Source organism: Haemorhous mexicanus, chromosome 13 (genome assembly GCF_027477595.1).
Source record: "Haemorhous mexicanus isolate bHaeMex1 chromosome 13, bHaeMex1.pri, whole genome shotgun sequence".
NCBI classification, from domain to species: Eukaryota; Metazoa; Chordata; class Aves; order Passeriformes; family Fringillidae; genus Haemorhous; species Haemorhous mexicanus.
The window spans coordinates 10,893,215-11,037,393 of NC_082353.1; the positions used below are offsets into that span (position 1 = coordinate 10,893,215).

General features: G+C 39.0%; 3 protein-coding genes and 2 long non-coding RNA genes across 8 annotated transcripts; 3 read left to right on the forward strand and 2 right to left on the reverse strand.

Annotated features, from left to right (window-relative positions):
• Nucleotides 1–5,513: 5,513 nt before the first annotated feature.
• LOC132333129 (aromatase) lies at nt 5,514–21,633 on the reverse strand. Its single transcript, XM_059857914.1, has 9 exons — nt 21,483–21,633; nt 20,380–20,530; nt 17,797–17,951; nt 17,031–17,207; nt 16,203–16,317; nt 14,245–14,359; nt 13,516–13,678; nt 11,903–12,144; nt 5,514–8,953 (listed from the first exon to the last, which is right to left on the reverse strand). Exons 1-9 carry the CDS (start codon nt 21,625–21,627, stop codon nt 8,687–8,689), a joined length of 1,530 nt encoding a protein of 509 aa, XP_059713897.1. The 5' UTR covers nt 21,628–21,633; the 3' UTR covers nt 5,514–8,686.
• A 22,896-nt stretch (nt 21,634–44,529) lies between these two features.
• Nucleotides 44,530–60,801, forward strand: GLDN (gliomedin). Its single transcript, XM_059858359.1, has 10 exons — nt 44,530–44,669; nt 48,417–48,468; nt 50,582–50,599; nt 51,236–51,334; nt 51,517–51,663; nt 52,298–52,423; nt 55,129–55,212; nt 55,295–55,420; nt 56,149–56,299; nt 59,647–60,801. The coding sequence occupies exons 1-10, from the start codon at nt 44,637–44,639 to the stop codon at nt 60,101–60,103; spliced, it is 1,293 nt and encodes a 430-aa protein (XP_059714342.1). The 5' UTR covers nt 44,530–44,636; the 3' UTR covers nt 60,104–60,801.
• A 1,318-nt stretch (nt 60,802–62,119) lies between these two features.
• Nucleotides 62,120–109,805, reverse strand: DMXL2 (Dmx like 2). 4 transcript variants are annotated; one of them, XM_059858355.1, is made up of 44 exons: nt 109,647–109,805; nt 101,595–101,720; nt 99,802–99,873; nt 99,056–99,134; nt 98,245–98,401; nt 97,793–97,859; nt 96,849–97,027; nt 96,347–96,530; nt 94,894–95,068; nt 93,953–94,192; nt 93,559–93,836; nt 92,691–93,387; nt 90,905–91,026; nt 89,770–89,859; nt 88,275–88,392; nt 87,408–87,527; nt 86,721–86,948; nt 84,413–86,092; nt 84,003–84,113; nt 83,094–83,263; nt 82,442–82,539; nt 82,115–82,280; nt 80,906–81,170; nt 79,233–80,320; nt 78,312–78,503; nt 77,516–77,592; nt 77,106–77,233; nt 76,209–76,457; nt 74,463–74,644; nt 74,020–74,150; nt 73,462–73,547; nt 73,028–73,229; nt 71,962–72,079; nt 71,114–71,176; nt 70,632–70,718; nt 70,431–70,552; nt 69,638–69,776; nt 68,698–68,758; nt 68,490–68,617; nt 66,827–66,904; nt 66,141–66,232; nt 65,528–65,580; nt 64,697–64,914; nt 62,120–63,585 (listed from the first exon to the last, which is right to left on the reverse strand). In XM_059858355.1, the coding sequence occupies exons 1-44, from the start codon at nt 109,731–109,733 to the stop codon at nt 63,376–63,378; spliced, it is 9,213 nt and encodes a 3,070-aa protein (XP_059714338.1). In that variant the 5' UTR covers nt 109,734–109,805; the 3' UTR covers nt 62,120–63,375. The 4 variants fall into 4 exon arrangements, with proteins under 4 accessions (XP_059714338.1, XP_059714337.1, XP_059714341.1 ...); XM_059858354.1 differs by having other exon boundaries at nt 77,106–77,236; XM_059858358.1 differs by lacking the exon at nt 71,114–71,176.
• Nucleotides 88,386–90,809, forward strand: LOC132333349 (uncharacterized). The gene is made up of 2 exons (XR_009488143.1): nt 88,386–88,923; nt 90,648–90,809. It is a non-coding gene; the product is annotated as an uncharacterized LOC132333349 (long non-coding RNA).
• Nucleotides 96,380–109,437, forward strand: LOC132333348 (uncharacterized). Its single transcript, XR_009488142.1, has 3 exons — nt 96,380–96,503; nt 97,801–98,445; nt 109,249–109,437. It is a non-coding gene; the product is annotated as an uncharacterized LOC132333348 (long non-coding RNA).
• Nucleotides 109,806–144,179: the final 34,374 nt, after the last annotated feature.

Genomic DNA, 144,179 nt, shown 5'->3' on the forward strand with positions numbered 1-144,179 from the left:
AAATGGATTTGAAGACATTTCAAATCCATACTTGGATATGAGTGCTTTTTTTTTCTGCAAGACAATTCAGAATCAGCAGGTTTTGCATGCACAAAGCCAGATTGTGGCACAAAGTGTAACCTTAGTATTTCAGAATTCAAATGCTATAAAAATAATAGTGGCAAAGCTCTGCAGATGAGGTAAACTATACAGTATCTCAGAGGTCAGGCTGAAGGAAGACAATCCAGGATTTATGTTGTACATGGCACTGCTGTTTATTGCTAATCAATTAGAAGAACAGGCAGTCTTTGTGATTAATTTCAAAATGTGTTTAGGATTAATTTTTCCTTGCTTTCAGGAGCAATCATAAAACTTACACTTCTAAATCCTGCTGGCTTTACATGACATTTCATTAGACTTGCTCAGAATGCTGAGATGAACCCCTGTAAAGCACACATTGTAAGTTCTCTCAAGGCTTGGTGAATAAAGGTCACACTTCAGTTTACTTTTACCTTTCCAGACTGGGGGCCAATATAAAAACACTCACTGGCTTTGCAAAGGCTCCACTCCAGTAATATTCATCAAGGGCTTTTTCTCTGATCCAAGTCCAGTCTGTGGTATTTGTTTGAAAGACTGTGGTGTCACTGAAACACACTTCTAAATTAGCTTCTTCAGAAGCCAAACTCTGAAGGGATGTTTTGTATTGGTTTAATCTCCTGCTGCTCTGATCATGGTCTGCTCCTGCTCTCTGCTCTGTGGAGAACCCCTTGAATTCTCTGAGGAGAGTTGGGAATTAAAGAATTTAATTATAAAAATCAATGTGGAAGCAGATTACATGTTAGCAGGCTTAAACAGAAAATTTTGTAAGTATTTTGAAATTTAAGTTGGTCCGTTATTGAATCTGCTCAAAAATTTATGATCCATAACTTGACAAATGTAAGGACGTGGCAAAACTGAGTTTGTGATAGTTTATAAATTGGACTCTATTCCTGCATGCCAATACTGCACATTGCATCATTGCCCCTGTTTCAGGAAATATGCTGGCTTGTTGGTTGGTATAGTGGTGAGTTTGGGGCTGTATTTTTTTTTTTTTTTTGACAAATAGAAGTACTTGGATTCTCCTTTTGGCAGTATTAGCAAATTTCTGAGCCTTGGCCATCTGAAGCTTGAGTTCTCTCACAGGGCTTTTTGAGCACAGTGTCCAAAGAGCCCAGGAGGGAGTACAACTTTTTTTGTGTCATCAGCAAAAACTTCCTCACAAGTTTGTGTTAATCACAAGCCTCACCAGCTTGTGTCAGTGTTTTGTAATAGAGGGCTGCATGAAAACTTTTAACCCTCTAGGATGCAGGTCTCCAAAAAAATTGATCCTTTGTGGAGTCATGTCAGTTTCCATGGCATTTCCAGAATCAATTAGTGATAAGAAACTAATTTAAGAGAATTTCAACAGACTTCTGTATTTTCCAGGTGACCTGCTGCTATTGTGACAAAGAGCTGTAGTGGGCAGCAGGAGCTGAAAATGGGGAATTGTCCTTCCTTGATATAATTTTAAGTAGCTGTGGAAAAAACAGCCAACCAAAGTTGGAGGTTCTTGCACGTGTTATTTCAAGTGGGATATTTGCCTGAACAAAGGGAAGCACACAATCATTTCCTGCCAACCTAGTTAATAATGATAAGGAAGCACTAATAAATCACAACTGGCATGTTTTACCAAGATGTATGGATCCTTCTTGAAGGGTTCTTGCATCTCGACTATGCAATAAAATTATACATACATGTCATTAAGGTCAAGCCTGTCCCTTCCAAGGTGGGGTGTCACAACAAGGCCTTGTGTCCCCAGTTCTGACAAGATGTTCCTCCTGATGGTGGTGCCATCATCTTTGCCTGGAGGTTCTCTGTAGCCACATTTACAGTAGAGCTGGCTCACCTTCCCCCTGGTCTGAAACTTTCTGCTGTCCCTGAGCTCTGCTGGAGGCTGGAGCCAAGGTATTGCCAGGGACAGCTCCTGCTCTGCAGCCTTTGGTTAGACTGTTAATGGCATGGTGTAGCTAGGCAAATGTTCACTGAGTATGCACTCTTGTTTGCTCACACCATCCTCATAGATGCAGACTCAAATATATCCTGACACCTAAGCACAGACATTTAAAATGGATTATTGTCCTGATGTCTTGGGGTTTTGACCAAACCTTGTCTGAGTGAAGGGGCCCACGAGTAATTAGGTCCAGAGCTACACAGTTATATTGGTTTTTTTACTGTAACCTTTCCTTGAGGCAGGAGTTTGTGAAATCAGCTTCATTGCAAAGATTTAGTTATTCTCATAGCATGCTTTGAGTACATTAGGTGAAGTAAAACAATGATAACACTTGATAACACTTCTGCAGAATGAATTTATCTTCTTTGCATTGTTAACATCTGAAGGAAGACTGTGCATACAGTTTCATTTGTATTTATACATCTGAGCTGTGATACTCCACTTGAAAACATTTCAAACAGAAAGAGATCCATTTGCAGCTGCTTTAGAATTCATTCAGTAGCTGGACCGAGTTCCTTTGCAAAATTTAATTATGTGCTTTCTGAAATGGCAGTAAGTGGCAATTTTCTTAATGCAGTTAGAACCGTACTAAATATTATAATAATACTGATTTATACTCTTCTTATGTCTCTCTTGACCTATTGTTTAACACTGAAAAATATCTTCCAGTATTTGTTGGAATTAAAAAAAGGATGAATATAAATACAAATATGTACATAGGTGTTAGAAGGTGCAGTTTTTGAATATAGGTATTTTGATCTATAATTACTTGCCAAGAACATTTCGATGATTGTTGAATGGAGAATGAAATTCAACCCCATCTACATAGCATTACAAGGTAAGGGTAAGTTTATAAGACATTGAGTGAAATGCTAATCAGCCCTTCTGAAATTAAAGAGGAATTAAATGACTGAAATCCAGTGGGAGGTATTTCAGCTCTAATCAGGTTGTTTATTAGAGTTGTGCACATTGTGCCAAACATGCCCTATTTTGAATCTGACTTGATTTTGACCAGCAATTAATTAAAGAATAAAGAGTTTTTATGAAGACCTGCTCAGTTCTTGGGCTGGTAAGTTGGTACCTTCTGCAGGAGTGTGGTGAGGCTCCATGAGCTGTTGGGCCCTGCATTACTCATAAAAATCAAACTTCAAAGACCAGAATGTTTCCTTGGTGATTGCTGTGCTACTATGGAATAATGCCATAGAGGCACTACATTAAATTAGGCCAGCAACAAAGTATTGCATTAAGATATAATGTAGAGAGAGTGTGTTGGTATCAGTACATCAAATTAATTGTTGAATTATACTTAAAATACCAGCAAAGCCCTACAGTTTCTCAGAAATATTTTGAGCCCTACCAAGTTAGGTTCTGCTGATCTTGTTGCCAAATGATACATAAAGATTCAGCTAGACTGGGAGAGTTCTTTTAGCAAAAGGTGATGCTGGAAAATGTTCAATGCCAGTGCTAATTGGAATAATAAAAAAATGGAATATTAAATAAGCAGGATGATTTCTTGCCAATAAATTCTGTCCCTGGGCTGGTTTTTCTCTCTGTCTGCACACTTTGAATGACTCCAGAACGACTCCACATTTCCTCAAGCAGTGTTTGGTCCCTGAGTGAGACCAGGAGTGTCTCGGCTCGCAGCGGGGGCTTGGCCGAGCCTGAGCAGCGCTTGTGGCAGGAGGAATTCGCCATCTGCTGGGCCCTGCCGGAGGTTCCTGCAGAGCTCCCCGGCACCGCCTGCACCTGAGCGGGGTCACCTGTCCCGGGAGAGGGGTCACCTGTCCCCGAGCAGGGTCACCTGTCCCGGGAGCGGGGTCACCTGCCCCCGAGCAGGGTCACCTGTCCCCGAGCAGGGTCACCTGTCCCCGGGAGAGGGGTCACCTGCCCCCGAGCAGGGTCACCTGCCCCCGGGAGAGGGGTCACCTGTCCCCGAGCAGGGTCACCTGCCCCGGGAGAGGGGTCACCTGCCCCCGGGAGAGGGGTCACCTGCCCCCGAGCGGGGTCACCTGCCCCGGGAGAGGGGTCACCTGTCCCCGAGCGGGGTCACCTGTCCCGGGAGAGGGGTCACCTGCCCCCGAGCGGGGTCACCTGTCCCGGGAGAGGGGTCACCTGTCCCCGAGCAGGGTCACCTGTCCCGGGAGAGGGGTCACCTGTCCCCGAGCGGGGTCACCTGTCCCGGGAGAGGCGGCCCAAGTCCCGCAGCTGGAGCAGCATCTCCCTTCAGGGCAGCGCGGGGGCTGTTCTGGGTGCCTGGGGCTCCCTTTTCTTGCAGAGATGTATCTGAGGGGAGGGAGTGCCACAGGAGAGCAGGTGTGTGGAATCCACGGTGAAAGTAAAGATCTGGGTTGGAAAAAGGCGCAATTATCACAATTGTGATAATCACCATGATCACAGCATGCAAACCCAGCACTGTCAGAAATAGATATTGTCCATTTCAAGGGTTACAGCAACAGTAGGTAGGACTCAACACAACATCACCTAACACTCTTAACCCTCTAAGTCCTGTTTAAAATTGTATGTCAGGAGCAAATTCCAGCTTTAAATTACAAAAGAATTTACTTCAAGCAGATTTGGTTTAAATTCTGAACTATCTTCCTCTATCAAACAGTACTGCATTCCTTTCTACTGGAAACTGTCAGGTGGAATTTTCTTTTGAGGTTAGAATTGAATTCAATGGGATATTAACTGAGGCTATAACATTGGATTGTATTGGGGAATACAGAAAGTAAACAATCTATGAAATGAAAACTGTTTATTAGTGTTTAAAAATAAAATTCTTGGATAATTCTAGGATTGTAAAGTTCTAGGATAAATATTTTCATTGGGAGCATCTCAAGATCAGTTCAGTGTCTGAAAAATCTATTTGCAGCTATGATAAAGAGTTTTGTGATCCTTTAAATTTTGGTTTTTAGTGTGCCATTTACTACCTTCCAGTTCCCTGTCACTCAGCCAGATGTTTATCATTCTGAAAGCTTTTGATTTGACAGTGAAAAAAATGAGGAATTGGATACAAATTGAATTTGTCATGCTGTCTTTTTATGAGTAGAAAATGAGATTAAATTTTTTACTTTCAACTGTACAGTCTGTTTAATTATTTTTTGTTTCATCTTTTTTATTACTTTAGATACTTTTCTCACTGATAGCTGAGTCCTTTATTAGTATCATTAAGCCAATTTTTTTGGTTATATTCAAAGTATCTGTTATCTTAAGAACCACCAAAACCTACCTCTTCCTTCTTTTAAAGCTTTGATAAAGTGCATTCCTAGGAAAGTAGTCTTGTATCAATTTAAATTATTTTAATTATGCTTTCTTACTATCATGAAAAATCTCTTGACAATAAAACAGTCTCTAAAATCAGTGGGGATTTTCATTTTAGAACATGGTAGATTTCACCTTTGTATCTAATACATTGATCTGGTAATTCATGCAGACACACTCATGCATTTTAACACAATCTTGTGACTCTCACATTGGGAAAGCATGATGAAACATGACTTGAAACTCTTCTGCATACATTTTTTTATTTGATGTTTATTTTATTTGCTGACAACATCCACATCCATGTGCAGTGAGCAGCCCATAATCACAGTGAAGGAGAACACACAGCTGAGTTTGTTGTGTGCAATGCATTGAACATTGATGGAGCAGTCCCCTGATGCCTGTGGGCTTGGTGGGGTTTAAAAAGCCACTCGAGTTTGTGCAGTACCTGGTGGTAAAACACTTTAAAATCAGAGCTCTGTTCTGTACACTGAAAGGTTCTGTTCCTGCCCACCTGGCAAGTTCTGAAACTCTGCCTCCCCAGTTGCATCTCTCAAGCAGGTGTGAGATGATGGGGTGGGGGAATGGCGCTGGCAGTGCAAATATTCATGCAAAGAGACCACTGAGGAGGAGCCCTAATAAAGTCAGGGAGAGCAGGAGTCAGAAGAGCTGAGGGCTCACATTAATTACAGCTCTGCTGCCCACATATGGACCAAGCTAAATACTGTAGGAACCAGAGGGCCAGGAATGCTGTGTTCAAAACAGATCAGACACAATGGGAAATAACTCTGTCATCTTGCTGAGAAAAATGTAAAAAACAATACTGCTTTGTTTGGTCCATAGAATAATTATGGAAATCATTTTCCTGAAGTTCCTGCCTACAAGTTCAACAATATAGAATACATTCAAGAAATCAGAGCAGCATGCATTTTTCATCTATTTGATTTCATAAAATTACTGCAAAATTTGAATGATAATTTATTAATTTCAAGCTTGTGAAAAATTTTACTTGGAGGAGGCCTATAATTGTAAGGTGGGAAAATCAGACAGTGAATTATCACTACAAAATTGGTTTTGTGTGTGAAATAAGCAAAGATATCTATCCTGTGTATAAAATAGTAGTTTATTCCCAAGAAAATAAGCCTTAAGTGGATTTCTTTTCGGAGTTATGCAAATGAGAAATACATGCCCACTGAAGCATCCTGAAGTGTTTTATGATACAGAAAGAGTAAAAAGGTTTTAAATATGGTTGTGTTTGTTTGTTCTTCTCCCAACTGCTTTATCAATTTCCTAGTTTAAAGGTACAAAGAATGCAGAAACAGAGGTCACATTAGCTATTCCACAGATTCATATCACTGTGGCACTTCATGACCTAAAAAACAGAAGTCCTAGAAAACACAGAACATTTAAATTTGGAAAAGACCATTGAGTCTTACCATTAAATCCTATTTATTTGTGTCTTCAATTGCTCAGTTTTGTCTGTATTTACAGGTGGTACAGGATTGCTCTTTGCTGTTGTAATTTTTGGTATAATGCAAAGGTTATGGAGAAAGTTCTAAAAGTAACCTAGCTGCAAGAAATTGTTCAATAAATGCTTTCAAGTTTGATTTTTTTTTAAATTACTGTAGAATATTTCTATGTTGTTTTGAGAATTACCCTAAATAGGCAGCTCCTCTTCTTTGTCACCATTCCCAGTCTAATTAATTACATTTGGGTGGGACACATGATTATTGTTGGGTCTCTGCAGTTTTTCTGTGCTACTGGAAAGATCTTACCCTGCTGGACTTGTGCCTGAGATCACTGATCTGAAGGAATAGATTAATTAATAAATTTTAATTATATTTGCAAAGTAAAGACACAATTTTTCTTTTTTCCTTGACTTCTATTATAGAATAAATGACTTGGAAGGAAAAGGTTAATAGAAAGCCTGTTGTACATTGGTTAGTTGTCTTCATCAAGGCACTTTATCTGGAAAATCCCTTTCTTTGTGTTACACAGTATGAAAGCTCAAGCTTCATGAACATGGAAAGCCTCTGTCAAGGAATGTTGTCGTTTAGCCAGGAAGATCTTTTTCTTCTTGACCAAGCTGGCAACTCCTCATTAGGCTAGTAAAGATATCAATGTGCAAGACTGTACAGATTTCAAGATGGGTCAGTTCTGAACAAAAAGGTTGAGTAGTTGTCCCTTTTTCCTGTTAAGGATAAAGTATAAACCCCAGCCTGGTTTATAGCTAAAAACCTCTGTGTGCAAAACACCTTGAAAAACATTTTCTAGAAATCTGCCTGTTAGTTCAGAATGTCTCTCCTTTGTCACCACCAAACTCTGGGCACTTACCCAGTGAAATTTGCCTCTTGTGAGAGTGTTTCTCTTTATAAGCTCAGAACCTCTCTACCTCAGAGGGCATGGAGCAAGATGCTGGAGAGCAGGACACAGCCCAGAGCTCTTTCAGAAGCAGCACCAGGAGCTGTCTGGATCACGAGGGAGGGACACTGTCTCCTGCTGTGGTGGGGGAACCTGGGCAACGACTCCCAGTCTTACCCTCTGAAGTGGAATGGAGCTACTGAAACCAGGTCAAAATAGGATTTGGCACACCTTAGGCAGCTTAGAGGGAATTTGACCTTCACCCAAGATGAGGGGAGGTGGGAAATTTCTCAAGTCAGTCATGTCAGGAGGTGGGGCTGAAAGTCACCCCAGCCATGTAATGCTGGTGGTGCGTTTGGTGCTCATTACCTCATTGTCACCTGGCCTTTGTGAAGATGTTCACAGATCCCCTGCAGCAGGAGACTGGGTTTTAGGAACATAGAACAGTTATCTCAACTACCATTGTTACCGAGTGCTCTGCAAATTACTGCTATTGGAACAATCTGTGTGGCACTGTAAATCTTTGGTATCTGTTTAAGAGGACAGCAAAACGTGGTAAAGAAAAATGTTTGAATGACTTGTTCAAACATTTCTTTACAACTTATAGATGTCTTAAATACTTTAAAATGTTTCCTTATCTTGAAATGAACTAATCTTATTCATCCAGCAGTTTTGAAAACAGATAATTAGAGCTTTTGCTGTGGTCAAATATTGGTAGGTCCAGCTTCAGGGAGGTGGGGGAAAAGGGAATTAAGCACACATCAGGTATGTTGGTTTGCTGACCCTCAAACCTCAGAACTGGCAGTGTTTGAAAGGGAGGGCATAACTTTGTTTGAACTCTGTGGTTTTAAAAAGTAATCAGGAATTGTATGACATGGCTTCATCTACAACAAAACTGTTCTGCACTTTCAGTCTTTCCATTTGTGGGCTGTGGTTCTGCTGCACAGGCAGAACAAGGTGTCACCTGAAGTCATTTAGGGGCAACAAAACCTTTTACCTTCTGTATTTAACTAGGAATGATGAATATTTCTAAGTGGCTGAGTAAATCCTGTAACTTTAGTGCTGATCCATTCTATCGCCCTGGCTCTCGTTTGCATTTCTTCTGGGTGTGAAAACCATCTCCAGCAGAGGCTGCCTCTCTATGGGGTGCATGGATAAGTCATTGTTTTTCTGGATGTTGTTCAGGCCTCTTCCTTTCACTGTCTGCACTCTGCAGCGCCTCAGAAGAGTCACCAGGATTGCCTTCATCATGACCATGGCAATGAACTTCCCCACGCAGCTCCGGGGGCCGAACCCAAACGGTTGGAAATAGCGGGAAGGAACCTGCGGAGAGCAAGGCCAGGAGTCAACTCAGAGGCAGATTTTTCTCCATCAGAGCAGTGAAAAGAATGATGGAAATTGGCAGGAGGCATTATTGCCTGTTGGGGGCTGTGTGCAAGTCACAAATGGGACGGGACTGCTGGGAACGTGCCTTGAGCTGCTTTGTTTTCCAGCATCACTCTCTTACATTGTTATGACAGTGGGAAGATGCCAGCAGCTCACATCCCAGGCAGCAGACTAAGAACTTAATGTTACAACTTACTTCAAAAGTTTTTTGACCAATCACCCAAAACAAAAGCATATTGACAGTAGTTCTTTCCAACCACTATAAGCACACGTACCTTCAGTTAAAACAATGCTTGCTTATTTCAAATACAATACCTGCTTGTAAGCCGTAAAACACAATGCACAGAGCTCCATTATTAAGCTTAGAACTTCCTAATATCTCACTAGATATACTTTTCTGCAGCTTAGGGAGTTATTCTAGACCAGTGTTAATATACACACCATTGTTCTATTTGTCTTTACTTTTCTACTTCTTACATAATTTTTCTACTGACAAATCTTATGGCAACTGCTTAGCTCTGATCACAGTTCTGCTGTCTCTGAGGCCTGCCTTTTGCAGCTTTCCCAAAACCCTCTGATTTTAAGGATTCCCACAGATACATTCTGAAAAATTTGTGGAAATAAACTTCTAAAAGCAATTCCTCATTTCACACTGGAAATCCCACCCAAGTCAGGCCCAGCTACAGGCACTGACAGAATTATGGACCAGCCCTTGGAAATTCAGAGGTGGCAGGGATTGTACAGTTAAACAATTGAATTCTGTTCATGTGTTTGTCTGTTTGTCCTGGGAACTACAGGGCTTTCACCACAAGCTGTGAAATGGAGTGAAGCCTCTGCTCTTCAAATCCATTAAAGTTCATTAAAAAGTTCTTCAGAAAATGTTCATTATAAAGCTTATAAATATCTGAAATACAGGCTGATGCCTTGTCTAAAGATAATCACTGAGCCATACACCTACTCCATTTATAATTATAAAGCTAATGTTTCTGAGAACTAATTTGTCAGAAAATTAAATGTTAAAATGTTTGATATTTAATAGAGAGATAACACAAAATTGTTTTCTGTTCTATCAGCTGAAATATGAATTGAAGGATTCCCAGGACTCCTGAAGAATTAAGAGCTAGTTTCTGCTACTTTTATTGACTAGATCAGTTAAAAAGAAAGTCTGGTTATAAAGAAGTTATTTTTCTTCATCTGTGTAACTTCTTTTTAAACAAGTCAGGTATTAACCGTGTTCTGATTTCCTATTTAACAAGAACAGAGTAGAAACCATTTATTTATATCAAATAATCTGGAAAAAAGTGTACTGTTTTTTCTTATTTTCAGACTGACAGAAGTGTTCTCTTTAATTTTTTTTTTTAAATAAACTGAGCTGTGCTTTTGGAAAAATTAGAGATAAATGCAAGTGTTTATAACACAGAGCAAGTACAGCAGCTGGCAGTGCAGCACAATGGCAAATGCACAGCCTGTGAAAATGGAAAAATGTTTAGATCCTAACAATGGCATCTTATCATAAATAATGCTGTGGATTGCTATTCACTTAGAGAACTGGAGGGAAATTGTGCCTGCTAGAATAATTATGTGGCAAGCAGAATGCATCCAGTCAGATAGAAAATGTGTGGTTAAATATTTGGTCAAGGGGAAATATTTTTAGTAGTAAAATGTCCTCGTAAATTAGGCAAGATATCAATTTTTGATAGAAATACTTGGAATGTGAATAATGGGTGGCAAAATGGGGTCTGTTCACAGGGAATTGTAATTTTGATAAACTTCATCACTTCCTCTCTTCTTGAATTTTCTACAAAGACTTTTTTTGAGCTGTTGTTTTCAATGCTGTGCGCAGGATTTGCTCAGGGTAATCCAACAGCAGCTGAGAAATATTGACAAGGTGGATTAATGCTCATTTTTGGTGTGTGGCATATTTGATACTCAGCTTTTTTGATAAGAAATAGGTAAACCTTAAAGTTTTTTTCTGGCTTGAATACTCATATCTCTCTTTTTTTGTTTTTCCTTAGCTGTTGCTTCAGGTATTTCTACTGGTGAGTCCATTTTTGGTATATCCAAGTAGTCTGGTTCTCTCTTTAAAGCTGAAGTTGTTGCTGTCAGTGTTCATGTGTGCAGCTGCTAACATATCAGTGCAGTTTTAATCTCTCCAGGTTTATTTGCTGAGCAAATAATTTCACAAAACTGATTGTTTCATCAGTAATCAGCAGAGCAGAGGTCTGAGTAAATAATCTGAAGGATAATTTGAACAGTAGGGGATTACAAGAAGAAAAAATATTCCCATATTGCTTTTGATCATAGTTCTCCTGGTAGCTAGAACATAACTTCATTTGAAATTCAGTGCTGAACAGGAACTTAATTACTCAACATCTGCAGTATTAAGTTAGTTAAAACTTAACATTTTCATTATGGTCTGTAAAATATTGTTAATTTCAAAAGAAAAAAAGAATAACATGGGCACTGGATCCCCAGTCTCTGAGAAGTTACTACACTGCTTCACCTCTCCAGAGAGTCCTCAGCTCTGTGTGAGCTGCTGGCATGGCTCTTGCCCCCTAAAGCCTCTTTGTCTTGTCCAGTGTCAGGGGACATAAGGGCAACCACGTGTGTCTGACAAATTTAATCTGAGATTTTTTAATCAAAACTATTATGTCTGGGAAAACTGTTTTCTATATTATAATTATTTTTTATTTAAAAGGCAGCTTGACAGGAAAATATCTGCCCAGCTCTAATGATAATAACAGTGATCAGCAGGTTGTGTGGCCAACGAGGCGCTTAGGCAAAGGGAAAACATTCTCATGGTCACCAAGCTCTTGAGCAAAGAGGAAGAGACACTAGCAATCAATAATATCCAAATTTCTGTCAGAAACAAGATGGAAAACTTACATTTTTCTCAAAATTTTCGAGAGAGAACTCGTTTGGCTTGGGGAAGAACTCGAGTTTGTGCATGCGGCCGATGTTGAGGATGATGTTTGTGCCCTTTTTCACGGGGTAGCCGTCAATGACATCGTCCTGGAGAGCTCTCCTCATGATCAGGTCCACCACGGGCTGGTATCTCATGCTCTCATAAATAAAATTCTCCACAGTCTTTAAGTTTGGCATGTCATCACTTTGGATGTCTCTGTCTCCTTGTGGAATCAAGCAGATGGTGGAGAGATTATTTGGTTAGGAATTTACATTGCAGAAATATCAGAACATTTTGGGAAGGTTCTCGGGTTCTGAAGTTGTAGGAAGGATCCAACAGCTTCTAAGGAGTTTTGTGTGGCCTTACTTATTGAGGAAATCTGGTATATTGTTCATTAGCATGAACCCTAGTTTATTAATTAACAATCTTCTCATCATCTTCTTATCACTCTTTGTTCTTGTCAGCAACAAAACTCTGGGGGTCTTTCCCTGCCTTTTGCACAGGAGAGCAACAAGGCACAACAAATGAATCTCCCAGGAGCTGACAGCAAACAGAACCTGGGGACAGTCTGGAGCTGATTCTGTGGGGCCCTAAATTTTCACCGTGTGGCTGTGTGTCCATCCCTGCCCTGACAATTCCAGGTGGGATGGGCAGGTTCCAGCAGCAGGGGCAGGGCTGGCATCTGCTGCCCTTGGGAGCTTCACTGCTGCTTCCCAGCCCCCAGGGGCTGCAGGCTGGCTGCTGCTGGGGCAGGCTTGCAGACAAAAAGCACTTCAGGGCTGGGCACTTCCACAGGGAAAAGCCAACATTCTTACCTTAGAGGGTGAGGCTTCAGAAAGAAGCAGGGAAAATGAGAGAGTGAGTGAGCACTCTCATGAGGACAGAGCAATAAGGATTATTAAAAGTACCTTAGAAAAAGAGTAAAGGACTTGTGATACATTTTCTGGTGCTTAACAGACCAGAAGTAAGATTTAAATAAGAGTGGATGAAATTAGTTTCTATATTGGTTCAGTGTCAGGCTTTGAATGAAGGCTAGAGAAGGGGAAGAATACAAATTTGGAATATCTTGATTGTGTTTTGAATAGTTAGTAATTAGTACTTAGAGGAGGCCAATTTGAGATCAAAATGGATGACAGCAGAATATAATTTTAATTTTGTCTAGTCTTTTCCTTCTAGAGTTATAATGAAACTTAGAGAAGTTCTGTATTTTAGCACAGAAAAATGCTGGTGATTTGAATGGTTTGAAACAAGTGCCCCCTTTTGCTATTTCAGGGTAACAAGAAAATAATTTCAATGAAACTTGAGGTGAATGCTGATTTCTCACTGTGGTTGCTGAGGTGAGAATATAGCACATTATTTCTAATAGATTATCAATTCTGTTGATTCCTATTTTATTTTATTTCACAAGTTTCTCATATTTTTTCATTTGCTCTTTAATATGATCTTTTTCATACAACAGTATTTCATATGTTTTACAGCAAGCACTTCTGTTAGGGGAAAATGCTTAAAAATTTCAGGTTTAGATAAATGAAATTAGATCACTGCTGAAGCAAAATTATATTCCCACATGACTGACTTTGCAGCTCCTGCTTACCCACAACAGTTTCAATTTCTCTCATCATCTCCTCTTCCACTGTGGGGTGCTCTGCAATCAGGATTAGCATAAAGAAGAGAGTCACAGACAGAGTGTCAGGAGCAGCAATCATCATCTCCAGCACACACTGGTTCACATTCTCAGCAGTCAGATCCCCTCTGTTCTGGAAAAAAAAGGAGATTTTTGAGAAAATATTGATTGCTGACCTCTGATGCCAGCAAAGCTCTTATAGACTGCACAATTTCTGGACAGTCTCTCTTATGCTAAATAGCATTTCTTTTTTGTCTTTCAGAGAATGACAGAAAGCTCATGTTGTGATGGATGTGTGGTGTCTTGCAGAACAGCAGAAATGTGTGTTCTTAGCTCAGGTTCTGCTTAGTTCATTGCATTTCTCAGAGTCTGTGAGCTGTCAGAGATTATACAAGACATGAGTTACAGAGCATTTGAAACCTCTGCAAACAAAGGGCAATACATGAAATACCACCCAGGGCTTAGGAGGACACTCAGGGATAGGTGCAAGAGTTTTAGGGATGCTGTTTAAGCCATGAAATAAATATGACAAGCACCTGATCCTGAAATACAGGGATTGCTGTTTGAGTCACTCAGGGACTCCAGAGCACCCCTTTATGATGATGTGACTTTTAGAGAGGCATGTGAAGATTGCAAATTGTGTTCAGAAGAATGTCAGAAAAACCAAAACTAGCCACCTTTTGAGTAAATTCCCAATACCTGTGCAAAAATCAACTGGGATGCAAAATCCATGTGGTCATCCAACTTTTCCACAGTGGAAAGCTTTTGTCGTTTCTGTTCTATCAAAGTTTCCATTGCTCCTTTAAGATCCTGGCTGAAAACAGATGAAATCCAACATATTGATAAATTTCTGCACTAGGGTATGACTAGAAATACAGGGCTATATCAAGAAAAGCATCTAAGGATGGCAGAAATTAAGTATTCCTAAGAATAGTTACATGGTTCTCTGCAAAAGCTGTAATATTAGGCAAGGTGTATTTTCTTATTATTCTTAAATAATTGCTTGTCAGTCTGGAATGAAATCTTAATCTCTTTTTATAGAATAGACTGAAAAGGAGGAAAAGGTGTCTATATACACTATTAAAGAATGAAGATGTATTTTAAAGATGTATTGCCATTTCTGAAGATTTTGTTTATTTCCTTGTATTTATACTGTATTTCACCAATAAGTAAAATGAGTTTAGAGAACATAAGGGATGATTTTCAGAAAAATGTAGACAAGTGTTAGAAAACTTGTATCCTGGAGTAGAGTTTATTTAAACTTTTCATATTTAAATAGTAATACTCTGTCAACAGTTTGTGTTCCAGTGGTGGAAAAAGTAAAGTTCAAAAGTTGTTCTAAATTTTGGGGGAATTTTCAATTAATTATAGCTATGAAGGCAACTGTTTAAAAAAAGTATTCTGAAAAGCTTTGAATGGAATCTTCAGGCTTTTCAAATGTGGGTTTGTTACTGTTGAGATAGTTAACTTGTGTTTCCAGGGTAAGTGTATTTAGAACTGCAATCCCCATAAAGATCTCAGTATTTATAAATATTTTATGTATTAGAAATAGTGGTCCTTTTTGCAAAGTTTATCAGAGGAATATTAGAAGTCTTCAAATCCTGTGGTGGTTCTTTGCATTGTCTTAAATCCAGACAACTTTATTTTTTTTTTTCTTTGCAATAAAAATTTATTCACAAGTTCTTTTTTTATGGGACTGTTTTTGAAATATCAATATTTGCTTGCAGGGGCTTTCTGGTAATAACTGGGCCATAGTAGTTCATTATCAGCATCACAGGATAAAGCAGTAATCAGTGCCATAACAATACTAGCCAGCAAATATTAGAGAAGGTGACTCTTGTGTCCAGTGCTAAAGAGCTGTCAATTAGCTTGGGTGAACCTGATCTTCTCCTTAAAGCCCTCACGTTATGTAGCACTATCAAAGCAATTTATTACATGTTCTTCCTAAGGAGCAATTCCTCTCACTGGATTTAAAACAAATCCGCAATGAAAAAAGTGACTGCCAGTTCTTTTTAAAGCCAGCTCTCTTTTGGCAGGAGACAGAAAACAAGATCACAGAATTGGAAGAGGCATTTTGTGTTTTTGCAAAGAGGAAAATGGCAAAATGTATTTGTTCCTTATTTAGGGAAAAAACCCTCAACCTTGAAATGGACTATCACACTAAGCACCAGGTTTTAACTCATAGATGAGTGGTTGACTCAAAAATCCATGTTGAGAAATCCAATAACCAGGTGTTGCTCAAGGGTTGACCCCTCAGGGGCTGTGCCCTGAGTACAGATGGGTTTCCTTGTTTGGATGAGCTGCAACTGCTCTGATTGTCCTCAGCCAAACAGCAAAACATCCCTTCAGCCATGCAATGGCTTTTCCTTGTCTGAAATGAAGTTGAGTTTCACATTTGAGCCTGCATGAGCTGATATTTTGGTGAATAAATTGGGACTGGACAGACAAAGCTTTCAACTGGTCCCAGAATTCAGCTGCTTGTACCACCAGTGACAAACCTGCTTCTGTCTTGGCTCTGGGGACAGGGCACCTCTGCAGCCACCTCTGCAGGTGTCACAATTCAGTTTCTTAAAGGCAGAGGAAAACATCAAGGGAAATGCTCCTTCATAAAAAGAAAAAATCTTATGCAATAGCTCTGTAGAATGGTTGATACTCACACTGCATCTTTGTACTTCTTGCACAGCCAAGAAATCTTAAAAAATATGTCAGGCTTTAATAAAAGTGCTTGCCAGGCATCAAAGTAGTTTTGAATCTTGAGCACAATGGCATTTTCTGAAAAGAAATGTTAAAGAAAAGGTCATTAGTTGTAAATGGCTAATAATGTAAATGCAATACAACAATTAGTCAAGTAATATAAATCCTTCAGAATATTAATAATAAGGCTGGGTTCCCTACTCCACTAAGTTCATGGGAATTTGATAAGCAACTGGTGGGTAAAATTTGTAGCACACTGTAAAAAAGGTCTAGATGTTTGCAGAAACTCTTGGTAACTTGCTGCAAGGACACAGATGTGTGTCAGCCAGACCAAGGAGTCTCCCACAGGAGAGCAGAAGCAGAGCTATTGCAGAGCACTGAAATGGGCAAGTTAGACATCCTGATAATATTATTTCTGTTATAGGCTGAAGAAACTGAAGAAACATAATTTTTTAGGTGAACTCTTCAGAGCAATCATTTAGTTTGGTTGAAAGATTTCTGATTCTTGCGTTAATATAATTTAATACTGGAATTGTACCAAATTGGTGCATAGAAATCTCTTTAAATGGTCCAATTCATTAAGGTGGGTGATAAGCTAATGTTTATTTTTGGTCACATAGAACTCTTTTATAACTAACACGACACTAAATCAAATAATTAGTCATATGGTGATACAAGGGTCTGTTCTTGCTCTGTTATTTTCAGACAAAACTGCTGAGCGGTATCAGTGATCTTTCCTTGGATGTGCATTTCAGACCCATCCCAAGGCCCAAAACTGAGGCTGTCAGTACCATCCAGAGGGACCCCGAGGAAGAGCTTGTTGGATGTGTCGAGCATGATCCTCCTCATGAGGTTGAGCACGTTGATGTTGCCCAGTTCCGTGGTTTCCCCCTGCAGCTGCTCCAGGTGCTCGACGGTTGACTCCACGCAGATGGCGATCATCCGCACCAGCCCGGGGCCGGACAGCGCTGGGACAGGGGTGCAGAACCACAAAGGGGTGGTTAGTTTTTGTACCTTCTTTCTAACGCCTCGAGTGCTGATAGCAGCGTTGATGAAGTGGCAGATTGTGTCAGTGGCTGGTGTGGAACCATTCTGGAACTTCAGTGGTTTATCATTCTTTGAAAGGAAAATCCAGGGATGGATTGTAGCAGCCTGAAAGCTGCTGGTGTAGTCCGGGGTGAGGAAGCAAAAAGGATCTTTGCATCATATCCACAGGTGTTCTATTCAGCCGTGTGGTGAGATGTTCAGGTCCCCACCCCTGCACACAGAGGGTCTCCCTTACTCTCCCCAGGGGCCTGGGGGCTGACCCTGGTCTCAGGGCAGCACAAAGGTGAGGGGCAATCAGGGAATAGGGAAGGAGTGGCTCAGGGAATAGGAACAGGAGCAGGAGCCAGTGGGGTCTAACAGCTTTGTGAGGGAAGCTTCTTGTGTCTCCCTAGAGCAGGGAACGCCTGCCCAGGGTCTCCACAGTGGATTTCAGACAGACACAGCAGCATTTCAGGGAGGGTTGGCTGTGTGTGTCACAGTGATGCAGGGTGTCAGTGCACACGGGGTTACCTTTGGTGAAAAAGGGTCGAATTTCTTTCCAGTGTGCTGGGTTGTTGTTGAATATGATCCCGTTCTCGTACATGCCAATGCACTGCAATCCAAGCTTGCTCCCAAAGCGAGACACGTAATGCCAGTGCTTCATTACATGAAACACACTGGAGGATCTGGGGAAGGGAGGAGGAGGAAGCCCCCAATAAAAGAACTGTTTCACAGACTAAATACAGCATTTGTATTCTGACATTTTACAGTTGCTCCCAAGTGCTGACTCGCATTCTCAATTTAGCAGCAAGTACAATGCTTAGCATGAAATGTTGTTCCTTTTACAGAATTAAAAATCTTTTACATAATTAAAAATCTGATCAATGCTTTCAGAATTTATATGAAAGCAATAATTTCTTCTGTTCAGGTTTAAACTATTTTTCAATTAAAATGCAAATGGTTAATGAAGGATTTTAAACTGAACAGTGTGTATACATAGAAATGTGTAGGTATATATGATACACTTAGGGAGTGCCCAGTGTCAGATATGTCAGAGGATAAGGTAAAATATTTGATGTGGATTAAATTACAGCTTTACTTTTGTATAGTCAATGCTAGGTATTTTTTGTAGCTCTTTGGTCATTCTCAGACACACATTGAAAGCATAAAAACACATGCATCCCTTGAATATACATCACCATAATACAATGGTATGTGTGGGATAAATAACAAATACTCTTAAAGAGACACCTAAGAGAAATCCATGATCTACTTAATTATATTTTCAGTCAGCAAGATGAATTTGGTGCTGCTGGCAGACAGCATTCTTGCTTTAAGATATAATATCCTTTAGAGGGAGCCAGCATTTCAGAAATGTGGATGTGATGAAACACTGATCAAAGAGAATCCAGCCAAAAGAAGAAAATCAGAACAAAGATTTGAAATGAAACAATATGCTTCTTTCTTTACAGTGTAGTATAGTCTGTGGGCCAAACCCAGACTACTAACATGGGTTTAGTTTATTTTTTCAGTCAGGTAATGTAAACGTGGCTTTTGCTATTGACTGCAAATATCCTTGCTTTCATAGTTTTGCATGACCTGGAGGTAAAGTTAACCTTAAAGATTTTTCCCATGCCAGGGCATCCCATCTGTATTTCCCTGAACATGAAAAGATGGTGTTGAATTCTGACAGCTGTGCCCACAAAGGAGAAGGTGCAGCAGGCTCATTTTTCTCCCTCCCATCCCACGTGTGTCTATGCAGGAGACACATCATAATGTTTCCAGGAAGGGTTTTGTCAAGTAACCTTGCATAAGCAGGTTTTCCTTATGAAACTATTTAATGAAGCCCTCCAAAAGACAGCAGCTCCTGTAGGACTGCAAGTCCTTCTCTCTGTGCATTAGCACCTCAGTATTAGATTTGATGCTAAAAGTTCAGATGACATTGGTGAAAAAAGATGACAGTGATTTTCATTTGAGGAAGCCAGGTTCTGTTTAGTTTTGCAGTGAATTTAGGATCCACTGAAAATTTTATTCCATGTTCTTGCTTTAAAAAAGGTAAATACTAATTTTCTAGGTATAGCCAATGACTTAAAGCAAGAAATGTCTGAAAAGAAACAATATATTGACTGTAAATCTGGCATTGTTTAGCAGCACTCCTGGATTGTTTCTGATGAATTGGTAGCACAGAGAGGGAAAGACAACTATAAGAGTTGGTGGTATTTTTAAAGCATTCAGAGCATCATCAGAACATTTTACTGCTTTAGCTGATATTTGTAACACCTTTGTGGGATAGGAATGTAAGCAGTTTTCTTGTCATGATTACTTCTTTCTACTGAGGTTTAAATAGAGATGAAGCTGACTCGCACCACGTGGCAAATTCTGTGATTATTCTCTATGCTGCACTGTCTTCTAAAGGCTTTTACTTAATGAAAGTATGAATTGATTGACACTGTTACTTAAAAGGTTCTGATTCTTTATCAATTACATGTGGTAAACCTTTTACTACTTTTTTTTTCTTTTCTTTTTCATGGCATGACTTACAATCCAATTTAAGAAGAAAGCAATGGAGCTAATAAAATGATAGGCTGAAGTTTAGCATTGTGTTTAATACTGTGCATAATTGAAACATATGAATAATCCCATTAATTGGAGTGGAATTACTCCTAATACTATAATGCTGTATTTGCTTAGTTAAATCACTGAATTGGAGCCATAACCTTCAAGCATTTACTTCCACTTTAAGGAGAAATTTAAAAACACATAAAAATGAAAATTTGATTTAATCCCACATTGCACTAAGCCCAGATCCCTAAACTGAATGTTATCTTAATAATAAATGGATAGTAAAATAGATGGTAAATTATTTCTAGGGTTGAGCCACAGTACTTTCCTATCCACAAAAACATATTAGGAGAATTCACCAAAACTTCAATGTCAGAGTCTTTAAACAGACACAAGATTAGAAAAAGGTCTGTAAACAGCAGAAAGAAACAGCCATTTGTTAGGACAATTTTTGAAAATAACAACTTCAATTCTGCTTTAGAATAAAGTAGCAAAGAGGTTGTAAAGATATAAGGCTTTTTAAGTCATTAAGTGTAGAAAATAAGGATTTACTTGCTAATGATGAATGTTTCTTCACCGCCGATCCAAACTCTCACAAACTCTCCATATGTCTTATTGTAGTAGTTGCAGGCATTGCCCACTCCCATCCAGAGAAATCTGCCGTGGGAGATGAGGGGACCAATTCCCATGCAGTATCCTGGCCCTAAGAACAGGGGAGAGAGGGGTGGTCTCAGCAGTGCTCACGGACAAGAAAACACCCCTGAGCAGCTCCCTTTGGAAAGGAGGTTTTAACAGGACAGTCACAGCCTGTGCTGGGCAGCTCACACAAACAGTCCTGCTCTGAAACTCTCTCAGAAACTGCAGCTGTGCTGGTGAAGTCTCAGAGTCTGAGGAAGCCTGTAGTGCTTCCAGTGGTACCTACAACAGATGGCATTCATGGCTGCTTTGTACAACTGCTGCTTGCTCTTGGAGGAACAGTGGCTCCATCCTGAGAAGAAGGAATTCTCTTTTAGGGGAGGGTCTTTTCCCAGAATTTCCTCCAGGAGTCACTGTACTGGTTTAGGGTTACTCCTGTCCAACACCTGTGAGAGGCCGTGCACTGTCCCCTCCATGCAGCAGGGTGCTGCATCTGGTGGAAAATAAGCTGAGCCATTAATGTCTAAACAAGCCCCCAAAATGATCCAGAAGGGAAGGGGGTTTGATGCTGTTCTGGTCTGGAGGGTTTTCAGTGCTAAAGGTAGAGAAAGACTGATAACCTACCAAAATCTGAACAGCTTCTTAGATAACTGTTTAGAGTAGAGGTAATTTAGAGAGACTTAAACTTTAAAACTCTCAAAAAGTAGTTTGTAATGCACATGAAAATGAGAACATCCTGAATTGTAAAATAGTATTATGGCTTTCTAGCATACACAAAATAAAGCTGAAGAAGAAATGTCAGCTGGCCAAGCCACGATTATTATGGAAGTTCTGAACTTAAAATAAGCCTGATTTCCTTTACCAGGTATCTTTAAGACCCTGTATTACTTAAACTGATTCATAATATATTTTCTTGTCATATCATGGTTATTCAGCATTACTTTGTCACTTAAATTTGAGAAACAAACAAATGTTACTCTGAAAACTTTAATGTGGCACAACAGCTAAAGCTAATTTACCTGGTATTGAGGAAGTCTCTTCATGATTCCATATGAGAAAGAGAAAGCACATGAGGATGAGGATGGGCACGGTGGCCACGGGCATGGTGTCTGGTACCAGGCTGGTGATGTTGTAGTGCATCAGGTTCAGGGTCTCCAGGACCATCTTGTCAAAGATTCTGCTTTGCTTCAGAAAGAGAGAGAGAAGGGGGGAGAAGGGCAGAGGCTGTCAAAGCTCAGATGAGTTCAGCTTTGCTTGGTCCCTCTCACCCCCTTTGTAGTCCCTACCAACGAGCAGATCAGCTCTGGACGTGCCTTTATAACGAGGGGACTGCCTGCAGTGCTGGCTGGGACAAGCCTCATCACAAGTCAAGAGAGACATGAAGCAGACACATTTTTTTGCTTGGGAATAACAAAGGTTTTCTGACCTTGATGTTGAGGCATAGTTTTGGATATTTTGGCTGGCAGACCTTTTATCTCTGATATCGACTTTGCTGGCCAACACTGAGGTTTACTCCTTGCAAATCTCTAACCAAAACACAAGAAATTAAACTTTCAGCACTTGTGGAAGCATTGGATGAGTTCACTTGCCAGCTTTTGTCTCTCTTATTTAGCTGTTCCCTTCCTGCATGCCAGTAGTGCCAGAGTTCCTGAATTTCCAGAATAACTATGGCAGTTTTCAGTGATACAGATAAAGTACCCCAGGACCACAGCTTTTTGTCTGAGACATGTATTTTAGCTTTTTTTTACTGCCAACCTTTTAATGTAACATAATGTAAATAATGTAATGCATTTCTTGATGGTTTTTCTGTTAAATACCTTGAGAAATATAATATATGGCATAACAAACAGGGCCATAGATTCTGCTGCCATATTTTTACTCAGGCTGTAACCAGCATTCAGCATAGGAAAGAAAAACCCAAGGACAGCCAACAGGTCTCTTATGCATAAAGAAAATAAAAGCATTAATTAGAAGGTTTTTGCATGTTTCTGAATTGAAAAGTATTATATAAGAAGTTGTACCTGGGAAGGAATATGTGTGAGAAGGATGTGAATGAGAACTCATTTAACCACAGGAAGGTGGTGCTTGAACCTGCACAATACTTTATTAATAAAACATCTTAATTCTGCTCTGGCAATAACTAAGAAGAGATTTGTTTTGTTTCTTCCTGCAACAATATTTCAAAGTTGAAGGATGTATTTACTTAGCAGGAAGCTTTTAGATACAGTTTGCATTCAGCAAAGTGCTTTCTTTTGCTTGTCTTGTGCTTTGGCTGAACAAAGGAGAGCTTGCTTTGCAGTGACCATCAGTGCTGTAATTAAGTTAAACTAAGCCAAGAAGGGGATAGATGCTTTCTGGACAGGGAGAATCCTGGTGTGCAGGGTCCAAGGAGGAAATGTATGGAGTGTAGGAAGGGAATATGGGGAAAGGGAGGAAGCAGTGGTTTAAAACCTTGCAGGTGCATGCAATGCTCCTTCTGGGTGTTTTGTGTCCAGGCTTCTGGGGTTTTTATGATCCAAAATGACCCATGTGCCAGGTGACCTTTCAGGAACACCCCTGCTGTTGCAATGGAGAGCAGCCCAGCCCTTCTGAGAGTGTCCAGGGACAGGTCCATCCCTGACACCTCCAGCTGTTCCATTGGCTCGTGTGTTGTGAGAAACAGCTTTGTATTCACAAGCATTTGTATCATCTCATGCTATTTATTAGTTTGAATTTCCCTGAGTGCTATTCCTTACCACAATAAAGCATGCCTGTGTACATGTAAATATTTTATCAGCTTCTAGCCCTTTCACTAATATGAGTTTATAGCATTACAGAGGGGAAAAACCACACTTGGGGTGTATAGTTCCATTTTATGTTGCTTTCTCTCTGGATCTGCATAAACTTCATGTTTGTACTCCATTGCCACAGATAGGCTCTGGTGTACATTGTGTTTTTCTGGGTTTTTTCCATTTCTGAGACATGCTGGTGTGTGCACAGTAGTTTCACTGCCTCACATTCCCTGTGAAAACAAGTATGGAGCTGGTTATGCATTTGGCTGCTGTGAAATAAACCAATTTCATGCCTCCCAATGTGGATGGATGAATATTATATCTGCAGGGTGAGCCCTGGTAGAGTTGAAGGCCCTGATATGTTTGCACAGTGTACTTTGCAAGTATGAGTCTCCTCCTTCTATCTTCTAAAAATGAAGCCTGAGTTTTGATCTTGCTCAGCTCTTAAATACTCACAGCTAAAGCTTATCATTGTTTTGACAGAGGAATGCAGGCAGGTTTCTGTTTTTTCAAAATATACAGATAGCAATGGACTGGGCTTTAGATTCTTCATTGCCCCAGCTTCATGATTTTAGAGTTTTTAGTAGAAGAATTTTTTTCTTTTTCCATGTCCAACACCTTGCTGTTACATTTGTAATTTTAACATCCTGGATTGTGCTGTCATGTAGGTAAAATTACTGAAGGGAAAGTATTTGGTTTGAGTATTTTATACACTTTTGACCTGATCTAAAACAGTCTTTAGCCAAAGTGGCTGCTCAAGACCTTAAAAAGTTGATATTTCCTGTACTAAAAGAGCTCTTTCTTCATTTCAATGAGTATTAATGAAGCAGACCTTCAGGGCTTGAATTTTTAGCCTCTTTGTTTTTCATTGCAAAAGCCAGCTGGGCCATGAAAAATGCATCTTAAAAATACTTCCACTTATCCCACTTTTTATGCATTGCATCTTGTAAGAACTGCCCGTGAGTGAAGTCTCTCCTCATAACAACTCAAACCCATTTGGACAGTAAGAAGTCCCTGAGCAGACTGGGAAAGTCAGAAATGGAACTGAGTTAGAGGGCCCACTGTGCATGGAGGAAGGTTTCTCTAGTCTTGCTCATCTTCCTGCTGTAAGTAACTTTTCCTTGAGGTGTCTCAGGGCAGGGGGGTTTGTGGGTTCAGATTGTTATTTATGGGGCAAAACTTTTCAAATCCCACTGTCCAGTGGGGGAAAAGAGACTCTTTATAGGAAAGGGCTTTTGGGACAGACTAAGTGGATGGGCACAGGCTGTGTGGCCTGGCAGCAATTACAGATCTCAACACCTGGGAAAGCAGCTGCCAGCAGAGGGCCTTGGAGATTACTGATTTCTGAGTCTTGGCTGCAAAGCACTCGGAGAATGTTCTAGGTTCTGTCAAACATTTCCTTGCTAAAGGTGATGTGAGGAATGATGAGCAAAGAGAAAAGCTCATACATCTGTATGACAGCTGTATTGACACCTCTTATTCTGGTTAGAGCTTTGTGCTTAATGACTCTGTCAGTAAAAGAGTAAATTCATAAAATCATATCAGAGAATTGGAGCTGACAATCTCTCTTATTTTTGAGAAGGAGTTCATAAAAATGCCTGAGAACTCTTGAAGAGCCATTCTTGTGTCCTGGAGTTGCTTCCTTTGGAGTGGTTTCTCTGTCAGGAGAGAAAAAAAATCTGCTTCTTGTTATAAATCCCCAGGTATTAGTAACCTGTATTAACAGCATCTGAAGCAACTTATCTAGGTCTAAACAGTTTGGAAAAATAAACAGATTTATATCACACAAACCCCATTTTGTTTTACAGCTCTGCTCCCATTGTACCACAATTTTTGCCAATGTTGATATAGACTGAAGGAGCACAGTACCTCTGAAAAATAAAATAGCAGGTTTTAATTGAGTTGAAGTGGATATTTATCACCAGGAGTGCAGCACATGTCACATCCTAGATAGAGGGGTTGTCTTGTTTCCTTGAAAGGCTGTGGGGTTTGAAGCTTAGAACACATCAGGAGACTTTCTTAAACTGGAAAGTGCTCACCATTCCTTGGGAGAGGTAAATTACCCTGTAAGCATCAGGCTGCACATTTATTTAGTGTCACCCTGCATTCTGTGGTCTCTTCTATTCTTTGATTCTCTCAGAATGCAATGTGGATGGCACTGAGAGTTTTCCATCACAATTTATTGATTATCTTATACTGCACTCCTCTTGTGACTTTTTTTTTTGTTTGATCTGCTATACTTTTTTCTCAATTACTTTTCCTTGGTTTTATTACATAATTATTTTTATCACTAAATAAATGCTGACTGTGTTTTAGTCACCTGATCCTTTGCATCTGTCAGACATCCCTCACTACAGTGGGTTTGCAGTCCCAGTGTGCAGAGCTGACTCTTTAAAGTCAGGTGTTTTCATTTCCCTGCTTCTGCAGCACTCTTCTTTAGGACTTCTTTCTACTTTTAACTCAATCCTCTGCATCTCAAAAGAAAGATAAACATAGTAAAATGTGAAAAGGAGGGAATAAACCCCTTTTTCAGTAATTTCTAGAGTTTGAGACAGTGGGCTGGAATTTGTGTAGCTGTAGAGGTCTATCCCATCTAATTACTATGGAAATGTATTCTAGCAGTGCTGAATGATTATTACAGCCTGGTAGATTAATCCTGTGCCCCTTGATTACTATGAAATCTAATCTAAATAGCACTTACAACTTCATCTGTTGTTTAGGTTAGAGGAGGAGGAAGAAGAGAGAAGGAAGAGATGACAGCTTTCAGCAAAGCTTGCAGGTGGGAATTTAGCCATGATCATCCTGGCAGTCTGAAGGGGCTCTTGACAAGTAAATGAGGAGGTGGGAGCCTAAAGTTGTGTCAGAGGGCAAAGGAAAGAGAAATGCAGAACACAGCCATGATTTTGTGGGGTTGAAAAAACATCTGTACTATGAGATAAGATTGTTACATTTGATGCCTCTGCTATTATTTTGAGTTTTATTTTTTTAATTTTGGTGCTTGTTCTAATGACAGGGTTACCTTGTTTCACAGCTGAATAGGATCTATCCCTAGAGCCTGCTTCTCTGAGATTTTAAGTTCTGTCAGCTGCCTCTGATAGCACTTGTAAAATGCTGCTGCATTGTTACAGGGCTGGTACACAACTTTATCTGCTCCAGTGCCCACAAAACTCAATTTCTTGTCACCCTTTCTACTCAAGGTCTACAGTGAGTTCCAATGTGCAGAGAAGTTTGGGATTGCAAACTTAAAATTCCTGCTGTAAATGCTGACATTCCAACTGCCTGGAGTCAGTTTGGTCAATCAGTTTTCTCAGCTCCACCCAGTACTGGCATGTGACTGGAAATTAACTGGTCACTAAACCCTTTGCCAGGGAAACAAATACATCACAAATATCTTCTATAAATGTAGGGCTCCATTTGAATATTGCTGTTTGTTTGGATTACTGCTGTAAGAGCAGTGCCTCTTTTTGTGCCTTTTTATGGTGGCTGAGGTGTGATTTGGAAAAATACCTCGTCAGTTTTAGCACTTCTCACAAAAGGTCTGGTTGCTTATGAGCCACCACAATGCCCCTGAAAAGTGTCACCCACATGAGAAGGTACCAGGGCTTCCTCTGCAGGAAACCATCTCCTGAGCAGGGCAGGGCTGCCAGGGCTTGCAGGGCACCAGAACCAGCTGGGGCTGTGCAGAGCTCTGCAGGAGTGGCAGGGCTGTAATTGCCTCCTGCCCACCTCAGGGTTTCACTGCAGCACCACAAGCTCTAATTAGCTGAAAACTAATCAGGAAATGAGTTGTGGGTGGCAGCTGAAATCTCTCTAAAGTGCTTTTGATCAGACTCCTCGTGGTGGCTGTGGCAAGGCAGACCTGTTTGAGGAGGGCTTTCTGCAGAAGGCTGCTGTTGGTCTCTGTGAGCACAGAGTCTGTGTTTTGTTTCTAAATTCTCAAATGACAACCAGCTCTCTCTCCCACAGTCATGTTTCTGCTGTTGAACTTTCACTGCTGGCAAATCCCTTGATCAATTTAAGCAAAAAGTTGATGCAGAAGGGATGACTCTCTAAGAAATATTAATGAAATTTTTGACTTTTTCCTCTGGCTATAAGTATCAGGTATTCTATCAAAGTATGTAAATTAATCTTGAAGGAAAGTTTATCTTTGTGTTTGGAAAAAAAAAAAGTCTGAGAAAGAATGCATGACAATTCTTAAACCATTCTTTTTGCAAATGACTTTATTAACCAGATATCATTATGAACTGAGAGAGAGCAGCTAGAAGACAGACAGCACTTTTCCACAGCAAGCACCAATTGAGATATACCAAGATTTGGTTGAATAAAAAAATTCCCAGGGTCAGTTCAAGACTTGTTCTAGCTGATTTTTGTCCTCACTGTTTTCCATCTCACTTTTTTAACCTCACTTACAACCCATTTTCCTGTGCTGTGACAGTGATGCTTAGAAATGTCAGTTTGTTCAAAATTCACAACTTCCCAACTGAGTCTACAGTGCTGAGCAGCAGCAGCTGGCAGTGTCTGTCCCATGCTGTGTGTTCCACCATAACTTTGTCATGGTACACACGAAAAAAATCCACTTGAGAGTCAAAAGTATTAAATCAGACACCACAGAAACACTGAAAAGGTTTGGGTTTTTAATCTATGGGGTCCACACCCATAAAAAACTGAAATGATTTAGTATTTTTTGATGTAATGTAAACAGCTTGAAAGGCTGCACGAAGTGAATACACTTTCTTAGGATAACTATTCTGTAAGAACAAGGACACCGTGCTGTTTCTTAAAAAAGAAACTTCATAGAACACTTGACAAATATATAGCATATTGCTGTTTGCTACCAAGAATTTGGCCAAAGACCTGCATATTTTCTACTAAAAACCCCCTCTGTTTAGATAGTGACAGCATATAATTTACACAAAGATAATTACAGTAGCAGATCAAAGCAGCTCCAGAAGGCATACTTCCCACTCCAAACAAAAATAAATCCCATTTCTTTAATGTCCTACCCATACAGTTTGAAGAAAAATGCTAGAATAGGAATTGAAAATGTACCTGTGCCTTCTTGTCACTTGTGGATTTTTGCTGGTGGAGAGTGCTATCCTGGCTCCTGGTGTGCTCCTCTTACAGGTCTGGATAGGTTGTCTGGTGATCACTCCCTGTAGCATCTTTTATGCAGGTGCTCCTTGTTGCTAAGAGATCAGTTGCTTGGAGATGGAAGTTTGTTTATTGTAATAGATCAGGGGCTGTTGCTTTGAAAAGAAAATTTTGTAATTTTACCTCTACAGCTCGGTGTATCTGCTGCAAAACAGCCAGTGACAGAGGTACCCGTGCCCAGTGCTGATTAGAATTGTGACTGGAGAGTAAAACAGACAATTAAACAAAGTTTGTAGTTTGTGTTTCATGGCTCTGAACAAGGAAACAGATTTGTCGTGTAACTGGAGACTGGAGATACAACCAGCAGAAATGATGGGAACTCTTTGCCATGTGTATCTAAAGGTATTTGCAATTGCCAACAGCAAGGAAGTCCAAATGTTTTATTCTGAAATGAGAATGTATGGAGTTGTCAGTGGCAGTCTGTAGGACACAATCTTTCACTGCCATTGCAGAGGACTGACTGCTGTCCTGCCTGCTTTGGTATGAGCTGTTTGCCTTCTGTTCCCAGCTGGTTTGATAGCTCCCAGAAGGATTGTACAAACTAAGGCTGGTTTCTCTGCTTTGTGGTTCTTCTCCTTTTGGCTGTAGTTTGGGGCAGCTCAAACTGCCAATTCCTTTGAAGAACTGCATTGTGTGATTACAGGAAACATTAAAGTAATGCCCAAAGATCTACAGGAATGGGTGTTGCTGATGCTCATAGAGGAGACTGACACAGAGGTGTGAATAAGGTGCTTGTGCCTGTCACTGCTTCCAAGCAAGAGAAGTCCAAATTGTCTCAATGGGAAATCCTTGGCTGGCTCAGCTGCCTCTTCTGGGATAAGTTTACCCCATGACTCCAAACAGACTGTTTTGGGAAATAGGTCAAAATCATCTTTTTTTTCTTAGTACTCTCTAGTTGGGAAAATTCAGTGACTCAGTTCTGTTTCCAGCAGGGCTGTGTTATATCCTGTGGCAGTAAGACACTGGGCATCCCTGTCTTCCACTGTCAGGCCACCAATGTAAAAGATTCTCATAAAATGTTTTCATTCTTCTCTTGAAGACAGAAAATGATTTTTGAATTCACTCAAAGCTTTAGCATTAGCATTTTTTTAATAAGAAAACTCATCTAATGGGGAAAGGGGAATTACACTTATAGAACTGTGATCTCACTTGGAGCAGGAGGTGTTTAAGGGTTTTGGGCAATAGTTCAGTGATGGAATCTTTGTAACTCAAGGAAGGATGAAAGAGACCTAAAATTTTTTGAGCAGAATCTCTTTTGAGAAGCCTTTCTTCAAGTGAATAAATAAATAATTCAGACAGTTTGAGGAGAATAAGGGCTGAATTAATGTACAAATTCTTGTGGCATTACTGCAGCCCTGTGGAAGAGACTGAGATTAGACAACCAGAAGCAAACATAATTTCAATTGGACAGCTGAACTCTTCTTTCTCCATGTGTACACATCCTTCCATGTCTATTTAGGATGCAGAGACTTGTTTGGAGTGCAGGCAAAATGGGCAGAACTTCACTTCTCCTGTGCTCAGTGTTTAGAGCTGGACACAACAATGGTTACAGCCTGTGGCATAGTGTCTGATATTCTGAAAGTCTTAAAATTACTTTGTTTTATTTCAAAAAGACACAATTGCTGGTTGTACCTTTTGGGCCTTCCTGAGATTTTAGAGGAAAGTCATGCATTAGCTTTTTCTTTTTTTGTTTTGTTTTCTTTTCTTTTACAAGCCAACTTGTATGTTCTTTCTGCTTGTAGACTAGGGATATGGACATTGTGGAGGGGCTGAGTTTTGGGGCTGGCTTTGGTCCATTGTATGATGCATTTCTTATAGATGGTTAATGTGGGCAAGCTAATGTAAGTGACCAGTTCTGAGGCAGATGGATAAATGTTTCAGAGACACCAAATTAAGAAAGCCCTGTACAAGAAAGCTGCCACAGAAAGTTTCCAGCTCTTCCCCAGGACTTGGAACTGGTTTATGGCATTTAGTGTGGTTGTGGTTTCAGCTGCTGGGAAGAACAGCAGCTTGTGCTGAACTTCCTGTGCTGGTTTTCTGGTTGTGTTTTCCCTTTGTGTGTTCCCCATGTGTTTTTTCAGAAGCCAGGCTTGGTCCTTGCTGTCCCTGCAAACACATCATTGGTTTGTGCTCTGGAGGAAGGAGGCCAAGGGAAGTTCTGCCACCCCCAATGCTGTGGGGAGCAGCCAGCCCTCCCTGGTGGTGGTTTGTTTTATTGGTGGTGGGTCAGGCTTCAGCATTAGGGAGTGACTTGGCCGTGGGTGGAAGAGCTCTCAGAGGCATTGCTTTCATTAGTGAAAAGCTGAAATTAAAACAAATATTAGCTTTACTTGGAAGCACCTAAATCCTTAGATACACTTTATTATACATATACAAAATAAACTGCTTAAGTAGTTATTTTTTAAAGCTCATCAGAATGATGAGATTAGTGAAATAAGAAGCTAATATAAGGAATGTGAAACAAATTCACTTTTTTTCTTGGTCAGCAAGTGTTGCTTGAAGTTTAAGGGAGACCAAGAATGGCCAGTTTCTCACACAAGCACATTTTCATTCCTTGCTCCATGATAATTTATTTAACCAAAAGTGCATGTCTAAAATATGAAAAAAACCTCAAAGTTTTTGTTGGAGCCCCTTCTTCTGAGAGCACCGTGTATCTATGTACTGATACAAGGAATTTGTGTATGAATTCAGGGGTAGGAAGCTGATTAGGGTGGTCATGAAGTAGTCTCAAAATAGGTAAAATAGCATGAAAGTGATTGTTTATATTTAAACTAGGTTTTGTCAAGACTGACTTCTGTGGGATACAACTTTAAATCAAATAATATTTCCATATACCAGACAAAATGTATCTTTCTCTCATGCCAAAGAATTCCTGGAACTTTGCATAATGCAACCAGAATGATTGGACTTGTTGTTCACTACAAAGGTCTGTGTTGAATACTACAAATTCTTCAGAGCCTGAGTAGGCTTTCACTGAATTAACAAAGTTGGGTTTTATACCATTAAACAAAAATAAGCAGGATTTTTTTTGTTGTTGTTCTAAATATTTCATAATAGGCTGTTGAGGGAAAATGATGCAAAATGCTCTTCATAGCTGAGCAGAAGGGTGTGTAACCTTCTAGGGACCCTGTGACTCCTAGGATAACATGATAAGAGTTGGGTTTTAGTCAAAAGGCCTGATTCTCCCCTAGTAGCTAGGTGGAAAGAAAATTACTTACATTAAATCAGTGGCAATGAAATCACTGGTGTAAGAACCAGCATTATGAAACTGCTGAGATGGCCTCAGATCTGAATTCTTTTTCTGTCCTGGTGGTTTCAATGCAGTCTCAGAGGTGTGAGGGAAATGCTTGCTGTGCCCCAGGGATGCCCAGCCCTGGTGACTCTGTCCCTGGTGTACCCCTGCTGTGTGAGCAGACAGAGAGAGAGGAGGCAGAGGCAGCTGTGTGAGCAGAGCTGGCAGCACAAGGTCCTGCTGGAGATCCATGGAGATTGTTGCTCCATCCTGGATATTGGACAGAAGCAGATGCCAGGTGGGGAGTTGAACCATGGGACAATGTGAATGCTTTCCTCTCTGTGCCTTTCCTTCCCTAGATAAAAGTCAAGGAATCTAAAGTGGCACTCTCAGACATCCCCAGGTTTGAAATAATGGCTGCCTGTCTTCCCTGGGCACTCAAAGAAAGACCTTGCTGTAATTTAACCAGCCATTTTATTCTTTCTTTTTCTTTAACTTCCCATGTGTGCTATTTTCCTGTTACCCTTAACAAGTCAATTATGAAGTACTGAGAGAGCTGAGACTACTGCAAGTGCCTTTCCTCAAGTGCCACTTTCTAATTGAGGTGTGCATCAGCCAGGGGAGCAGGTGATGTTCAGCCTGTCAGGTTCTCTCACTGGGGAGCAAAATTGTCCAACAAACATATCCTGTGTGTAGAAAAACTTATCAATTCCTTAAAAAAAGTGTCAGTGAACTGCTTGCAGATTTTGAGCCTGTTTCAGTCCACTGCTGTTAAAGAACTAGCAAAGCCAAAATGCTGCAGAATGTTTGCAGGCTTTTAGCCTTTGCCTTCATTTCCAGCCACACTTCCAGTGCTGCCTTGGGGGGTGCCTGTGTGCTGCTCCTAAACAGCTCCTTCATCCTTGGGCAGCATCCCCTGCCCCCTGAAACCTGTCACATCCCCTCCATGGCTGTTTCTGCTCATTGTCATAAATGCACCCCTTCAGAGGGCAGTGTGCACTCAGGCAGGTGCATTTTGAGGGATTTAGTAACACAGCACTGGAAATCACTCATTTCACATAGTGTATGGGAATTTTTCTTGTGCAGTGTCTTGTAAGGAGCTGTCTTGCTGGGCCTTTCTAACATTATATTCAGGGCAGAGATGGACTTTTTTTGGCCTCACAGCAGAATTTTCTTCATGCAAACTGGAGTTTGGCTTCCCTAGATAATGCCCTTTGAAAAAAATCACCAAAGTACTCTCATATCAATGTAATTGGTTGAACCCATTGGTGCTGCCCACATTTTTTCTTTCATGGCCAGCTTCAGAGGGTCTGTGCTGCTTGCAGTTCTAACACCAGGCAGATTTGGCAATTCTATTTCACAAATCTTCACAATGCTCTTTCTGGCTTATTGCCCAAACCCCCAAACTTTAGGATGTGTTGGGAAATGTGGGTGCTCAACATCTAGAGTGTTCATGGTCATCAAATTTCAGAGAAGAACTCTTATTCTGGAAGGAAAGAAAAGCTTTAGGAGAAGCTCATTATATTGTCAGATACAAAACAATCCATAAGAGCCTCTTGAAATCTTTCTGCCTAGACTGCCTGGAGACAGGTACAAGGCTTCAGACTCCACCTTTGGGTACTTGGGGTTGGCTGTTTATGGTTTTGGTGGGGTTCTTTTTGATTGTAAATGTTGTTGATGTAAGGAGCTTTATAAAAGATGTTCCATGTGGCCTTGACCACTCAAAAAGATCTCTTCAGTGATTTCTTTGGTCTGGAACAAATGCAGGAAAATGGTCAGTTCTCAGTGTGACCGAATGCAGCTCCTTAATTTCTGTATGTGAGATTTAATTTTCTTAAAACCAGGTTTCATGGGATGTTTGTGGGCTCTGGGCTTAATTACAGCCATCCTCCCCTGAATAATCCATGGGTGAGGAGGTGCACAGGAGCAGGGTGTGAGTTCAGCTGGTTTTTGAGGGTCATTTTCACACCCAGTCCATAAGGAAGGATCTCCTAGTCTGAGGAAAGGAACCTCAGACCTTGAGAGGTGTCCCTGCTCAAGGGGAGAGTCACCTGGAGTGCAGCCCAGGTTCAGAGGAAGCTTCAGCTGGACTCATCCAAAGCTCTGTCTTCAGCAGAAGGTTTCTCTGTCCTGAGGAGCACCTGGGGAAGCTGGAGGGGAGGTCTGTGCCCTGCAGCCCAGCTGGGAGGGCCCAGAGGCAGCTCACTCAGGCTGCCAGGTTTATGGAGAGAGGTGTTTGGCTCACAGTCAATTCCATGAGGGACCCTGCTCTGTGCACTGCTGCTCTCTGGGTCCCCCTCCTCCTCTGGGGGTGTCCTGGAGGGCTTTCTGGCCCAGCTGTGGGTCAGGCCTTTGCCTCCTTTGGGGCCAAACACCTCATTTTCTTAAGCAGTCAAGTGCACCTCTCAATTCCCCCCCAAACCAACTCTGCTCATTTTGTCCATATCAGATTGATAGGATAGCAGTAAAAACTCCTAATGAAAGCCAAAGTGGAAAGAGTGAACAGTATGGATATTTTTCTGCTATTAGTCTGCCTACAGAAGTTCAAATCTTGAGACCATTGTAGACCACACTTGTTAATTCAAGAAGCACTACCTGTTTTGAAGAAGGGGACAGTGTGTTCTTGTCACAGGCAGAGGCAGCTGTAATGGTGTGTTACAGGAACAGGTCATGCATGCACTGTCTAAAACTAACTTTCTATTTAGCAAGTGCCTGAGCATCTACACTTTCAGCTTGTTAGCTGGTCAACTTGTTTTCATTTTATTCCTTTTCCTGAACTGGCATTTCAGCTGGTGAGAAAAAGAAAGAGGTGTGTGATGATTTTTGTCCTTGATGTGCAAGAACTAGTGAGGACTGTCTTAGATTTTCTGTCTTTGTCCGTGGGCATCAGAATAATTTGAGAGCAACACTTTGGAGAGTGGAGAAAGGTGCTTTGAGAGACAATCTGTTCTCTTGTCATGGAAAAATGTGCAAGATGTTCAGAGCAGCTCAGGATGAGTCTTCAGATTGTTACAGGATTCTTTGTCAGTTAAATACTCTTTTTTTTTTCTCCTTGTTTTTTTTAAGCTCTGCTGTCACAGAGATGTCTTTGCAAGTCTCAGGCAGTGTTCTTTTATCTGATGTCTGCAATAAAGGTGACATAAACTTGTAAACTTGCAAATACTTCCCCTGTTTCCCCCCCCCCCCCTTTGTCATCTACTGGTGCCACATTTAGAAAATGCTCCAGTGTCCATTTACTGTTTCTTAGCAAATTTCTGTAATTTGCCAGTTACAGTGGGAACCTGAATCCACTGCTCTGTCATTGTATCACATCAAATTCTTTTTAATGCTCACTTGGGTATATTGTGGGATGATTCAGGCAACCTTTATTTAACAAGTGGGGATACTTTCCACAGAAAGTTCAAAACAAACATGATAAACTTGTGCTGAAATGAAAGTTTAGCCAAACCTCCCAGCCAGCCAGAGCAGCCCTGCTAAGAGCATCTGCAGTGCTGAAGGTGCTGCAGCATTTCCTCAGGAGAATTAAAGCACTGAATGCAAGACTGAAGTTTAGCTTGGAAAGAAGGGATGTGGCCATCAGGTTAAAATTCTGTTCACTACTTCTAGCTGTTCTGAATCCTCTAATCTGCTTGTCAGGTGCTGTTAGTGATATCACTTTCTCTGTTCAGACAGCTTTGGCTGCACAGTCTCTGAAGGGCAGAGGCTCCAGAGAAGTCTCTGTGCACCTGCTTTGCACAATGCAGAGTGTTCTGCTTGGAGGCACAGCAGGTTTGCAAAAACATTTTCTGTGCACTGGGCTTGTAGTTTATGCAAAAGGATTTTCCAGTGTTTTAGGACTATATAACCTTGTATATCAGACCAAGTTATGAAGTATTTTGGGCTCATCAGATTCTCATAAAGTGTTTTGTTTTTTTAATTTATGCTGTTTTGTTAAATACAAGTAACAAATATTTTGAAATGGTCTATGGAGGAAAAACTTTCCATGACCAATAATGAATCCAACTTTAAGCTGTGTAGAATTGCAGGTTGAAAATGCTCCTTTAAGATAATTCCCTCTGTGTTGAAAAATATTCTTTTAAGCTCCTGTATTATTATGGCTCCACCTTGTAAAAGCTGCGAGTCAGTATTGTAGAAACATGTGTTTTATGTTTAGGCTCTCTCATTAAGAGTTTGATGGAATATTAGATTTTCATGCTCCATAGCACAGTGTGACAATTGTAACCATCTGCAGAGGAAGCTGTGGGCAAAACCAAAAGAGTTACCTGTGGCTGTGTAAAACAGCCAGAATTGCTCTGTGGTTGGGAGCCCAGAATTCATGACCCAGAATGTATGGCAAAGGCTGAGATCTGTAAAAAAGTTATCTTTAAAGCTGTAGGTAAGTGGGCTTAGTCCAGGTCATCTCTGATAAGTCAGAAATGCAAACGAAGCTGAATGTATCATAACCTGCATGGGTAAGAATTCTCTGGAAGTGTGTTTATCAGCCAGCCATACAATGAAATGTTTACTTGTCCATTGCAGAATTGCTCACAGTTACTGGGCTGTGCACACAAGTAAAACACAATGTACTTTCTAAAAACCTACTTGTAACAAGATAAACTCAAGCTGAAGAAGCAGTACTGAAATTTATTCACCTGAAGACACCTATTTGCTGAAGATTGTCTAAGATAGCAGCATAAGGGAAATGGTGCAAAATCTCCTCAGTGTTTGGTGGAATCCAGTCAATTTTAATACCTGAAGTGTTCAGAGTTATTGGGGATTCTGAATTAAGCCTTTGTAAATAGTCTCAAAGCAGCAGTGCACAGGGCAGCACTCCACAGTGTTAGCTAAGCTAACTCTGGAGGAAATACCTTGGCAGCAGGATGGTTGTGTTACTTCAGTTTCTGCCTGTGATAATTCCCTCTGCTTCTTAGTAAATGTTCTCAGATGGAAGTTTCTCTGCTGTGCTTGGGTGACTGAAACCACTGGGTGGTGAGTGTAATCAAGAGGAAATCTCCTGGTCTGTGTTTCCTTCATGGCTTAGATTGTATTTCCAGGCTCAGGAGAGGCCAGGTCCAGTAGATCTTCCATAAAACTAAATAAATAATTGATCCAAGGCTTGATCAATTATTGATCAATAAGCAGTAAAACTCAGTTTAGAGTATTCTAGTTTACAACTATTCTTTCTTTAATGAACAACCAAACCCATCACTGTGGCTTTGCTTCACATAAATATTTATGTATTAAATAATCCTCACCTCTGCTTGCCAGACTCTGGGATTTCTTACAGGTATGTACAGTTTAATTCTGTAACACATAAATGACAATCCCCCAGGCATATGAGCATGAATTCTAAAGTTAGTATCTAAATGGACAAATTAGGTGGCTTTGTGTAGTCACTTAAATATGCAAGGACACTTATCAGCATCCAAATTACATCAAAAGTAGAATATTAAAAAAAATCTGGAGGATTAGCCCACAATCAGTCTGCATCTCATGTCTCCTGAAGAGTAATATAATGTGGTGAATCACTCCAGAAGGATCAGTGGTTTGGTTTGGTGGTTTGGTATTTTTCCTCAGTAGCTGATCTGGCTGGAGAAATGCTGCAGTTCTTCCTCACTGCTGCACTTCCCCTACCCAGCAGCTTAAGCCCAGATTTCCAGCTTTCCCACCTGAAGAAGTGTTTTATCATGTTTGACTGCACTGATATTAAACCTGCCCTAACATCAGTTACAAACTGTCCACAGAGATCACAGTGAATACATTGCATACCCTAAATGTTGTGCCCATCTATGTCATTATTCCATCCAACCTACTCCTTGCAGAGACCCCTGCACTCACAGAAAGTGGGTTGGGAATGCAGTGCTGGGAATGGCACCCAGCCATTCATGTTCAGAAACCTGATTTAATGACTCCTCTCTTCTCATAAGTCTTTCTGGCTTGAGCTGCTTATTTAGAAAATTACTAATTTTTTTTTTTTTTTTTGAGTTTTGAGTTGTGGTATTTCTAATCCTTTTGTGGTATCTTCAGATCTTTCACTGTGGAGACAAGAGGCACAGATTCAAACAGTCTGAGAGGCTTCTTCCCAGACAGGGAATGTGCCAAATTGCTGCCTGACGTGGGCTGCAGCTCCAGTGCCTGCAAGGGAACTGAGTATTCTGCCAGAGTGCCCCCTCCATCCTGTGCTCCCAGAACAATCTGAATGTTGTGTTACAGCCATGTGCCATTCCCAGATCTGCACAGACTTGCACATTTTCTGCTCTGCAAATCAAGGCATACACAGCTCTGAAACAGAGGGGCTTGGGGGAGGGGAGTGCACCCCTTCCTTCACCTGGAAAAACCCAAGTGCCTTCTACACTTTCTCCCTGAACAGGGAAAATACTCAAAATACAGTTATATGTCTGTACCTTCTAGTATTTTATGTGCAGCTGTTCTGAAAATTGTGCTTCTAGATAATTTATATTTAGAAAGCCATATTTCAAGTCTAATCTGGTCATGAAAATGTATATTTTATCTCCTGTTTCTTGCCTTGGTTCCCTTTATTGTTATGTCTTGAGATTATGGAGTCACTGGAACAGAGAGAGTCTTTTGGGAAGTGTGTCTGAATAAGGTTTGTTTCAGTATCAGACTTTCCCTGGTTGGGAATACTTCTGTGAATATGATTAATTTTCCTTAACTCTAGACCTTTAGGTCTAACCCTGTATTTTGGCCCTGCTTTGTCAGAGGTAGAGGAAAAGCAGTCATTTCTAGGAGTGACTCTCAGGGCTGTGTCTGCTCACCAAGATCCCAAATCTGTCTGTAAGAGGCACTGAGGTGTCAGGGATGGGATCATTAAAGGTTGCTCTTTAGTTAATCCAGTGCATATGATTTTAATCCTGATTTTGGGTGAATAGGTAGTTGGCAATTATTTGGTTGCTGATGGAAATGTATTTGACATTTTTTTGACATTTCTTCTGTATGGCATATTAAACAGTGCTGTTATATAGTGCTGCTTCTTTCTCTTGGGTTTATAAATAGTCTTAAAATGTATATTTTTGATGTGTATAGTTATATACCAAATTAATGTGTTAAAAGTGCTCAAATAGGCAAAATTTTATTTAATCCTCTGTGAATCACAGTGGTAAATATGAATGACAAAAAGTTGAGGGAGTAGAACTGGAATACTGCTTGTATTCAATGCTTCCTGGCTGAAAATTGCCAAGAGCTCCAGAGAGTGGATTGTGACAGAGCTGGTTAAAGCTCTGGGCAGGAGTAGCTGTAAGTGGTGGGTGCCTTGCATGGTGGAATGATGTGGAGAGAGGTTTTTGAAGCAGAGGGAATCTTAATTCTGCTCTATTTTATATCCAGCTGTTTTATTTCTCCCAGTCTGTTATACCTGGGCCACATCCACTCTTGCTCCTTGAACCTCTTAAGAGTGAATGCTGTAAGGGAGTTTCCAGCATGCAAACTCCAATTTTTTAATGTGTTGTTGGAATACCTTTACCAAGAAATATTCTTTGTTGTTTTGTATCTCAGCATGGATATAACATAATTTTGATGATTTGTTTGGAGATTGGAATATTTAAGGAATATTTAATGTTTAATTCCTGACTGTGTTTCAGGGTAGTTGAGGAGTGTCCTGGTCCTTTGCTTCCTTACTGAACTGCAGGATTCTCTGCAAAACACAGGGACTATTTTCAAGGATAGCTGTCTGGATTTCTACAGTTCCTCTCCTTGTTTTCAGATTTCAGTGGTGGTACAAAGATGTGATAGATCTTTTAAGTCACTTCCTATTTGTCATGTGTTTTGCTCGGTTGCTTTTACTCCCATAATTTAGATCATGAATGGGTTGTTGTAGCCATGGTGTCTGAATTGTTCTCTTTCTTTGCTCCTTAAGTCATCTTTGTCTATGGTGCAGCTTTGATTTTTTTCTAATGTGTGTTGGAGGAATTCTGAGCAGTTTTCTGGGAAAATAGTCTTTAGCTGCCAGAGCTCTGATGAGACATCTCGAAGGCATCTTCCTCCAATTTACTGTGTGCATTCAAAGACAATGAGACATTCTGCTGATGCCACTGAATAGTACCCTTTGTGCTGCAGCCCTTGCAGATATTTATGGGTTTTATTTTGAACTTCAAACACCAACTTGACCTACCTATCAAAAACACTTTTCACTGAGTCCTAATTTATGATTTATAATAAGCCAGGTATTCCCAAGTAACAGCTGGCATATTCTTTCCTCTGCATAGGTTTGCTTATTCTTGCAGCTCTGTACTAAGTAGGAATTTCCTGAAATCAGAAGTAATTTTTAAGGTATTTGTGGCTGATTCCTCAAGGAGCTTTATGTATCTGTGCCACTGAAAAGCACAATACAAGATTTAATGGGTTGGGGTATTACTCCATCTTTTCCACACCTCCTCTGATACAAAATAATAAGAATTATAGTATTTTCTTTGTATTTTTATGTTCTTCCAGTAATTTTTTTCCTTGAAAGGCAAGCCTGTATCCAATATGCTATAATCTGTGTGGAATGTATGTGCAGAAATGGAGTAGGAGGCATTCTGCTGTGTGTGCCTGATGGAAGCCTGAATTAATTCTGTGGGGTGAGATTGATCACACAGCTTAGTGTGGTCTGAATCACTGAATCTGCTATTGTGCCTGACCTACAACTCCTGCAAAGACATTTCAAACCTATGTGCCCCAGTTTTTCTGAACATGAGTATGCCAGGACCTAATATGAATTTCAAAATCAACCTTCTTTTTGCATGTAGTCAGAAGCCTTTGAATATTTTAAAGCTAATTCTTTGCTGTAGAAACAATGTTGGTTTCAGTGCCAGTAGTAAAGTGTAACTGTGATTTGGAGGGAGCACCTGGGCTCAGCTGCTGGTGCATGCCATGGTTTGAGCAGTGGGAGCAGGGGAGAGGAGAAAAAGGCATTTACAGCCCTGCCTGGGGCTTCCTGCCTGAGCACATCCCTGCTGAACATATGGCTGCAGCACTTACCAGTGTCAGCTGTGGCAATGGAAAGCACAAGAAATTTACTGAAAAGCTTTAACTGTTCATCAGCTTGACAGTCCAGAGAATGATCTTCCCCTTCTACTTTGTAGGTTTAGAATGTATGGTAGCTCTGGAATGGAAAAATGAATATATCAAACCTCTGGTGTATTTCTCAAGAAAAAGGGAGATCCAATAAAATCTGTCACTTATCATGGCAGGTTATGAAAGCTTTAAAAGACCATTTTTTCTCTTTAACTAGTTCAGGAAAAGAGATTATCTTCTTTCTGATAGCATTCATAAAGACTGTAATCTGTCTGATCTTGTCATGGCATGATCAGAGGCAGTTTGGTTAACTGTCTCATAAGAGCAGTGTCCTCAGCCACTTGGTCCTTCCAGCATTATCTACCCAAGCTCAAACAATGTTCCAATCTCCAATGTGCTTTATCACTGGGGCAGCTGCCAAAGTAGATGAGATTTTAGTAATAACAACTTCTTCAAAGTAAAACATCAGTGGGAGCATTAGTTAAGTGTGACACCGTCTGAATACATTGTCAGCTCGAGGATTATCAAGGAATATTTTTTATTATACACATAGTGAGTAATTTGGATACAAAAATACCTCTTGTGGGAATGCTATGTTTTATTTCCTGGGAGTTTATTTCAGCTCTGCAAAGCTGGAATTCTAAAAAGAAAAAACATGGTGTTCCCTTTGCAGTTTGCATATTGACAACTCCTTTCTGGTTCCAGGGCTACTTGGACAGATTCATGTGACCTCTGTATGCCCTGTCAGTGATGGTGCACAGTCGTGTTAGGATGTGCTTTAGAGACCCAGGCTCTGAAATGCCAGGAAATAAGTGAAGTGCTGCTTGCTGGCATTCTACCTAACTGAGAAAATGATGGATCTGGGGGATAACACTTTTCTCACATGGGTTTAAATTGCTACTGAGCAGTTTTTTCTGGTTTTTTGGTAAGAAAATAGCAGGAAGGTTTCTAGAATTTACCAACAGCATTCCCAAGCCTTCCTCCTGCTTTGCTGTTCACCACTGGGACCATTGGTTTTTGTCACTGTGAAGGAGCAGAGGCATTGAGCATGGAGTGCATTGCAGCTGGTAACAAGTGCTGGATGGATGAGCCAAAATCTCAGCTGTGTTACACAGGGACAGGAGATGCAGAAGGAGACACAGGATTGTCAGGCAGTAGCAGGGGATAACAAGGAGACACTTGAATGAGCTGCTGTTCATATGGGCAGGGGGAACACTCAGTAGGAAGCAGGGACAGGGATGTCCACAGCCCAGTCAGCCAGCTGCCCCTGCCACTGGAGTAGCTGAAAGGGCTTTCAGTGCAGTCTTGGGAACCTCTTTGCCACAAAATTGTGCTGTCAACTGATTCCTGACTTTCAAAAACTGGACAGTTTCTCACCAGAGGTGTGACTGTGTGTCCTAGCACACCAAGGGCAGGCCTGCACACACTGCCATAAACCTCTGGTGTGTGTTGGGGCCTGGGGAAGATCTCTGCCACTCTGCCATCCCAGCAGGTTCCAAAATGCAGCCTTGAATAGGGCTTTTGTGGTGAACCAATGGCCCATTTTTTAAATTAACAATGTTCAGTTGCTTTTTGATTGTAATGGAGAGAAAACCTTGCAAAATTAGGCAGATGGGAAAGCAAGAGTGCTAAGAGTGCTGTGTTGCTTTTGTTATTCTCCAAATTGTAGCTCATAATTATTATATTCTTTTTTTTTTTACTCAATCATTGCACTTTGAAATGGACAATAAAAATGAAGAATTACTGTTTGATGTGCTGTATGGTCTCTGGGGTGCAGTTCTATTTGTTCTTGGACAGAAAGTTTTGGTTTGCTGGTGTGATAGATTCGTACTCATTTTGTTATGCCTATGAATTATAAACTAAGCCTGCTTAAGATAAGTCTTCTGGGAAATTCTATGCAAGGTCTTATTTCTTTCTCCTCTTTCTTCTTTACAAGAGTAATACTGTAAGCAAAACTCAAATATGCACTTCTGTGCTAAGCTGGGACATCAACTGCAGTCTGCTGGTTTTGGATGGGATGAAATGATTTGTTTTCTAGCAGCTGGTGCAGTGCTGCATTTTGGAGTTCAGGGAATAATGCTGACAGCACAGTGACACCTTGGCTGGTGCTGAGCAGTGCTCACCTGCAGTCAGGGGCTGGTCAGAGTCTCGTGCTCTGGCAGTGAGCAGGTGCACAAGGAGCTGAGAGGGAGCACAGCCAGGGCAGCTGACCCCAGCTGGCCAGGGGATTGTCCAGACCCAGGAATGTCCTGCTTGGTGTAGATATATTGGGGAAAGCAATTATTCTTGTAACCCTCACTGACATCAGAAAGGCTATTCACATCTATGGAGGACTTTGGGATACCTTCAGTATAGTTTGCCAAGGCCCAAAGCCTCAAATGATTTTTCAGCAAGTGTTTCCACATTTGGTTTTGTAATTATTCCTTAGACTATCTTAGAGTAGGTTTAGACTAGATATAAGGAAGAAATATTTTGCTGTAAGTGTGGTGAAACACTGACATGGGTTGTCCAGTGAGGTGATAGGTGCTCCATCCCTGGAAACATTCAAGGCCAGGTTGGATGGGGCTCTCAGGAGCCAGGTCTGTTTGAAAGCGTGCCTGCTCACTGCAGAGGCCTTGGGTTAGGTGACTTTTTCAACTCAAACTATTCTTTGTTTCTGTGCTCATAAGCCTTATGCCTTTGGGTGTATGGTGATTTTCTTCTTTCTCATCTGCCATCGTGGGATGAGATGGAATGATTGGTCTCTCTTCTTTCATCTTGTTCGACCTATACCTGTGGCAGTTTCATAAAGAAACTCTACAATGAAATGCCTGAGGACACCAGCACTTTTTGCAGTAATTTTTATTTCAGAGAGATATGAAATTTAATATGATGGAGTTGTTTTCCTATCTCTGCTTCTCTACTGTGCTTAGGCAGCTGTAGCAGAACTGAGTGTATTAAGTTGAGGTCTGGTTTGACCCAATAGTTCATCTGTCAATGTACCGTGGGATTAGCATGAATTAGAGGTCAGTGGCATAGTTAGAATGGAGACAAAATGTATGTGATCAGTTGCGGCAGAGAATTGTCACTGTGACAAAGGATCAAAGCCTTCTCTTCTAGGAAACTTGGCATTCAAAAGCTGGGGGTTTCTTGAGGTCGATTTGAAGTGGTATCAATGTAAGAAAGTGCATGGCTTTGATTTGAAATGTCAGTTTTAAAAATAACTTTTTTCAAAAGTGTTTTGAGTTCGAGAGCTTCCACATTCTTCATGAAGTCTTGGTGTTCAGACAGATTCTGCTATATGCTGTAATTCATTTTCTTATCTTGGCTATGAATTAACTGATAACAAAAGTTGCTATATTAGAGGTATCCCATGTCACAGAAGGTTTAGCAGTAGTGATTTGGGAAAGGTCTGTGCTTGGACGGCTAAAGCAACGGGTCAATTTTTGTAAGTGAATGACTCATGGCATTCGTTAAGAGAGCGCAGCGATGGTGCGAACTGCAGGACCCGTGTCACGGATCTGTGTGATGACAGGATCTGTCGGACGGGGGGATTTTTATTATGCAGTCTCCCTGCTTGACCCCTGAAAAAACCCACGTACAGCGTCAGTCGTTTGAAAGCACGCGTGGATCACATGCTGTCCCAGGCGCATCCCCCTCTGGAAGTGACCGAGAGCAGCTCCCCCGTCCTGCCCGGCTTAGCGGGGACGGTGCCCAGCCCGCCGTGCCGTGCCCTGCCCCTGCCCCCGGCCCTCCCCCGGCACTCGGCGGCGATAAATGCGCGGCGGTGCGGGCGCGGCGCGGCGATGGAGGCGGCGGGCGGGCGGGCGCTGCTGGCCGCCGTGGGGCTGCTGTCGGCGCTGAGCGCCGCGGGCACGCTGTTCCTGCTGGCGCAGTGGCGGGAGCTCGGCGCGGCGCTGCGGGAGCTGGAGGCGGCGGGGAACGGCTCCGTGCGGGGGCTGCCCCCCGCGCCCGCGCCCGCCGCTCGCACCAAGCGCAGCCGCCGCGGGGAGCGCGCCCGCGGCCACGTGCGCGCCGAGAGCGACGAGATGCTGATGATGCTCACCTACTCCATGGTGCCGGTACGGCCCCGCCGCGGGCTGCCCTCGGGCCGGGGGGCGGGAGAGCCGGGGCTTGGCTCGCCCGCGGCCCCGGGAGCGCAGCGGCCGCGCCGGACGGACGCTCGCCTTGGCTCCTGCCTGCTCTGTGGATGCTGGGCTCAGAGCTCGCAGGGTACCGCCCAACTTTACAAACCAGACTTACACAAAGGGAGGGAGGTTGGGGTTTTAGTGGAACTCCAAAATTTCGCTGCAATAAGAAGCCTTTCAGTTTCCAGCGGTCCCGGTTTTTAAAACTAACACCACTAACAGAGCCCCCGTGTGCTTTGTGCTGTTCAGCATCTCAGCCTGAGGCACTGGACATCACCTGACATCTCTTTGAAACTGATAATGCCCTTCCAGTAAGTGCTCAATTTGAGGTGGTATTTGATGGATCAGGAGAACTCTATGTCCTCTAGCAGAACAGCACATTTTTTTGCACATCAGTGAAAAAATGATCTTGCTCAGTAGGAACTAATGTCATGTAGTTGAAAAATTACAGATTGTATAGTTGAAAAAAATTGTATAGATTGGAAAGCTTTTGAGTTTTGAGCTAGAAGAAATGCAAGAAAAATATTACTGTTGAGAGAACTTCAGTGAAAACTGTCCCAGTAAGGGTTGCAGGTCTGCGTGCACAAAATGTAACTCAGGCTCTTACTCATGTATTAATGTTGCTGGTTTAAAAAACTGTTTACAGAAAATACCTCTCCAGTCATGTTCTGATGGCATTTTTGTTAATAAACTATTGCAATCTTCATTTTATAGTGATACCATCTCCATTAATATTAGGGCTAATGAGAGTGTCAAGCACAGGTGTTCAAAGCATGGAGTCTTGATAATGACTTTGTTTGGGTTTTAGAATAATTTTTTTTTTAAGCTAGGCCCTTTAAGTTGTTGTGCTTTGAATTTAGAATTTGCAGTACAAAACTTCTGCAAAAAGTAAAAATCTGTAAAGTCACATGGTTTTGTACTCAAAACTGTCTTTTAAATAACTTCTTTTAGGAAGTCATCCCTGAATTTGGCAGCTGCAGTTTGTTTTGCTCTATCTGATATGAATTGCTTTTTTTAGTCCAAAGGATCCACAAATAAAATTATTGGGGAAAGGATTCTGATCCTGATAGGGCTTGAAGACAGTTAATGCCATTTACTGCTAGATGCTCAGACTGGGATCATGAGTTGCAGGTGAATGTCTGGATAATTTTGACAGTGGCCATTAAATGTGCTACTCTGCTGTCAATAGGTACAATGATTACAGATTGCATTAATTTTTTTGCCCTCCCCAATTAGCACAGAGCACATTGTGTATATTTGAACAGCATGTGGCCAGACTATGCTCTTGTGCCTCTGAATGTCCACTGTGACTATGTTGTGTGTGATGTGCTTCATTTAAACCTGTTTATCCTGCAGGGAGCTGCTTGGGAGGGTTTGATGCCTTTTTATTCTTATTCCCATCAAACATATTTTCATTCTGGCTACTGCTCAGGAGAGTGTGTAACTGTGTGCAGAATCACTTGCTCAAGGGGAAAAGAGTCCATAGAAAAATATTCAAGCACCCCCTCCTCCCACTCCTGCATTTCTGTATTTTGAATCTAACTCCCACTAATGTAATTTGAATACTTGACTACTTTTGTAGTGTGAGACAAAGTTCCTCAGAGTTGGTGGGATGACCCCTGTGACCCTGGTGGCCCCTGCTGAATGTGGGCCTGAACAGAGGCTTGGTCTGAGCAGCTTCTCTCTGGCAGGGGAGGCATTTCTGCAGGGCCCCTGCAGGTATCAGTGTCCCACTGCTCTGCACAGCCCCTGCTCAGGACACAGCTGTGCCCTCTGTTCATGAATCTTTGAAATAACCACAGGCAGCAAAAATCATGACAGCTCCAATAACATGAGCATATTTTTTGTTCAGGGTCTCTTATTTAAGTATACGTATATTTATTTCGCAGGTGAGTAAAAATAGAAAACTGGCAAATTGCTGCTGCAGAAAGGGTGATGGGAGGGTAAGAGGCCAGTAAGATTCAAAGTGTGATTTAAGACAGTGCAAGAGATGGTGGCTACCAATTATCTGAGTAATATTTCATAGTTTGGGGGTTTATTTTATTTTTATTTTTCCACCATTTCTCCATGAGAAAATAAGATATTTTTATCTGTAGCTTTTCTTAGTGATGATGCTGGTTGTGAATGGTATCTTTCATAGCTAAGCTGGAGGTTCTGTCACAGGCTATTTGCACTTCTGGAGTGCCATGTTTTGTCATTGTCACCCGAGTTGCACTGGCTGGTAAAAGTAGTGCTGCTGAGGTAATTGGAGGGCTCCAAAGCAAGTTGTAATCACTTCAACAACCTCAACAGAACTATTTGAATTAAAACGTAGTTAGAATTAGAGTGCACATGGACAAGGTGTATTTTACGAATGACAGGGTAGGAGCCAAGTGTTTTTGAGGAGTGTGAGGGGAAAGAAAACAAGCTTATTCTGATATTCAAAATCAGTTAGCACTTCTCAGCTAATTTAAACTGAGTCTGAAATTCTAAATGTACTGTTCCAGTGCAGTCTGGAATCAGTACATTCTCAGCAGGTATCAGACAGAACAGGAACTCATTGTCAAATATGCTTTGGTTTTGCAGCAAAAGGATACTTTCCACTAAACTAATTGTCCTCTCTTTGAGCCTGTTAGATTTGGCAGTTGAAAGTAATGATGCATTAATTTAAAAAATAATGACTGGCAGTGGCAAATAACCTTGCTAGGATTAAACTTCAATCTGCCTTTCAGATTGCCTTGCACTTGGTTCCTTCTGTCTTTTGGGACTAGTGCATTCCATTAATTTCTATTAATTGTAGATAGAGTAACTGCACAAGGTTCCCCAAATGTGCAGCTCTGGGTAAATGGTTCATAAATTATCACTCATTGCACAGCCCTGAAATAGTGACCCTTTTCTGGCTATAAACATTAGACTTTCCATAGAGAGCTGAGGGACTTCCAGAGATCATGGTCATAATATTTCTGCTGTTTGTTTTGATGAGTCACAAAATGTTGTAGTGTTGACTCTCATCATGCAAGACGTGCAATGTGAATATTTGCTCAGCCAAGAACTGTATATTTTCTAAAGATGACTCCTCTATTGATAAATTTTAGTCTACTCTAGATTAAAAGCATATTTATGAATGTGTCTTCCAGCTTGATTTAATAAAGACTTGTCTTTTGCTTGAATTATTTTGAGTGGATGAAGGTCCATTTCAAATTTGCACATCTTGGTTATTCAAAGATAAGAAATTGCTTACTTGGAACACAGGTCATCTTTCTCCCTGGGTTATGCTTCATTAGAAAAGCTTCCATCACTTAATAAAAATATAAAATAAAATTGAATGTAGTTTTTATTGGCTGATAATTGGATTTTAACACCTTCTGCTGATAGTGTCCATGCATGGACAACCACATGACCACATGTGTTCCAGTAATGTGTGAAATTTAATGGCTAAGTGATGTATGGAGTTGTCTGCCCAATATTTAATTCATATTTTCAGTAAGGATTAAACTGAGGTCTATTGAACAGAGTCCTATGAGAGAAACACTGCCCAAAGAGATGGATGGTGTCACAGTGTTACAGTATTGTCAGTAGCTTATTCTAATAAGCACAGAGGGCCAGTGTAGCTTTGGGTTTGGAATTATCTCTGTAGGTAAAGTGAACCAGATACTTTTATGAAATCCATTGTTTTCAACTTTAATTTCTTTGCAATATTAGGTCCGAGTGATGGTGGATTTGTGTAACAGCACAAAAGGGATATGTTTAACAGGTATGTTTGCTGCCTGAAGCATCACACCTATGTTACCTCCAGGAACCCAGAAACAGTGTTTTCAAAGAACCTGAGGTCAATAACTGTGTCAAAAACCTGCTATTTATCAGAATTTTAAAAAAGGTTAATATGTACCACTTTGGGACTTATCTGTACCCTCTGAATATAAAGCTGGAATTTAAGGAGCTCAATTGATGCTTCTTGGAGCCATTTCTTTTTGATGTAATTTTCATAAGCAAATCTTTTAGACTTGGGTGTTTAAAATGCCAGTTGAGGTTTAGTCATAATATTTTTGCACATGTCACACTTAAGGCCTAACATGGGAGGAAGATGCAGGGGGTAGAAACTTGCTCCCATCATTACAACTGCAGTGGAGCAGTGGCACTTAGTGAAGTCACATGTCACCAGTGAGGACCTGGAGCTGCAGATGGCTGAGTCCTGAGAGGGTGTGGAAAGTTTTGTGGGGTTTGGTGAAGAGTGTCTGGTAGCAGCCAATTTAAGAGCTATGGTCCAGCTTTGAGGTCTGTCACAGAACTGTCACCGTTCCTTTTGGAAATGAGAAGATTAGAAAGAAGCCAGATTTATGAGTTAAGAAAAGGCTTTACTTGTTGTCTGGTTTGAATTTTCAATAAGGTCCATTTGACTCAACTGATTAAACATAAATGAGAACTACCATTGTACACACAGATGTAAAATAATATTTCTGGAGCTGTACATCAGTTCTGATTGCAACAGTGGTTGAACCACAGACAATCCAAGTTTTGGTTCTTTTGGGTTTCAGACTTGTAAATTCATGTTACTTGGTGCCTTTTGCACCTTTTTCTCTCTTAACACCATTACATAAGTGGCTTTCTCTGCTGTAGGCCTCAATGACATTTGTGGCTTTTCAAGCACCTTTCTTATGTATCTTACACTGTACAAGGAGCCTCAGCTTTAGGGATGAGGAAGGAATTCAGTGCACTAATGGATGTAACACAGTGTGAAAGAAATAGCCATTGACTGGAAAACTGGCAGAAAGATGTTAACTGATATTACTGCCTGTGCTGATTAAAAGGGATGATTCCTATAATGGTAGTGTAAAATGGTTTTCACTTTACTCATAATGCTTCATAATTAATGCTGAAAATTGTCATCTTTAGGGAAATCTAGTAATTACTGTTATTTTCTGTTGTAAAAAGTTTGGTTGAAACAAGACAGTACTTTGGCTGGATAAAAATGTTCATAGAGTTGATTTGGTTCTTTAATTGCAACTGTCACCTTTGTATTCTTCCACTGGTTTTCCATTTAAAAAAAATTTTTGATGTGTATTGGGGATCACAGGTGAAGAATCACAGACATTGTTCTGGTTAATATTTCTTTACTCTTGCCTGCTATGCTTGCTTCTCTTTAGGGCCCTACACCTCAGCTGTGTAAGAGAGTGAGATCTGTAATACAGATTTTTCTGTATTACAAGTTGCTGAATGACTGAAGGAAGTCCAATTTCTAAATGTACCAACCAGTTTCTGTGGGAAGCTTGATCCAGACTGGATAACTATCACAAGTGAAAAGTCTGACTGGTGATATGAATGACAAGACTTTCTTTTCCTATTTAAATTGTCTGAGTCCTGAATTGCAATCTGTAAAACACAGAGAAGTGTGGGGTGTATTTTTAATGTGTATTTCCAACAGGATTTTTGTTTGTGACATTCATCAGTATTATAAAGCCAATATTCTTCCACTAGAAGAGGTTTTTGAAGAACACTCACATAAAAGAAATATGACTGTGAGGTGTCTTGCATCCATGGCTTTGTGAAGGCACTAAAGCCCCTGACAGTGAGGTTTCATTGCAGAGGTTGTTGCCAAACCTTTATCAATTGAAATTTGAAAAAAACAAAACATGTTTATGTAAAGGTGTTAGTCTTTTGGCAAGTCTGAGTTACTGCTAATGCTCAGATGGTTTTTTTATAATATAAAGCAGTTAGATAGATGCTCATTTTGAAATTGGAGAGATTTTCTTACCCTTTTACTCTTCTGATCTAGTGCTTATCAGTTCAGTTTGGAATTGCTTTGTTTTCTTGCTAGGTTAAACTCACCATTTCTTCTTTCTTGTGTATTTTTTTTTCTCTTGTTATAGGCCCCCCAGGACCCCCAGGTAAGACACTTGGACAATTGCATAACATTTGGGGGTAATTGAAACAGTTGCTTGTACAAAACATTGAAATACAGAAATGTATTTTTCACAACATTGTCTTCCTTTGCTAATTAAAGGGAGGGCTGAATGACTGCCTGCCTTTTTAATGCTTGTATTTAAGTCAGTTGATGAGGAGAGGTTTCAGACACTTTAATTTTCTAGTGGAGAGAGTAGAACATTTGATCAAAACCAAATTAATATGTTTAAGTAGTATCTAGGTGAAGAGATGAATTTATATATTAACCTCCCAAGGAAATGGGTATTTTAATTTAACATTGAAACCATCTTTTTAAAGAATATTGGTTACTGATTACACCCTCCCACAACCCCCATAACTTTTCCTCCTTTCTTATTGAATTCTGTCTCAGTTCTCACTCAGGTGGTTGCAAAGCCATGTTAAGAATGGTTACTTGTTTTCTTTCTGTGCTGCTTAACCTGTGAGAGTCTGCTTGGAATAATTCTCTGTATCAGAAAAGTAAGAGTTATGTTTTGCTGGGGTTTAGATATACATATAAACATGCTGCATGTAAATATAGTAGATTTCAGGGTAACTTGATTCAACAGTGAAAATTCAGTAATGCTGTTTGGTTTGATCAGGGCCTCCTGGGCTGCCTGGCTACAATGGATCAGATGGAATCCCAGGAACTCCAGGACAAAAGGGAGAACCAGGAGTAAATGGAAAAAGAGGAAAAATAGGTACAGCTTCCCTTCATATTAGGTTACAATGCTGCTTTGAAAGCCAAAGAAATTACAGCTATCCAGCTAAATACAGGTGAAAAATATAACTAGAGTGAATATGGTTTGTAGTAAAAATATTTATTAATTGGTGCTTAATACTGGAGCAGTGCTCTTGATACTGAAATGGTTTTCATTTCTAGGCTTGCCAGGACCAAAAGGTGATCAAGGACAGAAAGGAGAACCAGGAGAAATGGGTTTACCTGGCAAGGATGGTATGCCAGGAGGAAAAGGTGCAAGAGGATCCAAGAGAAAAAAAGGGGATGCAAACAATGATGTGATATTAGAAGGTATGGAAAAGTTCTCTGGGGGGTTCTTCTGCAGCAGTGTACTTTCAGAAAAAGATATGCTCCACTTATGAGGCATGAATGTGATCTGCCAGGGCAGGATCAACCTGTTCAAATAGGGTTTATATACACAGGGAAGTCTGAGTATTGCTATGCACAGGAGATTGTTCTCTTGGCAAGGGAAGTCTTCACAAAAACCTTTCTGCCTGGCCATTGGGTTGAAATTCACCCTTTCCAGAATGCTTTCATACAATTGACTTCCTCCTGCTCCTTATTTCAGTGCAGTTTTATTTTTCTATTAGAGAATGAGGGGCAGATTTCCCCTCAGGAATACATGAAGCAGCCAAATATAAACTGTGTAAAATTACAGCAGTGTAGCATCTGAAATGGTAACTCCCTAATGGGCCTGTAATCCAGACAGATAAAATGCATTGATGTCCTACTCCTTGTGAAGCTCTATCTGGTTCACTTTCTAACAAACAGCATCTCAGAGTTTATTGCACCATATTATGTACTCAGGAACCTCTTAAGAGAGAGAGAGGCTGTTCTGTGGATGTCCTGTGGACACATACAGCTCTCTGCAGGTTTCCTGCTGCCTGGGGAAGGGCTGTGTCCTGACACTGCATTCTGTACCCAGGTGCAAAAGGTGAGCCTGGACCTCCTGGGCCCCCTGGACCTCCTGGACCCCCAAGGCCTCCAGGAAAACGTAAAGGTAAAGTCAATGTGGAGCTTCAGGAGAACATCTACAGCAGCAAATGCACAGGTCAGTGCTTTCCAGGGCTCTTTTCCATTGAACCAAGATTAAACCATTGTTTCAAGGCTCAAAACTAAGCATGAGCTTAGTTTTGGTGGCACCACTAAAACTGCATAAGCTTAAAGCTGAACATATGCTCAGGTGCTTTGCTGAAATAGTTTGTGTAAGGCAGCAGGCTATCTTCACCTTAATTTTTTAATTTTGGTAATGCTCAGGCAAAGTATTTACAAATGGTGTTTTCTATCAGGTGGGATAAATTTGGAAAGTAAGAGAAATGCAGCTAAAACAGTTGGCTTTTAGATAATGAATATTTAATTTTAGATGTAAATACAAACCCTGATTACAGACACTGAAGTGTCAGAACAGAGCCCAGAGAGCCTCCTGGGCTCCTCCTCCCTTACAATGGACAGGAGAGAGCTGGAGCAGAAATCTCATCCTATTTGAAATTCAGAAATGCATGAGCTGTTGTATGAGATAATTGGGCCATTTGCTCAGGTGGCCTCTTTTCAAGTGTTGAAACAAACTGAAATGCTTTAGAGGATAAGCTCTCTGATGGATTTCTGATGGATCTTAAATTGCAGCAGGAAAATGGGAGGTACACTCAAATAACTCTGCAAAGATGAGATCTTCCTCAATGAGCTTTTACGTTTTATAACTCAACAAACCATGAGATCTTATTGCCAAAATTCAATGAATTATCCAAATTTTCTAATTAAATATTCTTTACTCTTTCAAGGAAAGAAAATACATATGCTGAATTACAATTGTAATTAACTTATTGCATAAGAATACAAGCCTGGCTTTTTCAAAATAAATTTTGAATCTGGTAAAACTTTGTTTCTTCAAGGGAAGAGAATAATTAGTTGGAAGTGCAGGTATATTTTTTCTCTCTGGTACGTTAGTGAATTCTGGAAGAAACAAGAACATCTCTGCTCCATCCTTCCCACCTTCCCCCAACAGACCAAATGAATAGTTTTAATGACTTTTTAATTCCATTAACTCTCAACCAGAATATTTTATGATAGGAAGCAGCAGGATATTTATCTTGGCTTTTGATGGGAAGAAAGTAGTGAAAATTTCCCATAAGAATCTCTGATTGAAAACTGTCTCTTTAATTTTAGTTGCTTTCTAATCCATGCAGGTGGAAGTATTGCAAATATTCTCAAAGGCAAATAGTGCACTCAGCTCTGCTGCAAACACTGGGCTGGCCCTTGGCTATCCTATAGTTTTAGATAAACTGCTGTACAGGGAACTGCACCTTCAGTCAACTGCATCTGTTAGACTCAGCCCAAGAAAAATCAACTTGTGCATTGCAATTTATAATTTCTGCTGAGTGATTTTGTTTTTTGAAATATTCTGGAAGCATTCTGGGATCAGAAATTGGAAGGGGATCTTGAGGGATTGGTAAATTCTAGCTGTAGGCATTCAGCTTACCATGGCTGGGTGGACTGTTTGTGCCTTACTTGGAGATACACTGTGATCACCTGCAAACTTTCAATGTCATCTCACCAAATGCCCTAGATAATGGAAGGGAGAAATACATGTTGTTCTTGCTCCATCCTGGAGTAGTTTTCTTCTGCATGAACAAAAGGAGGATATGACCTAAAGGAGAAAACAACAATGCAGTATTATCTGTCCTTTCTTTCCTGAATGTCATGGTACCCTTTCAGCATTACTTTATATTTTTTTTCTATTTTTAACTATCTTTGTCACTTAAACTTCATCAGACCTGTAAATCCTAGTAATACATTAGAAGGCAACAATGAAAATGGAAGTCTAAAAAATGTGCAGCCTGTGTGTAAAGCAGTGTGGAATGCTGGAGATAAAAGAATGGAATTAGAAAACAAGGCTACAATGAAACCAGCAAAAAGATGAGAACTGTTCTCTATGGTAATTCATTCTAAGCAAACTGAAATATGTCACATTGTTTTAAGGCCAGAAGAGATACCTGGCTCAAAAGAAAATGGTCCATAAATAATTTATTTCAGGCATTGTTCTAACAGTGAATGCTAAGAGCAAATCCAGCCAGCTAGTCTTTAAATTGTTGCGGGATGGGGAAAAATATTTCCAGGTGTTTGATTCTAATGTGATTCTAACCATTTCTATGTGTGTCAATAATATAATGTGCCATTTCCCTTAGTATTTCATCCTGCTTCTTTAGTGGCATGGATGTCAAGATCATGCATCATTTACTCAGTGCATGTGTTACTGTTTTATTGCTGTCTCAGGCATTATCAGCATGAACAAAATGTTCTGTGTTGCCTACAGGATCCATCCTCTCTTCTGGTCTGTGGGGATTTGTGCATGAAGGTTTTGAGTTTAACAACTACTCCTTCCCAAGAAAATGCTTTTTGTCTTACTACTAAATCAGCCATTTTCCAGCTACCTCAGCTGCCTGCAATTATCTCATGAAAAGGGCAACTCTTTCTTCCTAAGTGGCTACTCAGAAATTCACAGCTAAAGAACTAAATCTGTTGATTTAATTAGCTACTCCTCAAAGTTGACTGTCAGCCTCAACACTTCATTTCCTTGGCAGAAGTGAGAGCAAGTCTTTTCTTATCTCATTTTTGACCACACCAACCTAAGCATTTCTTTTCCAGATGAAGCAAAATCCCAGTTATCATTCCTTTATTTTAGTGGAGTCACTGATGTGTCCATCTATCATGTCAAACAGGATAAAACATGTCATTTTTCTCTTTCTCTCTCCACCCTAGATGAGATATGTGGTGTACCAAATGATGATACCCTTGCTGGAAAGGCTGAAGACAGAACCCCAGATCCCCCTTCAAAAAAAGCTGGTAACCTGCTACAAAGTGTGACTGGAGTGCTCCTTTCTCTCTCAGTGTCCCAGATCATGGACATGTGTTTTTTTCCCACCAGAATGTGTTATAACGTCTGTAGGAAGTCCTGACCAGTATGTCAGGGTACAGCAAACGTTTGGAACTTGGATGAGGGAACCTGCAAACATAAGTGATGAAAGGATTTGGCTCACCATGCATTTTTCAGGTATTTTTAGTAGTAGTCACTGACCAAAAATCTGTTTTTATCCTGACATTGCTTCCTTAATCCTTTCAACCTAAACTTGTAAGAATGATGAGTTTTTACCCACATCTTTTTCAGAATATTTTCCATATTACCTGTTTAATACTTAACTATACATATGGCTGTAGGCATTTGTAGTATCTTTAGACATTTTCAGAGTCAGCATCAGATTTTTAAAATAGCTTTATGTTTGGGTTTTTTTTTTTTTTACTAAATCCAAGTTTAAATGTCTATTGTTTGTAGCTTTTTATCCTTTTCTTTCAAGAGTTTCTGTTTCCTATAGCTTTACTTCCTTAAATTGTATCTTGGAGTTTTGCCTTTTCATTTAGCTAGGCATGCAAATGAGGCAACTGCTGCATAAGCTACATTTAGAGCAGGAAAATGTCCAGGACCTAAGTGGGAAAAGGAAATATTTCTTCATACACATCAACTGTGTTCAGAATGAGGACCCATTAGGTTTGTGGGAAGCAGGCTCTTGATCATCTTTTCTATAGATTACTTTTGTGTGTCTCTAGATTCTTTTTTCACATTCCAGCAAGTTGAACCACTATTGAAAACACAAATACAACTGTTTGTCTGGTAGTTGATTGAGATGGACTTGCAATAGAGACTGAACTTCAGTATAGAGATCACAAAATTAGATGAACGAAATGAGAGTCCTTTTTTTTCAACATGTTTTGCTCTTTGTTTAGGAAACTATATAAAAGAATATGAAAATGTCAATGCCTTGCTGAATGACAGCTACAGGATCATTAACATCACAGGACTTTTCTATGGATGTGGTCATGCAGTACAAAACAATCATCTCTACTACCATCAGGGAGGAGCCAGTTACATTCGGAAGTAAGTCAAAGATAGTTGGCCTAAGACAAGTGAAGTTGTGAAAGGAGGAGCAATGGGTTGGAGTGCCAGAGCTGAACCTCAGAAAAGCAGACAATTCTCCTTGTAGCATTTTGTATTTCTTTTTGGTCCTACCTAAACAGGAAGAACAGAGGAATGGTTCAGAGCTTTTTCCAGAACAGAACAATTAATCCTTTCCAATCTGTAACAAGAATATGGACCACCAGCCTTCCACTTTGTGTGTGCAGATGATGTGGGAAGAGGAAAACTGGGAGAATAGCTCAGGACCACTACTCTGCTGTGACAATTCTTTAGGCATTGTTCAGCCCTGTGTCTTAGGGGTTCACCTCTGCAGTTACCATGTCATAGAGCAATAGGTCCCCAGGATGAACAAGATGCCATGAGCAGAGAGGACAACAAATTCTCCTCTTGGCTCTCCCGGGATCCAACCAGGTAGATTCAGGTTCTATTGAACATTAAATTGCTGTGGGTGTTCTTCAACTTGGATTCTTGGCTGTGTTCATAATCACAAGAAAGAAATGAGAACTGACTAAGGAATTTGGGTACCAGAAGAAAGGATTACATTTAGAAGAATAAACTGTGCACCTACCTGCATCTGAGTCAGAAGTGGTTCAGCTGCAGTGTGGGAGGTGTAGGTGGGTGGTTTTGTGACCGTGGCCTACTCATGGAACTTGGCTTTGCAGAGCCCTTGCTGTGCTCTGCTCTGGCTGGCAGCAGCAGGGAATGCTGCTGGCACAGAGGGGTGCACTGAGGCACCTGCTGAGGACAGGGCGACCTGGAGAATTGCACATTCCACTGGTGGGGAGTGGCTCCAGTGTTTGATTTCCTCATAATAAGAAGTTTCTACTACTTTTCTGATATATCTCCCTGAACTAGAACTGAGAATTACATCTCTTATTTAACTTTCTACAGAGGACAGAGACAAACAATACAAATCAACCCCAGAATCTCACCTTGTGAGAAGAGCCAAAGACAGTCCAAGGGCAAGTGAAAGATTGCTTGTGCTTTCAAGTTCTTACACGACTCTGATGTCTGAGCCAAGAACATTTACCATACTTTGATGTCTACTCCCAAGCAGGTGTGAGTGCTGCCTTCCTATATTCATGTGCATGCCAAGGAATGTGAGCAAGCTGCAAGGATTCTATAATATTTATTCTGCCAAGCACAAGCTCACTTTTTGGCAGCCCCCTTTAAACATCTTTTGGCTTTTTCTCTGGTGATCTGTAAAAGACCATCACTGTTGAAGCAACACACAGTGGTAGGGCAGAGATTCCTCACCTTTGCTTGAATACCTTTAATTGGGAAATGCCTTCATGTACAGATGAACACAAACTATTTGTGGAATTTTCAAATCCTCTCAAGGAGCTGCTGAGAAATGGCCTTTCTGTTCTGTTCTGTTCTTTTCTTCACTCTGAGATTATTTACCTTCAGCACAGACAGAATGAGGCACTAAGGATTCTATGATATTGAAGTCCTTGAATTTGGGCTCCATAAAAGCTTCTGGGAGTTGTTGTATTGTTTTAATGGAAAGTAGAGGTGAGGATCTGATTAGTCCATTTTACAAATGTTGAAAAAACAATCAAAATGAGTTTCTTGTCATATTTAAAAGCAAGTAAAACTAGGTTTGTCTGAACCTTGGCAGGTTTTCTCATAATGGTCAGACCTCTAACATTGTGATCTTTTCATTCTTTTTACTTTGTCTCATAACATGCTTTACTATCTCTGTTATTTTTGATTGACTTCGTTGATATTAGTGATCAGAAAAATGTTTGTAGCTTGAGTTCTGGTCGTTGATGAAACTATTACAGAATATCTTGTCATTTACCCCAAGATGTCAGAAGATTAAAGAATTTCAGAACCATTTGGAATTCCAGGCCGAACTATCCCTGATTGGAGGAGCCCAAGAGAACCTGGGAATTAAACCTCACTTTTTTGTTCTCTTCCAGTTTTTCATGTATAAATAACAGGAAAAGATATGTTGTCATGTGCTGCAGAACTTGTGTATTTCTAATGAATCTTGAGGTGCTTTCTATCTTGTTGGCTTTTTATAGAAAACAATCCTGAAAAAAATCTGCATTTCTGACCAACTCGTCCTGTTAAGGTCTGTCCTTCTAGCCCTTGCATGAGGTTATTTATAGATGTGAAGCAGTTAACAAGATTAACAGGGCTGACACATGTATTTCTCAAATCTTTTCCAGCCTTTAACTTTTTTTTTTTTTTAAATATTGTACATACATACTGCTGGAAGATGGAGTTGCTGCAGATGTGAGTTTTACCAAAGCTGAGTGGAATGACCTAAGTTGGATATTCCTGACTTTTCTTGCCATGATTTTTCCAATATATGCTGTCAATGCTGCTTAAACAGAAAAATTATTCTCCCAGTATTGTATCTTCCTGGATCTGAACTGTTCCTGTGATTAAGCCTATCTTTTCAGAAAAAATACTTGCAAGTGTAGCAAACTCCTTTATTGAATAGTAATAGCTTCCTCTATTTGAAGCATGGAGCTATACAGTGAGAGAGAAGTCAGACACTGAAACGTGCTTCTTTGCAGAGGGCATTATTTAAAAAGATAAAGCCATGCTCTCCCTGCCTTTGCTGGAGCCCAGTGTTATTGGGTGATTAAAGGCTGACAGCAGATGTGTCTCAGAAGGAGCTGTTAGCCTCCTAAAACAGTGAAGGAACATGATTTAGCTGTTCCTGCCCTCAGATTATCAACCTATTAAGGAATCTCAAGGAATAAAAACAATTTTAAACATCAGAGATGGAAGTATTCAGGCTGTCCCATTGAGGCCAGCATAAGGTCACAATTTTGGCTCTGCAAAAGTAGGATTTTAATTCCTTTGATGTCTCCTTGAGTAAACCACTGCATTATCTGGAGTGTTTTCATCAGAGAAACTCCAAGACTAGGTGAAGCTGCCCAGCATTCCTGCTGCTTTGGTCAATCACATTTTCTTCCTTTAGCTCCCATCTAGTCCATAAGAAAACTTTTGTATAGATCCCATTTCTCAGTTTTGGGCCTTCACCTGGTATTCAATTCTTTTTCATACCCATTCCTTTTAGTTGCTTCTTTCATCTTGGTGATAATAAAGCTCATATACTAAGTAAAGTGAAGCCTACCAAAAGCAAATCCATGCCCTTGAGATTGGTTATGACTTGGTAGTTTTCTCCTGGTATTTTGGAAGGTTCTTTGATAACCTAATCTTAAAAGACACCAGAATGCTCCTTGACCAGGTATTTTCAACACCACCTCTATCAGTGGCTCACCACCCTGGGTGTGTGTGATGAGCTCTGATCACCCAGACTGAATCCTTGCTGTATCTCATTTCAGGTTTGGGCTCAATAAAGACTCGCTGGACACCCTGCACATCAAAAAGGCCTTACACCAGGGCAGGAACTACCTCTTCTCTAACTCCAAGACGTATTTCAACATAGCAGTGGATGAGAAGGGTCTTTGGATTATATATGCCTCGAGCATTGACGAAAATATAATGGTAGCCAACGTTGATGAAGAAAGCTTCTCAGTCAATTGGCGCATCAATACCAGCTATCCTAAGTCCAAGGCCGGTAATGCATTCATAGCATGTGGCATTCTGTATGTCACTGACACTAAGGACATGACAGTAAGTTTTGCTTTTGATTTACTGGAAGGGAAGCAGATTGATGCAAGGTTTAAGTTACGGTCTTCACAGTCTGTTCTTGCTATGCTTTCGTACAGCCTGCGAGACAAGAATTTGTACACGTGGGAGAATGGAAGCTTAATGGTATACCCAGTCCATTTTGGCTGATGAATATATTTTCACATGCCACTTTGACTAAAGGATGGGTTTAAAGCTCTATGACATACACATGGGGGTCTCTTCACTTGGTATAATTTTCTGTTTGCTGCTGGTGGTGTGTGAGTGTGTATGAAAAGGAGATCAGGTGCCCTTGTACAAACACACTTCAATTACATGGGCCATCCTCATCTTTTTAAAAAATTGTTGTTCACTACTGCAGATGGCACACAGCATAAACATACTTTTGTTTTTCCCGTTACTCAGCTGATAATTGTGTCTAATGTACATTGATTATTCCGTGGTCATGTGCTCAGCAGAGACTAGTTGTAACTTTAATTTACAATCATCTTCTCTGCAATCATTTTCTAGTCAGTGATGATGGTCTAATATAAACACCTAAATAATGAACTTTTGTGTACAAATACCTTTGTCACTTTCATTTACTTTCCATGGATTCTGTGTGACCCTTTTTTCTGGACAAAGTTTTAAAGCTGTTAAAATAATGGGAATGGAAATACTTCTTTAAATAGAAAAAAAGCAGAGAGCTTAAAATTTGACAAGTCAAATCAGGTGTTAATAATCAAAAGCAAAATCCAGCTGAAGGAAAATGGGAATATTGACATTAAATACAACTGAATAGACATGAATTGTGTTTCTTTAAAATTAAAGTCATAACCTGTATGATTAAAATTTCATTTTTAACAGTATTTGAGTTTCTTGTGTTGCTGCAGACTCTCCCTTGGCTCTCACTGCCATGCAAACTATACCAGTATAACTTGCTTATAGCTATTTAATAAGGCATATTACTAAAATAAAATATCCCCACATTCATCCACACAAATGAAATCATAAAATGAAGGGTATACTTTTTTGCTGCTATTTTTGGAATCATCATACTGCTTAGTGACTTAATCTGTTGTTAACCATAAGTCTGAGACTGCCAATTCACATTCAAATTTTTGAGTTAAAGGTGAGAAATAATAGGAACTTTTTTATTTTAATTTTGTTCTGGTATTTCAGATTTCTCAATTTCATGTTGGAACAAAAATCTCTCTTGTTTTATGTATCTAGATTCAAAATCATGCTCTTGGAAAACCCCTACCTGAATTTCTAAGCTGCCTGTGCATATTGCTAAAGTTCATGGAGTGTGCTCAAGTACTTAAAAGCAAAGTGTTATTTAAATCCTGAACTGCCCTGAGCTATTTAATACCTGCGTGATCCAGGCCCTGTTGAAGGGATTAATGAATTTGGGATTGTCTGTGCCTGCAGAACCTTGTTTAGCAAATGTGCTGGAGGAATCCCTCTGCTGCAGCTAATCTCCAGTGTGTGGCTCAGGGATGGCTGGGCTCTTCTCAGGATACTTGATGTTATCACTAAGGCTTTGCATGCTAAAGAGAGAGATGCAGAAGGGAACAAAAAATCATGATTAATGCTTTGAACTAGTTTATACATCAGAACTCACAGACTAAAAACTCTGTCTATACCTGTGTGACACTTCACACTCCAGAGCTACAGTTCTGCGTGCTGCTTGCAACTTATGGGGGGTGTGAAGGTTTTGGTTGTTAATGTTTTTCATGTTTGTTTGATTGTGGTGTTTTTTCAAAAATTGAATTGTGGTACTAAGACCACAACACAGCTAAAATACCCCTAAAGTCAGCAATATACTTGGGCAAATACAGTTCAAGTCAGATGTGATATTTTCTAGATAATGTAATGATATTTTCTAGATAATGATAAAGCTTGGTAAACTTCTGCATAATGTTGCTGAAACACTTGGATCAATCTCTTGGAGAAGGAATATCAAGGAAATTCTACCCCTTTTCTCTTCTTCTTGCAGCTGTGGGACTTAATTCTATTAACCTTGCACTTGTCAAGAACAGCTGAAAATAAAATGTAAACAGCTAATCTTTTTTATTTCAGTACAGTCTGAGGTCAAGTTAAAGCTAACTCAGGAAGTATCCAGTCAATGTACCAGAGATTTAGATAAATCTGTTTAAATACAAGGAAGAGTTCTAGAATGGGCTGTTTCATGAAATAAAAGTAATTTATTTAACTTACAAAGGGAAAACTAAACAGTGACATTTACCCTTCCTTCTTTTCATACTTCTCCTACTTCACAAGCTGCAATTTAAAATCACCTTTGGAGAAAGGTGCTTTTTATTCTAGAATATCTTACAATACAGCACAGACATCAAAATTTCATTGGAGGAATAAGACAGTTTGTTAACATTTAAATACACAGACATCCATTCCAGTCTTTGAAGAACATGTTTTTTGTTTACAACAGAAAAATACATCTGACAACAGTAGCTAGTTATATTACAAGCAAACAATATTGAACTCTGCATAGTTTATACAATATACTCTGGTAATAATTTAATTACCAGTTTTATCCACTATTTACTAGCTGGCCACATAAAGCCTGACATTCATCTGAAATGTGGCATTATATGTTCCATTGGTATTCTCTTAACAGCTTCATTTAATGAAGTATTTTCTGGACAAATGATTTTCAAAACTCAAAGCTGACTAGAATGCTGGATGTCTTCACTACAAACATTTAGTGCTTACAATACATTCCTAAAGTAAAGGCAGGTGTCCAATAGAAAACATAGCTCAGAAAGAAAGGAAAATACTGTGCAAATTAAACCCCATCGCATTTAAAAATATATTGATGTGCAAGTTACAGTATCAACTGTGCAATAATACTAACTGGGAAAAGAATCTCAGCATAAAATGATACATCTTTCACAGTACATCCTTGATTGCACATGTTCCACGGCGTTTGCATCCATTACACTTCCTGCAGAAATCAAATACACTGAGTACCCTTAATTAAAACTAAACTATTTTACAATGAGAAGTTGTACACATGCTTCATTTAGCGGGAAAAACTGGAATAAAAGTAATCAGAATCACGTCAGAAATGCTTACTGACTTGTAGAGCCACAGTGCTTGTGAAGTGACTGACAACTGTCAGGATCTTTACAACACTCACAAAATGCAGCTTGTGGGGCACTGAGGAATAACCCCCCATGACCAACAGTACTGGGTTGAATTCCTTGCTTTTACAATCCAGTACATGCATTTCCTCCCCAGTGATCCTTATGGGCATATTCAAAATATACCTGTTGTGAAAGTGTTGGTTTTCTCCCCATAATACTTAATGCTGCAGTAACTGATTTGAAAGGAAACACAATGTTTTCTTTCCACAGTGCACATCACTGTGTTTTTAGCTACTTATAGGGACATTATAGAAACCAGGATTAGCACACAGAACGCTACAGAATGTCAAAAATGCCTGAAGGTACATTGAAAGCATTGGGAAGAACCCTCATTTTCAGTGTGCCATCTGCTCCACAGGAGAAGATACGATTGCCTTGCACAGTCTCAATCTGGGTGACACCAGCACCAATATTTCTGAAAAGGGATTGCTTAGCATGTTCATTTTTAAATGAGTGAATTAAATTGTAGCCGGTCAGTCTCCACACCTGTATCGAAAGAATGACAAAAGGAAATTAATATTCAAGGGTTTGTATTTCCCCCCCTAATGCTTCAGATTCCTGGCTGCTCTAAACTGTATTGAGAAAGATAAAGGATATTTTTTTGTTGCCTCCTTGCAACAATTAATACAAGTCCAAGAGTCTTGAGAGGCTGCTGATGCAGTGTAAGGCTGCCTTACTGTGGACCAGCTGGGTATTGGGCAGGGTGAAGCTTCCCTATGGTACCTGATCAGAGTCCTTCTCCCAGCTGTCCACAGGAAAGCTGCAGAAATGGAATGGTTGCATTTTCATTCAAGATGACTACTGACAGCTTTTCAGCAGCTGGAAATGCTTTCCTGCTAAGGAATGCTGCAGAGAGTAAGCTGCACAATTAGTAAGTGTGCAGAGTGGTAGGAAGCACAGCTGCCTGTTGTGTCCTAAGCAGCAGGAGCTTCAGCAAGGCCAGGCCATGAAAGCCCCTGTAAAGCAGTCATCCAGAAAAGGAAAGAAATTGCATTAACCTTCTCTTTACCATGTTGTATTTTCTTCCCTTAGTATTCAGGCAAAATGGCCCTTAAAACAATGACTGTATTCCTGTGGTGGCTTTTTTTTTTTTTTGTGTTTGTTTGTTTTGTTCACTTGTTTTCATGTTGGTGTTTGTTTCTTGCTACTCTGGCCTCTCAGTAGCTGTCTGGGGCTACAGCATCAGGAGAAAAAATAGAACTTGGTGATAAAGAAACTTTACACCATGTTGAAGTTGCTGAGCGCCCCCTGTGTTACAAAGAAACGTCCAACAGCAAAGCCAGAATATTTTTAAGTGAGTGAAAAACAAAGGTAAGATTTCAGAACCGTGCACTTTGCTTTATCCACTTAAAATTAGTCTCACACTAACCTTAAGACTATTTTTTAGAGAAGGAAAAAACTTACTTGCTTTAGAAGCCTACCAGTACATTTCAATTCACAGCATAATGTAAAGCAAGCAGGCTATACATCAAGTGTAGGTTTGGGGTTTTGAGGATTGTTTTGGTTTTGTTACTGCATTTATCTGGCTATTTCCATAAGACAATACACTACTTCAGGCAAACACTCTCCTCCAGAAGCCAGCTCCTCCATGCCTTACCTTCATGTTGCCTTCGGCCGAGCCCGTAACAAAATAGTCCTCGGAAGGATCCAGGGCAAGGGCCTTAACAGCTGACTCGTGTGCTTGGAAGGTGAAAAGGATTTGCCTCTGTCTGATGTCAAAGATGCAGATATATCCCTTCCTACCTCCAGAAATCAGCAGTTGATGCTTGGGTGCATACTGAAGTACTGTGGCACCGTGGTCATGACAAGTGAAGGCTGAAGAAGAAGGATGTCAGAATTTAATAGATTTGAAACTGTAAGTAGCTCTCAGTCTTAAAAGCCTTTCTTCTATAAATTGCTACCTGAATATTTTCTAACTTTGCAGACACATTCTTTCACATGGGTAATGTCTTATCAGCTAACAGCTTAGTGCTCTCATAAGAAATACCTAGATCTAACACACAAGAAAGCAAGATATGCAGTCTAAATTACTTTAGCATACAGGGTCATACCTGAATTTAAAATTTGAGAAAATATAAAATTTACTATATGAAGTTCAGATAAATTCCTGATTTAGAAAAAAGTACAGCTGATCCTTGAGCAACCTGGTCTAGTGAAAGGTGTCCCATGGCACCAGGAGTGGAAAGATGATTTTTAAGGTCCCTTCCAACCCAAACCATTCTATGATGTTCTTTCTTCATACTTTTCCATATAGAGCAGATTAACATCATGGTAGAGAACATGCAGAACCTGGTGCATGTATTAGCGTGCAACACAAACTTAGATCTGTTCCCCAGTATAAGGTTTTCCCCTTGCCCCAAAGGCACACACAAGCTGTATTTCCTTAGTCAGTAAGAAGCAGAGGTTTAATTTTCACCACAGTACTTACCATGTATAAGACTGTTACTAGATGAAACCAAGGTGTCCCAGAGGCACACATTTCTGAGGGAGAAAAAACAGAAATCATTATGGCCTATTGCTAAGTGACATGACTTCAAAAGTGCTCACATTTTATGGCAGTCTAGAAGGCAGAATTGAACTCTGCAGTCATTGGAGAGCATTTGCAAAGAACTAAGAGTTTTAATTATTTTCTTTGCTCTTTTATGCCTCTTAGTGGAACTATGCCTTTTACCCTTAAAATGTGCACTGATCAAAGGTTGTGTTGAATAATTATAGAAGTTATTCTTTTCAGAGAAAAAGAATTATCTTGCTTTGCTGAACAGACTTCTACCTCCAGCAACAGCATCGTGTCAAAGTAGTTGCATTGGGAATACAACCTGAAAAAGCTGGTTAATTATTGACCACTCCTCACACAAACAGAACTTGGAAACAAGCAATTGAAGAAATGATATTCAAAGAAATTATCCAGCAAGTTCAAGCTGTAACAAAACTTAGAACAATGAGCCTTAAAATGTCAGCCACACATTAATGCCCAAGAGCTTAGCAAGTTAAGGGAGATGAAAAAGTAGTTTTGACATTCTTCATTGTTTCTTTAAACACACCTGTTATCATTGGATTGTCCCGATGTAGCAACTAGACTTGAGGAGGTTATGAATGCAAAGTCACTTGTGGTTTTACTGTGGCACTGCCAACTCTATTAAAAACAGAACAAACAGAAAAGTGCAATCTTACCAGTTGTTATTTGCATCAAAAGTAACTACTGTCAGTCTGATGTCAGTGATAGCAAAACACAAAGAGTCTTTGAAACAAAGCTTAAAAACTGACAGATTGAAACTGAGAATGGATCAATGGATTAAAATCCAGTATAAAATGATATTACAAGAAGTGACAAAGAACAAATCGGCAGTATAGTGTATGACAACAGCCTGAGTTTTAAATTAAGCATGGTCTTCATGTTAAGAAGCAGTAAAATGTATTGAAGAGTGTATTTTTACTAAGTTTTGGGGTTATAAAGTTGTTAGTTGTGGTGCTGATTATTAATTTAAACACGGGCAATGTTGAAGGAGTATTTGTAATTACACATTTGTAGCTTATAATCATGGTGCAATTGGTTTTGCAAAGATGTATCATTGAAACACTGCAGTTGTTTTGATGAAGTGTGCCAATTAAAAAGCAGCAAAATCAAATATGTCTTATTTAAGTCCTATGTTCTGGGTCTGTCTCAAGTTTCAAAGACTTAGCTTTTCTCTACAATAAAAATAACAATGAAAAAATTCTGTTTACTTACCAGGTAGGGCTTAGGATTTGAGGTGGTTTGGTTTACTTGCCAAATACTTAGAAAACCTTCGCCATCAGCAACACCACACTGCAAGGAATAAACTGCATTCATTAGCATGACATGGTGGTTACTGGATGCTTCAAGATAGCAAACTGCTGACTTCAGGGAAAAACCCCCCTGAACCACCAAACCTTCACCTGCAAACTGAATATCAATAACAATGATCATGAAGATAAAAAATAAAAACTAGTTTAGAAGCCAAGTGAGTTCAGTGCTGATTGTTAAATGATTATTTAATGATTGATGCTCTCCTGCATACCCAATTCTTTTCTGGAAATGGGGAAAGAATGGAAGCTTATCTTTCAAAGCCTAATGTTATATGCTAAAGCTAACAAAGGCATCATTACTCCATGACTCTACTTGAAAGTACTTTTAAAAGTTGGATGCATGATAGCATGCCATAAAAGCATGATAAGAGCAATTGTGGAAAGATTGTAGCCATGAATGGTAAAATGAGTGAGCTATATTTATTAACCAAAATGAATAACATTTAATATTGTTTACTCTATGCAGCATGTTCTGTAAGAATTTTACAAAATAATTTTAGAAATATTTAGAAATACTTTTTATGTTTTCTCTTTTTAGTTGGGTTTCACAAGTCCTGCCTGAATGACCTTCATGTGAAGTCAGAATCTTCATTTCTGACTTAAGATTGGTTCCTACATAATGGTAAGACTGCAATATCTCAAAGCACAATCAAAACACATTTTTAGAATAAGTTTAAATGACATTCTATGCCACCTGAAAAAAGATATGCTGTGAGATACTTTATATTTCCAGCTATTTCACCTTTGATGTTTTATAGCTATGTGCAGTCATGCCCAAACACCTTTAATTCACTTTTTATAGTTTTTAACTACAATGAAGTGAAATATTTTGTCAGTAAAAATGCAGACAAGACCCGTTAAAATAATAGAATGGTCAACATGAAAAACTGAAGAAGTGGGTACTCCTCCCAATTTCTTTCACTACTCTTCTTTCTGCATTTCATATCCCTCATAGATCACTTCTGGCCAAAGCATGTCTTTTTGTACTCTTTCTGCTCTCCACTCTAGTGGAGTACACTCAGAGCCTTCAACTCATGGCCTGAATTATCCCTGTGTTCCAGGTTCTAGGTATTGCATTCTGTGTAAACTTTATCTTGGCCAGAATGCAAAGTGGGAGGCACTTCTTGAAGACCTATACTGATTGACAGCTGGACTTGACAATCTTCGGGGTCTTTTCCAGCCTTAATAATTCTATTATTGATACAAGTGTGCATCTATAAAATAAGGAACTGCTGTGGTTTTAAAAAAAAAAATTAATTTAAAAAGGTCATGACATGGGAACACAGATTTCTGAAGAGGGAGAACAAATAGTGTGAAAATGAGGCAAATAGGATATGGGATAGCAATGTGGAGCTGAGAGAAGAGAAAGCAGAATAAGGGTCAGGGTATATTACAAAGCTCCCACATGCAGCCAAAATGCACAACATAGTATCATTGTTCTAGGCCATCCTAGAGTTCTGCATGGCAGCAGTAAAACTGCTTTAGAGGCCATAGCACAACCAAATGTTTCTTTATGAATAAAAACTCCAACCTCCCCCCCCCCAAACCCTACATGTTGTACTTACCTTATTTCCCTGGGCATTGAAATACATCCTTGTCACCCTGGCATTCCCAGCCTGCTGGAAGCACACCAGCTGCTGTGGCCTTGTCCACTCAAACATTCGCACACTTCCATCTTGTGCTCCTGTAAGATCTAAGATTAAAAGATGATAATAGTATAATAGTACAGTATTTTGTAGGATATTATAAATTCCATACTAATGATTCACTTACAATACTGATGGACTGGATGTGAAGCCATTCTCTTGACGTTATTCAGATTTCTTTTAATCAGCTTTATATGAAACAAAGAAAAATTAAAATAATTTTGAAAAAGACAAACACACTATTCAATTTTGTTTATACTATTACATGGTGAATGTACCCTAGTTTAAAAAAAAGTCTATTAAGCTAACATTATTTGAATGGTCCTATATCAAAATTTCCATAAGAAAGAAAACTGTTGGTGGTTTCTCATGAAAAGGATGGGACTGCTGGGATATGTTCCTTGAGCTTTATTGCAGCACCAGTCTCATTACATGGCTGAGATAATTGGAAGATGGCAACAGCTCACATCTTGCCAGCAGCAGCCAAAGATTTCTTTGTTACAGAGCATTTTAAAAACTTTCTAGCCACTAAAACATTGCTAAAGCTTACAGACAATTCTTCTAGCCAATTTCTAAAAGCACATGTATGCCTGCTTAACACAATGCTTGCCTGTATGCTTTCTATTAACAACACACAATACTTCATTATTAAGCTTAAAACCTTCTACTATCTTGCTAAGCATATTTTTCTGCAGTCTTAAGGTCTATCTTAGCCAAGCTTAATACTCAAATTATTGTTTCATGTCCTTGTTTGCTGTACTATTATAACTTTTCTGCTTTCAGACTTTGCAGCTGCAGCTAGCTCTAATTTCTCTCTCCTTCGGTTTCTAGTTTCTAAGACCTGTTTTCTCAGCTTTCCCATTATTTTCTGTATCACAATAACTCTGTGCCACAGTATATGAGAAAATGCTTAGTTTGGCCTTCTTTTTGGCCAGGTCTTGGTTGCTGCTAGCCTTTTATGTCAGTACTAGATTGACAGTATGATGACTAATGCACATTAGGTCTCTCTAGTAAATAACAGCTGATAAACACTTGCTCTCCTGAGCTGCACACACAGAAGTACTCACCACACCAGCTCCAGTGCTGGTTTGGCCAGTGCCCAGCCAGGGCATGGATGGAGATGGCTGGATCTGACTCACTCCAAATGATGGTGCACTTGAAGGAGCCAGTGTTGTGGTTGAACCACGGAAGTCAACGTCATCGGAACTGTAAAAGAGCAGTTCTGCTTTAAACAAAAACTTCTTTGCTCCTAATCATCTTTAATTATTTGTCAAGAGCCTAATGGCAGTGGGTAGATGAAGTGACAATAATGAGACTATAAATTGATAATTTCTACACTCATGCAGTACAAATTCTTTCCATGAGCCCCAAATCTATCCCTGTTTAATCTCAAGAGATGATCCCAGTATAAGAATATAAACTTCCCTGACAAGAATATTGTTGGGCTGTCCCTGACCTGTGTGTGCAGTGTGCAGGGAGCTGGTACAGAGGAATGCTCGCTGCAGCTGATGCATTCACAGCTCTCAGCACAGGAATGGAAGGGACAGAAGAGCCAGCATCAGCTACCACAACTGCCCTCCACACTGCACTGATGCAAGGGAACTGCAGAGTGTCCAATGTAGCACTTCCTTCATTATCTTATGCACCACATGGGATTTCACTTCACCGTGCAGTGCACGCATTCCTAAAGACAGTAATTATTCTCTTGCTTTCCCTCACTTGCAAAGCAATCTGAAACCTACTGAAGAAGAGTAATTAACGTTTTTCATATGCTCCCTTTGTGCTTACACAGGTAATATAGACTCAGCCTCACAGAAAATCAATACTCTTATTAATATAACCACAAAGAAACAATCCTACCTTTTAGACTCTCTGTCATATTCTTCCCCAATCCATATAAATGACTGAGCAGCCAGTAGAGCTGAAATATCAAGTTCTTGAACATCATGTGTAGATGCCAAAACAATTTCATTGCTGTTTGCCTATGCAGCACAAATACAAAATTTATACTAACTATAGTTAAGATCTTTTATTACATTTCTTGTAGTATTTGAGGCTTACCTTGTTAACTGCAAATGCCATTATCATATCTGATTCTTTGTGAATGATTTTTGCTTTTCCTCCAGGGTATCCAAGATCTGCTTCAACCTGCAAAACATTCATAAAAAACTTCAATTAGTGTGAAAATCCATTTTGTAGTTATACATTCAGAGTGCAAAAAATCTATACAAAATTCATGCAAGAAAAGTTCAGTGGCCTTAGCATTGTCTCAGTAGCTCAACTTTAGACTTCTCATACTCTTTGGTGTTGTAGTAGCCAAAAGTGATATTTGAGTGTAAGAAACACAAAGTTGTGTGTGCGACACTATTTACAAGGTGTTCACTCATCCCAATTATCAGGACATCCGAAGTTAGTTCATGGATTAAAAGCCTGTCACACAGACTACACAGAACACACAGCTTCTGTTAGTCACATTAGAAAAGAAAAGCCAGTTCCACAGAACTTTTAAGAATGTGCTAGAGGTTTGGGAGAAGGGATACTACCTTGTTTTTGTGATCTTCTGCTACGCAGTTTTGTTTGACCTGCTCCACACGATCTTCTACAGACTACATAACATCACACAGTCACAAACACAAAACACATGCACAAACAAATATAAAAAAAGAATGAAACATTCCAAACTAGATTTTAAAGGCCACTCTGTCAGTAAATGATGACAAATGTATTTTTAACTTTTTATAAAAGGCACAGAAACTAAGACAGGAATCTAAACAAACTCACTTAAAATGTAATGCCTCCTAAATGAACACAAAATATATGATATAGTAAATAAATGGAGGAGTAGTACACACACAAACTCCATACTTACAGGAATTCTAAAAGATATTAAATCATCGACTTATTTCCCATGATATTTATGTGTTGCCTTACATTTTCAGTTAGAACATAGCAGTTGTAACTGGTACAATTTGTGAAGCCCCATATTATATATTACTATATAATATTACCTTTATATGTATATATTACCCATGCATATATACATATACACAAATGAAAAGCACATTTAAATTTCTTTTTCAGTATGACACACCAAAAAAAGAAAGAATTTTCAAATTTCTTTGCTTATTACGGTTATTGCAAATGTTCTGTTTATTAGGATAGTATTCAAATACATAAAGGTGAGATATGTTTTGTTTAAAAATATTTGGTTCAGTTGATATCCCAATCAACAACATGGCAGTCAGTTGATTTTGAAAAGAATCCAAACATTGTTAAATGAGAGAAACTGAAATATCAATGAAAAATGGAAACAAAAATTAAATAATGAGGAGACTGAGGAACCGTTATAATTGAGCTTTGTCTTTAAAAAAAAGTTACATCCTTTGTTTACCTCACTCTGCTTTCTTTTCTTTGTGAATATATATCTTATGAAAGTCTCCTGAAGAAGTTCTTGCTTCACAAGAAAATGCCAGAGCCTTTTTGCTGGAAGAGCCGAGTAATCCTTTGACCTGGATAAAACAGAAGAAATAAAGAAACACGGAGTATCCTGAGTTGGAGGGAGGGAGCCCGTTCCTGTGCCCAACCATCTCCTGGGTGAAGAAGCTTTTTCTGATTACACACCTAAGCCTCCACTGACACAGCTTCAGGCCATTCATTCCCTCATGTCCTGTCACTGTCACCAGGGATCAGAGATCAGTGCCTGCCCCTCCTCTTCTCCTCACAAGGAAGCTGTACCTGTAGTGAGGTCTGCCCTCAGTCTCCTCCAGGCTGAAGAGACCCAGTGCCCTCAGCTGCTCCTCACAGGGCTTCACCTCCAGACCCCTCACCACCTTCACTGCCCGCCTTTGGATGCTCTCTAATAGTTTTACATCCTTATTGTATTGTGGCACCCAAAACTGCCCCCAGCACTGTTTTGACTCAGTTGTAGTTTAATATATTGAGAAAAGCAAGCTATTTTTGAGTTGAAAACACAGTTCATTATCTGCATTTCCAGACACCTCCAGGCATGACACTGTCTAAACACAAGAGGATTAGCCTTAAAAGGACCTTAGTACAACTGTCTTTCTCCTCCCCCAGACATCTGCATATATTATATAACTCTTCTGTTGCTGGGATAGAGTGAGAGACAACTGCTACTGAAGGAATAGTAAAACAGGTGGAATGGGATGTTCCCAGCAGCAGCCACTGCCCTTGATTCCTACAACCTCTGCTCTTTCCTCATTTTCCTTTCTTGCTGCAGCTGTGAGAGGTGCAGCAGAGGAAGTAAAGGCTGCTGCAGGAGACAGGCAACTGCATAAGAATGAACAAAGGGATGTGGGTAAATGGTTTCTGTAAAAACATTGGCTACTAGACCTAAGAGCTAGACAATCTTTGTCTGGCTGTTTAACATGAGGAGGAAATGCTCTTTTGAATTTCTGTGATCGAAGAATGTGTTTTCCTAGGCAAGAAGCACTTACTTGAATGGTGTGTTCTCAGGTTCAATCATTGCTTTATTGCGGAGAATAGCTGGTCCTGCCCCTACACCCAGGTCACTGGGGTAAGTATTGATGTAGTTTGGAGGTGGGCCTTCAAACTGGTCCATTCTGTCTTGAAGAATCTGTTCCCAGTGTTCTAAATTTTTTATTACAGCAATGCCCAATGGAGATGTTACAGGCAGATCTAAACAGAAATATTAATGAAGTAAGGCTCAGAGAAAAAAAATTAAGCTACAGTGAGTAGAAAACCCCCATAACAACATAAGCATCCAAAAATAAAAAATTGGATGGAAATGTACATGTTGGCAATTGTAATATTTAATGTATTTAATTATTTAAAGTTAGAATTAAAACATGAAGTCTGACAGAAAGCTATATACACAGAAAAATAAAATTAAAAGCAAGATTTAGCATACCGGTGAATTCCAGACCAGCAATGGGAAAGAAGTTCTTAATGTTGTGCAGAACTAATTTTACCATTGTCAGATGTAGAAGAGCCCAGCTGTATAAAAAGAATAGATTTAGTCATGTTAAAAAAGCATTAAGAGTTATCTATAGAGTATTTTTCTTCTTCAAGCAAATACACAGATTAGAAAAACACTGTAGAAAGGTTGTATTTAACCTGCACCTCATTGAAAAGCTACATGCTCGAATCAGAGCTGGCATTGTGTTACATTCTATTGAGTCTTAAAAATGAAAAAGAGTGTTTCTCAGTTGTTTTTTCCTCCTCAAAAGAACTGCAAACTACACAACTTTCTAATCCCCTTTTTCTGGCAAGTAAATGGGGAACTGCTATTGTTGATGAGAAGTTGTAATTTCTGTAATCCCATTGCCATAGACAAGTCTGCCCACAGTACTAAAATTGCTTCAATTACGTTGGATGGTGCAGAAGATTCGTATTTTTTTTTTTAAACTTGGAAGCAAAGGTAAGCACATGACATAATTATTCTAAAATAGTGACAATTTCTGCTGACCTGTAAGAATTGGCATCTGTGTGTTCCTGGATCTGCACGTCAGAGAGGAAAGCATCGTCCTCTTCCTCATCACTGTGAATGCTTTCATCAGAATCATATATAACACCACTGTCTGACAAAGGGAGAAAGGGCTGCAATGCAAAGCAAAAGTCTGTATAAAAACAATATTCTCACCTCTTCTCTGACTTCACTTATGACTCCCATTGAGTTTAAATGACAGCAATTTAACCTATAAGTCAATGTCCCTAGAAATACAAGTAATTAGTAAGGGGGGAAGGTGTTGATCACTATTACTGACAAGGGGCATGTTTTGAAAGTGAAGTAATAGACTTGCAGGCTCTTTATCCTTTATTATCAGGATAATATTCTGCATCTTATACTAAGAGTGCTCAAAATTTTCACTTTATTTTTGTCCTTTAAAACTCAATAGAATTTTCAATTACCTTTGCCATAAAATAGTCCCACATGCTGAGTTCTGGAGGAATAAACTTTTCTTTGTAAGAGGGTCTTTCTGCAGGTACAGGTGGTGGTACATTGCTGTCTTTCACTGGTCTGCCTGGCACCAGCATTCTCATGTTGAACCGACGGCGGTGTTTATCCATTTCTTCTGATGGAAGAGGAGGTGCTAAATTCAGGTAATTAAAAAAGCTGATATTAGTATTGCATCTTTAAAATGTCTGTATTTTATAACTGAAGCAATAACACCACTGTAATTGGTACTAATATCTACTGATTTAGAATCAAAGCCAGCCTAAATAAAGTAAGTGCAATCATAAAAAAGGTTTCATTACAATAAATAACTGTGACATTTAGACTTTGGATATATTTTGAAAAATACATTATACATTTATGTACTGGATTAAGGTCTTAGGAGATGTAGCTTTTAATAAGTCTTTTAGCTGAAAAATTTCTCAAGAAACAAACAAAGAAACTCAGAAACTTTGTTGAGAAATAAAGTAATATGTAAAATATCACTAAACATACTGCTGCACAATTAGCAGTTACTCAAATATAAACCAAAGAATTCTTAGGGTAGCGAAAAAATTATTTGAATAGAAAGACAAGCTTTTTGACAATTGAAGTCTACTTACAAGGGTTATGATTTAAAATACCTTAATAGTAACCAAAATATTAATGTGGAATTTGTTTTTCAAAGTGTTATTGGCCTGGCAGCATTACACTTACTTTATTACAAGGGAGCTAGGTATTGAAAAACTATTCTGTTTGTCCAAAAAAGCCACAACTAACACTCATCTACACTGCAAGTCTTTACAAACCTTCGTTACCATCCTCTGAAACATCAGAAGCTGTAGCAGCTTGAAGGTTAAAGGAAAACAGAACACATCTCAAATGAACACAACTTACAGAAGTTATTAATGCTATTACCTTCTGAAAATAATTGCCCTAAATGACTTGAACTTACTCCATGAATGACAAATACCTGTCGTGCATACTTGTAATGGTGCAATGCCTTATTACTGTTTGATTTTATATTCTGGAGAGAGAATGTTTAATTTTTGCATAAATTTCAAGCCTATTGGTGATTTAAAAATCTGTGTGATGTGATTTTCAGTATTGCTGAAGTTAATCACAAATGATTGTATCTGTTTTTGTCTTCAGAGTCTGAATTCAATCTCCACTTTTGCTTTTCCTCATGCAGCATATTAACACTTGCTCATCTTTGAAAAATCCTAGGTTTAGTTGGAGCTTACATATGCATGAGCTGTTTTTCTGCCAGATGAAGTTGGTGTTTCTTCTCTGTGGTCTTGTGCTAGGTGAAATCCTACCTTGCAACTGAAACTGATTTCAGAAATATTGTTTCCTACTTACAGCAGTCATTAAACAACAAAACTCATCTCCCATAAAAAACTCAGGTATTAACATTGATTTATATCACCCGGGTTTTTTCCCCTAAAAATAATGGCTGAAATTACTGAAAAATGTTTTAAATAAGCACCTAATATTACTATTATTACTATAATAACTACACAGTTTTAATGCAAATTGAAAATGTGCTGTATACCATTACAAAGGACAACTGTGAAGCTATGATTTGTTTCAGCTTTTTAGTTAATGCGTTTCCTTGCCAGCAGTTTTTTAAATTCTGTTCTTTAAAAGGAAGGAAGGTTCTTCTACCAGAAGAGGCATAAAATGCACACCCTTAGTGTGACCCTTGGGGAGCAGTGTACCTGGGATGTTTTCAGACTGCCTGCGGGGTTTCACGAGCAGCTTCACGCCCCCCCCAAAGACAGCGGCCCACATGCGGCTGTTGAGGGGGTGCGCTGCCAGCCGGAACAGCTCGTTGCACGAGTTGGTGGCCAGGGCGTGGATCAGCAGGCTCAGGTACACAGCTACAACAGCTTCACACAGCAGGATGTTCAGCTTTGGCTGGTCTTCATCCTGAGCTGAACTTAAGAGGTTGATCAGTGAACTCACACCTGCAAAGAGGAAAAATTCTGGGGTTAAATGAGTAGGAGGACAAATGGACAAAATAAAATGTTTTACTTCTTCACTTTATGGTAAACACTAGTAGCCACACGATGCTTTTATTCAGATGAAACATACTATTAACAGTTTTCTTAAAATCAGTAAGATCCAAATTATAAAAAGCCTTCTTGGGTCTGGGACTTTTGCATGGCACTTCTCTGAAAATACTCTGGGCAGTTCAGTGTGCCTATGAAATTCCAGCCCCATTTTCACAGTTTACGCTTGTACATCAGAATTAGCTGCTTTGACAGCTATACCAAGTACAGCATACATGTAGGACAGTACTGTGGAGACAACAGAGGTAGCATTGCTAAGGAGTTAGGCAGACTGGAGGAAAACATTTTGATGTGACAAATTTTCATTAAGTTTGTCCTAAAGATCATCATCTCTTCTTCAAGCAAGATGTTTGCCACATACAAAATTGATTTTTATTTGTTTTGATACATGAAGAATTGAAAGGCTCTTACTATTTTGAGAATTAAGTTAGAAACATCTGTCATTGATTATCCACTATTTCATCCCTCATACAGAACAGGGAAATAATTCTGGCACACGGAGCTGGCCCAGTGGAGCTAAAAGTAACCTTATCTTAGTCTCACCAGGCCACTGAGCAGGAGATGAGTTTGGAGTTGCGTGCTCTTCGATGCTTTCTGTCCTCAGTCTGCGTCGATCACTCAGAAGCAGTCCTTGATAGACCATCCCAGTAAACTGATTTGCTTCTGTTTGACTGCTACACACAAATAAATTTTTTTCTGATGAGAAAGTGAGTATCCCAAGTGAGAGCGACATCATATTTTCTGTTTACTGAAAAACCCTGAATGGTTGGTGTTACTTTATCTGTGTAAAATTGATTGGGCATATCAAAGTTAGCAATGTTTAATGTGTAAAAGTGTCTTTACCCATAAACAAACATTTAATCCCTTTTTAAGTCACATGCAGGAAGAATCTCCATTTAGGATGCATAAAGTATACTGCAAATGTAGGACTGTATGAAAATTTCCCTCTTTACCTGTAGCTGTGGCTGTCACATAGTGCTTGATAAATGGATGCAGAAAGTGAAGCTGCTAAAGAATGAAGTGTGTACACCTAAAATAAAGAGAACCAATGAGCTGTATGTTTTATATAAAAGGTGAGTAAAATACATTTCTTTCTAAAGGGTATTGGAAATGTGTTCTGCAGGACTAGTTTTAAAGCAAGTGCAAGAAATAGTAACTGAATGTTACTTTAAGTTTACAGTACAGTGCTTAGAAAATCACTATTTGTTCCAGATAATTTGATTGCAGTCAACACCTTCTAATATTATCTCAAGATAATTAACTTGAGTCTAATACAGAACAGCCACAGTAAATGAGCATACTGAAGTAGTGATTAAGCATGTCCTGTTATGACAATGAATTTGATGGAATGGTTCCTGGAAGCTGCACTATACAACACTGCAGTTCAATGTAGTAACAGCTACTCAATATACATAAAATACAAAAAGTTTGTGTAGTCACGATATAATATTTTTGTCTAAAATCTCTTTTCTTACCTCAGTCATGTGCTTATAAATTCCATTAGTCTCCAGGAATAAAAAAATAACTGGTTCTGCCTCACAATGCAATAGAAACAGTCCAGTTCTTAAAAAGAGGAAATGCAAGGATTTCTTGGAAAGTTCAATGAAATCTGCAGTGTGAAGAAAATGGTACTGTCCAACTGTTAAAAAAAGCAAACTTTACTAAACTCACCCTGTGCTCATTCCTGTATTTTCCTGCTATCCTTACATTTCATCAAACATTAGGCCTTAGAGTAAAGCCATGAATTACCTTGACATCTTCAATATTAGGATGTGGTGGTGATTTCATCTGCACAATAGTGTAAAGTATATCATGGATGTGGTTGTTTAGGTACAGCACAGGATTAGCTATCACAGTTTTTGTGGATGCTATGCTTGCAGAAAGCAGTGGTAGTGTTGTGGGTAGTGGAAGCGGAGACTGAAGTTGCTTTACAGTAGTTTCCTGTTTTAAAAGAAAAGAATGTGGGAAACAAAGAGAACTTTAAAACTTCTTTAATGTTCATTCTAAGCCAAGTGCCACCAAAAGAGCTGTCTGTTGCCCCTACTTGAAAGAGGAGAAATCTAGGACTCTAGAGCATGTGAAAAGACTTGCCCACTTTCAGATTATTTGCTGTAGCTCAGTGCAGTAGTTAACATTTGCTGTAAAATATCTCTTTTTGTATGAAATTTAGAAAATGCCATAACAGAGTAAAGAGAGTAGTAGCCTGTCTGACTTTATATTATTTGTTGAGCCCTGAAGCTAACACACCATTCCTTATAGCTACTTTGCATGATCTGCAGAGATCTAGGAATGAGATTTTTGTTTTATTTCAGTGACTCTGAATTTAATTTATTATATAGGTACCTAGAAATTGTGACCAAAATTATGTCATAGTAACACATACATTGCTGCAGCTACAATATAAACCAGCAACATTTATATTCCATAATCATAAGTAGCCTGATCCTCAGAGTCACCTAGCAGATTCTTCAAAACCAAATAATCCATACTGGGAAAAGCAGCACACTTAAAAAGCAAATTCTTTCTTCAGGAACATTAAAATTATAATGAACATTAGACTTACAGAACATTAGCAGCATCTATCTAGGCACAAACTCATGCATTTGACATAACTGACAGTCTAGGACTATTCACATTCATCAGCAGAAATGAATTTTGAATTTGCTTTACCTGCTGTGACTCCTGCAGCAAGAACTTCAGCTCCATCCTTACAGATGCTAAACCTCCACCTTGTGCCCCATGAAGACTACAGTAACTGAGGAAAACTCTGAGAAGAGCTTGGTTCTTCTGCAGCCACCACTTCCGTCTCTCAGCGTGTTCTCGCTTGGCCTGTAACCTGCGTCTTTCGATCTGGTGCCGCTCGTACGAGCCAATGTCTGGCTTATCCATAATATCTTCGGGGTCAAGCAGATCCCCATTTACTTTGGTATATGTTTTACAGTAGTCTTTGTCCCCTGTGTCGTGGTTGCATATTTCATGCATAGCAGCAATCTCTTTTTCCAGCCAGTTGTACAGCTGAAATCTGAGCTTTCCTCCATCCACTTCATAACCTGTAGCCAAAGTCCTCAGTTCAGTCATAAGGATTTTCAAACAGGCTCTGAATTTCAGTTGCTCAGCAATAACATCAACCTCAGTGTCTCCAGCCTCAGAAACCTCCCCATGCGGTGTTTGAGCCATGCTGGTGTCTGAGGTCCTCTCATCTTCACTCTTAGAATCAGACTTTTTCATCATTATCCCAACATCCTTGTCTTCTTCATCTGATTCATTTTTGTCTTCACCCCAATCAAGAGTAAGGGGCTCATCATCAAATTTTACTGCTGGTTGACTCCAGTCAAATTGCGCTGAAGATTCAACAGTGCTGTCCAAAGCAAAGGAAGATGAAATGGGTTTTGACCAGTCTATATCACCACTTCCAGCACCATCCTGTAGGGCTTTGGAATCTGACACATCAGCCTGGATTGAAGGACTAGATGAATCTTTTTCTCCAGCTAGAGGTGACTTTTTTCTTATTTTTGGAATTTTGGAAAGGACTTCAAGGGCTAGTACAGGGCAGCCTACTTTAAAATGAGCATTTGCAGTAGTGAAGAATAATTTTCTTTCTATAAGATTAATTTTATCAACAAAGCTTTTCTCAGTTTTTAGACCTAAGGTTGCGAGGGTTCCTTCTGGTGAGCTGAAGTATCTTCGGATGAGCAAAGGGTGGGTCCGAAGGTAGTTGTAGAAACTGAACACCACAGGATTGCAGGATTTGACAATAACTGAGGAATTAAACAGATATGACATCCATTGAAAATGCCTTTTAGATGGTATTACTCTGTTTTGCAGTTATTTCCTGCACAAGAGATTTATAAAAACACGCAAAAACAATTTTGGGTCTAGTGACTAAAATAAAATTAAATAATTACTTATTCTCCACAAAAAGAATAAAGGTATGAGCTAGATGAGTAGAAAGATACAAATTCTATCATTTGCCTTGCAATTACATTGCACTCAGCTAAGCTATAAGGCAGCTGAGATAATCATCCAGCTGTATTCAAATTCCTGTAGGGAATATGAAACCTATGCGGCCCCCAGTCACTTAACATGAATTTTGAATAGATGGGATAGGAAATCCTGCTACAATACTGCTAATTCCTAATAGTAAGAATAAGAATTTAAGTCCACTGGAAAAAAAGACCAACCAGCATTCTTTCCTAGAAAAGGATTGTATGGAAGTGCCAAAAAAAGACAGTTCTCCTGACCTTAACTGAAAGCAGGAACTAAGTTTGGTGTTAGAGAGTTGAAGACCCTCTCTTCCTTTTCTTAATATGTTTGCCCAATCAGATTAATATTTTTTCCCTTACCTGGGTTTTCATCATCATCTTTGGGTGTTTGTTCCAATAATGTATCCAGTGCTCGTGTATAATCTTTCATTATCCAGTATGCAATGCTTCTCAGAAATGGATCAGAATGCAACTTAGTACAGCTGAATCCAGTTCCATCCTTCTGGCAACCCAAAATCTTTTCATAGAGAATGGAGGTGTATGTGACAGAGGTTTCAAACTCTGATTCATACAAACGAGCAATGACCATGGCCAACTGGATGTCTTCCATTTTCTCAAGGCACACCTATGATAAGCAGTGGGGAAAAGGTTGTTTTATAAGGGGTGTTCTATAAAATAAAGTGAATAGCAATATATGTTTACAGAACAGATTTTTTTTTTCTCCTCTTATCTGTTCTTTGAAGTATAAATTAATCTTCAGGTCAAAAATGTGGTAAATGATAGATATTCAAGCAACATTTTCTTCTGTTCGGAAAGAGGTGTGCTTTTCTCTATTTTAGAGTTTTTAAAATGCATAGCAGTACATAGCATTAAAAAATTAATATGGCAGAAGATAAGGATGTCTATTTTTATTCCATCTAGTAGAATAATTGCATCCTCCAACTTTCATGCTATTATGTCACTGGTAAGCTATTTTTCACACCATCTTGTGTAGAATTACATCTCTGAGGAAAATACATTCTCAAGTGAAGACAAACTGAAAATAAATAGGCAGGTATTCTAAAGGTTCTCTAAATCCCATCCTCTCCTGAGAGATAGTGCTTAGCTTATGATCCTTCTCATAGCTCCCACCTCCCTTGTGGCAAGCAGCATTATAGCTCCACTAAATGGGATCCCAGAACTGCTTCACAAGAGAACTCTTGACTTCTTTTTTTTACCTAATGTTGTACCAAGAGGTCATGCAGAATAGCTCGAGGCTGAACAGAGTGCTACAACTTAACTGTGCAGTTCAAACAAAGTTTTGCCAGAAGGGTCACAGTTCCAAGTACTCCCAAGAGTACTTCCACTGAGGAGTGGTATCTGAAAAATTATTCTGGCCCTCAAATCAGCTTTCCAGTAGTGTGGAGGTAAATGGTATGTCTGCAGGGCAAAAGGGGGTCCTGTGTGGACATACCATCCAATTTCTGCTGCCACAAATTGTGAATTGTCCTTCATCAGAGGACAGCTTGTAAGGATGCAGTAACATAGGTCAAATTAGAAAGTGAAACTTAATTTCTCAAAAGCAGATACCTCTATAGCATCTTTTAGTGAACCTGCTAGCAAGAAAAATGCAGCTGACTGCTCAAAACGTTGTTTTCCCAACAAAGCAAAAGCATTTTTTAAAGCAGCTTTACGCCATCGGTCTTCATTGAAGTTGTGGCTGAAAAAGGCAGTCATCTTTTCATCATGCTGGGACCTGTATAAAGAAATGCAATGTACAGAGCTATTTATTATGTACCTTAGCATACTATCACTTGAACAACATTACTTGAAATAAAACTCTACTCTTGAATGAGTTCTGCTTTGCATTCCTGGTTCAATTAAGATTTAATCAAACTTCAAGTCAGCAGAACTCACCTAAACAGACCCCACACCACTGCCTTTTTCTTCATAGCAAGGTAAAAAAGTGCAGCATCTAAGGCATCATTGTTCCTCTGGAATGAAGCTTTTGCAACCTGTAGTGAACAAAGCCTACTATTATTGACGAAAATATAAAAGCTGCTGTTAGCTAAATAACCCTGTGCTCTTTGTCACAGAGGACAGCAAGGTAGACTGTGTTATCTCTACAAAGCAGCAAAGTAATTTGTGAGACTGTTTTATTCCTATGTAACAGAGCTCTACACTGCAAATGCTTTTAAGAGTCAGAAATACAGCACTTTGGCAGATAGCAACCTCTCTCAAGCACAGAGGGACGTTAGCAATGTGCAAATAAAAATATTTTCTTTAAAATTGTTACAGTAACTCATACTATTAGGTGAAATTCCTCTGGCAATCCATTACTTAAAAATACTTAAGCTAATAACAGTATTTCTTGAATGAATACTGTTTGGGCTTTATATAGGACTCTCGTGTAATTGGATTTGGAGTACTAGATAATTGTTTTACTCCTGGATTCTCTGAATAAACTGTAACATTTAAAAATGTATTTTTACATTAGATGGCTTGGAAATTTAGTATAGTAGGCACACCAAACAGTATGGAGCTACAGTCAGTAACCAGTAAAAAGTACCTTCTCAATGCACCTTCGGAGAGTGTTGATATTCCTGACCCACCAACCAATGCCCATAGCTCTCAGCTCAGACCACTGTGGGTCTCCCTTCTGGATAGCTGGGATCATATTGATCAACTCCTCCTCAGCCTCAGAATGGAAAGCCCATGCAAAATGGCAAGTTGACAGGCCTAAACAATAACATAAACCAATACAATTCAGAAGACTAGGAGCTGCTAATAAGTAAAAGGAATATTTCAGGGATGCAAAGTGGGGCCTCCAACCCAAGAGCTGGGTACATCTGAGAGACACTGATTCCCTCAAACAGAAGTAGAGCTGTTAAAGGAACAGCTGAAGTATCTTTTTGCTTGCTAGGGATGTCCTCTCCTCTGTACTTCTTTCATAATTTTCCAGTACCCCATTCATAACTACACAAGATTTATATGTTGAAGGACCGAAGGAAAAATATTCTGTTATCACAGAAGCAGACCCCTTTTCGGCCAGAAACCTCTCTCTCTGCTCTTTAGGTGGTAACTTCTTTGCTTTTATTGTGAAATAACTTTTGTTATTTCACAACAACATTTACTCTGATTGAGCAAAAAAAAAATCCTGCTGTGATGAAAAAAACAAAATATTCTTTAAGATAAACCCATGCTCAGGTAAGACAATGTCTTAATTCTTCCAGGAGAAACAATGAATTACATATACAATCCGCCTTTTATCTGGTTGGGCAATTTATTCATGCCTCAAACTAGATAGGCCAGAATCTTCTACTCTAGAGCTATACTTCTTTGGCTGTTTACAGCGCATGTAGGGAAGCCTACACCAAGCCTTTGCAAGATAATGGCCTTAATGAAACAGAAAATGAATATGCAGTTAATAGAACTATGACATTATAAATGAAAGGTAAGCAGATGCTGTGAGGGTTACCTTGGTGGAGCAGCTGGACACGGTACAGGGGAGGCAGGGATGTCAGCAGGCAGGTGTGCAGGCGCATGGCCAGCAGGTACCGGAGGCCACATTCATCCAAGGTATCTCTTCCTGTGCCATAGAAAACACACTTTTTAACATGCAGCTGACTGCAGTAGGCATAGAGACAAGTTATCATATCAGTGTGTGAGGAATGTATGCTTCGAAGGCTGCTGAGAGCTTGAACTACAAGTTATTTATTATGTATAAACTACAAGTTCTTACTTACATCTGTTTTTTCCTTCTTGCTGTATCTAACCTGAATAAGTGATGCTAGCTTTCAGCCTTGTTATCCCAAAATACCCAAGGACTAAGCTTACCTTTGCTGAGAAGAATAAGAATGTCAATTCAATAATATGTCAGTTACTAACCTGAGTAATTCTTATCTCTGTTCTCATCTAGTTCAGTGCTCGTTGTGGCCACAGTGTCTGCCAAAGCTACAAGGAACATCTGCTCCAGTCGAGTGAGGCCTGGCAAACTTGAGTGCATCAGGTGGCTTGAGAGGACACTGGCGTGTTCTCGACCAAAGTAAGTTGGCCCATACTGTGACAGATTAATAACTTTGGATTTACTCTCCCTCTTTTCAGGCTCAAAATCTATAAAGTCTTCAGTTGTAACAGCCTGAATCTGGAACAGATCCGAGTACTGATCCTCTGTTTTTCTCTTTGCATGGTCTTCAGAGCCCTGAGGTATTTTAGAAGTTTCTTCGGCAACATAGGTGGCATCCTGATCTGCAGCAAGCAGTGCGTACAGCGGCAGTGGGGGAATTGAGTCTATCTCTGTGTAGTCTCGGGTACCATCTTTCCCAGCAGTGATGGTATCCTTGGCAGTGCTGCCACTCACACTGATGGTGCGAGAAAGATGGCGTTTAGGACCAGTCCCTTCTCCAGCTTCCGTGTCTTTGACTATTGCAACTTCTCCTGCAATGCATTTAACTAAATGTGACAGAATGGCTTTGGCTCGGCGAACTTTACCCAGGTCCATCAGTTCTAACAACTGGGTTGGATGATACTGGGGTAGAGTAGGTGAAAGAACATGAGCAGCTTCAAAGAGGCCCCCATCCTGAATTACAGTTGGAGTGCCAAAAACATCATCCACAATACCTGCCCCATCAATTACACTGGTCTTCTTCACTACTGCGCTTGTTTTGAATGGATCTTGTGTTGTTGAGTCTTCAGAAGGAAAAACGTCACTTTCTCCGTTACCAAACTTGACGGCGTGTTTCCACTGGGCATAAACGTGCATTTCACAGTCCATTCCCACCACCAGTATTCCATCTCTCACCCAGGACAGAGACACGGGCAGGGAAGGAGTGCCATCCACGGATGAAACCAAATCAATGGACCTCAGCAACACCCACTTTGATTTCACACCTTGTTTTATGCTCCCTCCTAGTGGCAGGGTGATGACAGCTACTCCCTCTTTGCTGCTGGTTTGATCTGTTACAATCCCTGAGAGCCTTCCATACATGAAGATGTTGGCACCCACTCCAACTGTCAGTATATGTGAACCATCTTCTTTTGAAACCCAGTCCAAGTGCACCAAATGCTTGATACTGGGCACCAGGTATTTGTCTTTATTCAAAAAAGCATCTGACTTACTGTAAACAAACAAATTACTATCCACGCTGACCCTTGAGTCAAGTACACTTCCAACCTTTACTAAATCATCCAGATGAATTGTCTGTTCCAAAACCCATTCTGATCCTCCAGTAGACTCACATTCAAGTATACAAACATGCATGGAAAATTCTTTGGAAACAAACCCATTATGCTGTATGGGTTGTTTGTACGCTACTGCAAGACGTCCTGTGTAAGAACAGCTAACAGCAACCGGCCTTCCTACTATGCTAACTGTACTGCTGTTGTCCTCCCCCTCATCATTCATTAAAGGCCATTTTCTCCAGTGGTAGGTCTCCTTCTCCTCAGTTCTGCTGTTCAGGTCAGTCTCTACAGTGCATCTCCAGAACCGCACTCTGTTGTCTGAACAGGACGTTACTATCAAATACGGTGCGAGGCAGACAGGGTATATTGATGAGGAGCTCAAGTGACCTGAAGTCAGAACAAACATATTTACTTTTAGTAAAACACAGTAGAATGCCTATATGATTAAGACAGACATAACACTGTCTACCTACTGCTAGAGAACTTTATAGCCTGGTGTTATTTTTTAAATTTGGATTTGGATAAGGGCAAATAATATCAGAGCTGGTAACAGTCTTGCAGCTTAAACATCACCTATTGTCTGTATTTCTGGTCACTATTCAAAGAAGATTAACTGAAACTGAACTAATTCAGAGAAGGGCTTTTAGAATAATGAGAGGAATACAAAGTAAACAGAAGAAGGTGTAAGTGCATCAGGTAAAAAACCCATTATATATCAAACACAGGAATGCTGACAAATGAGCATCTGGGTATAAACTGTTCATTAATAGATTAACACTAAAAATTACATTTCCAGCTGTTAGAGCAGTAAGTTTCAGGAACAGTGTTAATGTGGGGACTTGATACATTTACAGAAGAGGAACATGACATGGGCATGATGATTTGAAAGCACCTTTTAAGTCCTTTGTGTTTTCTCTATCAGTAAATCAGAATATTATAGGCTGGGGAGATACAATTCTATAAGCTAGGAGATAAATCAGTGAACCAACTGTACAGCAAAAATTGTAAAAGTTACCTGCTGAAGGAGTTGCTCTCACCACTTCCACACCAACAGGAAGATCCAGGGGTTGGCTATACACAAGTCTGGAGCTGAGAATGAGTTTACTGGCAGTCTGAAGGTTAGCAATTGATGAAGATCGTGGTATGGGACTTATGCCAGGTGATACATCTGGAGAAGAATCCACAGTCTTCTGCTCAGGTACACTAAGCTTATTATCTGCTGAAGATGCTTCAGTTGGTTTTGCTATATTAAAAAATGCCAGCAGTGTTAAAAAATTGTTTGTAAGGACAAAGCATGAATATCTGATAATCAAATTTATTTCTTTTTACAAGAGCTCAAGTTGCACACAAAATAATTATTTGATGTGTGTATGCTGTGCCAGTTTTATTGCAAGCTATGACTATTCATTTAAGACATCCACAACAATCTGAAATACTGATAGTTTGAAATAAAGAAGCCATTGCTTAAGTACATTATTCATTCCATCAACACATTTTTATATTGTTAGTAGTATAAAATGCAATCAATATTTGATAGGAAGTTTACTGCTTTTATTACATTGATATATTGTGCTGAAAATTCTTGATTTTTAGGCTTCTGCTGGGCAAAGATGATACAATTTGTTTTATATTAAACCAAAAAATTTGTTTTATCTTAAGTAAAATGTAGAAATGTCTAAGAAAATTATGATCACTCACTCACCTAAACAGGCTTGCACAGATTTGAGATGAAGATGCCACATTTGAAGAACAGAACAGCCACTACTATCTTTTTCAATTACTACCAGGTAGAACTTCTCTGAGAAAGGTGGTGGACGATACCCTGTAATTTACATATCATATATAAAATATATAAATATATATCTTGAGATAGGCTAATGAAATTTATATTTAACCTGAATAATTTTTCTGTAGCAAAAGATTCTCTAAAAACTAGTGACAATAAAAACGCTGTTTTCCTCTTTGAAATAAATGGTGAGATTATAAAACAAAATACTGAAACAGTATCATTAGTACCATGCTTTTATTGACATTTTGATTACTCATGACAATAGAAGAATTACAAAATAGATACTGACTAACAGACAATCTGAATGTTAATGGCAAATCTAATTTATTAGATATTTGCCTTTCTATGTAGTTTGAACTATTTTGCCAGATTATAAAGACTCTTTTGTCTTCCTTTTTCTTTTGAAGCTTTAAGTCTACTACCAAACTTTCCAGTGACTTTCCACAGTGTTAACTTGAAAGCCAGATATATTGAGATCATTACCTGCAACTACCCATTGATGCAGAAAATGTGCTTCTATTCTGTTCACATTTTATATACAAAATAAACACTTTGAAAAATGTACTTTGTCATACAAGCTGTTTCACTCTAAGCAATTAGAAAGTCTTTGTTTAACACCATTTAGCAACAATTCATATGAGCAATACAATAACAGCCATTTCACTAAATTTTACAGATTATCATTTAAAGTATATTACCACATGCCAAACAGATTTTAACATTCCTGAATAACATTTTTTGTACCAATTTAATTCATATTAGTTATAGTTTATGCTATACCTTGTGATGGCTGGAAAAATATCTCAGTTTCCTTTCCTTCTGCATCCTCCTTATGTGGCTTGTATCCCAAAATGAAGTCTTCTTGGAAGACATGAAGCAATTGTGTGTTTGAGCCACACTGAAACATTGAGCAATTGTTATGCTTCCAGAACAGTACAGCAAAATTCAGTATTAATGCAATTAATTATTTCCTCTATACAATCTAGCTACCAGTGAGAAAGACTTTATTTTATAAAGTTTAAAATTATCATCAGAAAACCCAAATATTTTCCTTTCGTATTACGAACAGCATGTTCTAGAACTCATCATCTGTATATTGAAATAATTTCACTGAGGTCTGCTAGGACAGACAAATTCTGTAATAACACTTCTGCTGCAGTTATTGACAGATGAATTAGTATCTGATTCATTTTTATTTCTTTGGTGTTGAATAAATAACAGTGGCAAAAAGTCTCAGACTTTGATCCCACTTCAGTGGGAGGACATGTCTGCAGTGAATTGCTTGGGAAATCTAAAAAAGGGAACAAATTGCAGATTTTCCTTCTCTCAGATATCTTAACATCTGTCTTTTCTAACAGCAACATATTTCTTTGCAGTAACTCTACCTTGCTACAGAGAAGGCTGCTCATGGTGAACTCCTTCCCGGCTGGTAAGGAAAAATACATCCCCAAAATACAGCAATGGCAGAATTATGCTGCAAAACACCTTTGTTTTCCAGAGAAACAAGATGGTATTCCTTGTACTCATTTATAAAAATTATAGGAAAATGTTTTGTAAATCTGAACTTAAATTTGAAGATTATATGTTATTGATACATAAAAGACACAGAAATTTATTGACAATAGAGAAATACTTATTTATAAATGTCAAAACTCCACTGTTTTCCAATTAAAATTGGTAAAACTCACTGCTTTTACAAGCTGCTAACAGAAAACAGCACTGGAGCATATATCACATATATCATCAAAATAACTGAGTAAGAAGAAGGTTCAATTATCCTACCTGCTCATTGATTGAGAAGTATAGTTGTGTTAATTTATAAATTTATTTTACAATACAAACACAAAAAGCTTGAAGTCATACCTGGCTGTCATTTTTACATTTTGGATAGTTAGATCTAGTTTTTAGGTTTGAGCTTTTAGAAGCTATTGTAAAAGTTATTTTTGTTTGTTTGGGTTTGAGGGGATTGTAATTGTTTCCTTTAAATTATGATATCATGGAAACCACTCTTTAGTAAAGTTTTGTTTTCTTCAATAATTATGCTTAGAAAATAAAGCTTTACTCTAAAAATTAACTTTGAGCTCTTAGAAGCTAACAAAAAGCTGGCTTAGTAAAATGCTCAAGGTACCTGAATATTCACAAAAATTCAAGGCAGTCATTGTCACCCTAGAAAAATGTCATCTCTTTTATGTCTTTTCAACAGATCAGGCTAATTAACAAACAAAGTTATTAAACACCCTTATGTGATACCCTAAAGAGCCAACCATGTATTTACTTTGTTAGTTATTGCATCGAGCTCAATGATACATCCCGGTCGAGCAGTAGATTGTTGGCTCACAATATTAAACACCTCCCCAATAAGTTTCTGAAACAGAGAAAAATAAGTAGAATTAGTATATTTTTCCTTTGGACAGAAAAAAATTGCAGTTGCTTATGATAAACTGATGCTTCAATTTTTTCTTGTTGGCACAAACCATAACAGTTCTTGCAGTTGTCACTTTGACACTCATGAATAATGTATTTATCAAAGCATGTGCACTGTTCTGAGTCAGTAGCTCTTCATGGGGATAAAACACCAGTTTTTATGGAAGCTAAATATTGCTAATTTAAAGATTTATCCTTGCATAACACCACATAATGTGTCTGTGCAGTGAGAAACAATATACCCTTTCACTTCTATTTCAAGCTTCAGGTTTTGTCACAACATGTAGAAAACACCTTCAGTACAGCTCATACATAAGCTGAAAGCTCTATTGATTTTTGCTGGAATGTTCATAGTCACTGCTCCTAGAACAGATTCTTCAGACTGAGCTGAATACTGACAGGCCCTCTCTTGCAAGATGGCTTATAAAATAACACAAGAATGGGAAAAATTAAAAATGTGTTTCTTTATATAATAACAGTACAAGGTCAGGCTTTACTTTTCCTAAAGTCATAGAAATTAAAGATAGAATGAAAAAATTAGTTATTGAAAAAAAGAAAGCTAATATGACTCTTAGCTGATTTCCTTACATCCCACCATCTCTGCCTTCCTCATATATAGATGTAACTTAGGTGGATACACCTCAGCCTTGCTCTTCTGTTCTCACCTTCCCTCTTGCTCTGAAAGGGCAAACTAAGAAATACTATTTTTCCTTTTCTCACCTACCACAGGTTGGGGAAACTTGTATGGGAAATTTTGGTTCAGTGCAGACACTTTCAGTAGTAATAGCTGCCTTTTTTCAGCTAATGATTAAAGAGAGCTGCAAAACATGAAACTATGCAAGACGTAGTGCATAAGTTCTATACATGGAATGGCACAAAAATCACACAGAACTGAAGGAAGAAAAACCACTGGAAGGGGGAAAAGGTGAGTTACATTAGTTGTATTTTAACAGTTCCAAACCAAACTATTGCTATGTAGAACTTACAGATGATTCAGGGTCAGATAATTCATCCAGAAGCTTTCGTGCATCTACAACAGCTTGATAGAGCCTCAGGTTTTTGCCATCTGATGCAACAAAGCAAGCACTAGCAGAGTTGCAATAGGTACCTAATAGAAGACACAAAAAAATTCATGAAGAAAAAAATGGCAGTCAGTAGCATCAGGCAGTGTATTACAATCCTCAGTATGTGAACATGCTTCAAACATAATTTTCATAAAGCATTGAAGCAAAAAACATAGGCAAATGTGTGCATTAATACAACATCTTTTGAACTTGGAAATAATTCCCTTTCTGTTTATGAATGTACCCAGAACTCCTGAAAAAGGTTCAACAATCTAAGCTGAACTCATGTATGTTTACAAACACTATTCACAGAAGCCCCAGTCTGTAGTACACCTAAGGGAACGTTGCCATTCTTTACTCTGGTGATGTTTGACACACTGTCACCGCCAGGGCATTGCTTGGAAGAGCCAACTCCAGATTCCCAAGGTTGTCACTGACAATTCAGGGTAGGAGTCCAAGGGGAAACTATTCAGCCCTAGCTTTCTTCCATGTTTGTTGACCCTAGGCTCTTTACATGAAATTAATCTCTATGAATATTCCCTTCTGCCCTGCAGTTGAAAGTGCAGACATAAAAGTGGAGGGAGAAATAGATCTGTCTACAGTTCTGAATAAAATATGAAAAATTGTAAGAATGTCTCTTTTTGCTTCTCAACAGTATATACAACAGGCTAGACGCTCTGATATGCATTTTCCTCCAAACTACAGGAATGCAGCTCATTATTTGTGTTTAGAACACTTTGTGGGATACAGACAGCCCAGAATGTTACTATGTAAGCAGAGAAAATGAATTTGTTGTATTTTAAATCAAATATATTATGTATTTATAACTTTGCATTTAAATTAATTTAATGCTACACCCACAGTACAAATGGCTTTTAGTACTGTATACAAAGATGACAACTACTACAACACATCTTTGTGGTAATTAGAAAAGAAGTATCTGTGTGGCTGGATAGAGTAACATTTGTAGAAGTAATTTTCTTAATTGAAATGGAAAGCCCTAAAATTAAAAACAAAACCTGAAGAATTGGCCAAGGGCATCACACATCAGATGCTGTACAGTCTGACCTCTGAAAAAGTGTTCTTTACAGTTCTGTAAAGTTATTGTAGTCTATTTATTTATAAATATCCTGGTTTCCAACTGGGCTTTTGTAAGCTTCTGGTGGTCTGAAGAACTTCAGTACTGTTTCAGGACCTCCTAAGCAGTTTTTAGCCAGCATGTTAAAGGAATTTGATAATGCAAGTTTTGGCTGGAAATCTTCCCCTATAGTTCTGATGTTCAGGTGGTCCAAATACAAGCTCTGTTCAAGCCAGTGCCCCTGCAGCTGCATGTGGACAGCATCCTAAGCCATCAGCACACTTGCATTTGCAAACCACATCAATGCAGAGAGCACTCAAGGAAGCTGCCTGAAGTACTGGGGAAAGGCAGCATCTTGTTCTCTGTGGGAGCAAGGAGTGCTCACTCACACAAAGGAGATCCTGAGTGTCAGCTGGTCCACAGGAACTGCAGACACACTCAGACCACTGCAAGTGATTTGCAGTAGCTTAGCCACAAACAAAGTAAAAATGCTTAATTGGCATAGTAAAAGTAAATTTTTGAAAAGTTAATGTAAATACAGTCCAAAAAAACCCCAGTAATTTATTTTAACAAATTAATTCTACAACACACAGTGTTAACTCTATATGGAAACATGGCAGGTATACTCACCAAGGCAATAGCTGGGAATGAGTGTTGGAAGCCAGGCTACGTTAGAGAAAGCAGAGGTGTGAAGAGAGTTAATTCGAGCCAGCTCAGACACTCCTCCAGTGTAGGATAAAGGTCCTATGGGGTCTACTCGCCACAGAATCAGCTCACTGTAGATTGCATTTGGGTCATGGAATGTACGAGTTGCTGCATTTTTAAGTTGCTGCTTAGAAGAACCTCTCTTATGTTTAATAGGATCCATCATCCTGTTTATCCTGTCGGAGTCCCAGGAGGTGTCTGACTCAGGAGTTAGCAGAGCATTGTGATGAGAAGATGTCAGCAGCAATGGTAAAACAGAATGGCAGGCCAGATCATTGAGGTGAAAGCGATGTCCACAGTACCTGAACTTATGGGATACAGTTAGCACAGTAGTGAAAGCTGATTTATCAGCAAAAGTAACTGCCCACTGGTTTAGAGAACCATCTATGTGTTTGGAAATCATCATTACCACAGGAGAAATTATATTCATATTTGCACTGTCCTGGGCAAAGCTTGGTCCTTTATTTGCTAGAGTATTATCTGGAAAGTCCATTGTTTTCTGCTGTGCAGCACTGCTGCTGTCTTTTACAAAGACAGGGCAAGCATACATCATAATATTTTTGCTAAGGGAGCTAGCATCTCCAGACGGAAATGCAACAGGAATCCTAGAAGAAAATGAAACCTAAAAAAAAGAAAGAAAAAAAAATTGAATATATGAACTCAGTTTCAGCCTGAATAAATGCTAGCTATTTTATAGGAAGTACTTAAAATGGGATTCCTACTGATGTTCATCTCTAAAGCAAAGGACAATGTTAACATCAAAAATAATAAAACCACTTCAAATATACCATACCTGAACTTGTCGAAAGATGCCTGGAGTGTATTCATCTAAATACTTCACATGCCACACTAGAAAGGTACCATCAACAGGATGGATAGTAAAAAGCATATCTGGATTCCTGTTCCATTCCGTTAGGAGCAAGTCGATTTTCCGGTCCAACAAGACTGTTGGCAGAGGCAGGCGTGGGCCCGCTAGCAGAGATGTTTTGGGGCTCCCCTCTCTTTCTCCATCTTCATGTTCTGAAGAGCCTGTACCAGTCCCTGTCTCTGATTCTCTGTCTATAGACAAATCTGCAACAGAAATGTGTCATTTTATGCAAAGGTTTCCCTGCCTGTTTCCATTTAAAACACAGTATTTTTTAATCTGCTAGTAGTACTAGCTGATCAGAACTAACCAGATTACTAACCATGATCTAACTTCATATGCAAGCCTTTTTCTTTTTCTTTTTCTTCTGTTTCTTCTTCCTCTTCAGCTTCAATATCAAAATCTTGTTCTAGTTGTTGTTCTGAAATTTGTCTTAGATGCTGCATGAATACTTCAATAGAGGATGTAAAATGAAATTCTTTATTATTCAGCCAGTGGACAACAAAGCCTCCACTGCCTTCATCTGTATTAAAAGCAGTTCCAGCCAACACCGAAGGGATATCTGTGGACATTTTGAAACAAATAAAAAACCTATATATTAAACTATATAAGAGTATATAAAGCTATATATTAAGCTATATATTACCCACTCGTCCTTTTATTCATATATGTATGCATACACACATTTCACTTATTTTAGGCATAACATAATTTGTGCCTGCAAGATTAAAAAATGTAAAGATCAAGATTTTCCATCAAATTGTAATGAAAACAGTAAAGATATTTTAAGGTCAATACATTTACATGAAAATTTATTCTTATGTGAATGGTAAATGATATTTAATGGTTCTAACTGCTCAGTTTCATATGTTGCAGTGTTGACTTTTGTGTATGGATTTTAGGTAAAGCATGTCACTGCTCTTTAAGACTCTGATACAGCTCTTTTTCAATCGCTACATTCTGCAGGATGCAACTACTCTATTTGTCGCATACCATGGCCCCCCAAACCCAAGAATCAAACACCAACCAGACTGGAAATTTATGCTTCTTTTTCCTTCTTATCTGCAAAGATGAATTTAATTTGCTTATAAAGATGCTGAAGATATTCAGAATAAATTCAGCTTCATTTGTCTTAAAAAACTCTACACCAAATAACAGACTTTCCTACAAGTTCCCTCTATTTAATTAGGCAAAGCTCAGCTTCCTTTATTTTTTTTCATGTTGTGCAAATACATTATTGCAGTCTAAATGGTTGTATCTCACCTGTATTAGGGTTGATGCTTGCTGCTATGTGGAAGTGACCGAGTGCATTTGCTTGATGGGAAATGTGACGCTGAACTTCATGAGTGCCCTGCTGATCTGGCAGTACATCCGTGTGGGTAACAAGAACTGAAGATCTCCTTTGTCCTTTCCTCATATTTTTCAAATGATGAATTGTCTATTGTAGTCATAAAAAATAAATTGATAACTACCAAAACCACTGTAAGATAAAAAGTTACACTTACATAAAGCTTATAGATTCTTTCTACCAAAGAAATGAAGACTAAGGATTATTTTAAATATATTCCAATCCTGATTAGTAACACTTATGTACATCTGATCTACCCAAAAGTAAAGCTCTTCTAACAGTCTTCCAGAAGTTCCTTTAATATCTCCTGAACAACACCACAAAAATACACAGGATTTTGCACAACATTAATGAAAAAGATTAAAGCAATCTAAAAGCAGTAACTTTTGTGATATAATTTGATAATGAATTATTTTTGTATGACTGAAAATTTCTGGGAGCATGTAAAGAGCACAACTGATTTAACAGCCTGAAGTGTAATTGGTCCCAAGCTCCCTATTTATTATGGCCATGATATTTAAGAAGTTAAACCTTCATTTGATTGCAATAGTCTACAAATTAGTGGTGAGGTGTGTTTTTGTTTTCTAATCTTTCTTTGGTTGTATATTGATAGTGTAGTGCTGAGGATAACAGACCACCACTTTGTCATCTAGCAGGATCATCGTTATTAAACACACTTGATTATTTATATGTTTCTTCTGTGTACAAGAAGGATCAACTACACAGCCAGAGATTAGGAGACTGACCAATCACACAACTCAATGGAAGAACAGATGTTTCTTTCTCTTTTATCTTGTACACTCTCACACATCCCACACAGTTAATTGAAACATTCTCACACAGGTATTTATAGCAGATGATCTTTGGTATGCACTTTCTCATGGGAAAAAGGTGCTTGTTAAGTTTGACCAGGAGCAGCTGCTTCTAAAGACAGGTTTTCTCTTACTGTAAACTTAACATACTCACTAAGAATATAAGACTGTCACTGAAACAAAATTATCAAATGAAGTAACTAAAATTTAAAAGAGATTATTTACTCTTTTGTCTTTATAATTGCAGACTTTCAGACCCAATCAGAATGAAACCATCATTACTATTCCACATTGAACATTGTCTCTTCCATCTCTGTTAGTTAACTATAGAAAAAGCAAACTGAGTTTTAAAACCATGGTGCTTGAATGCAGAGTTGGAGTCTCTGACTTTTTCAGTGTTTAGTAAGAGACTTCAAAACCTGATATGGAATAATTCAGGTTATTCTGTTATGCATATAGGTATTACATAATATACATTCTTAGAGCTCTATATCCTTACATATTTAGTTTTAACAATCGTGAAATAAAATGTCCCAAATTAAGTATTTACATATACCTCTAGTGCATGTTGTATAGTATCCTTTTGCTTTCCAGACTGAGAGATGGTGCTGCTGATGCTGGAAGTGGTGGTTTCACAGATCTGCTCCCCCAGGAGAGTATCTTCGGGTAGCAGCGTCTCTGCCCACAGCCGGCAGATGCCATCGAGGCATGATGTGAGTAACACATTACAGACCAACCCCCTGATGGCAGAGACAGCAAAATTACTGCCTGGGTAACTCAGTTAGATACAAAGACACAGCAGAAATTAGGGGAGTGTATAAGAATTTAGCAGTTACTGTTTTATCCAAATTTCTGCTTCTCCCCTAACTGAAGGTTAACGTAATATCATTATTAAACCTGGTGATACAGAAGTTAATGGGAAGATGTTGGTATGCTTTGTTTCTTGAAGGTATAAGAAGAGAACTCTCATGCTCTTGATGGCAAAACATTAAGCAGAATGTTAAAAAAACATCTGATCAAAGGCTTGCTTGCTTTTTGAAAAAAGGCAGCTTTCAAACCTGGGCATGTACTTGCTGATGTTCCGCCAGGAAAATCCTGTCACTGCTCGGGGATGCGCCAAATAAACAAAGGAAAACTGCACATCCTCTGAGCCTTTTTTCTTTTCTTCATTCTCCTGGGGCAGGAGAGATGACTTCCAACCAGTCATAGGATACCAAACCTTCAAGAGGCAGTCATCCTAGGTAAAGCAATAAAATGCCAGGGGTTTAGGTAGCTATAATTAAAAATGTAACAAAAAGAAAATCACAAGCAATAAGCAACTGCTATTCTGTTGTTCATGAAAATTTGGTTCAGAACTAAAATTCATCTCTCTGTTCAGCTAACAGTAGATGCAAGCAAAAAGTGCTTACCTATTGAGACTTGTAAACCAAAAGGAACCATTCAAATAAGAGGGTGACATTAAAGAGAATTATTAATTGGAAACTTAGCTTGAATAGTGATTTGACAAAAAGTATTGCAAACTGAAAGAGAATTGATAACTGAACCTAAAGTAAAACTAAACTAAAAACCTTGAATAAAACTAAATAAAAACCTTCTCTAATTTATCCAGACGTGCATATTTTACTAGTTTAAATGTGTATGTGTTCTATCATAATAATCTCATTGCTTTCAACAGAAGTAGAAAAAATTGTTTATGTACATCTGAAAATTCATCTAAGTATACTACATCTAAAAAAAATCAAATATATATACATAACACATACATATATACAAGTCTGCATCACTGTCATTCATTCATGTATTCAGTAAGAGTACATAGATAAATCAAATTTCTTGCTGCTAAAATCCATGGAATTACACAAAAATACAGCATTACACAGATCATAATTTACCTTTGCTAAGACTATAATAGAATGTATGGTCCAGGACTATTCATATTACTTACTTTTATCAAACAAATGAAAAATACTTCAGAAACTTATTTATTCTTTTTCGTCCTTACCTTCCCAGCTGTTGCAAAATATTCACCATCAGGAGACCATGACATCAAATGTACTGATGTTGCAGTCCTACAGAACACAAGAGCAAGTTAAGTAAGATCTATTTATTCTAAAATATTATTCCATAGGTATTCAGTTGATTCAGTGTTACTGCTCATTATTTAAATTTAATATTAAATTAAATAAAAATTAGATTAAGCATTTTATAGTTGTTTTGTTAAGCATACTTTTTGAATAGCAGGAGCATAAAAGTATTGTCATACTTTATTGAAAAGACAGCTCAAAAAATGGTTTAAGTACAGCAAGCCTAGGTTAGATAGGTTAGATTCAACAGGAGTGAGGATTTTTTATTTGAAATAACTTATATTGTTTGAATTTTAGGGTCTTTAAAAGCACATTTTAAAATACAGGTGAGGTAGCATTGCAATTTGTCTTAAAACAAAAATGATCTCACTTGCACTGCCAGACACATTTCCAGTCATTTAGAACCGGGAGAACTTTATCATCCTTGATCTGATTGCTGTCATCATCATCTTCATCTTCTTCTAGAATGTCATCAGATGGAGGGGCCCACAATTGCAAAAAGTCTGTAGCTGTCAATAACCTGTCACCTGAAAGGGAGTGGTACCAAAGCTATGGAACCAGGGTGATGAAGGTATGTTGAAAGAGATTAAGCCTCTCATCATATTTTGTTGTGAATTATCCAGAACAGACTGAATGCTAAACTTTAGTCCATTTTAAATATGATAGGGTATTCCATCATCTCACCCAGCTGGTTTTATTAAAACATTTTGAATTTATAGTAACTTTCAAGAAAGAATACCAAGGCTATTTATTCAGCTCCTCTTTTTGCATTGTTAAAAGAACTTTGAATCATGGAATTGTATTCACCAATAATGTTGCAGATGCTTAATAGCTATTCATTTCTCAAATAAACAGACATCTTACAAAGATTCATGTCTAGCTACATTGTTGATTTCAATTTTGCTAAGATTTTATTTAAATGATTATTAGTGACAATTTAAGTCAGTTAACCACTTAGCACTGTGATTCCCAAACTAAGATCTTACATAAGAGATGCAAACACTTGGCACAGCATCTTAACAAATGTTAACTGTAGCCTCACATTTTATGCAACACTGCCTGAGAAGAGGTAATTTAAAATCTGCATATTCAAGCTCTCATTTTATTACATTAAAAATATTTTGTGTTCAAGTAATTCTAACTACAAATGTTGACCAAATACTTCACAAATGATCTATTACCTTGAGGATCCCAGGCCAGGTTGTAAGTCATAGAACTGAGGAAGAATTGCCCAGTTTTTAGCCACTGACACTTCAGCTGCTGTAGTGTAAAAATAGTCAAGGATTAACTCTCACATTAACAGCAAAAAATAAAGACATTGGCATTTCTTTCTATATGAAATTGCTATTAAGCCTGCTGCAAAAGCATTAAGTGGTAGACTGCTAAATCTACTTTTAATATGTTTTTAAGTAGTTTTGTAAAATGTAACTGCATCCCAGGGTGCCCTTCAAATGAGATCTGGACTTATCCCACATACAAATATTTCTCTAGATTACTTTGAACTACTGTGACCATAGATTTACAGGAACATAAGGGATGGCAGCATAATACCACAAAGATTGTGAAACCTGCTTGAGAACATCCTCAGTGCTCGAGTGCTCAGCCATAGCTGTGCTGTTAAAACAAGTCTGGGTGCACTAAACAAGTCTGTGCTGTATTTCTGTACTGTGTCTCTGACACACTCTTCAAATAAGAAATACCAGCTTGTCATTCTAGTATGAGACTCAAGAACAAAATGTTGGGAACTTAGCAGAAGTGCAGTCCACAGTTCATTCAGTGGAAGAAGTCTACCCATCCAGTTGTATCATGAATGGTGGAAACTGTTTATCCATTATTCTGTTGTGTATATAATAAAAATAACTGGCAGACAGACTTTTGCCTCTTCTAAGAGCTGAAACAGAATTAAAATTATGAAATACACACTTACACAATTTCTTTTATGAGAATTTATACCAAGTGGTTCAAAAATGCAAACAGCGTTTCCATATGATGCTGCAATCTGGGGAAAGGAAAGAAAAGAAAAAAGTTGAAGACTCAAAATGTAAGATTAGGAGGCAAGTGGAGTAAGTGCTCCTTAGTATTCCAAAATAGCTAAAGAATTTCCAGTACCTCTTCTATGTGCCAGGGTTCATGAAAAGTGAGATTAATACAAATGTAACTGACTGTGTTATGGGTATATTTTCTTAAGGCAATTGAGGAAAACGCACTCTTGAAGAAGCCCACCTTTCACATTTTCACTGTAAACAGGGCAGACATCTCGTTCAGTGGCACAAGCACAGTCACAATCTTCTAGAGCAACTACTCTTAATGCATAAGAGAAAGTTGATGCCTTTGCTGCTTCTGCTCGTGTTCTGTGTACTTCACAGCTAACTAATGCATTAATTATTAGTGTCTGTGTCCCTAGATTCCATTTTGTATCACTAAATAATAGTTAAAAGAAGCAGAAAGAAATGCAATTCTATTTTTAACATTCAAATACATTTTGAGAGGAGATAAATGCTAAATAGAAAAATTGAAGTACATATGCCATTGAACCCCAGAGTTTCTTTTACTCACTTATTTCACAGAAATCTCTAAACACAAAGTAGTATTTCTTAGGTATTTATCTAGGCCTATTCCTGGTACTCATATCCTTTAAGGACTTTTAACTAACTCTAAAACTCCTCTTTCTTCTTTAAAAGATTTTTAAAAGAAAAACTGTTTAAGTCTTTCCCATTCAGGATCTGGTTTCCTCAAAACGGAAACGATGCGAAAGTTCCACGACATTTATTATGAAATCTTATTTCTTCCTAAGGGGGAGAGAAGGTTGCAACAACAGTCAGTCCCAAAGTAAAGAACAGACTTTGAGCTCAGAGTCCAGAATGCAGAACCACCCAGGGGTTTGTGGGGGTCTTGTAGGGACCATCTCTGAAGCTGGAATCTCTCTCCCACTCTTACTGGGACTGTGCTGCTGAAGTTCAAGGGCTCTGCCAACTAAGTCTGCCCAAATCCTAACCAGGACTTCCTCAGTACTGGTACCAACTTTTCCCCAGCTAATTCTAGTCTGCAGTTACAACTGACAAACAAAATTTGTTCAGTGCTCTACTGGAACTCCTAGAAAATTTCTTTCCCTCCTCTTTCTAACCTGTCTCTCTAGCATTGTTTAGGAATTTAAAATGAAACCACTAAGCAAATCAAGGGGCTGTGCAGTTATGACAGCTCATAGTGTAGCACTTCTAAACACATTAAACATGCTGAAGCCTTTCTAAAATGTGTTTCAAATTCCTCACTTTGCAGGACACACAGACACATACACACATGGGTATATATATATATATAGACAAACGATTTATCCATTTCCTCTTTCATTAGATGGAAGCACACAAAATGGAGCCAGTAACCATCATTTCAGTACCATCCCAGTTCTGATACTGTCCTGTAACTAATGCATCTGTTCACAGTTTGTAACACTTCTTATTGCAGGTCCTGGAAAGGGAATAAAACCTTTGTGCCAACATGTCTCCTGCTTCCTCTACCCTCCTCCCTCCCCCAAATTACTAATAAATGGAAACAATAAGACTAACACAAGAGATGTTACTCAGAAAGTCCCAGATCAATAAACCATGATCTTTGTTGGGAAATTAACGCTTTCATTCCCTTAATGTATTATGTTGCTGTTTAATTATTTAATTTAGAGTTCTCAATTTTAAAAATTCTACACAGATTTATTGAAATCCTTACCCTGCCTTGTCGCTGGGAGCACTCCACACAACTGACCTGGATGTTTCCATGTTTAGCACCGGGAATAATCTGCACACATTCAAAGTCATTTGCCAGAATAACAATGTCACAACCAGAGCCATATGCCTGAAACAATTTCCAAAAGAAATAAAATTAAATGTTTATTTTAAAAGCTAACTGAACACTTGCTACAGGACTGATGTTTTTGGAAGCTGTGAAAATCCCAGTTAAACAGGAAGTTACAATGTAGCGGGTTTGTTCCTCACTAATTCAATTAGCAACAAGTAAAAACAAAGTAGCAAGGGAGACCATAACTCTATAGAGGTTTAAATGAAAGCAAACAGAAAGAGTACGAAAAAACCCCCAAACTCCCAAATTTAAATCAAGAACTTGAGCTCTCTGTTTACCTTTTCTTTTGTTTTAGGTTTTAGTTGATTTTTTTCTCCCCTCCAATTCTTGTTGCCTCTTAGAGCAAGGCAGCCAAGCCAGGAGCATTTCTTAATCAATTTGCATGTACCTTTCTTCAATAGGTGCGTCCTGTACCCCCGTCTGCCTTCTTTATTATTATTAACAATCAAGATTGTTAAGGGATTCTTTTAAGATAAGAATGTAATTACTGGGCTTTTCTGAGTTTTAAGAAGTGTACATTACTATAAGACTGCAAAACAACAAAGATTTCACTTGGATACACTTTATATTCTAAAGAATTTGTTTATGTAGTAGCTATAGAACAGTAACAGCCTGCAGCACTTTTTATTGGCAGGATAAATATATACCTGTCTGCCAACCTTCCACCTGTTCTAAAAAGTTTAATCACTCCAGATTATCTGTCCCACTGAGCTCCCACCTTCAGGCACAGAAATCTCTCCCTAGGATCAATCTCCACTAAGCCTTTTACAGTAACCAGTTAAAGCTGGAAGTCTCTTTCCTTAAAGCAAGTTTTCCACTGATTCCAATACAGTAGGCAGAAATTTTATAACAGCTGAGTTAAGCAGAGAGTGCAATCCTCCCCAGTGAATTTCAGAAGGTACAAAATTACTTATCACTTTAACTTGTCCACTGGATTTTTCACAATAATTTCCAAAATACTGAGTCAGCCCTTGCCCTCTACTTTGAGATCAATCAGTGTAAAGGCTACTTTATTGTAAATGTATGGAAGTTGTATTTGTATTGATTTACCACCTGTGCCCCTCAGTGGCTGCACTAAGATATGGGTGCAAGACAACCACTGGAATCAGAAGGGACAGTTTAGGTCTCATGACTTTCTATGTCTACTTCTAATTCTCCTGGGAAGGAACAACAAGTGAGAAAGGCTGAAAAAAAGAGTTTAATTTAGTGAAAGTACGTCACTGCAAGGAACAGAAAGGAACAGCAATGCAAGCAGCAAAGCAGAAACTCAGTCCCCAGAAATTAATACACCATACAACTGCACACACAAAGATGAAAATTGCAGATAAGACAGACTGTCTAAAAGATTTCCAAGGTCATCTCACAAAAATAGAGTGACACAGTGTTGTGTGAGACATAATAACCCACACTGCTGTTCTGGGAAGCTCTGAGGAACTGATACTGGAGTGATTCACAATGTAAGCAGGATTGCTAAAAGGTTGTTGGAGTGAGATTATCTGTGTAACAGAATACCCCAGCTCCTTGATGACTAGACTATGTGATTATTAGACTCAGTCTGGAAGGGAGTGAGTTATTATTAAAATTGAATAGGATTATTTCCAGAATGTAAGAGAAAGAAAGATGAGATTCTGAAATAAGTTCTGGCATTGAACAGAAAGTCCTTTTGTTTACTTTCTTTCCTATTTTTATAGTGGGATTCTTTACAAAACAAGCTTCACCAGCAGTGTTGAATACTGGATGAAACAGTACAGGCTCCTTAGTACAAAGGAAGAAGATTAAGACCAGGATGTAAATGCCCAGAAGTAGACAGGAAAATAAAAGCACATCCTCTTGTTCCAATAATTTATTCAGAATTTGAATATTCACAAGAAATTGATTCTCCTACTTAAACTTCAAAGGGTGAGTGCTAAAACAGAAAGGAGTTGAGTCACCTTCTTTTCAACAGTCTTCTTCATAACTACCAATACAAACCTACTAAAAGATGTGACTTAAATTATCTAAATAAAAAGAGGTGCTGATCCACTTAAAACAAGGACTTAAACCTATCAAATCCCCTATTCACTGTTGGTATTCATAACTTGAGCTGCAAATTTCAAGCTACATTGTACATAACTTACTATTAGTTGCAATTTTATTAGCAAGAGAAATGTATGTGTATCTCAAATTATAGACAGAAAAGACTTATCAACTTCAATTTCCTTATGCTTAGTGTTCTTAAACATGCCCATTTGTATGTGTTTGTACAGCTCATAATGAATGAAACAGAAAATATTTTATACTTGGCTATGTCTGTTTATTCTGTGAAGCAAAAGAATTTATTGTCTTTCTCTTCAAACATTTTAGTTTTTCATCTCTCCTGTCCCCTACCTGCACTTGTTCCACCAACAAAGCATTAATTTTTCAGCTAATTATTAGCTATTTAGCATATTTTTACACAGGTAAGTAAAAAGGTGGTTCTCATTCATCAAAATAGAGAGATCTCTTTCCTTTGTGAAATCTTATTACTGTCACTTGTAGCCATCCTACTCATTGCCTGTGTTTACTGCTGCATCAACAAGTGACTCAGCAACCTGAGTGTGGGGACCCCTTGGTCGGGGGGTGGGCAGAACCCATTCCCAGCAGCACAACACCAGCCTTCAGCTCTAGGCTATTAGAGCAAGTGCTGCTATCTCTTGGCTCTGGGGTCATTTTCTGAGTGTAGACATTTTTGCTCAGAATGTGACTTATTTCTTGTAAGTATATGAAATCTTATAATAATTTTATGAAGTAAAGTCATTGGAACACACGTTTGAAAAAGGTCCACATACTTTTACGTACTGAAAGACATTTTCATATTTCATGTTATATGCCTAAATGCAAGTACTTAATTTGATTGCTTTTATGCAGCTTTTCTGATGTCTTCATTATATTAACATGTTTATACTTGAAGAGAACACTTTTCTATTAAATCCTCTTTTCTTTTGTCCTTAAGCTGGTAATGCAGCAGAAACACCCCACAGTGACAAAGAACAGGGAAGTGTCATAATATTTAACATCAGCAGTTCCTTCTTAAGGATTCAGCTGACAACATCTTTGTGAGGTCATTCGTGCCACCACAGGTCTCTCCTGCCAGAGAAACAGAGGCCACAATATTGGTGGTAGCAGACTGACAATCTGCCTAGCCTGATAAAAGGAATGGAAAATTGGTAAGCCATCAGACTGGAAAGATGAAAAATACAGCACTGAGATACAGTAATGGATGAGAGTAGCACAGAGCTCTTAAATAAACAGAATTATGAGCAGTGACTGAACAAAACAAGTGCAGTAAGAACCACCCACATGGAGTATCTGCCAACCTCCATTTCTAATGTCACTGATAACTTCAAGGAGAAAATTAAATGGAGTTGCAAAACCGCCAGAATGCAAGGATGACTTGCAGGATCCATAAGCAATTAATAAGCTGCAGTTTGCCAATGTTTGCTCTATCTGTCAAGATCTGGGACCACTGAAATGAACAATTACAAAACTTTAATTGAATGCAGGAGCACCACACAGAAGTAGGACATTGTGTCCTAGTCTAAGAGTTTATGCTATATCCTCAGTTTTCAGATAATATGAAAGCAGTACATGCTTCTGTCTTTTCCAGCTACTCATGTTTTCCAGTTTGCTTCTGGAACTAAGAGACAGGGAAACAAGTATTCCTTCATATTCTCATCTTGGTTTTTCCTCATACAAATACTTCTCTCTGTATAAAAAAAGACAACAAAATTCTCTTTCTATAACCTGCAACTCTTCACAAATTTGGCATAAGCGTAATAAAACACAAATCCTCAAGCTCCTGTGTGTACTATCAGGGATGCAGAGGCATTTCAAGATGGTAAATGATGTGGAAGAAAGAGAATCAGTGCTATTAAAAAAAAAGAAATTAATAAACATCTAAAATTACATAAATTAAAACATCTATTGAAACCTGAAAGTCTGTACTGGGCTTAAAGGACTCCTCTAGTAAAACAACATTAATCTTTAAGTTTCTGGCAGAAATTCCTCCACCTTCCACTTAGCAATGAAGACACCTGAATCCTGAACTGTTTCCAAGCTCTCATCAATGGACATCACGTACATTTCCTCCCCCTCCTGCTTCCAAGTACTTCTAGAATTACATACACTTAATGCAAACTAGCAAAACAACTGAGAAACAACTCCTAACTTACTACTAGCCCATGGCCTGTAAAACAGGCTTTCCTAAATTGACATTTCAGACAAATTCATGATTAAATACTTTACAACATGATTGAACACACAGAGATATGAAATTTTAGTAAGGATTCAGATATTAAGCATCTCTAATCCAGTTTACATAAAAACAGTGCAAAACATATAGATATATGCAAATAGTAATAAATAACTGAGAGGGATTTGCAAACAAGTGTTTTAAGAAGGACGAAGTAGTGATATGTAGGAGAACCCAACACAGCAGAGCAAACCTATTCTCAATTGCTGTATCTTGTGGACATCTGTGTGAACAAAGGTTTTGTTGGTTTCAACAAGGTAAAAAAATTTACAGGGGTGTGAGAAACTCATCTGCAACAGCTTCTGGAATTCATCCCACGCAGCTCCAGGTCAAGAGTCAGTACTGGCATGAAATACATTAAGAAGCTTGTCCTTTTCAAAAATGAAAAATAATGAATTTTTTCTCAGTTTTATCAGTAAGTTCTTAGTTATCCCTAAAATCTTACCCTCTGATTTTTCATTAAGAATGTTTATTGCTTTGTATTTTGTGCAATCAGTGCAGAAGTAAATATTATTTCCTGTTTGTGTGACACTTGAAATTTTTATACTTACAGAATCCAGCCTCTAGGTAAATGACATAGCTATTTTTATCTATTCATTTCTAAACCCAGACTAACCTTAGAAACAGTTACATTCTGTTGTAGCTGCTTAACCAACTTTTTCAGAACAAAAGCTAAATGAAATCAGCTGTGGTTTGAAAAATGCATTATACTACCTTTAAAAGCTTATTAGCTACCAGTTAGACTGTGAGGTACAAACAGCTCTTCTGTCAAGGCAGGGTGTGTGCTGTAAGGCCCTCTGCTTAAAGCTCAGCCTTCAACCTTCTGTAAACTCGCTTGTGGAACACAGTTAGCAATATTTGCTAAAATGAGAACATGAACTAACAGCAAGCTGAAAAGTGCACAGAATTATTCCCAGAACTTCTGCCACTCAGTACTTCAACCCTTTCTTTAAGCAGTGTTTTTTCCAGAGCTCAGACGAAGGAGGCTGAGGAGACTGTCTGGTACAAGATAGCATTATGGAGCTATTTTGCTTCTAATCACCCTTCCAACAGCTTTTCCTGTGTATCACTCGCTCTACCAGGCCATCCAGCAGGCACCACACATCTCTGGGCCTCAGCCCTTCCTTGGGAAAGGCTGGATACACACCAGGATTGCTGCAGGCAGATGTGGGAGCTGAGGGAGGGAAGGACCCTGCACATTCCAGAATAAGCACTGACAAAACCTTTGTAGCCAGCCTACAGACACCTGTCTCTATTTCTTTGGATCTCTATAGTTTTATGGAGTTGCTAATATTTGTTTTAGCAGGCAGAGAGAAAAATAGTGGGAAAATTATCTCCCTCTCTTATTCTGAGAATAACTAGATGACTTTACCCAAAGCTTTAAAAAGTTGAGGCAGATTGTGTTATCATCTTACCTCTAGCTACACCAACTTGGAAATTAAAAGCTTACCTTTATCCCCAGCAAGGAGTCATGTAAACAAGCCAAGGACAAACCACAGAAGAAGGGAAGAATGAAGAACCTGAGAATGGCAATGTCCCTAATCAGGCTAGAAGAAAATGCATTTCTTCTCTCAGAATCCTAAGATTGCTGGACTTAGGCATATAAAGTACACTCATCTTAAGAGGAAGTTTTTTCTCCTACTCCTCCTCAAGAAAAAAGGGAAATAGTTCCAAACCTATTAACTAGTGGGTACATATATATACATACCCAAGCCATTATTCTGCTGTTAAGCAGAGTATTTTTAACAGCAGTGATTCATTTCTGCACACAAAAAAGCTGTATTTTCAAGTGCCTGTGATGAATCAGTTGTAGCAATTTTGAACCATTCTCACGCATTCTCAACGCCTCAACACCAAGCAAAACGTGAGTGGGCACATGTGCACACAAACAGCAGCTCCTGTGCCACAGCCCTGTGGATTCCCACAGACATCTATGGACTCCCACAGCATGCTGTGCACATCTCCCTTTGCACCCTCGCCCTGCCCTGCTGGTGCTGTGAGCCAGGGCCTGACAGGTGCTGGGGCTTCAAAGCAGGTCTGCAGAGTCAGGCTCTGTCACCTGAACTGCAAAACCTGCCTCAGGATCTGAGCTGAAGTCCTGGCTCCAAACAGGTCAGTGGCTTGGGGGCACAAAGCTCTGTCCATACAGGTGATGCTGACTGACAGAATTTGAGGTTAGGCACTAATGAAACACCTGCAATCAATGGTAGATTATGATTCTACCAAGTCACACAGGTAACCAATTTCCTAATCTGGATATAAGACCTCAAACTGTTTGCAGGCAGTTTTTAACTGTACAGTTTACTCTAGAATCAAGGCCTAAACAAGCAGGAAATAATACCATGAATACAGAGAATGAAGAAAAAGCAAAGAAGCAAGTTACAGCTATGGAAGTCCAGAATATACATTTATTAAAACATGCTTATCTCTTTAGTTCCTTGCTTGCTGTATTACAAAAAAATTAGATACAGCAGCCAGAGAAACAGCGTGGTCTGTTATATGTAGTTCCATAACTTAAATCCTACCAAGCAATCCTGCATCGTTTGGAAGATGCTACCTTTGCTCTTGGAAAATTCTTGTGTAAACCACAATATACATTATGGTTCATTACTGATGTTATCAAAGCTATTACAAGAATTGGCATAAAGTTATGTTGCATAATACCATTTGATTGACTTTTCAAACTGTCATAGAAAAAAGAAACACACTGGAATGTGAATATGAGTAAATGACTTCTTATATAAATATCAAAAGTAACAGAGGTCCCTTTAATAGCAGTATGGCTGCATAGCAGCAGAACCAGGAAAATAAAGACAAACATGGCACCTTTTTTTTCTTAAGATTCTCCAGCTTTCATTACTGAAATAAGATATCTGTGATAATTCACTGCAAGCTTTAAATGTTTCACGAGTCTGCTGACAATTTATCTTACACCAGAAAGGATGTTCTGCATCATTTCGCTTGGAACTGGTTTGTACCTGGGATAATCTTGTTAACATAAAATGCAGTAAGACAAGTGATACCTAAAGAATAAGATACTGATTAAATGGCAGCAGGAAAACACGGCAGAAGCTGATCACTCACTAAAATCAAACCATACCAAGCACATATAACCTAACGGAGTGAAATTGATATTAGAAATTGACAATAAACAAACATAGCCTGTGAATGAGAAACAGAGTGTTTTATAAACTACGGGGCTCTTGAAATTCACTTAGTGTAGCTCTTTATCATCTTTTTCTGTTTCTTTTCCAGTTTGAGAGGACCCTTGGACAAATTTGTGTTTTATCAGCCTCAGTAATGGAAGGCAGATGCTCTTCAGCAGCGGGCAGGCTTCGTCAGAGCCCCAGTGCAACTGGCTGTGTGCGCTTTGCGGACGAGATATAAACACACACAGACACACAAATATATTTTAAAAAAATTAAAAAATAAAGACAGACAAAAGCACCCAGCGAAATCCGAGGACACACACCCTGGGGCTTCCCTGGTGGATAGAGAGGACGGAGCGCTGCCAGGCGATCCCCGGCCGCCCCCAGACCCGCCGGTCCCGCTCCGCCCGCAGCGCCCCCCGCCCGCCAGCCGCCCCCTCCCTCCGCTGTCCCCGGGCCTACGGCCGCTGTGCTCAGGCCGGCCCCGGCCGCGGCGCCCGTTACCGTGAAGGGGGTGTCCTGCACGCTGCCCACGGAGTACCCGTTGTCGCCGGGGTTGACGGCGCCGGTCAGCACCTGGTGCAGATGCATCGCGGCCCCGGCCCCGCCGCGCCGCCGGGACCCGGATGGCTCCGCGGGCGCGCGCGCGAGGGCCGGCAGGGGGGCGGAGGGGGGCGCGCGCGGCGGCGCACGCGCCGGGCAGCGCCCGGATCAGGTGAGGGGCGCGCGCGCGCGCGCGCGGGCACCGCCCTCTGCGCGGGGGGCGGGCTCGGCTGTGCGCGCGCCCGCGGGCGGGGCTGGGGGGTGGGTTGTGAAGGGCGCGCGCGGGGCGGTGGGGGGGGGCAGGAGTCGGTGCCGTGAGGAGGGAGGGCCGGCCCGGAGCGGGCATGGACGCGGCGGCGCCGGGAGGTGAGCGGGCCCGACTCGCCTCTCGGGCGGCAGGGACGGGAGCACGGCTGCGGTGTTCGGATGCCGCGACGGCGGCGCTGCTCCGGCCCGGGGCGGCGGGGAGGCGTGTCCTGGGAGCGCGGCGGGCGGGGCGCCCTGGGAGAGCCGTGTCCTCAGCCCGGCAGGTGCGGGCGCGCTGCCGCTCGGTAGTTAGACGTGCACACACACATACACGCATACATATATATGTCTCTGTATATATATATATATATATATATATTTATATAGTGCTTCTGAGGGTGGATTGGTTGGTTTCCTTAAAGGATCTTCTCGTTTGGTCTAATCTTAGAGAGCTTGGGATGCTCTCGGGAATGCACCAGCGTGGTTCCATCAGCGCCCGCAGCGGGGGCAGGGAGCTGCCCGCAGTGAGGGGACTTCGGTTAAGATGTTAGGTTAAATTTTTCTGCAGCTCACAGAAAATACGGCCAGACTTTTTCTTTATTTCTAATAACGGCCAAACAATCTTGGAAACTAAAAACTTTAAGTATGTCCGTCGCTCTCTGTCTCGGAGGTGTGGAGAAGACTGGATCCTGGAAATCTCTTGGAAGGGATTTTAAACTCTGAGTGGAGCAATAAAAATACTCTGTGCGCTGTGTGCTATGAGATAAGGAAAATTCTCTGTTTTCAGTCCTAGGTCAATAGAGTAGTCTCTCTGTTGCTAATAATTGAAGCTGCAAAGCTCCCTCTCCTTTAAAGTCTATGGCAGTATTGCCTGAGTCAAGACTACAAGATTGATCTTACTTGTATTGTTTCTTAAAAGTGTACATCCCTTACATAAATGAAATGCTGCTCAAAGTGTAGAGGTAAATAAACACCAAATCAAGTTACACTGGAATGGAAAAAACATTGTCATGAAAACATTTCAGATTTTGTCTACTCCTGTGTTTGTTAAAGGCAATTCCTTTAAAGATGCCACAGTGTCTCTAGCTGGGGTGAAAGGGAAAAAGGAAAAAAACCATTTAAATCTTCAGTTGACCTGGTTAAACATGAAAGCACTATCTAATGTTCATGTGCTTCAGCTCACTATTCCGTAACTTTTCCGATTGAAGGCTCTTCCACATAAGATGTGTGATTTACAACCGATTTTTGAGTGATTTTTTTTTGGTTTGTTTTTTAAATGCCTGCAACAGGACTTAAAGGCAAAAGGTGCTTGGTGTGGCTACTTGGTTTTGATTGGGATGCTTGTTTGTTTGTTTTAATGAGTTGAAGGAAGTCCAGCTAATGCCTGAAAAGGGCAGCTGGCTTTTGGATTGGCAGCTGTAATGAGAATGAACAGCAAGATGGAAAGGGTGCTCCTGGTTGTGGTGGCACAAAGTCTTCAGAGAAAGCTGAGTACCTGCATGATTGGTTCAGTCTTGCTAGGTACAGACACGATGAGGGAGAGTTTGGGTTTTCAGCTCAGTGTTCCTGATGAGAGTAAGACTAACTGGAGCTCTTCTGGCTGAGGAAACGTGGCTACCTCTGTGCACAGAACTTTGAACAAGACTCATTCTGCCAGTATCTGCAGATAAGCCCTCCACATTCTTCCTGAAAGCAAATATTTTCACCTGAGCTTTGCTGACAGATTGTTTTACTCACCTGAAATCATTCTTCCTTATTAGTGACTTAAATGCCTTACATTAAAGTAATTTTTGGTCTGTGTGACTGTGATTTCTATACCTGAGATCATGAAACACTCTCTTCCGTGTGTGTGTGTGTATATATGTATATATATATATATATACATACATAAAATGTAAAATAATAGTAAAAATATGTAAGGGGCCTTCACTCTTTAATTTCCCCTTTAATTATTTACCATCTTGTTGCTTTATTCTATTACTTTATTTTCTTTTTAAGTCTGAACAAAAGTTCCTGCAGTCCTTCTGCTGGAGTCTGTTTGCCCAGGAGTTCTGTGTTTTGGCTTGACTTTGTGAGAAGAGAACTTCCAGCACCTCAGGACAGTGTCAGCTGCATACAATCAAAATGTCTGTTTATTATCATGCTAATAAGCTACAGCTGGAGCTGCTTTAGGTGGTGTTTTAAGCAGGTGTTAGGAATGTTGCGAGTCCTTTGCTCCTGGCTTGGTCTGGCAGGACGGGTTGGGTGACCTCTTGATGCTGTCTGCATCAGGTATGTGGGTGACTATATAGCTTTGCCCTTTGCTTCTCCAGGTATGGATCTAGAAGTATTCCATGGCTGAGATTTCAGTCATCTTTTCTGCTGCTTCCAGAGAGAGAGAGAGAGAGAGGCAGAGGAAAGGGATCCAAATTTGGAGAGCATGCTCTGAACTACACAGGTGCTATAGCGAAATAACTGCTTCTATTTGCTGTGGAAAGTAGAATTTTCACTTAGCTAAGGAAAGTAATCAGAAATAAGTGTTTCTATATCGAAGCCATCATTATGTAAAAAAACAATATCTAACAAGTTTTTCTAGTTTTGCTTAGGGGTAAGAGCTAGGAGAAATGTTTTGCTTTTGGCAAAAGGTGGAGTGTTTAATGGGAAGGCAGAAATTTCAAAAGGCTTCACATTGAGATCAGCTTAGAGAAAGAAACACTCATAAGAGGCATTATGCCAGATAAATATTTATGTGAGACTGCTTTTTATTTCGAAGGTGAAATGCTACCTTATATCTTGAAATTTGAAGAACATCCCCTGTTTCAGCCACTTGGACTTTTGCTTCTGAAAGACTTTACCATTCCACAACAATGAGAGATTCTGAGCACTGTATTTTTATGATTCCATGAATATTTTCCTCATGATTCTCAATGGTTATCTCAAATCTTCACTAGGTACACTTGAACAAAGTGTATTTTTCACTCTGGAATAGCTGCTTGTCTGTTTTTCTCTAGAACTCAAATTCAAGTATTTACCTGGAGAAAATCATGTTCTTAAATCATAAGTTGTGACATCTGTTCTCTGCTATTAATGTTTGAGCTGTATTGTGTTCTTTTTTTTCTACCTTTGTTATTACTGTTTGAACAAAATTGTGTCCAGAATGATCTTAATTTGTAAACTGTTGTTTATTTCTGTTGTTCATTCTCTGTGTGTTTCTCTAGAAGGTCTTAAAGGCCTTCATTGACCCAAAAGGGATGGTCACTTCTACTGTACTCCTGAAAAGGCCTTGCTACAACACAGCTTTTGCTTGTTGTTTTTTTAAAAGTTCATGGTAACTGCTAGTCTTGCTTCCCTAGGGGTATCTAAATGATGAACACTTTTGGCAGTGCATAGGTGTCTAAATATTTCCCTCTCTGAACCCTTCTTGTCTACAATTCCCACAAACACCCACAAATCCAATGTTAAAGAAGAAAAAAAATAGGATTGAGTTATTTGGCAACTGTTCAGTTGTGACTACTTTGACGTTAAGAAAACAGAGATGGAGTAAACATAAATTACTTCTAATAGTGATATGTGGCATGACTGGACTTTAATGACAGGATTAAGTGTTAACTAGTTGTGTTGGCTGAATTTATTCACGTGCTCTCTGTTAAATGTGTATCCTGTAGAGATATTTAATGAACCTTTTACTGAACTAATGTAATCAGAATAATTTTCAGAGCATTGGGATCCTAATATATAGTAGAAGGCACTGTTATTTTAATGTAAATATTTTTCTTCAAGTAGAATTGTTAGTGCTCTGCTCCCTTTCAGTTCTGATCATTTTTGTATCCTGCCTTTCAATATGCCTTCCAAACAACTGGAAAACAGAATCCCCCCAAAGAAGTCACAAATGATCAATGTAATTCATTCAAGTGCATTGGCTCGTGCAGCATGTACTTTAGCCTGCTCTCTAAAAGATGACTTAATAGAATGACAAATTTTATTGTCAATTACACACTAATAACTTTGCTAATATATAAACAAGCATTCAGACTGAGTCTTCTGATGGCACTAGGTGTATATAAAAAATGTTTGGGGTATTTTCCCTGGCCATTTTATTGGGGAACAAAAAACACAAAACAAATCCCAGATGCATTCTGAGTCATATTATACTCAGGATTTCAATTCTTCATTTCAGAGGCAGATGTTTCTGTCCTTAAGGAGGTAATGAAAGGTGTTGCATGAATTGACTGAGCAAATTCCTATCCAGGAACTGGAGGACCCCAAAAGAAGATGGCAGTTATAAATTTCAAATGACTGTTTTCAAGCACAGCCAGGTCTTCTACACCAGCAGTTTTACAAGCATCACAGGAATAATGTTGCTGAGAGAGGCTTGAATTTACAACCCCTTCTGAGAAACTTTAGCCAAAATATTTTGGGCTGACATTTGAAAAGCTTCTTATGAGTTTAGGTTTGTGTTGTTTTTTTGGTAGCTCTTGTACTGGGAACTTCAAGGTGCCCTTTTGTGAATACATCCTCACTTTATAAGTGCTATTAGGAATCTGTAAGGGAGGAATTTTTCTCCTATGCTATTTTCTTTTAGCTTTCCATATGGTACCATTGTTGAGTTTTCCTGGCACCTCTATAGGCTGTTTCCGAAACAACATGCAGATCTGCATGTTTGCATACTGTGGGCTTTTTGCCTAATGTTTTCTGCAGATACCTGAATGCATCCTAATCCAACATTTTCAATACTCGCTTTTGGTAAGACCTTAACTACCTTAAGGCTGTTTTAATATTATCCATGCTTCTGAAGATTGTGGTATGGGTTTTTAAGTTGAAGTAAAACCAACCAAGCTTGTAACATTATAGCTGTCAGTATTATTTCCTTTGAACTGCTGATGCAAATAATATGTGCAATCATGTGCATTTAGCTGCTGAAAGTCACTGTGAACCTCTTATTATAATCTTCTGTTTGCAACATTGAAACCCAGTAAAAGCTGTCTTTCAAGGTATGTTTGCATTTGGTGAGGTAGAAGAGTGGAAAAAGTATCCGCATTGTTTATTTGTAAGTTTGTTCTTTAGATGCTCAGTGGAGGCTTTGGAAATCAACACCTCATGTAGAGTACTTAGCTAGGTCTTCCAAAGTGCCCCATGGAACATCTCACTGTTTTCCTGTCTGTACAGGGAATGCATTATGAAAAGAAATAAGACTGAATTTGCCCCCTGTGCAACATGTCACAGTTAGGTAACTGAAGCCAATTGCTGTCAACTGTGTGCCAGTTGGTTTTTTGAGGCTCTAATCATTAACTCTTAAGTATTCCTGTCTCTTGCATAAACTCTCAAGCTGAACAATTGCTAATTAACTCAATGGCATTTTCTTGTGCTGAGCTCAGCAGTGCAATTTATCTCTGTGGGCTGTGGCTTGGGCGATATGAATGTGTTTGCTGTGGGTAATTTGGAGACCACAAGTATTTTATTTGCTTTATGCATTTCCAGGCAGTCTGTCAGGACAGATATGAATCACTTGAAGTGAAGTAGTTATCAATATTCTATCTCACTATCATAACTCTGAGGCATCTCCTCAGCTTTGCTTAGTGTGGAAATTTATTTTGAGATGTTGAGGGAGTTTCTTATGGCTAATTGAATTTTAAAAAGCTGGGGCTATAAGCCAGACTACATAGTTAATAATAACTGGGGCTATATGAAAGTCTGATATTCTCCTCCACATCTTCCACCTCCCAATCAGAGTAAAAAGTAGAAAATACAAAGTCTTCTGGAAAATGGAAAATTAAAAATATTTTAAAAATTCTGTACACCCCCACTTCAATTTGGCTGCTTTGTCGCTGATCTTGGTTTAACACCTGCTCATAATTTATGTCCATAGAAAAACCTTTGAAAGTTTCTTGCAATAGTACATAAAGAGCATTAATATTTAAGGTATATGCTGTATTCTAAAAATGGCATCTATGGAGGATATCTCGAGAACAAAGTCCTAGCTATGTATTCAGTTGCTAAAATAAGTAATGAATCATGTAAGGTTTTTAAAAGGTAGCAGTATGTTTGACAGGTGATATGCAAAGATCTATCAACTTTGTAGTTACAAACTGGTGACTAAATTATTTGGGATTTGTATTACTTGTAATAAATAATGAAAAGCAAGTAACTGTTGACAATAAGTATTTTCTGAAGAGGATTATATGTGCAACAACTAAGTTCTTTGTACCTTCTCTCCAGGGAATGTGAGAGGTCTGTAGAGTTTTCTAACTGGAGCTTCTCAGTGCAGAGACAGTTGAGGATTGCTGGTTCCTGTGTCAACACATTGGTGAGGAACATGTGGATTTTCTGTGGTCTTTAAACTGATCTGTAAGATGCTGCAGTACATGTAAAAGAGAAATTTGCTTCACTCTTCATATTATGTAGCACTGAGAATCTCTAGGGTTATTTTGGGATGCGAACTGTGTGTTCTGGTCTTGCAGACAATGCTGAGATTGTAATAAAGATGTATGCTTGTGAAAGACATCCTCTTCATCCTACAGCTGCACACAGGATATGAGAAATGAATGCAATGCTGGCCATGGTTAATTATGTTCTGCGACAAATACGCTGCAAGTGCACTCTGCTGTCCAGTTGTATACCTCAGGGCAAAAGGGTGAAATCTGGGCCTAAATAAGCAAATAATTTTGCCAGTGAATTGATTGCTGAGGAGAGTACAGGTTTCCTTTAGTTTATGTATATTTCCTTGAGATATTATTGTGCTTTCTTGGTTCATGTCCCACCCTCCCATTGGTTTCCCTTTTCCCCTTTCTGTCTGCCTAAACTCTGGAATTCCCTAACTCAGTTTAAACAAATGCTGAAGTCCCTTGTATATTGTGGAAATTCTGGACAGCATAGAGAAGAGACTTTGGTTAGGCCCCCACTGTTGGTAAAACTATGGTGAAAGTCTGTCCCAGGAGAGGAATGGATGTCAGTAGCTGCAGTTAGTGGAAGCGATGCTGTTAAAGAGGAGGTTGATGTCGCAAGAGCTGTGGCAGGGCAGTAAGGAGGTGGCAGCCATGGACAGGCTTTATTCGCTGCTCTCCTCACATCACACCTCATCTCACAGAAGGGGCTCCTCTTGTTTCACCAGCCTAAAGCATAGACCAGCTGGTTTTTTTGAGCTCGGTTTTTTTTTTTTTTTTTTCCCCTAAACTAGACTGGCTGAATTTGGGTTATCTGCTTTGCCTGAAAAGCAGAGGGCAGTGTTAATTTTGTAGTCGTTGAAGGAGCGATGAAATAACTGGCTTTTCATTGGGTACAATACAGGGAGAAGCCAGACCTGAGCACTAATTACTCTCAAATGGTAGGTGCTGAGCACCTCTGACAGGTAGCAATGTGTCCATGTGTTGTGAGGGTGTGCACAGGAATAAATGAGTTAAATGGTGGTGATATTTGCCAGTAGCGTGATATGGAAATGCTGCCCACTGCATCACACAGATCTGCTACCATCTGTTCACAAAGATTTGCTACATTAAGAGAAGCAGAAAATGGTATCATTTTGCTTCTGTTAGAACTTGTGGAAAAACTTTTTGTTTTTTCTCTGGATGTTTATTATCTCTGAATTCAGGTTGTGTCTTTATTCTCAGTACTTTGATATTCCATGGATATTAGGTGGAACTTAGGTGAAGGAGCCTCCGCTAAGTAAATAATACTTTTTTCTATATCTCATCAACATTTTTTTTTCTCTCAATTCCAGCAAATGCATAATTGCAGTAATTAAGGCATCAGGACAAGCAGTTTATATGGACCATAGAGTATTTTTTATTATCTTATTGATAAGGGATCATTTCAGAATAACCTTGTAGTCATTGTTAGCAGACATTATGTTTTCATCTTTAGCATTAAGCAGAGCAAATAGAATAATTACAATTGCTGCCATATTTGTTACTGATGGGTGTTTGCCATTATTCTTGGCCAAATAACCTATTTAAAACATATTTATTATTTTGAGTACTGGCTGTGCAACCCAAGTAAGTCTGTGGTGTGGTCTGTTTGTAGAGGGTCTCAGACTTTGCAATAGACACTCTATTGCAGAGAGCTGTTTGGGCACCAGCTGTGCTGGGCTACTGAGCTGTGCTAAAAGATGTCATGCACAGCATATGATATCTGTAAGAATTATATTCTGCTATTCAAATGCTCTCTGATTTTCTCTATCCTAACACTTCTTTGTGCCTCATTAATTTGTTTTGAAGTCATCAGCCTTCACTTAGCTAAAGAATCTGTCAGTATTTTGCTGGCAATGAGAATAGTTGCCATGTCTGACCTTCTGCTTGTTCTTTCTGGGGATCCATGGACCAGGAGACACCCAGGATGAACTTGTGCTGTTCCAGCAGTTTTTTACTGGTAGTACCATGGGACAATTTGACTGTTCCTGAAAGCAGTGGATTAGGTGAACCTTGGATTTGGCCTGCTTTGTGTCAAAGTAATGCTTACAAGCTCAAAAGCAGGAAAGTGGTTTCCATTTGGTACTGGTACTGGGCCCGGTTCCAGCACAAAGATTAATTATTTCCATTATGTCTTGGTACAAAATAAATGCATATAATGTTGAAAAGGAGATGGTTAGGAGAATTGGATCAGCACTACAAATGATTGGATTGTTTGGTCTTGCCATCCCCAAGAAAGGCAGTAGATATAAGTCATCTACTTTGCTGTCTATTTATTATGGTTTGTACAGCTTAATTTGATGCTTGGGTGCTTAGACCTCTAGCACCAGTGTAAATTCTCCATCTGTGCAGTTGTACTAATGTAAAGACCCCAGATAAATTTATCGACCTGGCTGTTGAGTGGAATCTCTGTTCTGAAGAAAATGGAAACATTTTATTGAGAAATAAACCAGAACAACTATTGAACAGGAATTCAAAACCTCAAAGAAATGTGAAATAATCATTATTATTATTATTTTGAGTAGTAGATGCTGAACTGTTTGAAATGTAGTTTCCTCCCACCTCCAAAAATGGGTAACTTAGGAAACCTGGGAGCTGATGCTGGAAAAGCACCAGGAATAATTTCCACTTTCAACTGTAGAGACTCAAATGAACTTTATATTTTTTAAATTCATGAAAGATATTTATGGGTTTATATCTTTTGCATTTTAGAGCCCAAAGGCCTAAGGGAATTATGGTGTTATATGCATATTTTTGTTCAGTCCTTTTACAGTCCTGTTCACCTGGCAATACAATTTGCAATTTTTTTGGTAGTAAAAGATATATTTCCAATATATATATATAGTTTGTCAATGCACTTAAAATCATATCTGCAATAGGAGTCCATATTAAAACTCTAGTCTCTTGACTGCTCCAACTCCCAAAGAACAGAGTGGCTGAATTTTGTTGGCTTTTTCTCTTGTTTCCAGCTGAGTGAAACTGAACAGATGGGAGTGGGAGAAAAAATGACGAGCCAGTGCAGACAGTGTGAATAATTTGTTAGGTTTTGGTGTTTTGTATTTATTTTTTTATTTTTAATTTACAAGGACAGTGCATTTACTACAAAAAAGGCAGCAAAAATATGCAGGTGTGTTGTTTTTCCATGCCTCAGAAATTTCTTCAGTTGCTACCTGGATGTAGAGGGAAGGGAAATAGCTTTTGGTACCGTATTTAGCAAGGGTTGTATCCACAGGGTAGTACAACCACCAGAGTTTCAGAGCTCTGCCAGATGGCGTTAGCTATGAGTAAGTTCTGTGATTCATTTGGTAAAATATTTGTCATGGCAACAGAGGAGCCTCTGACTCATTGGTCCATCAGTGGTAGAAACCACCACTGGTCTCCACCAGATGTGAGGATGGACATAAGAAATGTCACATGAAGCTTTACAGACTGGTTACTTTGCTCAGTGAGATGTAATTGAAAATTCTTTTCACTTGTATTTCCATCTCAGAGTTCAGCAGACCTTATATTTTTGATTTCAAACACCTAACATGTCTCCTAAAAAAATTAAAAATCACTAAATTTTTCTTTATCTTGTTATTACAGTAACTAATAAAAGGAGAATTTAACTTTCATTAAATCCTCTCCTCCCCATAGTTGAACAAGCAGTAGGAAGATTAGCCTAGGAAGGGAATATCTACTAGAAGAATCAAAATGGAGGGGTGGAGGCTGGAAAAATGCTGGATTCTTTTCCTCTACTAACTCTTTAGGGAACAAGATGTGCAAGGTGGTATTCTGACAATCTGTGCTAGTCAAAAAACCCACAAAACAGCCTTTTTGTGTGCTTAATTCTCAGTTACTCTGTTCTCAAACATTTATTCTTCAATTTCTAGGTTGGTGTTCCAAAATTCTTATCTGTCCCTCCTTGCTAGTAGTCAGTAAGTAGTAATCTTGCAAAACAGATCAAAATAATTTCCCAATGAATGCTTTGGTAGCTTTCTCAGAGGCAGCCTCACATAACATGTTTCAGGATGGACTTATACTGACAGAACAGGTGTCTAGAGAGGCACAGCAGAGGCCTTTGAGACATTTTATAAGCTTTTTTAAGTTAAAGGAAATATCTAGGGACATAGATGGCTGCAAACCCTCTCCCCTCCCCCTCTTCCCTCCCCTTTCAACATAAGCATGAAAAATATACTTATGTTTTTCATTAGCCCTTAAAGTATGTTGGTTATAGAAACATAACCAATGTACTTTAATGGCTAATGAAAAACATAAGTATAGACGAAATTGCAGGATAACTTTGTTAACTTACCTGTGCTTTATTTTGACCAGACTGCTTCTGTTTGTGTCATCTTGCAAGATTTCTTGGAGTGAGGGACTTGTGCTGGATGTTCCAGTGGCATGGCACTGTGGCAGGGGAAGCAGCAACATACAGAAATGGTTGGTGTACACAAACTTTATAATTTGTGTTGCTCTGACCCTATCATGTTGCACATCAGCCATCTGCTGTTAAAATGAAATCACAGACTAGGAAAGGAAAGGGAAAGAAACATTCTGTCTTCTCTCAGTCAGCATGTAGCTTCCATGTGGATGGGACTACTTTGGAATGATGTATGGAACAAATGGAGCTGCTGGTGATGACATAAAACTACACTGAGGTGTATTGTTGTGAACATAATAGTTTTTTATTTCTTATGCTTAATTTATTCTAGAATGATTGTGAAGAAGTAGTGAAAAATCGACTCATTTAAATAATAATCAATTTTCAAGAATCAAGGAAATGGGTGATGCTCTACTTTTTTCAGACTGAAAAGATCAAAGAGAATAAAAATCAGAATTACTAATGAGAAAAGGAAGTGCTTAAACTGCAGTGATAAACCTGATCTCAGTAGTTATATATTTGAAGTGATGTTTTCACAGCTGATCCTTCCAGTACAGAGTCAAAGGAATTATTTAGTATTGCACTTGGAAATCTGAAAGTTAAATACAGTCCTACTCTGGCAGAAATGATATCCTTTTTTTATAGTGGGAACAATTTTAAAAGGTTGATTTTTGTCCTGAATGATTTATCATTTGTCAAGTGATTAGAAAGCTGACAGCCTGACACTTGAAAAAGCCATTTCCTAGACCTGATGAAAGGAAATCCTTTTAATTAATTTGCTTTATTCAGACTAAAATAGAGCTTTGCTAGTGGAAAGTTAATTTACTGGCAGCAAAAAAAGAACTAGTTTATAGAACCTCACCTCTAAACCTCACTTACAGATCAACCCCACAGAAATACAAAGCACAATGAATAGTTCTTGTCAGTGCTGGATTTTAGTATCAGTTGATAAAAAATGATAACAAAGGGTCTCTTGATTTTTACCCTAGGAGCACATTGGCTTTTTTGTTCTATTTGACACCAATTAATTAGGTTGTTCTGTTCTCAGAATGACGGCATAGAAACAGTTACTTTCATGTATTGTTGTTCTGTGGCAGGATTTTGTTGCTTGCTAAATTGAATCGTATTCAGTCAGAGTTGAGGCAGAGATAGTATTGATTCTCAGGAAAACACGGACCTCCTGAGAGTCTGTACTCCCACTTAGTCATCTGCTTAAATTTAATGCTGATCCTAAACATGTGGGTATTTTATGAAGGCTTGGGGATTGCCAAAGCATGCGGCAGTAATTCCACCAGAAAATACATGGGAAATTCAATAACATGCTGCTTTTTTTGTAGAGCGTTAGTGACACCCAGTGGTTATATTTGGTCATGGACTAATAGACATTAAAAAGTTTAGAATAAACTTATAAAAAATCTTATAGAAACTGGAGGTCAGAGGGCACATGAAAAAACTGTTTGAGTCTGTGGGTCTTTTTCTGGTATATATGCTGCCTGTACTTCAGGCTCCAAAGTTTAAGTAAGCTTAAATAATGGGAATTGGGAATGAAGGGAGGAAAGTATATTTCAAACTTATTATGAAGTGGTTCTCATTTTATCAGGGACTTAATGACAATGGAGAAAGTAAAAATTTTGTGCTGTGAGAAATGAAATCCTTTTCTTTCTTTCTTTCTCTTTGCTACCTTCCCTGTTTATCTGACATTATTTTAAAATAGGACACTGTATTAATGTATGATTTATTCTTCTCTTCTGCTGTGGTTTAGGTAACTATTTACAGAAAGCTTCTTTACTGTTTAAGTCCATTTTCATTCCCCTTTTTCATTCACCCCCCTTGACTGATTTGCTAGGACTTGATTAGTTGTTTTGAAAATACATTTAGCCACTGATTAATGTTTGCAAGGTGTTTTGAAATTATAGGTCATAAATGCTTTGTCTTCATGTGTCAACTCTTGCCTTATTCACAAGAAAAACCTGTTCCTGAAGTCAGTCTTACTAAGTTCCTTAGGATTAATTATTTTTATTCAACCTGTAGCAGGAGGTCTGAGCATTTGTACAAAACCTTAAAATTACTGTCCTAAATACAGTTGGTCACAAGGACAGTTATTCCAGCAGAGGATACAGAAAGGCCAGACAAGCAGGACTTTGTACCCCAGTGACACAAAGATGACACATTCTTACCAGGACTCTTCTGGGCTTTGGAAAGTTGAAGAAAGAAAGGAAAGGATGATTTGGGGTGGGAGTGTGAGTTGGAAGGTAATCTAATTCATATTGAAATTTAGCTTCTGAGCCTATCTATGTCCAGCTAGGGGATGGTTTAAACTTTAGGCTTTATGAGGGAAATTCAGATTCAGTTTCTTACTTTTAAATACAACCTGTATAGTTCTAAATATATCTGCTCCTGATGTGTAACATGGTGACATCAGTGTTTCCTAGGCTTTGAGAATAAATACATTAAAGCCTGGAGACAGTATGGAGTCAGGCCAGTGCGGTGTGCACGTGCTTGATTTGGTGGACCTAAGCTGTGCCTTCTTTTTCATTGAGAAAGGAAAATAAATCTTTTACTGGTGGGGGATAAGGAGTGGCTTTATGAAAGAAAGAGAATGTTTTCATTGATTTTCATCAGGATAAAATGCTCCTGTTGTTAGGGAAGACTTGCCTAGCAGTATGCTTGTCCCTTTTTAGGAGATACTAAGGGCAGTCTCACCGACCATGGCTGCATTTTTCAGCATCTGTTTCACAAGAGATGACGTTATGAAGGGGTTGATTTTCAGTCTTGGCATGGGCAGCAGAACGCGCTGACCACAAAGCAGAAGGCCACTCAAATCTCAGCATTGGTCTCTCAAGCACATAGTATCTATAGCCCTTACTGTCCATTTCTGTATAATATTGATCAATTTAGAACAAGTAATATTTCCATTCAGACAGGCTACTACCCTGCTTTATGATTGCAGAGGAGAATCCATGAAATTGAAATGAGACCAGTGGGGGATTGATTTTTCTTATATCTATCTAGCTTTATCAAGACTTGAGCTGAAATATTCAAATATCATGGTTTTTTCAGATTCATATCTTTAAGTACAGAATATATTTATCATGTCTCCCAGAGAAATGAATAATACCAAGCGCTATTTAATCATGAGCATGGAGATTGCTCTGCAGATTGCAGTGCTCTAACAGTGCCAGTCAACATGGAATAATAAGAATTATGCTGGGAAACAAGGTGTCAGAGTTGTAGTTACTTACAAAGCAGTAAACATAGCCCATACTTTCCAAACAACACAAACAGAGATATGAATAGAAGGGAGCAACACCATCTGTTCTTATTAATTTAATTTAGAAATACAAAATTAAAATTTAACTTGCAGTTATTTGTGATATCTGATAGATCTCACATATTATCAATACTGGGATCCAGCCTTGTCTGGCAGACTGGAATTAGGAATACTCTGAAGGTGACTGAGTTATTTAATCCTCTTTCACTTTGAAAGAGCATATCTTCAGTTAGGCTATGAAAGCTGATGGACAGTCACAGTCTGTCAGCTCCAAACCTCTAAAACCTCTCAACCTTAAATCTATTCTGTGTTTTAGCAGTTCTTGGTATAGTTGCACAATGTGTTTTGTTTTGCTGTCATGTAAAATCAAGCTGCTGTCAGCTGCACTTGTGAAGGTGTGACATGTCTGTGTGTTCCAGTGAGGCAGCATCCAACAGGTGTGATGGAGTCTTTGTTTCCCATAGACATGGCCTTAGGCTATCAGCCTGGAGCTTACAAATGTGAGGACTCCTATGCACAACAGGAATTTTAGTGAAAAAGATGATGCTGTGAGGGAGATGGCTTAAATTCAAGAGATGAGGGAGTGGAAGATAAGTGCTACAGCATGGCTGTGCACCTCAGCTGGATAAAGCAATGATGCTGTAGTGACACTACAGGACTCTGCCACTCAGTGTGACAATTCTTGGTGTTACAAAGGCAGTGCTCTGGTTGTGTATGAATTTCATCTGGTTGCCAGATCTTTCAAGGGAGACCTTTCTAGGAAATAGAAATGAAATATCTGCCTGCTGTTGATCATTTGACGTCACCAGAAGAATGAATGGATGTGTGGAGGCCCACTGGTCTTGTGGGATTAAATTAAATTTGCCTTATCCAGTGGCTGAGTGTGGGTTTGTGCTGAGAGGGATCAGTTGCAAGGCTGATCTTGGATGGGAGCACTGGTCTCAGTTCAGGCAGCACAGACTTACTGCCATTAATGAAATAACATGTTTGCTCTGGCTGATTGTGTGTGCAATTTCTAAGTTTAAATTGGATTGTAATGCCTCTAAAAAAGAGCCTTTCTCTTCTCAAATCATGACTGATAAGAAAAATTTAAATAACCTGACAAAGGAATTTCTTATTTTACATGGCAAATCTTCAGCTGAGGAGTTGTATTTAAAATTCTTGGCTAGTTTCAGCTGTTTGGAAGGATGGAATGTGGGTAAGAGACTTCTTGATGACTGAATCCACGCTCACAGAAGCCAATGGTAAAAAATACAGGCACATGAGTGTGAAGAGGAACAACTGTGAGGAGGAGCAGGCATCTTCAACAGCACCTCTGCAACAACTTTCTGTCTAAAATAGAAAGAGATCTGAGTGGTGTAGTCTGAATAACTTTTTATAAGGAGCTTATGGGTTATTTCTAGAACTTTGTAGTCTCTACCAACATTTTAAATCTTAACTAATGAGCCCTCAGAACATAATTTTTAAGTGTTGTTACTTTTTTTGTAATCCAATTCAGACATAGGCACCAGCCTGCAGAGATGATGAAGTTTGTACCGAGGATCCAATTTTCAAGCAGTGGTGTCTTTCTGTAGGCAAGTGTTTACATTTCTTGGCACTAGCAGACAGATAAAGAAAATGGCTGAGGCAGTGAGGTGGGTGTTTTCCTTTGGCCAGATTTCATTTTTTGATAAAGGGAATCTCTGAAAAATTTCAGCCCCATGCTTAAAACATGATACATATAAGAAATGTGGTATGTAAATCAAATGGGTGGAGTCGTTCTGGTGGGTTGGAACAAATGCAACAGAGACTTTTCAATTTGAATTCTAAACAGCTGCTTGGTCTTGCACAGAACATTTCTATTTGTTATTTCTGCCTTCAGATACACCAGATTCCAGTCCTTATTGTATGAAGAAGAAACACATACGTGCATGGAATGTGGATTGGTTACCTTTATTTGAAACTATTTTTCTTATTATTCCACACTCAGAAGAATAAATCATACTGTCAAGGGACAAGTTAGGTAATAATTACAGCAGATTAAAGGGAGAAGAATGAAAAGCACACAATTCTTGATCAATCTTTAGGCTCACATATTCGTTCAAATATTCATTCATTATTCACATTTAATAGTTGCCTAATAATATTCTGTAGGAACAATTCAGGAAAAAATGGTTTAAACTAAGCAAAGTATTTCTTCATTACAAATAATAATATCCTTAATTTCTGGTGTATTAGAAGCTGTTTCACAACATAACAGTCTCTGCTAGAGATTTCTTAAGTATTTATTTACATTTAGTACATATTTCTCAAAGTGAATCAGCATGCTGAGTTACAAAATTACAGCATAAGTTACAAAATTATTATTTTTAAAAGAAATATTAGCATTTATAAAACACAGCAGTCATTTCAAAATAAATATGAGGTGATGAAATTAAAAATAAAAATCAACCTCAAGATTTAGATGTGAAGTAGTCTTATAAAAAAAGAATTCCAAAGCTGTTCATGCATACATGATCTCCTACTGTAGCTAATCATTATGCAATAAGCCCTACTGCTTGTTCTGAATTTCTTCTGTGCATGTTATGAAAAGAAAATATAGGAGGTTTAGACAAGTGCACAGTCACAGATTTACCCAGCCTGGGAGTTGGAGCTGAGTGCGCAGGTACTTTTATGGAGAAAAATATTTCCAGATTTGAAAGTGTAACATAGAAACCAAAATGATGGGAATTACAATTAAGGTAACTTTGATTGATATTCTGCTATTAAGTAACAGAGATTCAGCAAATAATTTGTCTTATTTGTATTGTATTTTAAAATATTTACTGAAACTCTTGAAAATTAATTATTGTTAGAACAAAATCCATTAATGTGGCATAATTTTGTGGCACATTCTATCACATCTTGCAATGATATTAGGAAAAAGCTCAGCAGCATTTTTTATATTGGACCTCAATCTGAAGACTATTTAAATAAAAAAAGATTGATTAGTCATTTGATAGGAGTCTTTTATACTTTAATTTTTGGCATCACCCCAGAATTTTTTAAAAGCTCTAAAAATATTGTTTCACAAAAGCTGTAACTGAATTGCACATTTGAATTATTACTTCTTTGAATTGCAGGGCACCCGCTATAACATTCCCTTGACAAGAATCATACTTGCAATAGAGGGCTTATATAGGTTTGCTAAATGGATTAAACTTCTAACAACTGATAGCTGTTTTATGTCCTCCAAAAAAGAATCCTTGGAAAAATGAACCCAAGTTGAAATGACCATCTCTTTTTAATTTGGAAGTCACATGGCCATGCTGTAATGTAAACTCTGTAAAAAAGGGTTGTTTACAGGAAATGTTCAGATTACATGAGTGGACTTCTATTTATGCAATCTGAAAAAGATTGATTTTATTTTTAAAAATGACAAAGCTTGGATGCAGTATAGGGGAACAAGCTGAGCAATGGAAAAGAAATGAAAATCATCAGTGTAGTTCATTTGAAGAAATAGCTTATTGGTTTGGGTTTTTTCTTGTGAAAACTGTTAGGTCACTGTAGCTGACAGACCCTGTGTGGTGACTTAGAGGGAAACGTAGGCAATGCCTAGACCAGTCCTGTTTTCAGGTACTGTTTCAAAGTACCCTTTTTGCTCTTGGGTTTGTTCACATTTTGGTTAAAAATGTGGCAGTATTGCCAAAACACTAACATAGTTTAATGACCTTGCTTGAGCAAATCTGAGGTCATTTGGAAAATAGGAGACTGCCCTGAAGAGCAGCTATGGAAACTCTTTTGGCATTTTAAAGTGGCAGAAAATACTGTATTTTTTATATTCTTTAAATTAAATCTGTAAAATTCTAAACCCCAAACTGCTGCAATTCAGAGCTGGGACTTGCTCTTAAACAGCTCTGCAGAAGTATCCTCTGCTCAGAGGTGTCTGTTTTTAACATTGTGCAGCTGTGTGTGAAACTTGCAGGGTAATTTGTTTCCTATTCCTCTCTGGTTTGGTTTACTTTGCATGTTTCTGTTAATATTATCTCAGTTTTCAGATCTCCTTCATTAATTTTTGAGTTCCCCTACCTATTGTTTCTGAGTTGAATGAGTCTGTGAATACTTTTCATTTGGTTTTGTTTCCTGTTTCCAGTCTATCATACATCCTGTATTCATCAGATAGAAACTCATGCTTAAGAGCCATTGCCTGGACTGAGAAAGTACTAATTGCAAAGGTGCCAATGTTCTTAGGTGTTCTCAGGGACTTCTCCAGTATTGCCTGTGTTTGTTCTGGTGGAGCTTGTTTGCCAGTCTTCAGAACTGCTTACTTTGTGTGCCTTGTGAGGCTCTTCCACTTGCAAGACAAAACTTGTGATTCAGGCACGTTTAAAATGTAATTTTGTGGTGTTTAATGGTTATTGCTAGAATAGAAGCTTTTTCCTTTGAAGGCTTCTGGAGCAGAGATGAGATGTTTTACCTGGCTTCAGCTGAACAGGATTGCTGCACTAGATACTGGTTGTCATTCCTCATGGGTTCCTGCAGTCTGCCATAGAAAGCTGTTAGAATGGGCTGGCACACTCAGTCAGCCCATCCTGCCGGGCTGTTTGCTGCCATGGCCCTGGCAGCTGAACCCAGCCCTGGTCAGGGGCAGGCAGGGAGTGCCAGCCCCTGTGGGCAGCACTGACAAAGCCCTGCAGGATGGGCACGGGCTGAAGAGCACAGCACCTCATACATGCTGGATGCTTCACAGGCTGAGCAACATGGGGGCACAAAGAGATTTGGGCTCCCTGAGTAGGACAATTTTGTCTAATTAATGGTTTTCAGGTCTATCCCTTGACCAGAGACTTGGGATTGTCACAAGACTTGTGCTGATCCAAAAATGAAAATATTTGAAAATGTTTGTCTCTTGTCTGAAATCTTTCTGCCATTTTAACCTCTCAGCAAGAGACCTGGTAGAAGGTGGACTTTATCTCATCTGGCTGCATACCAGTGACCCATGGCTGCTAACTGAAGGGGTTAAAGGACTGAAGAGCTGGAATGATAATTTTTTTCCTTAGGGTTTTTTTATTTTGGTGAGGGTTTTTTTGTCTTCCCAAAAGTGACTTAACACAGGAGGGTATCTGAATTGGGCATTGCTAATTGAAAGCAATTCTCAGAATTTCATGGGGGACTACTCTTCCATTTAATAAGATCTTAATCTTTTTGACTTGCAAGTAGATTACTCTTTTGTGAAACTCATTGCAGTTTGTTCTTTTCAGAAAATAGGTTCAATCAGGATGCAATTTAGATAACTAAGTTGAAGACTGTCATCCTAAAGTGTTATGTAGCTATTAAAAAAAATAAGTGCACATTTAAGGAATTGCTTTTGATGTGTTGTTTTTTCCTTTGATTTTTCTTCTAATAAGTTGAGTGAAATTTTGTTATTGTTTTTTGGAATCATTGAAATGGTTGGAAATCTGGATGTGTATCCAATTCAAATTCATCAATATCTGGATTTTTGGCAGCAGACACTTCCAGCAGCATATATGTGTCTTAAATTAATGTATGCATATGCATTTCCTCTTTAAGAGGTTTGCTTACACATGCTTACCTAAAACCTCTGTACTTGAGTAAGTTAGGGAAGCCTTTTGCAGTGTTAAATAGTAGCATGAGTTATGCTAGTTGTGAAATATTTCCACAGAGCAACTAATTCCACCCATCCTTCATCTTAGTAACAGTTTTCTCCAAATTATTTTCATTACTTACTGTACTTGTTACTTGCACCAAACATCAGCTGGCACTTAAGAATTAGTTTCAGCATCTATAGAAGCTAAAATTATGAGTTTTTCGAGTATGTGTCTATGTGTGGAAGTTCTTAGAAAGTAATTGAATACCAATTTTTTTCACCACTGTGATTAAAAAAGGGCTTACAGAATTTTGCTGAAATACAGCAATCCTTCCCTTCTTGCTGAAAAAAAAAATCCATCTGGAAGGAGACCATTTAACCATGAGAATTCAAGAATGATAATTTTTAAAGTTGTCGTCAAGTAAGAGTTTGAGTAGTAACAGTTACAATGCCTTAACTTCAGATTGCCATTCATTCACAAAAATGAAGCACTTACCCAAATAAATAAATTATTGAGGCAATGCAGCATTCATTATAAAACCACTGAGCTGTGTTTATATTAAAGTCTTTACCTCTCCCAGCAGGAGTCAGAGAAGTATGTTATAATAATGCTTCATCTTTATATGGCTTTGGATTGTGTAGTAGGATGGATTTTCCAGCAGAGGGAGAACCATACTGTATTATCAGGAACTGAGCTAGAATTTTGCAACCTCTAGTTTAATGAAAATTCCTAATACTTTGCTTAGAAGACATACTTATTTGTTCTGACTGTTGTTATTTTGAAATGTCAATATATCTTTCTGCCAAATTTGTTATCAGTAATTTTAATATAATCAAAGCTTTGATATTTTTAAAAACATAATTGAATTGCTTTATGCCTGTTTCATAAGGGTTTTTTCCACATCTATAATAGTCTGGTCTAATGAGTTGTACTTCTCACTGATTTCAGTGATAGATTTTTCTTAATTCTTAATTAAACTATGTTAAAATATGCATTAAGGGACATATGTGTGGTAACATTGTTTGTCTAGTCATTACCAGAGTAATCTATGGATAACAGCTGTAAAAAACCCAAACTACCAAACCCCAGAGCTGTGTTAGAACAGTGTCTCATTGGAAGAGGAATGTGGGTGAAGAGTACAGCATGTTTCAGATGAAGAGCAAGGCCCTGGATGTGCCAGACTTGGTGTATATGTTTTATCATCACTGCTTCCTTTGGTGGCCTCAGATCTGTTCTTTTCTGTGCTACTTGTTCTGTGAAGCACTTTAGGAATGTTCTGTTACTGGTGGTTGGTGATTTCTTAGCACTGTGTGGTTTAAAGGATATGTTTTAGTCTGTGGAGCAACTGTGTGAAGCATTTTAGGTACTATTTTATGAGAGAGTAGTGTCACCACCAAAGACTTTTCAGCAATAGAACATTCTGTTGCAGAACATGATAAATTTTGATCACTGCTGTCTCAGCGGTTTCAGCTTTGTTTTAAGAGACTGGCAGAGAGAGAGGGGCTGATGGAGGTTATTTAAGCTTCAGTGAGGCCACTTCTACTCTCTGTAACAAAATTAACCAATATGGAAATAATTATTCTGCAATAACTACGTGTTCTGTCCTTCTTGTGAGAGTGGCCACGTTCAGCAGTGAAACTAACGGCACTGGGAATATTACTGGATAACTCGTCCTCAGAGAGCAATTCATGTAACACCATCAAATTACACAATGTCAGTGCAAGGTATTGAAGAACACATTACAATGACAAATTAGAAGTGCAAGGTCCTTTGAATAATGTAGTTCCTGTGAAGGTGGAAACTCATTTCAGAGTAGCTCTTGGGATTCAAGGGCTATTTGGGATTTATGAATATGGCAGATATTTTGCTTTTCCAGTCTGGGGGGACTGTAGCTCTGTGGTAAGGCTCTTGTTTATGTAAGATGAACTTGCTTGTTCATGCAGAAGGGCAACATATCCCACTGCCTCCCTTCTACAGGGAATTTGCATGTAAGGACTGTTGAGGTAATTCTGGGCCTTTGCAGGGATATATCTTGCTTTGGCAGATACTGAGTTAAGTAGCACTGAGCAGGTATTGGATCTCTGTTAGAGGGCACTGAAAACTTTGCTGAAATCATATTTGGGGCTGGAGTTGAGTAAAAGAAGATAAAAATCTGGATACATAGAAGGATTTAGGAGTCCAGTCATAAATTGTAGTCCTTAAGAAAAAAAATCTCATTTGCTTCCCAAGCTCAGTTTCAAACAGTCTGCTTGAAACCTAGACAAAAACCATTTTTGTGAGTAAAAACCATGTCTCAGGCATCCTTGTCATGCTTTAGTTCAGCGTTCTTGATAAAACAAAACAGTCTGGTGACTGCTTCTAGTGGCATGCCATCATTTGGGCCCTTTGAGGCTTATTTCAAGTTATATTCTCAGACTAGACCTAACATGTCATGCTTCTCAGTGTTTCAGAAATATTTTCCTGAGTAGTAATTTCCCTAGTGAGTAAGCATTTCCTACACACACAAACCCCAAACTGGGAAGAAACTATAGTGCAACACTTCAACAATAATCTTGATTTTCTGAAGGTCCTACTGAGCACAGCTTGCTGTACTCAAGGTCTCTTTATATTTTCTTGTCATCCATGGATTACTGTTGTAACTATTTGTGCAGGAAAGCTGCTGTGACACCCTTTGGCAAATGGGAGCAATGCTTAAAGTGCAGGTAGAAGTAGAGGCTTTTAATTCTTTAGGCTGCATTTATTTTCACTTGAAGTAGTTAGGTACTAGGAAAATTCTCTTGGCTAGGCCATGATCTTAAAAAATTGAAGCAAAATATCCTTGTAGATGTTATTGAGGTGTAATTTTAGGAAATATTGGTTATCAATCTCAAACTCTATTTAGATAGAAATGATAGGAAAATCAAACTTGTAATAAGATGAGGAAAACATAGGGAGACATAAGAGTTTATTTTAATGTAGCATCAGACCGGCAATATCTGAAGTTCAAGAGAATATGTAGAGTACCAAAATCCCTTTCTCTTTGAATTCTTAGTATTTGCAAACTTATTTCAGAAAAAAAATCCCTGTATTGTTTTATGTAATGCAACAGCTCACTGAATTCTAGTGACAGCATCACCCTCATTACATGGGCACCTCATAAGATTGATAAAAGAAGTTGTACAGCTTTTTGGGTTCTGCTTTCTATTCCAACAGTGACTTGCAATGTTCATTGGTGGGAAGTGGAGGGTTTTGTTAGTGGATAAGTATAAAACTGAAAGATTTAAAATGGCTTTAATCAGCAACAGTGTTTTGTTTTATTTAATTAAAGTTTGGAACCTTGTTTAAAATACCAGATCAATTTAAATATTTTACATAGTATTTTCATTCTTAGTCCATGCAGAATGTTTTCTTTCTTTGCCCAAAAATATTTGCTCTATAAATGAGTAGTTTTGATTTGACTTAAAGCTGGCTTTACCAGTGATTCTCTTTCTTTATGCAATGAGGACTTCTGATTTTATTCAGCCTTCTTATCAAGAGGATAGACTCATGCAGAGTCAAGCTTGGCCTGAATGCTCTTTGGCAAGGCAGAGCAGAACCAGTCTGCACTACTGTAAATTTAAAGGGAAAGTAAAACAAAAGGTGAAAATAGTGAAATAGCGATCATTCGAGGGAAGACAGGAGGAAAGGAAGGAAGAAAAGGGGGAAATGTATTTTTTAGCATCCTTAGTGCTTCCTTAAATATTTGTAGGCTTTCCCAGGAAGCAGAAGTGGCCTGAATGCCTTGGTAGTACTTGAAGAAGATGGATAGCCCTGCCTCTCTGAACTCCTTCTCTTTCTTCCCTGACCTTCGGGCTTTTATTTAAGCCCAGGAACTCATGCCAGGGCTTGTTGAGCTCATCATTTGATCTCACAATCTCTCTCTTTCCTTACACACAGCTCCACTAAACCTAGAATAAAATCCTGGCTTCACTGCAAATGTTGGCATGCATGGCAGGAAGTTGTGTGTAAAGGTGTGACTGCATTGTCATTCTCTTATCCTAATGTGCTATGTGAAGGAAAAATACTGAGGTCAGGGTAAGGTTTTGTTCTTTGTAAGGCTTTGCCTGCTTTCCTCTGAATTTTCAGTACATTGCCATTATTGGTATTGAAATTCTTATCATTCAGTTAATTTTTTACTGTTCCTAATAAATTACTGTATCCAGATTTGCAGTTATGGCTGGGAATGTTTCTGCTCTGTCATTTTGTAAATATTTTACTTTTTTTTTGCTGCTTTCATTTCTTGCACAATATATAACAATCTGCAGCTATTTCCGCCTAGTCACACTGACTGCCAACCAATTAAACTCTGGCAGTTTTGTTCTAGTTAGCATCTGCATGTGTTTTCATGTTTTGTGTGCTTCATCTGTACATAAATCTGCACTGTGGCCCGATCTAGAATATTTTTTCTGTATTTTGCCTGTTTAATTCGTGGAGAGATACAATTTTCAGGTTGATCTGCTGTGAGATACAGTACCTGGCATTTGCATTCTGAAGTCTTGGCTAAAAAGGCATAATGAACATATAGCTAATGTCCACCAGTCACATCAGATACTGCTCCAGAAGGGCTACATGTAGCCCTTGCTGTCTCTGTTATCAGGAGACACGAAGACCTCTGACATTGCCAGACTGTCTGACTGCCAGCTGGCAGTGCAAACCCATCACCTCAATTTAAGTGAACTTCAATGTGCTTTATTAATGCTTTGTGCCTTCCCTGCTCTGTGGGTTTCTGTTATGTAACTGATTTCTCATCCTGCACAAAGGAAATGCTCCCACAGGCACCTCCTTTTAAAAATGCACGTTATATAGTAATTCTGTAAATAACCCCAGGAACAGTTTTCCCCTCTATTAGCCTCCATTCCTGCTCTCCCAGAGGGGAAGTGAAGGGTAGGACTGCAGAATGGCGAAATGTGAATGGCTCCTGTGGCCAGCGTGGCTGGACAGAAGGGGCTGCCACGCCCCCACCCAAGGCAGTTGGGAGTGAGAAAAGGCATTTTGTGGACTGCACTTGGCTAGAACAGATGCTCCCCTGTCCCCTCTGGGATAATGCTGGGCTGGAAGACGTCATGAAGTCCATGTTATTTTATTTAGACCTCATCCTCTGCTCTCATGTGCTGACAGGACCACATATGACCTGGAAAGAGCTCAAGCCATGTGCTAGCCTATATTGTCTTCTGAACAATTAGGCAGCTGATTTGATGCATTTGCATGTACTTGGGATCAAAAGGATCCAATTTGTATATGTGTGGCTGTGGTGACTGGAACGTGTAAGAATTTGTCTGAATTCTCAGTTACAGCTATGTGGCAGCACAGAGCTCCAGGCCGGCTAACACTCTGTAACCAGTTTAACAGCCCATTTTCTGGCACTAATTCTGCACTTGCCCTGATGCTCTTGGCAGCTGCAGAAACTGCACTCCAGGTATTTCCCAAGCTACCCCATGTGCTGGCTGTAGAAGGAGTTCTGTGCCATCCAGGGATTTCCTCTGTGCTACAGGAATACTCAGGGTTGAGAAGGTTGAGTACATTTCTAGCTGCTTTTTGCCATTTTGTACTAGGTACAACTCTTGGCACCAATTGAGTCTTGTTCTCATGGGCTCTCATTGTTACATTGTTGTGAGCAGAGCAATTTTTCTTAGCTTAAATTCAAACTAGACGAGATTTTTGCAGTGAAAGCGATGTAAGTTTTTCAGTAGAATTGCTTGATTGTATTTTTAATGGCATATTTCACTTTTGCATATGGCTGAAAAGGTATTAAAAGCTGGGAGGTGGTAAAGTATGAATGAAGTAATTTTGACTGCAAGAACTATGTTAGGGACAGGCTAATTGTATTCCTTGAGAAAAGGATTAACTTTGAGAAAATGTAGGTGTGGTCTCAGTGATAAAAATGTGTTTGCTGGTGCAAAACTTTGTCTGTTACTCTTGCAACACAGTGTGCTTGATTACCTCTTCCTGCTGTTTCTTTGTACAAGCTGTGTCTATATTATATACATCGAATAGAAGGAAAGATATTTCAGATAAGTTTAAAGATATGAGAAGTATTTATTTTGGTCCCTCACTGACCTAACACTTGGTTAGTGACCAAATTAGTGCTAATCAGTTTTATAGCTCACTAGTTACCATTTGAAGTTGTCCACGCCTTGCATATGACAAAATAAAGGTAAACTAATCTATGTTTGAAATAGCAGCTATTGGGGTTTAGCTTGAATTGTCTCTGGAGTAATAACTTATTGCTTGGTACTTAGTGCAAAATGAACTTGTATAGTTTCCTGTTCTTGTGAGTGCCCACTCCTTGTTTATCTGAGTGGGGAGTACCTCTGAATCAAACTGGATTGCTCTTTCTCGTGTTCCTAAGTGAGCATCTAAAGAAGAGAAGAGAAACAAGTGATGAGTGAAGGAAATGTGTGATAGAGGTGAATACAGATGAAAAGCAAAGTTTGCTTATGACAAATGGACTGCTTCAGTTCATTTCTCACTGACATCTCAAAGCAGATCTCCCGGGGCCTTGATTTTTCTCTTGGGCTTATATAGAGCTCACAGACTGGATGCTTAAGTAGTGTAAGTCAGCTTAGTGCTACTGTAGATGAGAGATGTGGCTGAGGAACTGCTCTGGGAGGAATTATTCTGGTTCATATGTGGAGTATGTAGGATGAAAATGATGTGTGCCTTTATTTAGATCAGGTCCTTGAACTAAGGGATGGACAACAGATGAATAATGTTCTTAGTTATGCCTTCAGCATGATGCAAGTGATCAAAAGAGCAGAAAGATGGAAATAGAAGCAGGCAATGAGTGGGGTAGAATCACTAAGCAAGAAACACTTTGGTGAAGGCAATCAATACCTTAAGGCAAATTACAGTTAATGTAAGGGAGCTGGAATTGCAGGAAATACCTGGCAGCATTCTTAGTCTGATGGTGTTGTACCTCTGAAGCAGCTGGTCTTTTGCTCATCCCAGAGCCTGTAATGTGACCTGCCTCTGTTGAAAAAAGGTTCCCTGTACAATTATGTATCACAAACCAATTTTCATATAACAAGATCTGCATTTCAAGTGCATCTGAAGGGCTAACTGTGCTGTTTGAATGTATTTAAATGATCCTTCATCTATAATTTATGTGCATTGCTTGTGTCAGGTATGTATTGATTACCATTCTATTGGGTGTCAGTTCACTCTCTCCAGAGATTCAGGGAGCAAAGCAGAGAGCTGGTCCTTCTGTTGGAGCTCTATTAAGCTGTAATGATTTGCAGTCATCCATACCACAGCAGCTATGTAAGGTCACAAAACTCAGGACTGGAGCAGGCTGACCTGTGCAGTCTGGAGTTCAGCATGTCTTTGGAAATGCTTTGCTGTTTCTTCACTCAGACATTGTGGGGTATTTTGCTCCAGAAGTTCAGTTGTTTGTAAATACCTGTGTTACTTGAAGACTTTAAATGTGGGCAGCTGCTCCTTGGAGTTCTGAAGTCCAGTATATTCCCATATCTGGCTAGGCAGGTTTAAGACCTGGCTCATGTTTTTTAAAGAATCATAGCATGCAGATCCTTTCCACTCCCTTTCCCTGGTTAGTCACTAGGTATGAAATCAGCAGTCTTATATTAGGAGTTTTTCCTTCATTTTTATTTATAAGCAAGAAAGGTTAAATATCTTCAAGATATTTTTTTTTAAAGCTTTTTTCAAAGTTGCTCTGTCTTTAGTTGTTATTACTGGTCCCTATATGCAGTAGCACTGAGAGCTTAAATGAAGGGATCCAATGTGCAAAACTATGTATAAATACAAAGCAGACCTCAGCTGATTAGCATTAAAGAGTTTATTATCTGGATAGAGTGAAGAGTGACATTGTAGGGGCTCTCCCTGAAATGCCACAAACCAGCCTGTTGCCAGCTGCGTGTAATCAATGCTGTATAATCCATAGCTGTAGTGGGCAACTGCAAGTACAGTTTTCCCTGCATTGTTTTGAATATCCATCACCCAAGGAACTGATCCTTCTGTGGTCATGTGTGCCAAAATTGAAAGGGCATTATGACCAAAATTCTGGAGGGTGGAGCAGTTTACCATATCCCACAAGACCCAGGATGCAACGCTTTTGGATGGCTTTTTTATACTTTTTAGCCAAGCTAGGTAAATACCTCTGGACTGTGTGAAGCAGGTTTCTCTTGCAGTGGGGAGCTGTGCAGGTGGTGCATTTTGCAAGCTTAGCAGGACCTGTTACCCTGAGTGCAGCACTGCACTCATGTTCTCATGCAGGCTGGGACTCTGCTATAGTGTATAGAAGTGCTGCTTGGATCAGCTCCCATACAAATGTATCCTTAACTCCCTGTCCTCACTGCTATGAATCCATTAAGAGTTTTTTCAGACTCAGCTTCTCAAGTAAAAAAAGCAGGTCTTGTCAGGCATTTGGGTGTTCTTTGTGCTTTTCCACGGATGAATTTTTAGTATCTGAAGTGCTGAGTCATGCAACTTGGTAGATCAAGTACAATTAGAGTTAATTTTGTTTTGCCTCCAGTCTTGACTGCAATCCTGAAAAGAAAGCTTGGATTAAAAAAATTTTTTAAAACCATATCCAGAGGGAACAAATACCACTGATTAACTTAATAGGTGAATAAGCATCATTGCACTACAGAAATATACCTCTAAAGTGGGTTCTCAGTGCTAGAAATCCAGGGGAAGGAGCTTCAAAATGACAGATATTTTTTCTGTGTGGTTTATTTGTAGACAATGAAGCAGTTGTAGGTTTTGGGTCTTTTTTTTTTGATGGTTGATTTTCGTGGTTCTTTTTGTTGGGCTTTTTTATTTTATTAAGTATTTTCTAAAAATAAGGAAAGCCTGGATATTTCTATTTATTTCTTATGCATTTATTTATGTTTTATATATTGAAAGTCAGGAAGACTGTTATTTAAAAGGAAACAGAATCAGTGTAGGAAACCAGATGTAGGAAATTGGAGAAAATGCCAATTTTTTTTGGTGCCATTTTTGATGTTTCTGAGACCCACATCCTTCCCTGCAGCGTGCCAGTGAGGGCTGGTTGTGTGTTAAAGTTCCTCTCCTGGTTGGTGTCTCTGTGTTTTCCACTAGGCAGCAGAGCTCATGCTCTGACTTCCCTGGGCCTATTTGGGAACCCAGCCAAGGATGCCACACTCAGGTTTGTCAGTGTCAGTGCTGTGTGCGGGGAACATGAACGCTGAGATCACCCTTCTGGTGATCAATGTCATGAAACCTTCACAGGAAAAGAGCTCCAACTTCCTCAGTTTGCTCATTTGGTGCTTAATTTTTGGGTTTCAGGAGCTTGCAGGCAGGCAGCAGGTGCATGTCCCACATACCCTTATAGTGGGGCTGAAAACATTAAGTAGTACAAAGACAATTACAGGTCTTTTAATCCAACCATGTACCAAGTTAAAATGTGGCTTCTGAGCTTAAGTCCTTTACTACATCTAGCCCTCCATCTCCTGCAGAGTACATTGTATGCACTGGGACATGTTACAATTTCTTAATTTTTAGTACCTTTTACCTTAACTTAGAGACTACTGAATTATTTCAGAGATAGGTTGTCTCTCCATCAAATATCTGTTGGTTGTGTGTTTTTTTTTTCCACCCAGATATGACTATAAATATCTGAATGATATAGAAATTTTGGGTTCTGGTGCTCTATAATGAAGTATCACTTCTTGTTACTGTGCTCAACAAACCCTTTATTTCATGCCTGAACAATGCCTGGGACAACTCACATGAGAAATGCTAACACAGTTCTAACTTGTTTGAGGTTTGCCCTTGACTTTTTGTTGTACATCTACAGGCATTTTTCTCTGCTTCAGGGAACTCAAGGAAGTGGCTTTTGGAGAAAAAAGGGTTTTTTTTTTTTCTTTCACACTAAGCTTTTGGGATAATATACCTTGTACTTGTGGAAATCCAGTGAAGAATTTCCTTTTTTGCCACAAGTTTTATCTGCAGCCTACCTGAGCAAAGATATATGTTGATAATTTCTGGTATTTCTGCACCAGTAAACACCTTAGTTAATGTTGCAAACAGTCTTTTATTAAAGCCCTCTTTTTATCCCATCAACTACATTTAAAAAAAATTCTGCCGTCTCAAAACTGCCATCATTAGTTTCAGCTCAAAAGTTTTAAAGGAGGTTTCAATAAAATGCAGTCAGCTATTATGCAAGTGGGAGGAGAATAGAGAATTTCTATTTTGTTTTGCACACAATCACTTGGAAATAGTTACTTGTGTACTTCAACTGTGGTGAAGTAGGATTTATACATGCAGAGCTGTTCATCCTGTCAAAGCTTATGGTTGGATTTTCTTTCTTCCTATCAAAATAATTAAAAACTAAACTAACAGAAATCCTATCAAGTTGTTTTCCTTCATTTTAGAACATTGTTATGGAATGGGAAATATGTTCTTTCTATTGTATGGCTAGATTAGAAAGACATTCTGGTGTATATCAATTTATTTTTTCAAGACATTCTACTAAGTATTATTGGGACAGAAGATCATATACCTTATGTTTTCCATGATTTCCTGACATGTCAGTAGTATAGGTACAGGAGAGGATACACCTGGGATATTGCACTGGGATACATTATGTCTGTTTGCTGCCATTTCCTGATAAAGAAAAAGACAAGCTATTGTATTTTTAAATTTTAATTATTTATTTTTTTCTGATTTCCACATCTTAGCACTCACTGTACAGCAACATCCTGTAAATAAAATCAAGATCTCACATTTGTATTTGTAACTACAAAATCTGATATTTTGACATTTGATGATGAAATAGAAACTGGACTAGAGGCACAAAGCTGTCTTCCAAACCTTTGTGTTAGCTCATAATATTTTAAAAATGTTTTTAAAAAATGTTGGTTTTTTTTTTTTTTTTATTTTTCAGAAAAGACTATGATTCATATTAAGCTTTGAGATTATTTTAGAAGTGGCATATTTTTTCCAGACTTCAGTTTGGAAAATGATTCAGTTCTGTCTTCTTTAGGTGGGGAAGCAAAATTGGCAAGTTTTGATGAACTCTTTTTGTAGCACTTATCTGTAGATAAAAGGTATTCTGTAGGTTGTTTTAATTACTTTAACCATAATACACAACTACAGAATCCTTGAACTTTACAAAGGTCACACTAGTGTTTAAGCTCTTTCAGTGGTACATTAGGAAGACAACAAGTGAAAGGTAGATTAACTTCATGATTTTTTTAACATGCTTTCCCTTCATTTTTAATATGAGATCACTGTTGATAATAGTGGGGTATTCCATTTATCTGCTTTCAAATTAATGCTATTTACATTATTGTAGGTGTTGGGGGTTTTTAAGAAAGTGAGCTTGCTGTAAATTTTAAAAGTTTTAGTTCACCTTGAACATTTTTTGATGCTTTTAATATACAATGTATACCTGAATAACAAATACACCTGCTTTTAAATCTGGCAATGTTTTCTATGGTGCCCAAACGTTTTCCTGCAGAAATGGCCTGGTATTCAAGAGAGTGAAGGAGCCTATGTGAATCTCTGCAACATATGACGTGTACCTTGTTCCAGATAGTGGTAAACTGAGATGCCTCCTTCAGTTGCTGAATGTTGGACCTGTTTGCAGAGCAGATCTTTCCCCTTTTCAGCACCTGTCTGCCTCTTTGTTTTATGTCATGGTCAGTCAATATCTTCTATGATGGCAATTTTTCTTACTAATCTGAGCATGGTCCTGCATTTGATTTTCAGTGCCCTGAACTCTCAAAACCCTTAATTAGTTGCTGTCCTTGGGCTGGTAAAGGACAGCAGATATTCCCTGTGTGTCCTTCCCTCAGTGCCAGCAGTGTGTTTCCCCCAGACTGGCTGGGGGAACGTGCCCAATGGCCCAAGCAGCCAGTGCTGGCTGTGCAGAGCCTTGGCTGGGGCTCCTGAGGGAGCAGGAGTTGTCCTCCCTCGGTGCTGCTGCAGCCCTGAGGAACACAAAGGGTGCTTGGCTGGCAAGGCACATCTTTTCAGTGCCTCCATCAACCTGCCCAGTGGTACAGACCAGCACTGGGCCTTGCCCACATTGAACAAGCATGGTGTTGGTCCCCCTCTTACAAATAACAATTCTTTTGGTTCAGTTTGCATGTGTTCCTCCTTTTGCTTTAGAACTGTGAGATGCATTGCTATTGGCAGTTTCATAGGTGATTCCTGCTCTTCCTGTCTTTTAGTGTTTCCTGGTAAAATTTGCTTCACAAAAGTAAAATTGTGCTTTATTAATGAATGACCTTAAAAAAAAATAAAAAATCCCCATTTCAAGTAAAGTGTTTTCCAGATGCAGTACATTTCTGCACAATCAGAGTCCACAGCACTGCAGCTGAAACAGCTGCCCCTTGGTGGCATTGGAGCAGGTGTTTCTCTCATCACTCAAAGCCACCCACTTGACATCTGATTTCCAGCTGCTCTTAAATGGTACCTTGTAACAGGCTATTTTGTGCAGTTCTGCTTACGTTCTTATCTTTTATTCACTGTTTTCAGGACTTACTGGTTTGCTCTTACAAAAAATAAAGTTGGGTTTGAAATGAGCTCATAAAGCTTTTTAGGAAGTTATAGGATGTATATTATGATATTTACATCAGGCTGCAACTTCTGAAGTTTATTTCTGTGGCTACAAATGATTATACTCATGGGGTGGGCACTCAGCTGTGCTTATCTGCAAGCATTTAATTTCATCTGTCTGATTAGCACTGTATTTTTTTCACCTGGCACCCTGTTACTTTTCAAGCTTTCACCTGTGTTTGTCCTCTTAGATGTCCCTAATTTCTCTCAATTTTCTTGACATCTACAGCAGGTGTCTTTGGTCCAAATGCTCCTCAACACCTGCTACCTTCTTGCTGATTCCCTTTTAATAAGTATTTCAACTGCTGCATTTGGGTGGGGGGGAGAGTAAGGTAATTGTTCTTATGTTATGTGAAAATTTGTTGTGATTTTTTTTTTAAATAGACAAGCTAATCTTCCAATGGAAAAACAATGGATTCTTTCCCCACCTCATTTTTGCTGGGTGTTTTTTTATTTCCTGTCTGTATGTGAAAAAAAACCCAACACTTTTCACATTTTTCAATTTTATCCTAGTAAATAAATGGGAAATGACCAATGAGAAATAAGATAAGATGCTGAGAAAAGACTCTTGTACTTTATTCTGCAGGAATGAAATGTCAGTATTACTTTGTTTTGCCTTTTCTTGTTTAGGAGATAAGATGTTAAATATACAGGTTTTTGAAATGCATTTTTCCTTGCATCGCAGCAGGTGAAGAAACAAAATCTTGAGGCTTTGATTTTTCTATCTGCTTCACCAAAAATAAACAATACAGTTGTGTAACATTGGGAAGGTTATACTACCCTGAGATTCTGAATATACAGTTGTTCCTCTGTGCAACAGTAAAATATCAAAAGAAAGTTACTGCAGGTTCTAGACACGGCAGTAATGTGTCAGTGATGGCTTAGGATTTAAGAATTGCTATGTTCATGGGGACAGATAAAGCCTTTTATGAGATCAGCTAGAATATTCTCCTTTCCAGCCTCTCATGACTGATCTAATAAAAGATAGCTAGTTATTACAAGTCTCTAGGCTTAGGCCTTTTTCCAGTTTTCTTTTCCATCAACCTCTGTCATTCAACATGTGTCATGAACCTTTTCTCAGAGCAGTGATGACTCCCATGAATTTCAGTGAAAGCTGTTTATGTCCAACACCTCTGAAAAGCAGTTCAGTCCCTTCTCTCCCAGGCTCTTCATATAGAAGCCAAGAGCTTTCTCCTCAGTTTGAGAAGAATTATGACATTCCTATTGGAAAGCTTCTGTCCCAGCAGAATTTCACATACCACCCCACCTCCCCACCCCCTGTGAGACCCTTAAGCCATGAATCTGCTTTTCTCAGAAAGAGAATGGGGACAATAATTTCCCAGGTAAACTAGACCTGAAGTTAATTGTAATGATAGAGTTATGCAAATAATTGCATCTATTTTTAGTTTATTTACTTTCAGAGTTCTGATTTCTCAGCCTTTTGGCTTTGGGGGCAGTGTGTCTTGTTTGAAGCTGGAGTATGGAAAAATAGCTGCAATCACAAAAAAATACTCTTTTTTACAAAAATAATTATTTTTTACTTATTTTTCTTTAGTATTATCATACTAAAAAAAAGCTTTTACGGTCTAATAATTTGACACTTTGTTATGTTCACTGAAGCCCACAAAAATCATTTGAATAGTAAATCTATAATTTGTGCCTGTTCCCTTGTCTTTCAAAGTTAGCAGACATATGAGATAGTAGTTTCAACAATCAATGATGAGGGAGAATCATTAAAGGTCTGTTCCTAAAGAGTAATTTCATGGTATGTAAACTTTTTATTAAAACAAAACCAAAATCAAAATCAAGCAAAAACAAGAGAGAAAAGCAAAAGTTTTAGAGCAAGCCAAGCTTTCCTCCCCAGACCAAAGTTGGCAAGGGGGAGATGAACACCTTTTATTTTTATCTGACTTAACCAGCTCTGTGCAGACCTTGCTACGGAGTTTTCTGAGCCCTCTGTTTTCTCACAGGGAATATTTTGATTCACAGCAATAAATGTTCTACTAGTATGGTAGTAAAGAAAAATAAATGGGGAAAAGTCTGGGAAATATCTGCTTCATAACAGTGTTGTAGTTTGAGCAACATGTCTGACTGGTATCCATGTGT

Excerpts from the sequence above, each read along its gene's own strand:
- LOC132333129 (XM_059857914.1), bottom strand. The coding sequence starts at position 21,627 with ATGGTCCTGGAGACCCTGAACCTGATGCACTACAACATCACCAGCCTG. Across the intron at positions 17,208-17,796 it reads TCGACCCTTTTTCACCAAAG|CGCTGTCCGGCCCCGGGCTG; the intron begins GTAACCCCGTGT and ends CCCCTGTCCCAG. Across the intron at positions 14,360-16,202 it reads AAGAAGTACAAAGATGCAGT|CCAGGATCTTAAAGGAGCAA; the intron begins GTGAGTATCAAC and ends ATCTGTTTTCAG.
- GLDN (XM_059858359.1), top strand. The coding sequence starts at position 44,637 with ATGCTGATGATGCTCACCTACTCCATGGTGCCG. Across the intron at positions 55,213-55,294 it reads TCCCCCTTCAAAAAAAGCTG|AATGTGTTATAACGTCTGTA; the intron begins GTAACCTGCTAC and ends TTTTCCCACCAG. Across the intron at positions 55,421-56,148 it reads GCTCACCATGCATTTTTCAG|GAAACTATATAAAAGAATAT; the intron begins GTATTTTTAGTA and ends CTCTTTGTTTAG.
- DMXL2 (XM_059858354.1), bottom strand. The coding sequence starts at position 109,733 with ATGCATCTGCACCAGGTGCTGACCGGCGCCGTCAACCCCGGCGACAAC. Across the intron at positions 86,949-87,407 it reads ATCTGTGCAAGCCTGTTTAG|CAAAACCAACTGAAGCATCT; the intron begins GTGAGTGAGTGA and ends TTTTTAATATAG. Across the intron at positions 64,915-65,527 it reads TAGTAACAGTCTTATACATG|CCTTCACTTGTCATGACCAC; the intron begins GTAAGTACTGTG and ends CTTCTTCTTCAG.